This window comes from Hemiscyllium ocellatum, chromosome 8 (genome assembly GCF_020745735.1).
Source record: "Hemiscyllium ocellatum isolate sHemOce1 chromosome 8, sHemOce1.pat.X.cur, whole genome shotgun sequence".
Lineage (NCBI taxonomy): Eukaryota > Metazoa > Chordata > Chondrichthyes > Orectolobiformes > Hemiscylliidae > Hemiscyllium > Hemiscyllium ocellatum.
Window position 1 is genome coordinate 88,304,475 of NC_083408.1, and position 116,090 is coordinate 88,420,564.

The window sequence follows — 116,090 nt, forward strand, 5'->3', positions numbered from 1 at the left end:
CAGCGGATGGTAAATGGGGTCCAACTCAGTGCGTTTATTGATAGAATTCTGGTTGGAATGCCATGTTTCTAGGAATTCTTGTGCATATCTCTGTTTGGCTTGTTTGAGGATGGATGTGTTGGCCCAGTCGAAGTGGTGTCCTTCCTTGTCTGTATGTAAGGATAATAGCGAGAGAGGGTCATGTGTTTTTGTGGCTAGTTGGTGTTCATGTATCCTGATGGCTCATTTTCTGTCTGTTTGTCCAATGTAGTGTTGTTACAGGTCTTGCACAGTATGTTGTAAATGACATTGTTGTCTGTATAGGGTCCTTCAAGTTCATTAGCTGCTGTTTTAGTGAGTTGGTGGGTTTGCGGGCTACCATGATGCCAAGAGGTCTAAGTAATATGGTAGCCATTTCTGAGATGTCTTTGATGTAGGGGAGAGTGGCTAAGGTTTCTGGATGTGTTTTCTCTGCTTGTTTGGGTTTGTTGCTGAGAAATCGCTGTCTGTGTTCATTAGGTATGCTTTTTTTTTTAAATACACCATACAGGTGATTTTCCTCTGCTCTGCGCAGTTCCTCTGTGCTGCAGTGTGTGGTGGTTCATTGAAATAATGTTCTAATGCAGCTTCATTTGTGGGTGTTGGGATGTTTGCTTCTGCAGTTCAATATTTGGTTTGTATGTGTTGTTTTTCTGTGGACGCTGGTTTGAAGTTGCCCATTAGCTGTTCACTCTACTGTGACATCTAGGAATGGCAGTTTGTTGTTATTTTCCTCCTCTTTTTTTTTGTAGATATTTTTATTGAAATTTAACATTTTTGCAAATTTACAAAAATAAACAAAACTCTCAAATACAAACATTGATGTACAATTAAATCATATATACAATAGTCATAATTTAACAAAGAAAAGAGAAAGAAAGAAAACAAGAAAAGAAATGAAAAAAGAAAAAAAAACTCAACTTTCTACTAATCTAACCTATAACTAACCAGAGTGTATACCTAAGTCTCTTACATGCTCGGAATGTATAAACATCAAATATAATAAAACCCGTATTCGCGCAGGATTCCTCTCCCAAGGGGCCCCGGAGCAGCCCGGTCTGAAATCTTCACTAAATAAAACCCCTTGTTAGGATAGCCGAAATATCTGCATTTATATAATTCAAAAAGGGCTGCCATATTTTATAAAATAATTCAGTCTTTCGGTGCACCATATTTGTGAGGAAGTCAAGGGGGATATATTCCATAATTAATCTGTGCCAATTTGAAAGTCCAGGGGGGCCCTCAGCCACCCAGTTCACCAAAATATTTTTCCTTGCACAGAAAGAGAGAATAGAAAATAGTCTCTTCCCATGCATATCCAGAGATGAGAGGTTCGAAAAGCCCAAAAGGAGAGATACAGGGTCCACCCTAATTTCCGTTCCTAAAATTTCTGTCAGGGTATTTGCCACTTTAGTCCAGTATCTGCGGATTTTCTGACAAGTCCACAGACAATGTGCAAGAGTACCCACCTCTATTTTGCATTTAGGACACATTGGAGATGCTCCTGCCTTAAATTTTGCCAGTCGAGCCGGAGCTATATGGGCCCTATGAAGTATCTTTAGTTGGATAGCCTGAGTTCTGTTACAGATAGCAATTCTTCTAGCATTTTCCCAAATGTCATTCCACATATCCTCAGAGATTTCTAGCCCCAAGTCCTGCTCCCATGTTTTAAGCAGGTCATCCATGTCTCCTGAGACTCCATCATGTAGCAAATGGTATATAGTACTAACGGAGGATGCCCCCGCTGGTCGTAAGACATTACGTTCTCTGTCTGATTTATAAAGACTATCTATTAATGTAGTCTTCCTTTGTATATAATCTCGAACTTGGAAGTATCGAAAGAGATCCCCATTAGGTATTCCGAATTTCAGACGCAGCTGCTCAAAGGACATCAGGATCCCATCTTTAAATAGGTCCCCTAAGCATAAGATGCCCCTGGATCTCCAGAGTTTAAAGGTGGCATCTGTAATCCCCGGTTGGAATCCCCATGCGCCTACTATTGGTGCATGGGGGGATGTTTTATGTGAGTTACCCTCATTTTGCCGCATTATATTCCAGGCCTTAATTGTGTTTAATATTATGGGATTTTTACAGTGGTCTGTAATGATTTTCCTCTTATCTGAAAATAAAAGGTTAATAAGTGGGTATTTTACTTGGGAGGCTTCGATATCCAGCCAAATTGATTGTGGATCAGATGAAACCCAATCAGCTATGTAACTTAGTAGGGAGCTTAACTGATATTTCCTAAAGTCTGGGAAGTCCAGTCCTCCCCTTGCCTGTGGAAGCTGTAGCTTCTTCAGCTTAATAAGGGGCTGTCTATGGTTCCAAATAAAGGAGCCCAACCAGCCATATAATTTACGTAGGGCTAGCCTTGGCAGCATCAGCGGGAGCATTCTCATAGGATATAAGAGACGGGGCAGAACATTCATTTTAATTAATGCTATTCTCCCTAGCCAGGAAATCGGAAGGTCTCTCCATCGCTGGAGGTCCTGCCTTATCCTTTCCATTAATTGTACAAAATTAGCCCTATACAGCTGATCAAATACTGGCGTGATAAAAATACCTAAATATAAGAAGCCCTCCAGGGACCAACGGAAGGGAAAAGGGGATCCGTCCATTAAGTGGGGTATCATAGCCAGACCACCCATTGGCATGGCTTCCGATTTTGAAAAATTAATTTTATAACCTGAGAATGCACTAAATGTATTAATAACTTGAATTAGACGAGGCACTGACATTAAAGGATTACTGAGGAATAAGAGAACGTCATCTGCATAGAGGGTAATTTTGTGTTTACCTGTACCAATCCTCGGGGCCATTATATTAGGATCAGTCCGGATGGCTTCTGCTAATGGTTCAATTATCAGTGTAAACAACAATGGTGAGAGAGGACATCCTTGACGGCAGCCCCTACCCACACTGAAGCCATCCGATCTTAACCCATTAGTAATAACAGCTGCTTTGGGGTCATTATACAATGTTGAAACCCATTTGGTAAACACCTGTCCAACGCCAAACCTTTCCAATGTGTAAAATAAATATGACCATTCAACCCTATCAAATGCCTTTTCCGCATCCAATGAAATTACTACTCCTGGTATCTTTCCCTGATGACAGGCTTGGATCATATTCAAGACCCTTCTGATATTATTGGATGATCTGCGGCCCTTAATAAATCCCGTCTGGTCCTCCTTTATAATATATGGCAGTACCCTTTCTAGTCTTAGTGCTAACATTTTTGAGAGAATTTTAAAGTCTACATTTAGTAAGGATATTGGTCTGTAAGATGCACAATCTTCTGGGTCTTTTCCTTTTTTGAGGATAAGAGAAATATTTGCTTCTTTCAGCGTGGGCGGGAGACAGACCTGACTATGCGCAAAATTATACATATCCATAAGTGGGTCAACCAATATTCCTGTAAATTCTTTATAGAATTCAGCTTGAAAACCATCCGGGCCCGGTGCTTTTCCGCTCTGAAGTTGCCTAATTGCCTCAAGTATTTCTTGGACTGTTAAAGGGGTATTTAGGGCCGACACCTGTTCCGGAGTCAGGCCCGGGAAGGTCAAATTTTTAAAAAATGACTGCATCCTCCTAATCCTATCTTCACAATCCTGCGATCTATATAGTTCAGAATAAAATTCTTTAAAGGTCGCATTGATCTTTTTATGATCATGAGTCAGGGTACCTGTACTTTCCTTGATGGTCGGAATAGTTTGAGGGGCTTTCTTTTTCTTTGCAAGAAATGCTAAGTATCTACCCGGTTTGTCGCCATATTCATATAATCTTTGTTTCGCAAATAATATTTCCCTTTTAGCCGTTTGAGTAAGCGCGGTGTTTAAAGCTGTCCTAAGAGCTGTAATCCTCTGCAATTTTGTGATAGAAGGTCTATCAGCGTATGCTGTTTCGGCTGCTTTTAGGCGAGCTTCGAGCAGACGCTGTTGCTCTCCCTTCATTTTCCTCTGGGTCGCTGAATAGGAAATGATCAAACCTCGTGCATAAGCTTTGATGGTCTCCCACATCATTGACGGATTGCTAGCCGTACCAGTATTAATTTCTAAAAAAGTTTTAAGTTCTTGGGAGAAGTACTTTAAAAATTTGCTATCTTTTATCAGGAAGGGGTCCATACGCCAATGCCGAGCAGATGTTCCATTGTTCTTTACCTTAGTTTCCATGTATACAGCGGCATGGTCAGAGATTGCTATCGTACCTATTTTACAGGTTGCTATAGAGTTTAGAAAAATCGATGGGGCAAAAAACATATCAATTCTTGTGTGACATTTATGTGGATTAGAGTAGAAAGAAAAATCTCTACCCTGTGGATGGAGACATCTCCATACATCTACCAATCCTAATTCTTTATTCAGGTCCGCCAGTTGTCTAGATCTGGGAGATACTCCAGCGGCACTCTTGGGAATCCTGTCTATTTCCGGATCCATAATACAATTAAAGTCTCCCCCTATAATTGTATGACGGGCACCAAAGGCCATCAGTTTTGAAAAAGCTTCCGTTATGAATTTAAAGGAGTGTGCCGGGGGGCAGTATACATTTAAGATCCCATATTCCTCTCCATTTATGAGGGCTTTAATCAAAATATATCGTCCAGATTCGTCTTTTATCTGATTTAGAATTTTCAAAGGGAAGTTCTTCCGGACAAGGATAACGACTCCCCTGCTTTTTGAATTAAAAGAGGAAAAAAAGGCCTGATCAAATCCGCCCTGTCGTAATTTTAAGTGTTCTTTATCCGACAGGTGTGTCTCCTGTAGGAGAGCTATATCAACTCTCTCCTTCTTAAGATTTGATAATATTTTCTTCCTTTTAACTGGCGAATTACTCCCCCTGACATTCCAGGTGCACCACTTAACCGACTGTTCAGCCATAATCATCTGGACAGATCCGAGACCCCTCGGGAGGGGAAACCCTATCTAGAACATCCCGAGCATGGAGCATACAAGATTTACAAAAGTAAAGATTCTCTGATACACTCAAAACAATATAACAAAAAACTCTTTCTAAATATAAAAAATATAAAACATTCCGAATTGGAGATTTTCTCCCTTGTTCCCAGGGAGCGTCACTTCCTCTCCTACAGTCCATCTTACCCTCTTCCAACCAGTGCCCCACCCTTGACCCAGGTGTTCCTCAATAAAATGAGGAGAATTCAAATATAATATAAAGCTAGAGTTAACAGTGAACACCCCACCCCCACCCACACCCACATCTAAATATATTTGGGAATATTAATACCATATATAACTATAAGATTACAATCTCAACACGTAATACTTAAATATAATACCACAAAATAACAGGGGAAAGAAAAACAACCCCGCTCCTAAAAACAGAAGTAAAATCGAATAAGGTAACCACCTCCCCCCATCAACATTAACCAAACGCCCCAACATATATATATACATACACACATAGGGGGAAAGATAAGAAAAGATGAAGGGATGTAAACCAAAATAATGGGAAAGGCAGACCAGCGTCCACAATCTCTTACAGCTTATTTAAGAGAGTCCAAGAATTCCTTAGCCTTCTCCGGTGATCCGAAGTTATATATGGATCCTTCGTGGCTAAGGCGTAGCGTCGCTGGATATCGTAAGGAGTACTGGATATTTAAGTCCCTTAAACGCTTCTTCGCCTCATCAAATGCCTTCCTCTTTCGGACCAAAGCTGGGGAGAAGTCCTGGAACAGCATGATCCTGGATCCTTTGTGGGTCATAGCTTGGGGATCTTTTCCCAGATTTCTTGAGGCTTCCAGGAGCATCTGCCTCTCCCTATAGCTCTGCAGCTGGAACAGGACCGGGCGTGGGCGCTGGGTTGAGCCGGGCCCACGTACTGTGACCCGGTAGGCCCATTCTACCCTTACCTGGCCTGATCCAGCCTGCAGATTTAAAAGTTGTGGCAGCCAATGCTCTAAGAATGCTGTCAGCTGGCCTCCCTCTTCCTGCTCGGGAAGGCCCAACAACCGAATATTTTTTCTACGACATCGATTTTCGAGGTCATCAATGTGGTTTTCTAGGTTCTGGACTCGATTCTCGAGAAAACGGATGTGGTCGGCTGTTGATTTTATCCCAGTCTCTGAGGCTGCGGCCTTCGACTCCACCTCTCTGACTCGGCACTCCAATTCCTGAATGTCTCTGCCCTGCTTCTGCAGCTCGGCTGATAGTGCTTCTCTGCTCTGCCGAGACTCATCGATAAAAGCATCAATCTTCGCCTCCCACCTGGCAAACATCTCCTCAAAGCTCATCTTCATTGGTAAATCTCCTGAAGTAGCTGAAGACACCTTTGTTGCAGCTGAAGAGGGAGAGGGTGGGGGAGGGGTCCCTGCTTTCTTAGAGCCGCCTGTTCCCTTCCCTTTACTCATTTTCCAGCTAGTATTAGACGATTTAAATGTACTAATAGGTAACTATTTAAGGTTAACAATTATTATAAATGGTTTAGTGAGTGTGGTGGGGGTGGATAGCCCACTTTTCCCAAGTTTTGGGTAGAGCACTGTGGACTCAGTCTTGCTGGGTCGCCGCCATCTTGGATCCCCATTTTCCTCCTCTTCAGTGAATTTTATGCCAGTTCAACCATCCAACCCAAACTTTGGATCCGCTACGTGGATGCCACATTTGTCATCATTAAATGAAACAAATTAGAGGAAACCTTCAAAACCATTAATAATACCATTACTGGCATAGGATTCACTAAAAAGGAGGAAAACAACAACAAACTGCCACTCCTAGATGTCACAGTAGAATTTACCTCAGCAAGCAAACCTACATCCAAGATCCAAATAGAAGAACTGAAAGCTGCCTGGTTTTGAGATAAGAAGTTTGTTTTGTAAATCTTAATTGTGAATTTTATCAGACTAGTATTGTGGAAGGGGAAGGTAGACGATAGGTTAGAAAGTGCAGTTGGAAATAGTTATTAGTTAATTATTCTGTTATATTTTAGGAAATAAAATTGTTAATTTTTACTTAGAGTCATAGAGATGTACAGCTCAGAAACAGACTCTTCAGTCCAACTCATCCATGCTGACCAGATATCCCAACCCCATCTAGTCCCACCTGCCAGCACCCGGCCCATATCCCTCCAAACCCTTCCCATTCATATACCATCCGGATGCCTTTTAAATTTTGCAATTGTACTTGCCTCCACCAGTTCTACTGGCAGCTCATTCCATACACATACCACCCTCTGTATGAAAAAAGTCTTGGCCCCTTGAACTTTCACAAATTGCTGCATGGGGTAAATCTTTTCTGTGTTGCTGGTTTTAACTTAAGCAGGGAAGATTACCCTGGGTTGTAACAGGTAGGTGTGTGGAATGCACTGCCAGTAGTGGTAGTAGAGTCAGATACTTGAGGGATATTAAAGTGACTCTTGAATAGGCACATGGAAGATAATACAATGTAAGGTATGTAGTTAGTTTGATCTTAGAATAGGCTAAAAGGTAGGCACAATGGTGAGGGCCAAAGGGCCTATACAGTGCTGCGTTGTTCTATGTTCTAAAACTTTGTTTAAAGAGACAATAGAAGTAAGTTCAACAAAAACTTTTTAAAATACTTTGGAGAAATGTTTGAAAAGTGCAGAGCTATGAAGAAACAACAGAGGAGTGGAACTAATCAGATCAATGTGTGAAAGTGCTGACAGGTACATGATGGATCAAACTCTTTAGCATCATGTTATGTGTATTTGATTTATTGAGTCATTGATTTGAGTTGCAGGCATTTCAGACAATAAGCACTTGATCTGAAAGGGCCCGCGGTCCCCACCATCTTCTGCTAAAAGCTGGAGGGAGTCTCCACACAGCAAAGTAACGGTTGCTCATAGCCATTTAATCTTATTAATAGAATGTAAACAGGACATTTCGGCCTCATTTACAGCAGCACCAGCACAGAGCTACTAGCTAATCAGATGTCAGCAGTTCTCCAATGCCCAAAAGCATCATTGGGAGCTATTTCTATTTTAAATTAACCGTGTTGTGACCAAAGAAGGGGTCAGGTCTATGAATAAGGTTCTGCATCTGTGACTTGGAGATGCATTAAGTATTGTATTGAAACCTGGGAAATGTTTGTTGTGAGTGGAGAAAGGAGAGAGGGATAAAGAGAGATATATGTCAGACCCTGTTAGGTAGGGATGGGAGGCCAGAGAATGAGAAGCCATAGGGGTCATGAAGGGCTCCAATGTAATTGAAGTTCTCCAAAGTCAACCTGTCAGGCTGGGTATGAAATGTCGGTCGCTCTCTCGCTCTCTCCAATGGCTAAATTCTAAAGATTTTGATATGAGGCTCTTGTGTAGATGTTGATTGCCCACTTAAGAGTTTCAACTGGCCCACTGGCAGGTGGGCTGCCTGGCTCTACCATGTCCCCTGGTAAAATTACAACAGGGAGAGAGCCATGACTAGCCTGCTCATTAGATTTTGTTTCCCTGCCTCCCCACACTTTCAAACTCACTGGAGGGGGAACCACAATTTCCAGCCTGAGGGTAGGACACAGCACTTATGAAATAATGACCATGTGTTTGTGCCATGAAGACATCATAACTGTTTATTTCCTGTGGACATTTTGAGCTTTAATTATGACAAGGTTTTGAAAAGATGAAGACCAAAAAACTGACTGAAAATATAAGTTCTGCGCAATGTGATTCAGTGACTCTGGAATTATCCTTGTCCTTGGGAGACTGCCTCGAATTTCACGCCATAGGATGTCAAAGCAGTTTCAAAGAAACAGAGTATAAATAGTAAATGCACTGCAAACTGAGGTAACTTCCTGTAAGTTACCTCCTGTGAATGGGTTTTCCCCTTTTTAAGAATACTCAAGGACAAGAATTTGAATCCAATTTCAAAGCTGGTAGCAGCTGAGAAAATGTCTAATTATCACTGTGTTGTTGGTTTAAAAAGAGAAAATTTATCCCTCTTCGCCGGAAGCCAGAAAAGAATTAAAACCCCATTAAGACGAAACAGGATAAAGGCCTTTCGACTGACCTGTAAAGCCAAGTCAGCAACTGAGATCACTGCTACTGGTTTTACCCAACGTAACATACACAGCGTCCCATTGTCTATACTTCACAGAACCCAGATGCTGATATGTGAGTTTTTAAAAAAACTTTTATCTTTTTAAGCTGCCCTCTTATTTTTAATCTTTCTTTTACATATGTTGCATTATTATTTATTTCTGTCATGATTTGGAAGTGTTTAGTAACTAATATAATCTTTCTTTCATTCAAGAAAGCTAGTTCATTTGGTTAAAAATCACGAACACCAGGTTATAGTCCAACAAGCTTATTTGGAAGCACTAGCTTTTGAGGTGCTGCCTCTTTATCAGGACAAACACCTGATGAAGAGACAGTGTCTCAAAAGCTAGTGTTTCCAAATAAAGCTGTTGGACTATAATCTGGTGTTGTGATTTTTAACTTTGTACACCTAGTCCAACACTGGCGGCTTCAGATCATAGTTAATTTGGCATCCTTTTGGTCTGGGAGAAAGACATCCACAAGGGAATAGTTCTTTTTTAAATTAACTTTGTTGTTACCGACCGAATGGTCAGGTCTATAAAGAAGGGAAGCTAGTTCATGTCTCCTTACCTAGGAGGTTGACAATTTAGAGTATCCCACCTGGAACCCTACTAGCTTGGGGAACTTCATTTGGAGCCAGACGTAGTTGTAAGTACTGGTAGATACAAGCTACCAACTTATCTACTAACTTTATCATTTTCCCTGACACTGTCAAAGGTTAAATTGAACTGTTTGCAACCTGGGTATCACATTAGACCCAGAAATGAACTTGTGATCACATGCCCATGCCATAGCCAAGACCACTTTTGTAACACCCCCAACTCTGCCCTTCCTCAACTCCCCTATTGCTGAAACTCTCATCTAAGCCTTCATTACCTTCATTAGGGTGGTACGATGGCACAGTGGTTAGCACTGCTGCCTCACAGCGCCAGGGTCCCACGTTTGATTCCAGCCTCGGGCGAACTGTCTGTGTGGAGTTTGCACATTCTTCTCGTGTCTGCGTGGGTTTCCTTCCACAGTCTAAATGCGTGCAGGTCAGATGAATTGGCCATGTCAAATTACCTATTGTGTTAGGTGCATTACTCAGAGGGAAATGGGTGTGGGTGGGTTACTCTTCGGAGGGTCAGTGTGGACTGGTTAGGCCGAAGGGCCTGTTTCCACACTGTAGGAAATCTAATCTAATTACCTATAGATCGACTAGTCCAATATGTTATTTTCCTGATAGCCAGTTAGTGATTGAGGAGACCAGAAAACAATTTTTACTCGGTTTTAGATTTATTCACAAAGTGAAACATTACAAGTCCTAAAGTTTCTAAATCATAACAAAACAGTAGTGTTGATAAGCTCTCTAGTGTTTTGGTTAATCAATAACCAAGTTAACAAATGAACAACCCTTTAAAAAGGTCACTGTTAATTTATTGTAACAAGAATAAAAATTATGAAAGAATTGTTGTGGTGCTCACTGGTCATGGAAAGCTTTAAGCATACTCATGAAAACTATGTATTCTCTGTTCTATGACATCTGGTTGCAGACATAATGCAGTTGAGAACCCTCTCTACAACCTACTGCCTGGATTTATCAATGGCCACCCTGGCCAGGCCAAGAAACAAACTAAGGAAAATGTTTTCTGTTCTGCCTCACCCCTCCTTGCCCAGATAGACAGTTTTAAAGGAGGGATCTCAAGAAAGCAATCAACAATAAACTCTGAAGTTAGGAACTTGGGGGTATGTTGTTGTAAAGACTGTCTTGTAAGCTTTGCTCTTTTTTAAAATCATGAACTGAAATGAGAAATAACTGTTCTAAAACAAGCGTTTTTAAAGATTGATGCATATTTTGAAAAACAAGCAACCTGATACTACTTCTTGCAAGCATTATTTGAATATCTGTTTGTAACTAAGCAGTAATTGAAGTGGTCACGGACAAATTGGAGCTGAGGGGTTCTGGGTAAAGATACGGCTGGGTGGCAAAAACGTGTTGGTCTATGAACTAGTGACCAATTGTTGATGACAAAAAACTTTTGCCTGTGTTTTCAGGTAACTAAACAACTTGGGGATGAGAACAACATACAGAGAAGAAGTTTGATCTCGATCAGCATAGAAGCTGTTCTCTAGTCAAAAGCTATTTTAAACCTGAAGAAAACTACTTCATCTTTCACATAGCAGCTGCTGTTAGCTGAGAGTTTTGCCTGTCAAGTCAGACTTTTTATAAGTGAACCAATCATGCAGTGTCTGTTGTGAATCAATGGAAGCATCCAGAGTAGGGCAACAGAAAGTAGCATTCTTACAAAGTAAAGAATCGTAAGGATCATTTCAGTAACGTACAAATAGAACCACTGAACCACTTCTATTTTTCCTGTCTTTGTCTGTGCGTGAGGGAAATTTAAAAGAGAATTAGAGTTTTAATTTGTTGTGTTATATACCAGTTTATAACTATTTACTTGTGGCTAGAGTCCAGTTACTTGTAATAATTAGTAAGTATTGTTTAGTACAGAAATTTGGTTCACGCTTTCTATCAACCTGGGTCTGAAAATCAGGTATGTTGGGGAATTTTGGTACTTATATTAAAATTTATAACTTTTGTGACAACTCTGGGAATAGTAAGGTTTGATTTCCAGTGTGCTACTCAATAAGAGATGACAGTGTAAAAAAAATTGTCATTAATCCTAGACTTCCCTTCATTTTAGGAGTGCTGGAACCAATTGTAGTATCTTATTAGTAATAAACTTGGCATAATGACATTAACTTGCATATTTATGGCATATTTAACAAATTGAAATGTTCAAAGACATTTCACAGGCATACCATCATCCAAAAAACTGACACTAAAGCAAATATGGTGAGATTAAGAGTGATGAAATGTTTGATTTAATTTTATGGAGGATTGTAAAGCAGAAGGAAAGAGATGGAGAGTCAGAAAAGTGTAGTAAGCAAATTACAAAAAGTGGGATTATTTCAGCTGATTACATGAAGGGGAAGACAGGCAGTGGACTTCTTGAGTATGATTGGATAAGTCAATGTGGAATTGGTTGAGGGTAGTTCCACTCTCCTCCTTCTGGGACAAAAGTATTGAAGGGGAATGCTCTGGTCGGTTGAATCAAAGGGTGCAGACAGACCAGCATGTATGGTGCATCAAAGTCAAAGACCAAGGCATGAAACTTGTGATCTTTCACATCTGCATTACTTGGTATTAATATATTACTTTGTTAACATAGTTAAAATCACACAACGCTAGTTTATAGTCCAATAGGTTTATTTGGAAGCATTAGCTTTTGGAGTGCTGCCCCTTCATCAGGTGGTTGTGGAGGTTAAGATCTTGCTCACAGAATTTATTATCATATTACAGAATGTTATTAACATAGCAAAAAATTAAAGCACCGAGGAAGCCACAACCTTTTTTTGGCTTTCCAAAGAATACAGTAGTTGCTTGGTTTACCACTGATTTAGAAAGCACAGTTTCAGTTCACTTCTTGCAATATATTCATTCCACTGAATTATTGTTTAAAATGCATTTCTATCTTTATCATTGTGTTACATGCAAGGGATTTATTGAAAATCGATTCAGTAATTAAAAATTATTACGGTTCTCATCTTTTTAATTATACATATATTTGAGCTTCTGGCATAATACAAGCATCTCATGCTCCAATTGAAGTATCATATTTATGTTTTATCAATACCATCATTTATTTCATTGAAGGCACCTGTGTCCAAAGATGTGCAGATTAGGTGAATTGGCCATGTTAAATTGCCCCTTGCATTCAGGGATGTGTTGGCTAGGTGCATTAGTCAAGGGTAAATGTAGAGTAATAGGATAGGGGAATGGACCTGGTGGAATACTCTTTGGAGCGTCGGTGTAGACTTATTGGGGCAAATGGCCTGTTTCCACATTGTAGATATCCTGATTTATTCTATGCTATTCTCTTCTTTTTTTAAAAAAAAACTCTAGAAATACTATTTTTGAAGGTGCCAGCTCTTGGATGAGACCCGAAACTAAGCAGATCTAAATCAAACATACATGGCATTACATGACATGCAGTATGTAGCTTTGATAACTAACTAACTCTCATACACTAAAGTGCTAATCTTTATTTTCTGATTTGAGTGATATCTGATGGAAGTTCACAAAAAGCAAGACTTTTTTACATTTTATTCAATATAGAGTCATAGAGATGTACAACATGGAATCAACCCATTCATGCTGACCAGATATCCCAACCCAGTCTAGTCCCATCTGCCAGCACCCAGCCCATATCCCTCCAAACCCTTTCTATTCATATGCCCATCCAAATGCCTCTTAAATATTGCAGTTGTACCAGCTCATTCCATACACATACCACCCTCTGTGTGAAAAAGTTGCCCCTTAGATCTCTTTTATTTCTTTCCCCTCTCACCCTAAACCTATGCCCTCTAGTTCTGGACTCACCGACCCCAGGGAAAAGACTTTGTCTATTCATCCTATCCATGCTCCTCACGATTTTGTAAACCTCTATAAGGTCACCCCTCAACTTCCGACAGTCCAGGGAAAACAGCCCCAGTCTGTTCAGCCTCACCTTATAGCTCAAATCCTTCAACCCTGGCAACATCCTTGTAAATCTTTTCTGAACCCTTTCAAGTTTCACAACATCCTTTTGATAGGAAGGAGACCAGAATTGCACGCAATATTCCAACAGCAGCCTAACCAATGTCCTGTACAGCAACAACATGACCTCTCAGTTCCTGTACTCAATACTCTGACCAATAAAGGAAAGCATACCAAATGCCTTCTTCACTATCCTATCTACTTGCGACTCCACTTTCAAGGAGCTATGAACCTGCACTCCAAGGTCTCTTTGTTCAGGACCTCACCATTAAGTGTATAAGTCCTTGAATACAAATTCCTATGATTGTTTTACAATTATTGTTTAGATTAGAGTGGTGCTGAAAAAGCACAGCAGGTCAGGCAGCATTCGAGGAGCAGAAAAATCAGATCAGGATGCTGCCTGATCTGCTGTGCTTTTCCAGCATCTGCAGTCCACACTTTTTTTGCCTTACAATTATTGTTGTTTCATGTAAGAAATTGTGTTGTAGGGTAACTGCCTCTGTCATATTATAACTTGAATTGTCATCCCACCAGAGAATCCTCACTAATTTAAGCATATATCATGCACCAACATGTTTAAACAAAGGACAAAAAGGATTTTTTTTTACAAAAGTAGCTTTTAAATAAGGTCCATGTTGCATCTGGCTCACTCATGTCATTCTCCCACCCTCACCTGTCTGGCCTTCATGTGACTCCAGACCTACAGCAATGTGCAGCTTCACTTGGTAGTTAGGAAATCAAATGCAATGTTAGCATTCATTTCAGTTTATAAAATAATATATGCTTCTCTTCTTGCTACCAAAATGGATAACTGCACATTTTTCCACATTGTATTCCATCTGCCACTACTTTTCCCACTCTTCCACTTTCTGCAGCCTTCCCACTTTCTCAACATTACCTGGCGCTTAGTGACAATGCCCTCATTTCCTTTTTTTGCTTAATGTTTGCTGATGTATAACATAAGGAGTTGTGGTCCCAACACTGAACTATGTGAAACTCCATTAGTCACTGGCTGCCATCCTGAAAAAGATCCCTTTATCCTAATTTTCTGCTTTTGTTGGGCACCCAATCCTTTATCCATATAATAAAGTGCGTGGTTATGCACTTTCGTAGAGGCATAGACTATTTTCTAAATGGGAAAAAGCTTTGAAAATTTGTAGCACCAAAGCATTTAGGAGACCCAGTTCAGAATTCTCTTAAGGTTAACAGTAGGCAGTTAGGAATGCAAAAACAATGTTAGCATTTGTTTTGGAAGGGCTAGAATGCAAGTTATGGATGACTGAGGCTATATAAGGTTCTGGTCAGACCATATTTGGAATATTTTGAGTGGTTTTAGGCTACATACCTAAGGAAGTGTTGCCATTGGAAGAGGTCCAGATGAGGTTTACAAGAATGATCCTAGCAATGAAGGGCTTGTCATACGAATAGTAGTTAAGGACTCTGGGTTCAGAAGTGTGAGGTGGGGAAATGTCACTGAAATTTACAAATACTGAGAAACCAAGACAGAGTGGATGTGGTGAAGATGTTTCCAGTTGTAAGAAAACTAATTATTATACAGTAATGATTTTGACATGAATGTAGGAGGCATGACCAGTAAGTTTGCAGATGGCATGACATTAAAATTGATGGATATCTGGAACTCACTACCAAAAAGATTTGTCTTGACTGGAAGATGCTGGTGTTGGACTTGGGTGGACAAAGTTTAAAAAAAAACCTGGTATTGTGTGATTTAAAAGGTTTGAGGTGGTGAAAACCCTGAAGTCATTTAAAAGTAGACGAGATTTGGGACACCATAACATGCACTATTACAAGCTATATGCTGTAGAATTGATTGATTCTTCATGACTTGATGTGAATATGTTGGGCTGAAGGGCAATTTTTTTTTCCATGTTCTATGTTGAGTAGCCACAACCAAGCCCATGCGATCAAGCAAATGTAAATGATCACAAAATCATTTTCTTTGACCCTCACTTCCTAATTGTGTCTCCCCATCCCTAGGTGTTGGGTACGTTGGTTTATTTCCTGCTTTCGTGTTTGGGTTTGCTGAACCGCATTAAACGAAAACATAAATTGCTGGAGAATCTCAGCAGGTCTGGCATCATTCGTAGAGAGGCAAACGTAGTTAATTCTTCGGGCCCAGTGACCCAATTCATTCACCCTTGGCATCGCTGGCAAATTATCTGTCCAGCGTGGCATTGCCTCAGAGATGAATGCCTTGAGCACGTGGAGCCTCCAGCCCAGGGGGGCGGGGCCGGGGCCGGAACCGGGACGTGGGGGGGAGTTGCGCGCACATGACGCAATTACGTCAGGCGCGCGTGAGGCTGACGCAAGGAGAGCTTTGGGGGCTGGAGGGGTGACGACAAGCGGCCGACAGAAAGTTGGTGTTCGCGGAGGTGTAAGTGTAAGTTAGCGGGCGCCATTCTTGTGTTTTGGTGGGATCGCGGAGTTATTGACTCGGATGTGACGATCCAAGCGGCTGCCTGACCCGAGCCTCCCAACAAGAGACAGCGAGAGCCCGGTGGCCGCGAGTTTTATAGGGATCGAGCCCCCGGCGAGGACAATAAGCCGAGATGCAGGCGCCCGGTACCGAGAAGAAGTGGTGAGTGAGTGCGGCCGCTTTGGGTCGGGAAGGGGGCGGGCCCTGCTCGGACCCTGTTGTCGTGGAGGAGGCCGATGTCTTGTTGTCGATCGCCCAGAGCCGAGGGAGGGGGTTAGTGTTGGGTTTTGTGGGGAATGGCTGCAGCTCCCGGGACTCTGGCTCCGGGATCCACGTCGCCATTTTGTGGAGCTGGAACTCGGCCTGGACCCTCAGTCCCGGGGAAAGGCTGCTGCCTGCTGGCGGGAGGCTGGCCTCCCTCTCTCCGGGTGACCTTGGGCCGCTTTGTTTCAGGGACCCCCGGCATCAAGCTGATGTGTCGGGATTTGTCTGTTGTTGGGACAGGGCTTCATAAGGACGAGTGGGTGATGAGTACCAAGGAATATCTTTACCTGGAACTGGTCTGGAGCTTCAGGAGGCATTTACGAGAGTCTCTGCTTATTTATTCGGGTTTTAATGTAATTACTATGTGGTTGTTTTTTTATTTTACATTATGTTAATTCGAATACCCTTCCTGGGGGGACAGTGTGCTTCGAAATGTCCGCCACGTTTGATTTAAGGGTCTAAAACTATTTCGTGGTTTTAGTGAAAAGTCGTATTGTGTTGTGGAGTTGTATTTAATTACTTGGTTTAATTGTGACAAGTTATTTGAGCCACACCAGCGATTTATTTTTCTGGACACTTGTAAGCTCTGATGAAAATTTTGTAGGGGCAGAAGAGGTAATGTATTTATACTTTCTCATTCTCTTGCGGTAACGTTGATCCCACTGATGATCCAAATTTCTTTTGAAGATGGTTATTTTTGAGTCATTGTGTTGGACGTCTCGTATTTGGCTTCCTACTTTCAAACTAAGTGAAGGGAAATTGTCCTTGGGTTATATCAGTTTTGGAATTGATCGTTTTACAGGAATTGGGGTTTATATTTTCCACTGAGAATTCTGTAAAGTGTCTTAATTACTGCAGCAAGATGTATTGTCAGTATGTTCTTTTGTCTTTGCATTCAAAAAGTGTTATTAATAGTGGATAAAGCTTCAAACATGTTTTAAAATTACAAACTAAATATGAACAATAATTATATTGTATCTTTTGATCCATAAGGTCTAAATTGATGACTCAGACCGAAAGCTTAGATGTGTTTGATTCAAATCCTTGCACTTCCAAATTGTTATTTTTGAAAAGCATATAGGTGCTCAGTATCTTTAATTAATTATTTAAAAAAGTTTTAAAATTGTATGTGCTGTTTTAACATTTATAGTACCATAACCGTTGATTTTCTTTCACCAAGTATACTGCATTATAAATTTGTCGTACCATTACTAGTCAACTACTTTCTCCAAAAAGGGGTAGCCTGACCATCTTCCCATATTAGTTTGCAGTTGCTGACATTCTGACCAAAAATTTAACTCGACTAACCAAGTAGATATTTCCACAGCCACAAGTAGATATTATGGCAGGTCAAAAGCTGAGAATAGTGTGGGGAGTAACTCATCTCCTGACTCCCTGAAGCCTTTTCACTATTTACGAGGCAGGAGTTGGAAATTATCCCTTCTTTGAATGTTATCATAGCTGTACTTGATTGGCACCCCATCATTGAACATTCACTGCCTTCACCAGCAGGCATTCCATATCAGCATTATGTACCTTGAGGCGATTATGTAAGCATGGAGAAACCGAGGACTGCAGATGCTGGAGATCAGAATCGAAGAGTGTGGTGCTAGAAAAGCACAGCCGGCCAGGCAGCATCCAAGGAACAGGAGAGTCAACAGGATTCCTGATGAAGGGCTTGTGCCTGAAACATTGATTCACCTGTCTCTCTGATGCTGCCGGACCAGCTGTGCTTTTCCAGCACCCCAATCTTTGACCGTTATGCAAGCTTCCCAAATTAGAACTTGTGCTTGGATGGACGAGAACAATCGTTCAACATCACGGAATAAAAAAAATCCCAAACTTTCTACCTAATGCATTGTCCAAAGACCTTCCCTACACAAACTATGGTGTTTTAAGAAGTTGGCTCATCACTTCAGTGTGGCATATATGGATGATGACAATGTGTATTTGTATAGTGTCATTAACATAATAAAATGCCCAATGTAACAGGCATGTTAGAATGCAAAAAAAAATTAATTTTGGTTACATGAGAAATGCTCAAGAAAAACTGATTATGCCAACAAAATAGAGGAGTATCTTTAGGAGCTATTCAGTTCATGGATGTTCAACGGCATATTACTATATATTAGAAACTGATCTGACTGTATTTGAGACTCTAGGTGCTTGACCTGCCAAAGGTTGCAAAGACCAAGGAAATTATGCTTCACCAAACTAGCAACGGACTAGTCTCGAAAATATTATCAGAGAGCAAAGTTCTTGTTCAGTCAATGAAAAGATAGGCCATTGGGTGAAGTTTTGGTAAAATTTCATCCCAGATCATACAACTTACTTCAGAAGTTTGAAGGAATTCTATGAACATATTGCAGCTAAATGTTCATCAAATAAAATCTGGCACCAGAATACACTGCACAAATGTACCACTGAAAGTTGGCCTTTTCTGTTATCCATTTTCTCATTGACTTCAATTAAAATGGTCAGGTTTTCTACTTCGTATGCTTCAGAGAAGATGGTAGTTTATGAAGGTTGATTGAGGTTATATTTGAATTTTTTTTGCATTATCATTCCAATTTCTCCACATGCCTAAAGTTACCTATTTAGTTAAAATGAATGTAATATTTCTATAACATTGGTTTAAGGGTAATTCCCAGGGTATTTACAAGAAAATACTTCTCCATCTGAAATAACCTTATTGAAACACACTCCACTGCTTTTGTGATGTACATCCTTCAAGTGAATCTACATGGTAAGTGTTTCTGGAAGGCATCCATGTATGTTCCTAAGACTTATCACAAAGTATACCAACAGTCTGGGCAGTCATTGGGAACGAAGACTACTGGATGTTTTGTTTGCAATGGTGTGTCCAAACAAATTGACTACAGCTAGGTTTTGGTGACTATGTTCAAATTTCATTTATGTGGTTATTTCTCATCTGGTAACCACGGTTATGTTTTGAAGAAAAGTCTTCGAATATTGACCAGAGGTTAGAACCTTTGCCAGTTGTTGCTTTGGCTGAGTTCAGTTCAGTCAGTACAGGCTTTTTGTCCTGTTTTGTTTCCTTCTATAGTAATGCTGAATATTATCCTGCTTACGGTGCTATCACTTGTTTGCCTTTTGTCTATGACAGCAAACAAAGATTGCTTAATTTTAGAGAGCAGTAGAGTATTGTCTCAGGATAAAGAGTTCATGACTAAGATGAGCAATTTTTAATTGAAAGAGCTGTAAATCTTTGGAGTTTTCTAACCAAGATGGTTGCGAACACTCCATTACTGATATTTTTACTCTCTAAGGTAATCGCCTATATGAGATGGGCTAGGAAAGTGAATTTAAAGCCCAAGATTGACCATGATGGTATTGAATGACAGATTGGGCTTGACCACTGATATCATCTACTTCTATCTTATGTTATTGTGGCAATGCACATTTAAATAGTTTTGGATTAGAAAAGCCACCCTGAAATCGTGAGCACACTATCTCCCTTGTTGCCTGTTCCTCTGTCTGTCCTTGATCAAGGAAATATTTCTGATCATCCATTTCTTGGATTCGCTTTCTTTATGCTATCTACTGGAAGGTGTTTGACACATGCCAGTATTTGAACCTCCAGTTTTTTTCCCCCTCCTTTGTTGAAGATTTGAACTCCTAGTGGCTGTTTGTCTTTTACAAATACCATGTCAACCCTATCTAATTAGTTGGTATGGATAATATAGACCAAAATATGGTAAAACATGCTATGTTTGAACTACAGTGTGGGAGATAAATGGTATATTGCCCTCTGCAAATGTGGCTACAGTAGACCTATCACCCTCTAGCTTAGACTTACTGACTCAGTGAAAGTTCGAGATTTCTCAACATAGAAGAGAGGGGAATCAGTGTTTCAGTTTGCTTTAGATTTTTTTGGGTAAAGAGGTACATGATAATTGGTGATTGGTGACTAAGCAATAATGGGAGACCGCACCAGCTAGAATGCAGTCACTAGCAGCTTAGAGCAGGATGCCATACAAGATAGTGGTTAGAAGGAGCTTGGGTAGCTTTAATATAATTGTAGGGAATTTAACATGGACTCACACAAATCTTCTAAGCAGATTGAAAACCATACTTGGTCTCAGGGTGAGGATACTTTGAACTAGTTTGCAAAGATATTGGAGGGTGAATCCAGTTTTTGGATGCATTGCGATCCTAACATAGGTGAGAGTAAGCAAGCAATCCTGTTTGATTACCAGCAACTAGCAATTGAATTTAAGGGCCCTATCTCAATGTCTCAACATTATGACATCTTTGAAATCAACTGTACCAAATATATCATAACAAGATGCAATAGTGTCTGGAGACTGTACATGTTTAAAGTGGAAGTTAAATATTTGAATGATTAACTAAAAGAACTACACCAAATTCCATGTGTTTAAAAGATTTTACTATTTACATAATTTTACAGTGTTTGCTTTAATTCTTAACACTATAGTTTACTAAGATCTGGATTTATATTCTGCTTCCTTTTTTTGACTCAAAATCAAGTAATCCCCAGCTCCTCATTATTCACTGCATTGTTCCTCAATGTTCCATTTATCTCCTGGGTACAAGTTAGTTTGAAATCCTTCCAGTAGTATTCGGCACAGCGACCCGCAACTCTTCAAGTTGCACATTACACCTTTTTGTTTAGTGACATTCAAAACAAACATACTTTTTTCTGATAGCAGCTGCAAAGCAAGTGAAGAGCTGTCGACCTTCTCTCTTCATATCGCCAAGTTAAGCAGCTTGCTTTCTGTAAGAGAGCATTCAGATAAAGCCTAGCAAAAAAAATACTACCCACCCATCGTAATCTTATTTCTTTAGCTATGTGGCATATTTTGAGATATTCCAAACAAAGTCAAAATGACTGTCGTAGTCTTACCTGTGAACACCTTTTACAACCATACCAGCAATACACATCTTCCCTTCAAAGCTGTGATTGTCATGGTCTGTTTTAATTGTACTTCTTTCAGGTTGGTTCACCAGCATGTTAATCAGATATTTCCACTTATTGACATTTTAACTTCAGTTTCTAAAATTATAACTCAATACATGAAATATATAATCAGGTACTTGTGACAGCTTTAAAAAGGTAGCTCAGTCCCACCTTCTCAAGGACAATTAGGGATGAACCATGAATACTGGCCTTGTCAGTGATGCCCTTGTCCCATTGGAAGTTAAAATATTTCCTCTAAGGACTTACTGCAGGTGAAATAATTAGTAGACAATGGGAAATAGATGTTTTAAAGTAAGCACAATGCTAGGATTAGTCATTGCCTTTAACTAATGTCTTGAGATTGCATCAGCTCAGAAAAGGTTGTTGGTGGTCGGGGAATTGAGGGGTATGAAGGAGGCTGCAATGGAGAGCTAACTCCTTTTTAAACCTGTCAGCAAAAGAATGCTTAATTAACTGAGATCCGAGAAAACATAAGTTATTGAGGTAATGACTTGCTTACAAATGAATGTGGAAATAAATTTAATTTAAGGCTGTTTAAGTTCAAGAGCTGCTATAAACAATTCATGTTGGCTATCAACATGTATATGACTTGCTGACGAATGGAAAAAGGACACTTTGCTTTCTTGTATCCCAAAAGAGTATTGGGTTTTCTGGGTACTTTCAAAGTAAACTCTTTCTGTATGTTATTAATTTTTTTTTAATGTTTTCCACCTCACGTGTATAGAACAAACCGGATTAATATAATCTCTTCGCAAGCCGTTCTAGAAGTAAGGTTTCTTGCATAATCAAGTCAAATTTGTTGGTGCTGACCAATTTCTGTTTTTATTTGTGGGAAAGAGATTTTTTTGGTATAATTTGGAATTGTCATCTGCAAATTGCTGTTTGTTAATTCCATGAGTTGTGACCTTAAATATCATCATTGTGACTCCAAGCTCAAGTAGTCTGTTTTTATCACCACCAGACTTAGGGGGCGCTCTTTAAATGAGCTTTTATTCTCAAAACATTAAGCATTCTAATGGCTTGTTCTCCACAGGCACCATTATAACTGTAATACCTCTTGTTTGTGTTACCAGATGCTATTCTGATTGCTTTGCCCTGTTTGACAACATATGCTTTGAAGACTAGGCTTAAAAATCGCATCAGAGTAAAGAGAAGTATTTGGAAATTGTTCATTTTGAAGGTGGAACTATTGCTACTGCCTATCTCCCAACTTGGGGAGCACTGGATCTTCTCAAGTTTGGCTATCCAATTCTGAACTTTCTGAATTACAAGACTGTATATCTGCACTAGACTTCACCATTTAAGAAATAACTGATGAGTTTATGACCCTCGTTCTGCTGCTTCCATTCCCTTGTGACATGTGACTGCCTTAGTTGTTCCGCTAGGGTTTTTCTGGTGTAGTCTTGTTCCTGTGAAACATTTGACGGTCATGCTTGAATGTTTTTTTTCCCTGAATTTTGGTGACCTCCATTGCAGGGTAACAAAATAGTGACAGCAATCATGTTGATGCATGTTGAATCTTGTTTCTCACAGGAAACAAGCATCCTTCAATATTCTACACTTAACTTCTAGATTTGACTTAACTGCTGCAGAAATTGCCACGTTTGGACATCAGTGTCTATTGATGTCCAGTGCCTACTCTGACTTTAACTCTGGAGTCCTTCTATTGTCTTTTCTCTTCCATGTTTTCTGCCAGGACACGTAAATTCTATGTAATCCGTCCCCATTATGTGATTTCCACTGCATGCATTTGGCTTCTGCTTTTGGATCTGAGCACATTGATTACCAACTTTTCCCCCCAAGGTAGGGACACTACCAATGCAACACAAGACCCCAACACCCACATTGATTGAATATGTACAAACTATATACCTTTCAGCAAATTCCTTTTTATTTAGGACAGGGATTCGTTTTTAACTGTTTTAAGTCATGGCTTCATGATATAGTTGTGTTGCCTTAGCGGCATTCTGTGCCTTTGTACGGTTAAATATAGACTATACAGTTAATTTTAAGATAACATGTGTTTTGCCAGCATGACTTGCCTGTTACGTGCCAGAAGAATTAGGGAACAGGTAGTTTCGGGAGCACTCATCTTCATTCATAGTAGCACAATTCCAGCAAGGATTGGTTCGCGTGCTTCTTTTTGCGAACGCACCAACGTCCGTGTTGTCCTGCACCCATGCTTATATCTGTGCCATTCTGCACATGCGTTCATGGCAGCTGCCAATAGCACGTTTCTGAGAGGTATTGTACAGAGAGCAGCTTTCATACATTTTTTAAAAATGTACTGTTAAATTTACTTTTGCTTCATTAAATATGATTTCAACCTTCATTCAGGCTGTATTATACTTTGTGTTAGACTTTTCGTGATTTTTGAGCAATTGTAATTGATGCTTTCTGCTGGTTTACCCCAACCCCACTTTTCTCAAAGGCCCCATTATTTCTATTAAGCAAGATGTTGCTGGAATGCAATTACAGGGTTATTTTATTGTTTTGAAAATGTGTTGCTGGTTAAAGCACAACAGGTCAGGCAGCATCCAAGGAACAGGAAATTCGACGTTTCGGGCCAGAGCCCTTCATCAGGAATGAGGAGAGGGTACCAGGCAGGCTAAGATAAAAGGTAGGGAGGAGGGACTTAGGGGAGGGGCAGTGGAGATGTGATAGGTGGAAGGAGGTCAAGGTGAGGGTGATAGGCCGGAGTGGGGTGGGGGCGGAGAGGTCAGGAAGAGGATTGCAGGTTAGGAGGGCGGTGCTGAGTTCAAGGGAATCGTCTGAGACAAGGTGGGGGGAGGGGAAATGAGGAAACTGGAGAAATCTGAGTTCATCCCTTGTGGTTGGAGGGTTCCCAGACGGAAGATGAGGCGCTCTTCCTCCAACCGTCATGTTGTTATGTTCTGGCGATGGAGGAGTCCAAGGACCTATTGTTTTCCATTGTATAGTTTTGAAGCATGTATCAATCTGAAAACTTTAAATGGCAATTAACAGCATTAGTAGTTGTTAATATTTGTTTAATATCGAATTTCTGTTGTTGTGTTCTTATGTCATTCCACAGAGTGCCACTTCTGGAAAAAGCTTTCTGAAGTTATAATGCCCAGAAATTTCAGTCTTAAAGTTTACCCAACAGTAAATCTGCCATTGATACTTAGAAGAGGGAACATGCTCTTAAATTAATTAGAGTGCATAGGTGTTTGAAGATTGCTGAGAGCTTTGTATAGTTGCACTATGGAGGAGTGAGAAGTATTCAATTTTTTTTAAATAGCAAATTTTAGTTTCCTCTTACACCTCTCTCACAGTCCAATTTTATTAAATAGACTTATAAAGTGAGTGTTCACGGGCTCTCGGGCATGGCAACCTACCTTCACTGGGTAACCACCTGTGTAGTCTCTGCCTTCTACTTGCTTTGTAGGACTGTTATCAGGAGTGGAAATATTGCTGAGTGCTCCTGACAATGGGCATAAAAACATGAAGCAAGTTTACTAACTGCACATAATCTGTGCTAAAGATGTTGATTTCAGCCACAACATGACTTTGGTGAAGTAGTTTTGAAAATCACAGTTCTGGTGTATACCTTGAATTCCACCAGCCCCCCCCCCCCCCCAATGGTGGTGCTTGCTGCTTTTCAACATAACTGAGCTGTCATGAGTGACACATTAAGAAGCATTTGTCATTTACTAGCTTTTGATAAAGTATAATGTCACAGAAGCTTATGTAAGCTAGGATCTAACGTGAACCTATTCCACACTTGGGTGCATAAAGAAAAGTACATTTAAATTAAGGTTTTTAGATTTCTTAAAGTTGCAATGACTTTTTAAAATGCTGAAAGCTTATTTAACAATCAAATTATAAACGTTAGTAATATTTTTCAAGAGGTAGAGGCACATACCAAAGCAACATTTCAGAGATATATCGACAGACACATGAATAGGCTGGGAATAAAGGGATAGGGGCCATGGGCAGTCAGTTGGAGTTAATTTAGAATGGCAGCATGGTGAGCTGAAGGGCCAGTTTATTTGGTGTACTGTTTTGTGTTCTGTACTTTGCCTACTGTTGATCAAGCTGATGTTGGGAGGCTGAATATCATCTCCTTTATAAGTGCAGAGTTATTTTAGATATGTAAATTCCTTGGACATCTCACCCAGTGGCCACAGAGCACTGTTATTGAGGCTCTTAATTCTCTCTTGCTTTGTATTTTCTATTGTCCTTTTATGCTACTTGTTCTATCGTTTGTAATGTTTCTTGCACCAGATTCGGTTGCGGAAACTGCTGAAGATAAACATTGTGACACTTTTTGTTGGGTTTTCTAATGGCCTATCTTTAGTTTGTAGCCTGATTTAAGAGCATTATACTTGGTATAGAGCTCCTTAAATTTTTGAGAAATTATTATTTGAATGAGATGTTTGAGAGTTATAATTTGAAGTAAGTCTGTGTCTTTGCAAAAGAAACATCGGTGGTGGGAAGCTTTTGTCAACTGTTGCTTATCTATATGCTTGCTTTGCACTGAATGGAGTATGCAGAAAATATTAAAGCAGAATGGTATTTAGATCTATGTTTGTACAGGGATTGGTACTCAATATTTAATCAGTAAGTGCTTCTAGATTTTTTAACATCAGTGCAAATATTACGAAGTTTTAATAACTTGCAAGTGAAGCATTCATATGTTTTTGTGGTTTGGGTTCCACCATACCAGTGACAATAAGGACAATAAATGCAGAATGGCTGTAGAAGCTTGGAAGACGCCAGCAGCAGAGCTACTTGATGGCACCGTGTTTCATGGATATGGATTTCCATTTTTCTGGAAACTTATGCTTTTTTTTATTAACCAATGCAGTACAGGTGTTACTGGCTGGCCAGCATTTATTGTCTGTCCCTAGTTGTCCTTAAGTAGTGATGAGTGCCTTCTTGAACCACAATGTCCTTGGAATATCAGTGCTGCTACCTTTTTACTGTTGGCCCTGAACTTGTTGTTGTAATGTGAAGGTAACTGTAATTTTTTTAAACATAAATGTTTCCCGGTAGTAGCCATTGGCACAAATCAGTGAGCATTGTTGATTGATACTTTAGTAAACTTTGGATTATTCTGTATTTTAATCTGATTTAGTTTTCCTATTGTTTCAATTTACTAATTTCATGTTTGAAGAAAAGTTAGTTCACAAAATAATTGAGATCAAATTTGACAGGTATAGTAAGTGATTTGAGTTTTAAGATTGATATTTCTGCTATTCATTTCTGGTAATTGAAAGAAAGTAGAAAGTATGTTTTGCAATTGGTACTTGGAAATTGTTCTTGAGATTGTGATGGACATTTGAAAATGGACACATTCTAACATCCTTTTTTTGTGTTTTTTAAAAGATAAAATAACTGAATTTGAGAGAAGCATTCGTGTTGACACTCCCTGTATAACTGGAGTAAAGCTCTTGTTTAAACAGATTGAAGGTTATTTTGTTAGCAGTTATTTTGTTAGCAGTTATTTACTGAAGGTTCCTTGAAATGGAAGTTTTGACAAGACATTACATGAGTATTTTATTATTTTACAGATAAGACAATAAGCAGAATGTCCCAATAAATCAGTGTGGTATATCAACCATAGGTATCATTATAATCATTACCCTAATTGTTTGAATTCATTATTAACATGATGACTTCAGTAGTTTATTACATAGGTTTTTTGGGAGGGAGAGAAATCCTTGATTTTATTTAATTCACATTCCTTTCAACACAACAGAATTTGGTTTGCAAATATCCTTCTCTCTAAATCCTCCCTTGCAGAAAACTTCCATCTGAGAGTGGTTCTCAAAGACTTGGCATTCTACACATCAAGATGGCTGTACAGTCAGTTTTATACAGTTTTAACTTGTAAAAGTGACTTCCAGACTGAGTCATCCTAACCACAATGAGGATTGAGTAATCCAGGGTTTTAAGCCAGACGCATCTCTTGTCTTTTAGCTAAGGTAATCCATAAATGTTGTTGACTCCCACTTTGATGCCTGAGGTAGAAACCATTGTTTTACATCTTTTAGAATGGTCCATTGTATTGCTGAAGACCACATATATTCTAAAAGTCTTTTTGAGACCTGAGTCAGCAATAGGACTATTCACTAGGCTTTAAAACAGTCCGTTGTAACTGAGATGGTCTATGCGCCCTCCACCCTGAAGAGATTTTCTTATGCTTGCTTTTCAATGTACACATTTTTAAAACACTTAATTTTAAAATTGTGTTTCTTAAGAGAGAACTGCAATATCAGATAACACATGTTGGCAAAAAGTTAATGGTTGTGATTTACATAAGATGAAGTGTTTACCTTGTCATCTGAGCTGAAGTACCAGAGTGGTATAGGGTATGTGGGATATTGTATAAAATTCTCAAATACTTTCGTTGCCTTAGTTCATCTGTTCTAACCTATTCATGTGTGTATGTGTCAAGTTACTTTAATTTCACAGAACCCCCCAATTTGTACACACATCATTGTTTACAATGTCTGAGTTATAACGCTGAGCATTAGCTCAGTCCAAAGCTCTATGTACAACATTTTCTAAAAATTATGGTGATTTGCTTTTTGTTTGAGTTTATGTCTTTGAAACGCAGCTTCTCTTAAAATGTGAAAACTATGGATGCTGTTGATTGGAACAGAAACAGAAATTGCTGGAAAAGCTCAGGTGGTCTGGCCACGTTTGTGAGGAGAAATCAGTTAAGCCTCTGAAGGATCACTCGACCCAAAACATTAAGTCTGATTTCTCCCCAAAGATGCTGCCAGACCCACTGAGTTTTTCCAGCAATTTCATCTTCGTTTCTTTTAAAACTCATTCAGTCTGGTGACTACCCAGATTTCAGCAGGTCAGGGTGACCTTCTCCCACCTGTCACTGTCTGGCATTCACATGCTGAATGTCATTGGTTTTTTGGTCTCTAATATAATTATAATCATTGAAGAATCTATTCAGGTAGTCTGAGCAAATTTGCTTCAAAATCCAACAATGTAGATTTATTTAGTGTCTTGCTTTGTAGAAAAAGAATCATGTGAGTCATTGAGGCCGAAAGTAAAATGATTTTCTCTGAAAGGGCAAGGTATTGGGAAGGTGACCAATACGTTAGTCAAAGAGGTGAGTCCAAGGACAAAATGAGCGGTGCATCAGTATTCGGGAGGACATTTCAGAGTTTAGGCTTGCTGATCTGATATCATCAAGGGATTAGATTGGGAGGACAATCTGTCTTAATCTGTGACAGTATTGCCCGTGTTAGTCATTGGGAAAGTATTTTGTGATACATTTAAGGGCACTCCTGAAGCACACAAGATTTGTAAAAGCTGTCAAACATGCACAGCAATTTATTACATCCTGTCTAAGATCAAAAACTACCATATTGATGCAGAACCCCTTCCTGGCTCAAAGCTCAAGTGAATGTAGCAGAAACTTTGCATAGCAGGCTCCACAAGCGCCATTATGATGGAAGGTTGAAGTATGTATCAAGCTACCTTGAAGTTGAGACTGCAGCATTTTGCCATTGTGATTTCCTGTGTGTAACTATCTGGCATTCAGTAAAATGTCAGCTTGAGTTATGCACTCAAGTTCTCAAATCCACAGCTTCTCATGCTACAGCAATTGTGTTCTGCACAAACCTTGGTATTACCCTAAGCTAATAAATCCTAAAGCAGCTTTCCTTTTAGTATATTTTATTTTGGTTGCTACAAACTAAGTCTCAGTAAGATCAATATGCTGTGTATCATTAAGCAGCCTTTCATGATCAGCATTGATTCACAATTTCATGCCATTTTGACTTGTCATTTGGAAGGGCTGCAGACTGTGTTGACGCTAGCTTACGTGTCGTCCTGTTTTGCCTATCCCCGTATCAGTCGATGCAACCTCTGAGACACAATATGGTATTACCTCCTTCATCTTTATTCCAGACTCTGAAGGGAGAGAGAATGATTGTCCGTATGCACAGAGACATGAGTTCTCGGTCTTCTCTGGAACAGCAGTTTCTTAAGGAATTATATAGTCGCTTACAAGGCGGAGGATCCAGATAAGGCAACATGCATATATCGATTGGGTGACCATTACAATCAGCGAGTGTCAATAGTAAAGATTAAGTCATCTGCTGTTACACAGTGAATAACTGGCTTCACATAATGAAGGCTTTTCACCTTGTTAACTGGCTTTACATACTGAATGCTTCCTCATCTTGTTAAATGGCTGGTCATAATGAATGCTTTTTCACCTGGTTAACCCATTACCCTTGCCTCCAGCATCCCATTGTTAAGAATAAGTGAAATATTGGCCTCTCTGAGATGGTGCCAGACGATCATGGCTGTATTGGTCATTAAACACATTGAGCAATGGGCTTAATAGTATGCTTATAAATTCCTTATATAATTCGCTGGGAAGTTTATCAGGCATCTTTCCACTCTGAAGCTGCTTCACAGCTTCTGCACCTCTTGATCTGATAAGGGGGCATTGAGAAAGAGGGGGTCATGCCCAGGAGCTCCAGATCTTTTTAAAAAAGATTTCATTTTGGCCCTCCCCTCCCCTCAACCCTCAGGTTGGTTTACTTAGAGTAAAATCTCTGGAATGCCACGTTAATCGTTTTGGAGTCACATGTTAGGTTCTCAGATCCTTCCATAATGGCTAAAATGGCTTGTGGGGCACTTCTTTTCCAGGCGAGATATACTAAGTATTTGCCTGGTCTGTCACCATGCTCATGTAACCTTTGCTTTGCAAAGGTAAGCTCCTTCTTTGCCATCTGCATGAGCACAGAGTTCAATGCAGACCGCAACACCATAATCCTCTGTAGTTTGACCAATCAGGGCCTGTCAAAGTAAGCCTTCAACCATGCCTCGAGGACACTTTGCTGCTTGTCATTCTACCGCTTTCCACTGGCAAAGTAGGAAATAACTAACCCCCTACATGGGCTTTGGCGGTTTCCCAAAGGATGGATGGACGACTAACCGAGCCTAAGTTGATGACTAAGAACGCTGGAAATTCCTTAGAGAAATACTCTGCAAGCTTATTATCCTTGAGGATAAAGGGATCCATTCGCCAGTACCTTGAATCCAATGTAGCGTCCTTAATCTTAACCAACAGGTACACTGGAGTGTGATCAGAGATGTAATATTACCAATTGTACAAGGTACCACCAGGTCCAGAGTTGCCATAGGGGTCAGAAATATCAATCCTGGTGTGACATCTGTGTGGATTGGAAAAAAAATAAAATCCCTGCTTGTAGGGTGGAGACTCCTCCAGATGTCCACCAACTCTAACTCCGCACAGAGATCCACTAGTTGTTTAGTTTGTACAGAGAGTATTAAAGGGCCTTTAGGCAACCTGTCTACTGTGTGATCCATGAAGCAGTTGAAATCTCCCCCTATAATGATATGCCGGAGCTCAAAACTGATCAGTTTAGAAAACGCATCTACCAAAAATTTGAGGGGATGAGTGGAGGGCAATAAACGTTTTAAAACACCATATTCTTCCTGTGTATGTCTTTAACACAATTTAGTAACGTAAATGGGAGATTCCTCCTAACCAATATAGCCGCTCCCTTACTTCTGGTATTAAATGATGAAAAGTAAACCCGATCAAAACCATTCTGCTGTAGTTTCAAATGCTCCCTATCATCCAAATGTGTCTCCTGTAACAAAGCAATATCCACCTTCTTAATTGCTGAGTGACTTCCCTTGATATTCCAGGTATACCATTTAATCAAGTCATTAGGCATAACTTTCTGCAGTAACATTTAAATTCCAGAGAGGAGGAACTCGAACCATAAATCGCTGAGCCTTTGTATCATGTGATCCATCGAACGTTAAAAACTACATAAACTAAAACCATTACATTTAACAAACCTACAAAACCATCAAAGATTTAAAAACAACAAAAACCAAAAAAAAATCATATAAAGCACCAATGGTGCTGAATAGGGGAATTCACCCCTGCCCAAAAGGGACAACTACCCATCCCAAACTGCCCAGAAGCAGGCATCTATCTATCTCAACCATTTTCTCTCCTCGCTAGAGCCACACCGCAAACACGAGCAGAAAGGAAAGTAAATACACCTTAGAAGAGCAATATGAATAAAGAAAAAAAGTCTATTTTAAAGAGAAAAAGGGATAAATGTCTCACCCATTCTTTGGTATAACTTAACTTAGAAATTGAAAGTACACATCTCAACCGCCATTGAACATAATTTAAGCCAAATTACTATCAATATGCAAAAAAAAGGAAAAGAGAGCTCCAACCGGACTTCCTCTGCTGTTTTTTTTTAAAAACCAACAAAGGCATACCCACACAACACTACTGTTTGTAAATACTATTGTTCAGATTAGGTTAATTTGTCCACAGAGTCTCTTGCCTTCTCTGACATGTCAAAGAGATGTACGCATACATCTAACATGACTTGAAGCACAGCTGGATACCTCAGAGTATTGAATCCCAAGCTCCCTTGGTCTTCTCTTGACACCATCATAAGATTTTCTTTATCGGATCACCACCACTGAGAAGTGCTGGAAGAACATGATCTTAGAGTCCTCATAAGCCTTTGGATCCTTCCCCTGGATTCTGAAAGCTTCCACAATTCTCTCCTTATCTTTATCTTTATCTTTGTCTTTATAGTGATGAAACCGCACTAGGAGAGGACGAGGACATTGACCCAAACCTGATCTCAGTACCATGAGCCGGTGTGCCCTCTCAATCTTCAAGCCTCTCATGCCAGCCTCCAAGTTAGAGAATTTCAGCCGCCAGTCCTCAATAAATTCTGCATACTGCTCACCTTCCTTGCCCACAGGCAGACTGATCCGAATATTTTTTCGCCTGCCCCAGTTCTCAAGATCATCCACTTGGTTGCGTAAAATTACGGACCTGCGTTTCCAGGGCTTGGATCCTATCCTTGGAGGAACTGGCATTAGCTTCCACTACTGATTCTGTGCTCAACCTCATCCATCCTCTTTTCCAGATCTCCCAGCTGCTGTTCACGCTTCTGCAGCATGATAAAGATCGGGGCCAGCTTCTCCTCTAACTGCTCACCCACCATCTCGTGAGATTGCGCAAGCTCGTTCACCAGGGCCTGATCAGTAATAGAGTCCGAGGATATTGCAACCTCAGACGCTCCTCTTCCCTCATTCAGCATCTCTGGACGGCATGAACTGCAGTTAGGTTAACCTTTTACATTTACCTGGAACTCCATGACCTTTCTAGAGTCCCAAGATATTGCGATGGGCGGATTAAAAGTTTGTCCCGCTTGTGCTGCAGGGTGGAGCTCTGCAACGTGATCCTCTTAGATCCCCACCATCCTGGATTCCCTCCTACCTTATTGTTAACTGCAAATTCTTACCTGATCTGAGACGTCTTGTTTCACAAAATTCAGAACTTAACTCTCTTTCCCTACCTGCTCATACCGTATACACATTCCCGCATGGCCAGGCTATCAGGGACTGGTTTCCCCAGATATTTTCCCCTTCTGTTTGCTGGGTTGTTCCAGGTGACTTATGTGGACAGATTAATGTATGCGTTTGAGACTGTGTCTTTGAATTATAGGTCCTATTTGAAGTACTTTTCACCTCACTTGTGTTTCCTCATTTAGTGTCAAAGCCCTCCTTACTACACTGAGGTTTCAAACTGCTTCAAGAAGACCACTATCATCCCAATGCCAAACAGAAATTGGGCAACATGACTTAATGACTGCCACACAGTTATTCTGACATCCATCATTATGAAGTGCTTCGTGAGGTTAGTAATGACACAAACAATTCCAGACTGCCTTGATCCACCACAATTCACCTACTACCAAAGGTGCACAGCAGACGCCGTTTCCCTGTTCCTAAACTCAACCCTGGAACATCTGGATAACAAGAACACCTACATCAGACTCCTATTTATTAATTTTAGTTCTGACATCAACAACCAAATGGACTCCATACTCTGAGACCCAGGACCCTACTCCCTCTTTTGCAGCTGGATCCTCAACTTCCTGACCTGCAGACCTGAGTAAGGATAGGCGACAACATCCTCTGCACAGTAATCCTCAACACTGGCCCACAAGACACGTACTTAGCCCCTTAATATACTCTCAACTATGGCCCAAATTCAACTGTAACTGTATTTACAAATTTGCTGATGACACCACTATACAGTGGATCGGATCTCAATCAGCGAAAGACAGACTACAGGAAAGAGAGAGAGCTTGGTGTAAACACAGCAATCTATCTCTGTCACTGTTAGCAAAATGAAGGAGCTGGTCATCGACTTCAGGAAGTAGGATGGAGGACATGCCCCTGTCTGGATAAATGGTGTTGAGATGGTCAAGAGTCCAGGTTCCTGGGAGTAAATATCAGCAACAATCTATCCTGCTGCATCTATCTCAATGTTACAGTCAAGAAAGCACACCAGTGCCACTGCTTCCTCAATGTCCACAATGACTCTAACCAATTTTTATAGATGCACCATAGAAAGCGCCCTATCTGGATGCATCATAGCTTGGTGTAGCAATTACTTTGCAAGAAATTGCAGCGATTTGTGAACACAGCCCAGTCCCATCACAAGAACTAAACTGACTCAATCTGCACTTCCCCTTTTCTTGGGAATGCAGCCAACACAATCAAAGACACCTCCTACCCCTGATATACTCTCTCCCACCCCCTTCAGGCAGAAGATACAAAGTTTGAAAATACATATCGACAGATTTAAAAATAGCTTCTTCCCTGCTATTGTCAGACTTATGAATCAACCTTTCATTATTAGAGTTGATCTTTCTCTGCACCAACTCTGTGGCTGTAACACTTTATCCTGATGTATTTGTGTAAGGTATGATATGTCTGGTTAGCATGCAAAGCAATTGTTTCACTGTATCTTGGTACATGTGACAATAAATCAATCAAATTAAACCCCAGTTCAGTGCAATTATTTGTTTAGGGAATCTTGCATTATAATTTCAGAATGAACGGTTATTGAATTAGATTATTATCTGGTTAAGAGAAATTGCAAGGTGAAGGGAGTTGATGTGTTCTAATGGCAGTTACCAAATTTTAAATGTTGACTTGATTTACCATCCCCAGCATCAAGCCTGAACTTAAAATAAATTTGACCTATTTGATCCCTTAATACAGAGTAATTTTTAGATATCAATGACTTATCATACAGGTCACCTATTAATTTTGTGTCAAGTCATTTACGTAAATATCAGACATTCAAAGGAGAAGTCATCAGATAGGCAAAAGGACTATGAGCAGAGACTGGCACATAATAGAAAGGGAAGTCTCAATCTTGTAGAAGCCTATAAAAAGGTAAAAGAGACCAAAATGCAAATTTGCTTGTGGAGGCAGAGGACTCGCGTCTTAATGAATACTTTGCAAATGTCTCAAGCACGACAGATTGAAGAAGCTGTTCTCTTTTGCAATATTTCAAAGTACATTTGTCAGTACCATTCAGAATTATCATTTGACCAGAGTGGTTTGCATTAGCAAAGGAGTCAAGAACCAGAGATCTCAATGTGAGGTGTTTGACAAAAGACCCAACTGCAACATGGTGTTTTTGTGCAGCAACTGATTAGGAACATCAGATATACTGCCTAAGTGTATGGTAGAAATAGAAGCATTCTCAGCTGTCAAAAAGAAATCCGATAAGCACCTGAAAAGAAGACAACTTGGAGGGAAAAAGCATGGCTGAGAGGCCAGCTGAATCACTATAGCAGGGAGCCTGCACAGACGCAGTGGCCTCCTGCTTTTTAGTCATAGAGATATACAGCATGGAAACAGACCCTTCGGTCCAACCAGTCCATGCCAACCAGATATCCCAACCCAATCTAGTCCCACCTGCCAGTACCTGGCCTATATACCTTCTATGATTCTGTCAGCTTTCTTGAGTTAAAAGATATGATTGTTTGGCTTGATTGTTGTACTATAGAAAGTACTACCTGATCTCTGAAATCAAGAAGATGGTAGTGAACTGTTTCCTGCAATTTTGTAGTCCATCTGAGGTAAGCACATCAATTATTCTGTTGGGGGTTTGTGGAGGCTTAATTTATTAGCCCTAACCTTTCCAAATACCGAGCTTTCTGTCCACTGTTACAGCCTCTAAATATTCATCCATCACTGTTCTGCAAACTAGTCTATAGCCAATGGATCCACACCTCCCACCAACCCCATACATTGTGAATCTTTGTGCTACCGGGCAAACTGTATGGTGAAGGGTTTTTCTTAAAAAAAACAACCATGGTCACCAGGTGATTGGTATCTGCAAAAGGTTGAAATGGGCTGCAATTCTTACGACACAATCGGACTTTCTTATGAAGGTGTGGGTGTACTGTACTTTTAAGAGAGTAAAAGCTAGCAGTGACAGCACCAAGTGTTCTCAACAAGACACAACACAATATAATGTCCTCCAGCTACTGGAGTAGTAAGTTGCCTGGAAACAACAAAACCGATTAGAATTAGGCCAATCAGTTTAAATTATATCCCGAAAAATACCAAATTCCAATCAAGTTTGAGTTGAGTATATTGACTCCCTTAAAAACCAATGACACAATCTGATGCTTTGTGGTATAAGATGGAAAAATTGAACAGTTGGGAGGAGAACTGTCACAGGACCAACAACTGTAGACCGCTAGTCAGAACTGAGAGGCACCTGTCTAGAGAAGGAGTTCGCACAGAGAAAAATCTCAACACTGAACTGGAGAGCCAATCTACTGATGAAGAGAAAGAGAAGATTTGACCGCTGACTGGTTTTAAAATTTGAATTTTCCTGTAAATCATTGAGTTTTATCGGACTAGTATTATAGAAGGGAAGGTAACAGGTTAAAGTAAAGCGTTGTAGAAAGTTGAGAGTTAATTATTCTCTGTTATACTTAAAGTTGTTAATTTTAACTTTACATAGTTCTTGGCCACTCAAATGCAGCACAGGATGAATCTTTTCTGTGTTGCTGGTTTTATATTAAGCAGGAGGGTTTACACTGTCATAACATGGATAGTGCTAACAGAAAAATGTATTTGAGTTCCGATTAATCAACATAACCTGTGCATCCTTGCCTTACCATAGAAAAATACAGCACTACAGACAGCAATTGACTTGACAAATGACTGGTGAAATACAAGGAAGAGATGAAAGTAGGACGATAGACATCTATACTGGAAGTATAAATTTGAAAATGAATAGACAGATAATGAAATGAGCAAAGGATTGTGTAAGAATAATGTTGTGTCAAATTGGAGACATTTTGAGAATTGGAGAAACACTTTTCACTACCCCTCAAATATATATTGAGCTGTTGTGAGGCATAAATGTTATCTGCCACCCAAGTGTCAGTAACTATCTCTCCAAATTGGCCTAATTCTAATTTGTCAAAGCTCAAATTCAGCTTTGACATTACCAAAGCTGAATTCCCCACTCAACATCCTGCAGATTACCACTGACCAGAAACTGAACTGGCTCAGCCATATGAAACGGTTGCTACAATGGTGGATCAGAGCAACATCCCCTGTCCCCACCCTCCCGTGTCTCTTCTTCAACTACAAAAAAAAAATGCAGTTTTGGGAAGGGCTGGCAAAATAGCCTTTTGAAAGATGATAATTGCAGCTTGTGGATTGCCATGGTGTGTCAGTGCAGGAGAGTGAATGTTTCAGGTGGTTGAACTGGTGCCAAAGAAACCACATGCTTTGTCCTGGGTGGTAGCAAAGTTTAAGAGTGCTGTTAACTCCCATGAAAGACAATGTTTCACAAAAATGCACTGGTATGTTTCGATGAAATTTGGTAGAGAGAGTTCCTCCTTGGCCAGTAAACTTTTTTTTTGTTTGTTGAATGTGAGCAACCCTTGCTAGGCCTGTTTTTATTGCCTATGCCCAATTGTCCTGGAATGGAGTGGCTTGCTACTTGACTCAACTTACCTCTGAAATAATCACATTGATGCAGATCTGGGGTCACATAAGCTGGATGGATATCCTTCCCTAAAAGAAATTTGCGTTTTTACAACAATCAACAGTGGTTCTATGTTCACCATTTAAGACAGGTATTTTTAATTCTAGGTTTTATTGAGCTGAAATTTCACCATCAGCCGTAGTAATATTTGAACACGAATCTCCAGATCATTAAATTTGAGTTTTCTATTTGGATTACCATTCCAGTGACATTAGCACTTTGCCACCAACTCCATAGATTAGTTTTTGGCAAAAATGCAGATTCAGTTCTGAGATTTTTGTTTAAAAGGTTCTGTAAACTTGTGGACATTGGGCAATTTTTAAAGAATAATGTGGATTGATTTAGAAAGTTGTGCGTTGTCAAGCTGTCATGATGTGAGCAGACTTTTCAGGGTAGGTTTTGGACACCAGTTAGGGAGCCTGGAACTTGAGACAGTGCAATCTGAAAGTTCTGTTAAATTAGGAAAGTCATCTTCCATCCAAGGTGGTAGAAGTTTGTAATTTTTATGAAAATTCATGTTAGATCACTTGAAATGAGTTGATAATTTTGTTAGCCGAAGATAGATATAGGGCAAAGGCAAGAAATGGAGATGAGCTGCAGATCATCCATGATTTCATTGAATGATGGATCAGACTGACAAAAACGTATTTGTCTAATTCTGTTCTTAAGAATATGTAGCAAATCTAGGTTTTTCTATAGGAGAATTTATTTGATGTTACTTCCTTAAAAAAAGTTACTGGTCCACACGCTAATTAAGCTATGGCTCATTTCTTAAAGTAACTCCGTTTTGAGACCAGGAAAGCTTTTATCTGAAAGAAAGACAGTAAAGGAATCCTGAAGATACTCTGGTTTCGCAGCATTCGTAGAGAGAGGAAAACGGTGTTAACATTTCAGATCTGAAGTTTTGTATATAATGTGTTCCTCACTCTTGTTTTGCTCCAACTTTTCCTTTATTCCTTTTAATATTGAATAGTGCAAATATTGTAGTAATGTTACAATCCAACCATACATCCAATTGAAATATTAGTCTGGTAATCAGAATGTATCCAAGCTGTTCAAATTAGGCAATTTGGTCAGAATTCATTATTGACTGAATGTTATTATAGTTGTTTTACATAATTATAAAACAGAGCACGATTGAAGTTTTTCATATAAAAATCAATTCCAAATGCAAGTTTAAGAAAAAAATAAGTTTCTAGCTGCTTCTCTGTATCCTTGATCTCAGGAAATAAATATTGCTTTGGTCTTGTTACAGTGTCATCTAGTGGTGAGTCTGGGTATTAAGGATCACAGTGCCACAGAATAATGTTTAGCTTTGTCTTACCCAGCACCACCTCGAACCAAATGGATTTTGGCGTGGCTTTTAGTCAAGCCAGTGGAAATTGAACATAAAATTTTCATTAAGAAGATGCCTTTGGCATTATACAGCACTAAGCCATGGACACTTGTTGGTGTCATAGTTTGAATTGAACTAAAAACAATTAGAACATACAATTGCATCTATTTTTTTAAATGCACTCAATTATGAATTAAGAACAGTGCAAAGACTGGAAGATCACAGGCTTGCTGAACTTGGGATGGCTGAAATTAGCTCAGGTTCTCTCTCCAACTGTCTTTGCAGCAAACTTTGGAAAGAGTGTGTTTTGTTGTCTTTGAAACAGGTCAGAAGTACTTTGGAAAATTGATGATGGGGTTACGTCCATTGGCATGAATGAAATATATCTACTTAAATATAAGTTGAGTGTCTAGATTCTTTATCAGTTAAAACAGTGGGCTCTGGCCCAAAAGCAAACTTCGAAGAAGCTGTTACTGACCTGGATGAGCTGGCTGACTGCTGAGCCTCAATAATTGCAGAAAATGACGACATACCTTTTATCATTTGATTTTTGTATTCACTGCCATAGGAGGTAGAAAATTCTCAAATTGTTTTGTTTAACAAAGAGTTGCTTACTGATTTGAGAGAGAAGAGTGTTGTACAATGGGGGAAAACATTCCGTAGTTCAGTTAATAATCAAATCGGCAGCTTAATCCGAATTCCTCAATCTGTCAGCTTTCTGCTCAATGACTGAAATTCTGTTATTGATATCAATACAGTGCAGTGCCAGCCATGAATAGTTTTCTCACTGTATTTGCTTTCTATAAGTAAAATAAAAATGAGACGTAACCACATTATTTGTCTTTTTTTTGCCTGTTTATATTTTCTTTCACATTGTATTTGAGTATTCCAAAAGATGGATAGCCATTTCAGTTCAGTACTTTTCAAAGTTAGGATTCTTAACACTCAGTTGGCATTAAGTTTCAAGGGCAATCACTAAACTTTAAAATAAAATATTTAAAACTCATACTTGTTAAAGATACTCATCAAAACTGTTGAGTTTAAAGAGTTTCATTACGTTGCTATGTTTCTAACACTTGTTTTTGTGAAGTCAAGTCAAACAATATGCAATGCAGCCACTTTGAGGTTTACTTAAAACACATCGCTGCATTTTTTTCCCCCCTCTGCAAAATGTTAAGTTTTGGTATTTTTCCTGTTATTTCCTGAGCAGAATTGTAGATTGTTTTGCGCCTTGTTTGATTATTGGCAGTACTTGCCATACGTTCCCTGTTTTGGAATTGAATTTAAGATAGATGTGAAGCTATTTGTCACCCTTTTGTTAATTGGCATGACTTCTTACAGTTTTATTTCTAATCCCAGCAGTGGTAGCTCTGAGAGAAGAAAGGAGAAATCTCGTGATGCTGCCAGATTCCGAAGGGGCAAAGAGTCGGAAGTTTTCTATGAGCTGGCTCGTGAACTCCCTCTTCCTCACAGTGTCACTTCTCATCTAGATAAAGCCTCTATTATGAGGCTGACTATCAGTTACCTACGCATGAGGAAATTGCTCAATGCTGGTGAGTAATTTGTTGTACTTTGAAGTAGCTAACAATTTTGTTTAAGTGACTAAGAATCTAAGCTAATTTATTGGCTGTGAAGCACTTCGGAATATTGTGAAGATATCTGAATGATGAAGTAAAAATACAAAGTTATTTCTTTGTACCCAAACTCTAATAGTTTTAGGAAGTTATGTAGATTTTTATGTAAGTTGCTACATAACTTATTTTCCACTAAACAATAAAGGAAAAGTTCAACATGCATTTGTTAATCTATTTTTGCTTCCTTGTATCTCAAGGAAACAACTGTCTGTGTCTCTGTACTGGCACAGCATGACTTCATTTATTTTACGCAAAATTGAGTATTGCTTGAGATGTTTGCAATATTATTGACTGACTGGATTATGGGAAGGTACTGATAGCTTGACTATCAACTATCACCTACTGAACCATGGAAATCCCAGTAGTTGCTTTGAGATTGTTTTCTAGAGGCTGTATTGTTGAAATGCCCCTCCTTCTCCTCACTATAAATGATGGAAATCACTTGAATTGATGAGCACTTTGTTTTGCTTTCAGTTTTGCATTGTGCACCATTCCATTAAAAACCCACAAAATGTTACACCATGTCCTTGACCGCTGAAGTGTTCCCTGACTGGCAGGGAACATTCCTGTCTGGCAGTTGTTGTGTGGTGTCCATTCATCTGTTGTTACAGCATCTGTATGGTCTTCCCAATATGGCATACCTTGGGGCATCCTTGTGTGCAGTGTATGAGGTAGACAACATTGGCAGACTCATGAATATCTGCCATGTATGTGGTGGGTGGTGTTCCAATGTGTGATGTAGTATCCATGTTGATGATCTGGCATGTCTTGCAGAGGTTGCTCTGATAGGGTTGTATAGTGTTGTAGTTGATGTTGACCAGAAGGCTGACTAATTTGCTGCCAACAATGGTCTGTTTAAGGTTTGGCAATTGTTTGGAGGCTTAGGGATGACTTTAGCGAGTTGTTTGTTGTCATCAATGACATGAAGGCTGAAACAAAAGGTGTAGTTTCTCCATTCCGGAGAAATACTGCCCTTCTTCTTTATCAGTTGTGACCTGTGTCTGTGTTCTGAGGAAGTCATTGTGGTTTTTTGCTCTGGCACATCGGAACTGGCGATTGAGTTCTTACGAGGGTGTCTTTTCAGCATTTTTAAGTGTCCACTGCATTCCTCCTCATCTGAACAGATCCTGTGTATACGCAGGGCTTGTCAGTAGGTGATGTTTTCTTGAACATGTTTCAGGTGAAAACCTCACAACACTGCACTTCTCTAGTTATCTGTGAGCCTGTAGTAGAGTGAGGTACTGAGGTGTCTTCCTTAATAGAGATGAGTATGTCCAAGAATGAGACTGATTCTGAAGAGTAATCCGTGGTAAATGTGGTGATGGGATGAAATTTGTTAGTGTCAGTATGTAGTCATTTTAGTGATTCCTCGCCGTGAGTCCACATCAATCGGATTATCCTTCGTCCCTTAATTTACTGTCCAGCTGATGACACTTTACTATGCAGTCTGACACTTTTAGTCACTTGCAAAGACTTATTGTTTAGCCTGTTCAATGTGCCATTTTGATCTGTCTGCCTATATATTCAATGCCTGTTGGCTTCTCTTCACTTCACCTGATGACGGATTAGCGGACCTGGTGTCCTGAGAGTTAAGTTTGAAATTAAAGAGTGAAAATATGAGTTATATTTCACTGGATTGAGTACCTAGAATGGATATTGCTGGGATAATGTTAAATTATTCTTTTTGCTGATAATGAAAGTGTAACTTCTAGAAGGGGTTGATATTTCTAATCATGTCTGCACCGGTTCTTCAACTGAACATCATTACATAATGCCAGTCGCCTACTTTATTTCTCCTCCCCTCACAAAATTCACAAACGTTATTTACGTCCAAGTAAACGTCTAGTGCCAGCTTAAGTTTAACCTATCCCCACCTCAATTCCGAGACAGCGATTCTACTCTCTTTCTCTGTATCCATACAAATCTTTTGGACAGGGTTTCTGTACAAAATGATTGCTTACAGACAGCCTTGAACAGATCAAACATAAAAATAGCCTCTGTTTCAAGGCTGGTCTGGCAGAAAGCACATCTTCAGTACAGTATACTGTCAGTACTGCCCTAGCGTGTCACCCTAGATTTGTGATTTTTGTCTACTTCCTTTCATTTTATATTTACCTAGGACTTGGTATACTCCTGGTTACTTTAGTTTACACCCAGTTTCTTCTGATTGGCTCTGCAAAGTGGATGGCACTCAAGCCCAAGGAGACTTGCCAGTAATCTAGGAAATAGATACTCAATTTTTTTTTAAACTGTACCTTATTTGTCATTTGCAGCCATAAACTGAAGTGATTGATCAAATAGGTCACAGGGTTCTGGGATAAGTCCCCTCTCTGCTTGAACATAAATTGTCAGGGTGGGCATTCCAGTGCAATACTGATGGAATGTTCTATTATCTCTGGAATGAAACATTAAACTGAAACCCCAGCTGTCTGCAGGGGAGGATGTTTCTTTTTAAAAAAGAAAATGTTTTGCAGCACTATTTTGAAGAGTTGGGAGTTGTCCACTGTCCTAGCCAGCTTATCTCTTACTCAACACCATTAAAAAGACATGATCTTGTAAAAATTATGTGCATTTGCTGTCCACACATTAGCTGTTGCATTGTTTCGCTTCAGAAAGTACCTAATTATCTGTGGAGTGCTTTGAGATGTCCACTGGACTATAAGGACATAATTTGAATGTAAGTCTGTCTTCCTTTTGTGATCATTATGCTCTGAATAGCATATTAGTCTTAGTTTGAGTTGCATTCTCAAATTTTTTGCACTGTTGCTTCCATAAACATTTGTCAATACAACTGATGTGAGATCCTCCGAAATTGTTTATATTATTTGCCATGTAAGCCTGCTTGAAAAGTGTTTTTTTTAATTTTGGTAGTTTATGCTAACTACATTCTCTCATAATGGACCCTGTACTTCTCCCTGGCAGTTGTCTGGTACTGATGTGGCCTGCTCACAACCTTGAGAAATTTCCAATAACACAATCTGATCCATCATCAAAACTGTGCACTTTTTAAATTCATTCATGTAATGTCAGTTTTGCTATCTAGGTCAACATTTATTGGCTAGAGGGCAGTCAAGAGTCAACCATATTGCTGTGGGCTGAGAGTCATGCGTTAGCCAGACCAAGGATTGTGGCTTTTTTGCACTAAAAGACATTGGTGAACCAGGTGTGATTTCACAACAATCAACAATGATTATGTGGTTACCGTTGGGCAGCTCTTCATACCAGATTTTTTAACTGAATTCAAACTTCACCACCTGCCATGATTAGAATTTGGAGAAGTCCTATGTATTGGGTATAACCCTTCTTCAGGCATGCAGGTGGGGGTCGGGGAAGTTGCAAATAAAGGGGGGGGGGGGTGCTTAGGGTTAAGGGTGGGAGAGGGACAGAGTGGTGAGATGGTGATAGGGAGTACAGGTAGTAGGCACAACCTGATAGGTTGACTGAAGAAATGAATCTGGTTGGTAGAATCTGGGAGGAGGGGTCGGTTGGAAGGGAGGAGGCGAGGCTGGAAAGGGAGTCAGGATGGATGGAAAGGTTATTTGAAATTGGAGAACTCCATATTGAGTTCTCCAAACTGTAGGCTGCCCAGGCAGATGATGATATGGTGTTCCTCCAATTTGTGGTTCACTGTGGCAATGGTGTAGACAATGGATGGACATGTAGGAGAGGGAGTGGGAAGGGAAATTGAAATGGGCGGTGACAAGAAGTTTAGTCTTGCCTTTATGCACGCAGCTGAGATGCTCAGCGAAACATGCCTGTAGTTTATGTTTGATCTCACTGATGTAGAGAAGACCACTTTGTGGGAGCACTGGGTACAGTAAACAAGATTGGAGGTGAAGGAGGTTATGTGCCGGCAGGTTTTGCATTGTAAAAGATGCAAAATCTGCTGGCACACCATCTCCCTCACCTCCATCCAGGGCCCCAAAAAGTCCTTCCAGATGAGACAGAGATTCACCTGCCTCCCCTCCAACCTAGTTTATTGCACGCGGTGCTCCCGATGTGGTCTTCTGTCCATTGGTGAGAACAAAGGTAAACTAACGACACTTTTCATTGAGCATCTCAGCCTGGCCCATAAGGGTAAGCCTGACCTCTGCCCACCACACATTTCAATTTCCCTTCCCACTTCCTCTCTGACATGTCTGTCCTTGGTCTCCTCCTTTGCCACAGTGAATCAGACTACACATTGGAGGAACAACACCTCATCTGCCTGGGCAGCCTACAGACGGAAGGAGTCGACATTTGAGTTCTCCAAATTCAAATAACCTTGCCACCCGTCCCCTGACTCCCTTCCCAGCCCTGTTTTCTCCTTCCATTCCTCCAACTGCCCCCTCTCCTTCCAGCTACCAACTGGATTCAGTCCTCCACTCGACCACCAGGTCATACCTACCACCTGTGTACTCACTCACCAGCACTCATCACTCTACCTCTCTTCCCCACGCATAACCTTTCCTCTTCCCCCTCTCTTTATCTGCAACTCCCTCTACCTCCACCTCCATTTCTGAAGAAGCGTTATATCTGAAATGTCGGACTTCTCCACCTCCTGATGCTGCCTGGCTTTCTGTGCTATCAAGCCTCCTGCTTGTCCATTTGTAGTTTTCTTTCCTCTCTGATAGGATTTGAGGCCATGTTTCCAGAGTGTTGGCCTGGGTTTGTGGATTGCTACTCTGGTGACAGAACAAAGATGCTGCTGCCCGTCCATAGCACATCCATAACATTATTCATTTCTGCCATCTACTGCTGAAATCCTTGTCCATGCCTTTGGTTGCGTCAAAATGTATTATTCTAATGGACCCGTAGCCGGCTTTCCATTTTCATCCTCTGGATATTTGCGCTAATCAGTTGTTATCCAAACACCAATTAAATGGGGCATTTGTGTTGGCTTTTCATGAAGCAGTCTCTCTCTTGCGCACGCGCGCTCTCTCTCTCTCTCTCTCTGTAACCTCATAACTGCCCTGCAACAGTATCTTCTAATTCTGTCCTTTTACACGTCTATGATTTTAATTGCTTCACTATTGCCAGCATTGCCACCAGATGCCAAGACCGAGGAATTCCTTCCTTAAATGCTTACCATTTTTTCTTAACTGTTCCTATAAAGTATATGTACTTCGTAATTTGTTCTGGTAGCTCAAATATCAAGTTTTGTCTGATTGGGGTTGTGAAGAGCCTTAGAATACCTTACTCCAAAAGTGCAGGAGCTAGTTCGTTGTTTTAAGTGTAATTTTGAGTGAATTGACCAATTGTAACAATTTTTCTCTAGTTATACTTGCCCTATTTCCTCAGGAAATTTTGTGTTGAAGTGCTGCAACTTCATTATTTTCTCTGTGGGAAGCTAGAGAAGTGATTGCTGGGCTCCTTGCTGAGATATTGGTATCATTGATAGTCACAGATGTCAGTGCCAGAAGACTGAGGTTGGCTAATGTGGTACCATTATTTAAGAAAGGTGGTAAGGACAAGCCAAGGAACTATAGACCGGTGAGCTTGATGTCGGTGGTGGGCAAATTGTTGGAGGGACGGGATTTACATGTATTTGGAAAGGCAAGGACTGATTGGGGATATGAACATGGCTTTGTGCATGGAAAATCATGTCTCACAATCTTGATTTGAGTTTTTTGAAGAAGTAACAAAAAGGATCGAGTAGGGCAGAGCAGTGGACGTGAACTGCATGGACTTCAGTAAGGTGTTCAACATGGTTCTCCATGGGAGACTGGTTAGCAAGATTCGATCTCATGGAATACAGGGAGAACTAGCCATTTGGATACAGAACTGGCTCGAAGGTAGAAGACAGAGGGTGGTGGTGGAGGGTTGTTTTTCAGACTGGAGGCCTGTGACCAGTGGAGTGCCACAAGGATCGGTGCTGGGACCACTACATTTCATCATTTATACAAATGATTTGGATGCAAACATAGGAGATATAGTTAGTAAGTTTGCAGATGACACCAAAATTGAAGGTGTAGAGAACGTTGAAGAAAGTTATGTCCGATTACAACAGGATCTTGATCAGATGAGCCAATAGGCTAAAAAGTGGTAGACAGTGTTTAATTTAGATAAATGTGAGATGCTGCATTTTGGGAAAGCAAATCTTAGCAGGACATATACTCTTAATGGTATGGTCATGAGGACTGTTGCTGAGCAAAGAGACCTCGGAATGCAGGTTCATAGCTCCTTGAAAGTGGAATCGCAGGTAGAAAGGATAGTGAAGAAGACATTTGGTATGCTTTCCTTTATTGGTCAGAGCATTGAGTACAGGAGTTGGGAGGTCATGTTGCGGCTGTGCAGGACATTGGTTAGGCCACCTTTGGAATATTGCCTGCAATTTTGGTCTCCTTCCTATCGGAAGTATGTTGTGAAGCATGAAAGGGTTTGGAAAAGATTTACAAGGATATTGCCAAGGTTGGAGGATCTGAGTTATAGGGAGAGGCTGAATTGGCTAGGGCTGTTTTCCCTGGAGCGCTGAAGGGTGACCTCTTAAGAGATTTATAAAATCATGAAGGGCATGGATAGGATAAATTAGACAAGGTCTTTTCCCTGGGGTTGGGGAGTCCAGAACTAGAGGGCATAGGTTTAGGATGAAAGGGGAAAGATATAAAAGGGACCTAAGGGGCAACTTTTTCAGAGGGTGATGCGTATATGGAATGAGCTGCCAGAGGAAGTGGTGGAGGCTGGTACAATTGCAACATTTTAAAAGGCATCTGGATGGGTTTATGAAAAGGAAGGGTTTAGAGGGATATGGGCCAAATGCTGGCAAATGGGACTAGATTAGGTTGGGATACCTGGTCGGCATGGACGAGTTGGAGCAAAGGGTCTGTTTCTGTGCTGTACATCTCTATGACTCTGACTCTAATCCTGGATAGTTGCATGAAAAATGGATAGTGATGAATTAGTGTTCAAGTCAACATTAAATCCCATGAGCCATGGGATTCAAAATTTCCCTTTTTGACTGATAATACCTGAAGCTGGTATCATCTAAAAACAAGTCAATGGTTCATTAATTTCAACAGTGATTTTAAACAGGCAAAAAAGTTTCCATTTATTTTTTGTTCATTTGTGAAGTGCAGATACTGATGTTTGGGACAGCAATTATTGCCTGTTCCTGGTTGTCATGGCGCTGTGGCAATGCCAATAGAAAGAGAGCTGCAGGAGTTTGACCCAATCACAATGAAGGAACAGTGATTTATTTCCAAGTCAGGATGGTGAATAGATAGTGTTACCATGTATCTGTTCCCCTTGCCCATTGAGATAACAATGGTTGTTGGTTTGGAAGGATCTGTCTAAGGCACCTTGGTGAATTGCTGCAGTGCATCTTGTAGATAGTACACACTGTGCTAGTGAACATCAGTGATGGAGGTAATGAGTGTAGCTGTAGTGATAGTCTAGCAAGCTGCTTTGTCCCTGAATGGTGTCAAGCTTCTTGAGTTTTGTTGGAGCTGCACCCATCCGAGTAATGGGGGAGTATCTGCTTTGGGAAGTCAGGTAGTGAATTATGCACTGTGGCACTGTGGTATTTCTAGCAGCTGACCCGCTGTTTCAGTCATTTTATTTATATGGCAAGTGCAGTTGAGCTCCTGGTCAATGGTAACCCTCAAGAGTGATGGTTGTGGGAATTCAATGATGGTAATGTCAAGGGGAGGTGATTAGATTATCTCTTATTAGAAATGGTCATTACCTGGTATTTGTGTAACGCAAATGTTACTTACCACTTTCTGCCCAAGCCCGAATATTGTCTGGATCCAGTTTTAGCTAAGTGTCATTTTTTAAGAGCATTTATAATAAAACATTTATTTTTAAGTATGATGTATAAGGTGATATATAAATGAGAACTTCCTCTGCGAAAATGAAGTATTTATTTGAAGTTTAAATCTGTTAAATTCCCTTTTAAAATCAAGTTACACTTATCTTGCCTGTGTAGGAGATATGGAGGTGGAAGCTGACCTGGAGGAACAACTAAACAGCTTTTACTTAAAGGCTCTAGAAGGATTTGTCATGGTGTTGACACAGGATGGGGACATGATCTACATGTCTGAGAATGTAAACAAGTGCATGGGACTCACTCAGGTAAAGATGTTCATATTTGTCTACTCTGAATAGGTTTAATATGGTTTGTAATACTTTTCAGTGCAAAGGCAGGGTGACTAAATGGCAAAAAGTTGAAAATGTCATACTTTTAATACTTTTATATTCATTTAGTGGAATAAGTGTTTAACATTTTGAATATCAATTTTTACTCTTTAGCAGTGCTGTAGCCAAATAAAGTTTAGAAAATCAGACTTGCCCAGATAATTTTTTTCGAACTGTGTACAAATGCAGAAGCTCTATATTAATTGCAATTTTTGAAAAGTATTTGATGCATTTTTGAATACCTGTGACTAGTGTTTTTTTTCCCTTTCTGTTAACAGTTTGAGCTGATTGGACACAGTGTTTTTGATTTCACCCATCCTTGCGATCATGAAGAGATGCGTGAAATGCTTTCTCATAGACAAGGTAAGAAAAGATGGCATTTATATTTGTCCTAAGTGTACACAGCTGTTGACTTAGTCATTTAGTTGTACCAAGTCCCTGCCTTCGACACCCAGCAATTCATATAGTCTTTTGCAGTGCTACATATTTATCATTTGTACTGCTAAATAATGAGTGTACTCTAGCATTCCAGGTTTGTTCAGTCTTGTTAAAGACCTCTGTTTCCACATTCACTTCCTGTTGCAAGGAATTTAACATGTTCTTGACTGCGCATATAATTAATGCTGCTTTTTGATGGACTAATTTAATGCACGATATTCAAATCTGTTTGAAGATTAGCAGAGAGGAGCAAAGTATTAAAAATCTTGCAGGCAGGAGAAGACACATGAAAGTGGTAGAGAAAGGTGGGTGGACCTCAGGAATGGCTGAAGATCAGTCGAGCAGATCTCCATGCTTGGCATCAATCCAATGTTTATGTTGCTTTAGGTTCGGGAATAGTGCAGCCATATGCCCTAACACTAGAGTTGAACTTTGACCTCAACCAGAAACCAAATGGCATTACTATCAATGTTCTGTTATTGTCCAAATAACTTCTTTCTGATTTTGCCAATTTGGTATACATTTATGACCACTTTTTTTTGTACTTGGTACTAAATAGTTATTTGTAGTTAATCTTTTATACACCTTATTGGCTCTTCAGTGTTGTACTTTAAGAAGCAAAGCTACAAGCTAGATCTGTACCTAACTTCCAAATCTGGCCTTTGTGCTCTTGGTAAAGAATGTATACAGCTTTAACTTCTTGCCTGGTAAATGCTGGTTGGGGAAGTGGGGCAGGAAAGAGAAACATTGCAAGATGCATATAGCTGATTTTAATGGGTAAACCTTATGTACAGTTGCTAGGTTAATGACTATAACAACATGCTTTGATTAAATCTCTGGAGCTCAGTGTGTGCTGTTAGTGATATTTGTCAGGTTTTTTTTCCTGTAAAAAGTGAGGTCTGCAGACGCTGGAGATCACAGCTGAAAATGTGTTGCTGGTCAAAGCACAGCAGGCCAGGCAGCATCTCAGGAATAGGGAATTCGACGTTTCGAGCATAAGCCCTTCATCAAGAATGAGAGAGAGTAGCCAAGCAGGCTAAGATAAAAGGTAGGGAGGAGGGACTTGGGGGAGGGGCGATGGAGGTGGGATAGGTGGAAGGAGGTCAAGGTGAGGGTGATAGGCCGGAGTGAGGTGGGGGCGGAGAGGTCAGGAAGGAGATTGCAGGTTAGGAGGGCGGTGCTGAGTTGAGGGAACCGACTGAGACAAGGTGGGGGGAGGGGAAATGAGGAAACTGGAGAAATCTGAATTCATACCTTGTGGTCGGAGGGTTCCCAGGCGGAAGATGAGGCGCTCCTCCTCCAGCCGTCGTGTTGTTATGTTCTGCCGGTGGAGGAGTCCAAGGACCTGCATGTCCTCGGTGGAGTGGGAGGGAGAGTTAAAGTGTTGAGCCACGGGGTGGTTGGGTTGGTTGGTCCGGGCGGCCCAGAGGTGTTCTCTGAAGCGTTCCGCAAGTAAGCGGCCTGTCTCCCCAGTATAGAGGAGGCCACATCGGGTGCAGCGGATGCAATAGATGATGTGTGTGGAGGTGCAGGTGAACTTGTGGCGGATATGGAAGGATCCCTTGGGTCCTTGGAGGGAAGTGAGTGTGGAGGTGTGGGCGCAAGTTTTACATTTCCTGCGGTCGCAGGGGAAAGTGCCGAGGGTGGAGGTTGGGTTGGTGGGGGGTGTGGATCTGACGAGGGAGTCACGAAGGGAGTGGTCCTTGCGGAACGCTGATAGGGGAGGGGAGGGAAATATATCCTTGGTGGTGGGGTCCGTTTGGAGGTGGCGGAAATGACGGCGGATGATACGTTGTATGCGGAGGTTGGTGGGGTGGTAGGTGAGAACCAGTGGGGTTCTGTCTTGGTGGCGGTTGGAGGAGCGGGGCTCAAGGGCGGAGAAGCGGGAAGTGGAGGAGATGCAGTGGAGGGCATCGTCGATCACGTCTGGGGGAAATCTGCGGTCCTTGAAGAAGGAGGCCATCAGGGCTGTGTGGTGTTGGAACTGGTCCTCCTGGGAGCAGATGCGGCGGAGACGAAGGAATTGGGAATATGGGATGGAGTTTTTGCAGGGGGCAGGGTGGGAGGAGGTGTAGTCCAGGTAGCTGTGGGAGTCAGTCGGTTTATAGTAGATGTCTGTGTTGAGTCGGTCGCCCGAGATAGAGATGGAAAGGTCTAGGAAGGGGAGGGAGGAGTCTGAGACAGTCCAGGCGAATTTAAGGTCGGGATGGAAGGTGTTAGTAAAGTTGATGAACTGTTCAACTTCCTCGTGGGAGCACGTGGCAGCGCCGATACAGTCATCGATGTAGCGGAGGAAAAGGTGGGGGGTGGTGCCAGTGTAGTTGCGGAAGATGGACTGTTCCACATATCCTACGAAGAGGCAGGCATAGCTGGGGCCCATGCGGGTGCCCGTGGCAACTCCTTTAGTTTGGAGGAAGTGTGAGGATTGAAAAGAGAAGTTATTCAGGGTGAGGACCAGTTCAGTCAGTCGAAGGAGGGTGTCAGTGGAAGGGTACTGGTTGGTGCGGCGGGAAAGGAAGAAGCGGAGGGCTTTGAGTCCTTCGTGATGGGGGATGGAGGTGTACAGGGACTGGATGTCCATAGTGAAAATAAGGCGTTGGGGACCGGGGAAGCGAAAATCCTGGAGGAGGTGGAGGGCGTGGGTGGTGTCCCGAACGCAGGTGGGGAGTTCTTGGACTAAAGGGGACAGGACCGTGTCGAGGTATTGGGAGATGAGTTCGATGGGGCAGGAACAGGCTGAGACAATGGGTCGGCCGGGGCAGGCAGGTTTGTGGATTTTGGGCAGGAGGTAGAAATGGGCGGTGCGGGGTTGTGGGACTATGAGGTTGGAGGCGGTGGATGGGAGATCCCCTGAGGTGATGAGGTCCTGGATGGTTTGGGAGATGATGGTTGGTGGTGGGAGGTGGGGTCGTGGTCAAGGGGGCGATAAGAGGAGGCGTCCGCGAGCTGGCGTTTGGCCTCAGCGGTATAAAGGTCAGTGCGCCAAACTACCACCGCGCCTCCCTTGTCTGCGGGTTTGATGGTGAGGTTGGGATTGGAGCGGAGGGAGTGGAGGGCTGCATGTTCTGAGGGTGAGAGGTTGGAGTGGGTGAGAGGGGTGGACAGGTTGAGTCGGTTAATGTCACGGCGGCAGTTGGCTATAAAGAGATCGAGGGCGGGCAAGAGGCCAGCATGGGGTGTCCAGGTGGATGGGGTGTGTTGGAGGCGGGAGAAGGGGTCGTCAGAGGGTGGGCGGGAGTCTTGGTTGTGAAAGTAGGCACGGAGGCGAAGGCGGCGGAAGAATTGTTCAATATCTCGGCGCGTGTTGAACTCATTAATCTGGGGGCGTAGGGGAATGAAGGTGAGGCCCCTGCTGAGGACTGATCTTTCATCCTCAGAGAGGGGGAGGTCTGGAGGGATGGTGAAAATCCGGTAAGGCTGGGAGTTTTTCCGAGGGCGTAGGGGAATGAAGGTGAGGCCCCTGCTGAGTTTTTCCGAGGGCGTAGGGGAATGAAGGTGAGGCCCCTGCTGAGTTTTTTTCCTGTTATACAACCAATCCATCTGTAAGTCGGTAGTAAAGCTGATTGACAGCTGATCACATTGGCTAAAATAACTTCTAACTTTAAATTGCTGTAAGCAACTGTAACTACATATTTATGATTGAAGCCCAAGTTCGAGTCTGGTCAAAGCAAAGGTTGGCATTGCAACCACGTTGTTTATCTCTTTGACACAGCATATCAAGTTTGTTCATATCGAGTTATAATTTGATACTGGTTTGCATTGCACGCAGACAATAGTCTCAAAATGGAGTTGAGCTGAAGCCCAGACTCTGTTGAATTATTTGATTAGATTAAAGTTTAACTTCACTTTAGCCTCTTGGAGTTTGAATGTCTATTGGATTCTTGCATCAGCATTTCTAATTAGCAGCTCAATCTGCATCTGCCTAATGTCTTGATCATGAAAGGGAGACAATGGCCGAGTGATATTATTGCAAGATTATTAGTGCAGAAACCAACTAATGTTCTTGGGACCTGGGTTGAAATCCGCCATGGCAGATGGTTGGTTTTGAATCCAATTTAAAAAGTGCAAAATTAAGAATGTACTGATGACCACAAAACCATTGTTGATTGTCATAAAGACCCACCTGGCTCGCTAATCTCCTTCAGGCAAGGAGATCTGCCAAAATTGGAAAGAATTGCAGATGCTGGAAATCAGAAAGCAAAACACAAATTGCTTTAAAAAAAATTCATCCGGTCTGGCAGCATTTGTGGAGAGAAAGTAGAATTAACATCTTGGGTTCAGTGAACCTTCAGAACTGATGGTACCTAGGACATGGTTGGTACTTATTCAAAAGCTGAGGTTGGGGAGAGGAGAGGAGTTAAAAATGGAGTGAAAGGTAGAGAGAGAAAAACATTGGATAGACCCAAAGGTGTGGGTAAAGGTTAGCCTGGGAGAATGAATAGCTGTGAGTGGGGACTATGACAAAGGGTTATGTGGAAGCAGCCCATATGATAACAACAAGGCTTGATGTGTGGAGTTCGGGGGAGGTGCTCAGTCCCTAAAATTGTTGAAGTTTATATAGAGTCCAGTAGGCTGCTGAGTTCCCAAGCAAAAAATGAGCACTGACCTTCACTGCAGCAAGCCTGAGACAGTTGTTGGCCAACGAACATGATGGTATGTTGAAATCACAGGCAGCTGGAATCTCAGCATCACAGTTGCAGAATTCTTGTAGAACACCTACATTCTGTCACCCAGTTTGCATTTTGTTTTCCCCAATTAGAGGAGTACACTTTGTAAGCAGCAAATACGCTAGACTAGACTGTATGAACTGCAGGTAAAGTGCTGCCTCACCTGGAAGTTGTGTTTGGGGCATTGGATGGTTAGGAGGGAGAAAGTACTCTGGCAGATGTTACATCTTCTGCGATTGCAGGGAAGGTGCAATGGGGGTGTGTGGACACTTTGAGAGTGAAGGAAGAGTGGAACAAGATGTCCTGGAGTGAATGGTCCTTGCACAAGGCTAACTAGGGAGGGGAGGGAAATATGGTGGTGGTATCACACTGGGGGTGGTGGGAAGTAGCACCTAATGATCCTGTGGATGTGGGTGCTGGTGAGATGAACAATGGGAACTTTAATGCTGTTGTGGGGGTGATGGTTGTTTCATGTGACTGGGGCCCTGTCAATTGCTCTGGGGAATCCTTGGTTGAGAAAGAAGGTGGACATTTATGAGGCCTCCTTGTCAGAACAGATGCAATAGAGACCGAAAATTGGGAGAACGTAATGGATTATTACAGGAACTAGGGTGTGAGAATGTATAGACAAGATAACTGTGGAAGTCATTGGATTTGTAGTGGAAATCTGCCATCCTCAGCTAGTCTGGCCTACATATAACTGCAGACCCATAGCAAATGTGGTTGACTCTCAGCTATCTTCTGTACAATTAGAAATGATCAATGAATACATGCTGGCCTAGCCAGTGTTGTCCGTGTCCTGTGAATGAATTTTTTTTTCCAAAAGTAGTCTGATGCCTAGGGATAAATTTTGCAGTGAATGACTATATGAGCTGATGTTTATTTTGGTATTTGGCCTTTTTTTACTGTTTATAGAAATACAAATGATGCTGATTGGTTACATGGGATTAGTAGCATAAAAATACTGAAACAGGCCATTTGGCCTAACTAGTTCATGCTGGTGTTGCTGCTTTATTTGTACTTCCTTCCACCTTTCCTTAACTAAGTCTTCTGCCATAACTTTCTGCCTTCTGTGCTTTTCTATCTATGCCCAAAATGTCTACTCTCCTGCTTTTTGGATAGTACCTGATCTGCTGTGCTTTTCCAGCTCCAGACTGACTTTCCAGTGTGTGCACTCCTCACTTCCTCTCTGTGTGGGCTTAACCAGGTTGAATATTGTTTGATTTTTTAAAAATGATTTTGTTGACCTGTGCTTTTAGTGATAATTTAATCAAGCAAGGTTAGGAATGTTTGTTTTTAATTGTTTGGCAAAAGAAATGTAGAACAAGAAAATTCTGTTTACTTTTTTGATCCAATTATTTATTTTGTTTTAAACCTGGCGGTGTTATTTTGATTACTTGAGTTTGCCAAGTACATGATAGTAACTTATTGTCATTTCTGCAATTTAGGACTTCTGAAGAAGGGGAAGGATCAGAACACTGAGCGCAATTTCTTCTTAAGGATGAAGTGTACTTTAACAAGCCGAGGACGCACTGTTAATATCAAGTCTGCAACATGGAAGGTGAGAAGCTTGTTTGTAAATTCATTAAATTAACAGTTTTTAATATTTATTCTTTTATGGAATCTAAGCATCACTGGCATGACCTGCATTTATTGTCTGTCCCTCATTGCCCTTGCACAAACGCAGGTGAAAAAGACTGTTCAACATCACCTTTCCATGTGATGTTTGATAAAACCACAGTGCTACAAGGAAAGGAGCTTCAGGATTTAGAACTAGCAATAGAGGGAGATTGCAATATATTGCCAAGTTATCAGTATGTTCCTGTGCATTTGTTGTCCCTGTCTTTCATTTGATCTTTGACTTACTCTGACTTGAAATGTTGTGTAGTTCAGACCTTGCGCTTTCTTTGAGAAAGTGGTAAGTCCATTACAAGGTAGACCTGATGATGCAAAAAATGATTGACAGACTATTGGACGAGAAGCTATAATTTAAATTCAAAGTTCTGAAACTAAATTTGATGGGTAAAAAAGAAAATTAGTTGATGGGAGTAAAATGTGATATTGTAAAATGTAACAAATTGCAGAAAGTATTTGGGCAAAATGATCTCATGAAATATAATGAAGCCAAATGTAAAGTTTGCACACTGTGGGAAAATTCTGACAAACAGGCATAATGTTGCTGTATCTTTGGAAGGGACTTTTTTATTATCAATCAGTGAGATATGGACATTGCTGGCTGGCCAGCATTTTTTGCCCATCCCTAGGTGACCTTGAGAAAAGTGGAGATCTCTGAATTCTAGCAGACTAGATGCTGAGCATGCCTTTCAATGTAAAGAAATAACAGAGCCTGTTTGACTATTGGACACTAGGTCTACAATGGAAGATAGGCAGTAACAGCTGCTTCTTGACCAGTTCTGGTTGCCTAGCATGGTGGCTAATTGGATTGGAAGTTTTATTAAGTAGAACCAAGAGTTCAAACTTCACAATCAGAGGTACTTCAGCGATGTTTTCATTTCCAGTAATCACGTTTAGACAGAAATTGTGGTGGGAAAGTGAGGTCTGGAAGTATCTGTGGAAGGAAAGCACAATTAATGTTTCCAGTTCAGTGACACTTCTTCAGAACAATTCACATGAGAACCACCTGACCTTCAACCTAATCCCATTTACCAACAATTGGAATTTATAATGTGCGAGGTGCTCATTGGGGTACGTTTTAAAGCATGTGATGCAACTCACCTCTACCCTCCAAGGCAGCGCATTCCAGACCGCTGCTGCCTCAGGATAAAAAGTTTCTTTTCTTCATGTTGTACCCCACTCCCTCAAAAAAAACTATGTCCCCTTGGAACTAACCCTTCAACTAAGGGAGCAGTTGCACCTTATTCTGCTCTTGTACACCAGAATCAGAATGCCACTTAAACTTCTGTGCTCCAACAAATACAGCTAAAGCCTATCCCAACATTTGTCAACTGAAATTTTCCATCAGTCTGCACCTCCTGCAGTGCAATCATATCTTCTCTGTAATGGGGTGACCTGCATACAGTACTCTGTAGTTTATCAATATTCTATCATGACTTCTCTACTGTTAAAGGCAACTGTTCCACATTCCCTTCCACCTTCGGTGATCTGTGGACAAACACACCAAGGTCCCTTTGTTCCACCGAATTTCTTAATGTCATGCTGTTCTTGTCAAATCATTCCTTCCAAAGTGTATCAAATCACACGTTTCAGGGTTGAATTCCATCTGTCACTTAACTGCCTATTTGACCAACCCCTTCATATCATCTTGGAACCCATGATACTCAACTGCAGTTTATATGGATTTCAGCCAAGGCTTAAACAAGGTCCTACTTTGCCTTCATGATAAGTTTAATGCATTTGGGATGCAGACTAATTTGATAGAAGGTGCTGACAGATGGCTGCTTTGTTAACTACCTGACCAAACTTTGTGTCATCCGTGTCCTTCCTTCCTTCTGGCCACTTTTTCTGCAGTGTGACTGCCTCTCTGAACATGCTATTCACAATGCGTCAGACTTGCAGATGCTCTACTGTGTCCCCAGCCACTTTCCAGCAGCTGCAACTGGACACGCTTTTAGCACACATGCTGGTCCCGCGCACTAGAAATGTGCACAGCCTCTCACGTGGAGCAAGAGGAGCAGACCGTGGCTTTGAGCTCTCCTGCCCTGTCTGAACCTTCATGGACTTTTCTAAAAACAAAGCCAAGCCAGGCCCTACCCTTGCTTAAAGATTTACAAGATTTGTAAAAACCCACCAGGATTTACTCACCAATTAGCTGCTCCCATTGGTTCCACGTTACTTTCTGAACTGTAACACCTGGTCTATTTATGCATTAATGCCTCCTGTGTAAGCAGTAAGGCAAACAAGATATATCAACGCCTCCCTTCCATAAATTCCCTCACTCATCTCAACTCATCCTGCATTTCATTCTTTGTAGCTAGCATATTGATTAATTCCTAAACTGGATTTTAGTCTCTGGTTTCAGATGAGCAAATTGTAAGAGTGTACCATTATTTTGATTGTTTTAAGACATCAAGGAAAGAAAATTACCCAAGATCGCCTCTTTTGGTTATTATTTAATGTCCCTTGCTGAAAAGTAACAAGCGAGGATAGGAATTCATTTTCTGAATAAACAATGTAGTGATTTGACAAAGTAAAATCCAGTTCATTGATTTGTCTAAGTTAGGAATGAGTTGAAAGTATTCCTTCTAAATTGTCCTTCGCCTTGAAATGTCGAGGATAATTATTACTTGATGAACTGGTGGAAGAGATTCTATACCAGATGCTGGGGTTAAGTTGATATTTCCTCATATGTGAAGAGTTACTGCTTCCCTAAAACTGCCTAAGAACTTCATGAACTGATACAGACTGGTTGACTGATACAATATGACATTAGAGTTAAAGAGAGGATCTTAGTAGTTCTTGTGTAGGAAGCAACAAGTTTCTTTTGTTTTTTTAAAAAAGGTTCTTACTGACGAGCAAAAATTCTGATCAAGACATATTATAGTCTGCTTCACAAATGTTACTAAATTACTTAGTTAATGAGGTGCTTAAAACCCTGGGAACTACAAAAACTAACTTTCATCATCATCTTTAGGTCCTACATTGCACAGGACATATTAGAGTATACAAATCCAGTAATGAACAGACCCATTGTGGTTACAAAGAGCCACCCATGACCTGTCTGATTTTGATCTGTGAACCTATTCCACACCCCTCCAACATAGAGGTACCACTGGATAGCAAGACATTTCTGAGTCGTCATAGCCTGGATATGAAGTTTTCTTATTGTGATGAGAGGTGAGTTGTGTGACATTGGAAACATTTTCCATTCTACATTTTAAGTTTTTCTGTCTGATGAGGTAAAAACCTATTGTTCAATTAAAATTTATCAAGGTCTTAATGTGAACAATTTAGATATGCCCCAAATTCTCTCCTGATAAAGATTTTTTAGAGAAAAAAAGTAATAACAAGAAAAGTAATTTCTCAATGAAAATACTATTTGGAACTCAAAAGGATGAATATCAAAAAGCAATTAGTTAAAATTGTTTAAATTTAATTTCCCTGAAAAGGCAAGACTTATTCTATTGTTTTGTTAAATCTAGTTTCTTGGCTTGCCAATAGTTTGCTGTAAGCCTAACTGGCATTTTGAAGAAAATACAATCTCTTATAATATTTTCTTTGAGCTTGTAGCGCACAATTTTTGTGCTTAAAATGAGTAAGGCAGCAATTATCCGATGTCTCTAATTATTCCAAAAATAACTATCCAAAATATCAAAACCTGACTTCTACTTTGTTTCCGTAAGTCATTGGGTGATTCGCTCGTTTCTCACATGAGTTAATAGAGGTGGAGAGGTTATATAACCATAGAAGAATTTAAAAACTTGCATTCATTTCTCTTAAAACTTGTATACTGAATTATACATTGGACTAAAATATGTGTACACTACATAATGAGTTTGTTTCATAAATTAACATTGTTTTTAAGTCCTCTCCATAAATATTTAGCGTATTCTAAAGGAGACTTGAGTTTATGTAGCACTACATCCCATGTTTTATTAGTAATAATGTATTATAAATGTAGTCATTGTTATAGGAAATGTAGCAACTAAGTGAATCTTTTCGCTTTTTTTGAGGTACTTCTTGAAAAAGGATAGTTGGGATAACTTCAGTCGTTTTATTTGAGCCTGTGCTGTTGGATCTTTTAGTTGAACTTGGAGCCTTAGTTTAATGTCACTTCTGAAAGAAGGCACCATGTAGTACTGCACTGGAGTGACACGTAGATGTTTGTCTAAGTTGCTGGAACTTGGAACCCATAGCCTCCTGACTAGATAATGCTGCCAATTTGGCCAGCACTGATACCCAAAAAATTGCTGATGCTGGAGTAAAACCCAGCACATTTATGTTTGCATATTATTACACTAAGCACGTGCAACTAAATTATAAGATTTGAAACTGCATTTTTCACTAGAAATTGAATTCAGGTGAAAATATTGCATACCTGAATAGTTTTTCCTTCTTTGTCTCATTATTCATCTGTAGGTGCCATGAGCAGTAACACTCCTGTAACTGTCAGTCAAAGTTGTGGAATTTAATGATACTTCCAGTTGTTTTTAGAAAAGTACCATATTGTATAGCTTTATAAAGCCTTTTGTATGAACAAATCTAAGGTAATTTAGGTAAAACATTGGAAATTCTTCACTGATCCCCTTGAGCTAGCCGAAGGAGAAAATACTTAGTTTTTATAATTTGTAACAGTCTTCCCTTCTCTCAATCAAGTAATCTTCAATGTAAATTCTGAAATTATAGATTCACATGCTGATTGAAAAAAAGTTATGCTCCCTCAATGTAATCTTAAAGTTCTGATCAGTATATCTAACCTGACAATGGATGAAAGAAATGCACTTTATTTTATATCATAGTGAACATCAATTGATTTTTTTTTTAAACTGTGTGTATAACTTTTAATATGCAGAATAACTGAATTAATGGGATACCAGGCAGAAGAATTGTTGGGCCGCTCTGTCTATGAATTTTATCATGCATTGGATTCAGACCATCTGACCAAAACCCATCATGACTGTAAGTTATTTTTTCAAATAATTTTCTCAATGTTATTCTCCCCTCTGAATCCTTATTTAGACTGTTAAAAGCATATCAAACACTTGGCCAGTGCCTTCCTGAGAAATGTCATTGAGTGTGGTGAAATGTACTTAACCTAGTTGAGTCTGATGCTGCACACTTGGGCTTCTAGTAACATTCCATGCATGGCATTTGAGTACTTGCTCTCCCTTTTAATGAGTACTGCACTGTATAAACATGTAACTTGTCTGTGCTCCCTCTTGTGAAGTGCTGGTCTTAGCTGAAAATGCTCTGTGTGCTTATAAATAATAATTAATACTTTTTTTTATATTTTGCTTTAGTATTTACTAAAGGTCAGGCCACAACTGGTCAGTATAGGATGCTGGGCAAAGAAGGTGGCTATGTTTGGGTGGAGACACAGGCCACCGTGATCTACAACAGCAAAAACTCCCAGCCTCAGTGCATAGTCTGTGTGAACTATGTTTTGAGGTAAGTGTTTAATGGGGATCTTGTGTGGTCAAGATTATTTTGAGAAAATATCTTGCATGTATTTTGAAAGTATTAACACATTAGAATTAAATAATTTGTATTACATTTGCATAATTATCATATTGTACATGTGATTGATTGCACAAGCATCAACCTAGTGAAATCTTCTATGAGGCTGTTGGGGGTAACTTGTCCGATTTTTGTTCCACCCTCAGTGGTTTAGTCGAAAAAGAAGTGATTCTTTCCCTGGATCAGATTGAATGTGTACCTGTCGAGAAACCCGAGGAACCTAGTAAGCATCCTGTTTCATCCACAAAAGAGACCAATAACCTTTTTGACAAACTGAAAGAGGAACCAGAGGCTTTAACTCAACTTGCACCAGCTGCTGGTGATACAGTTGTCTCACTGGATTTCAACCCCTCAGGTTGGAAATTGTTGCTATGCGTCATATTAATGCATTTTTCATGTCTAAATGTCTGCAGGAGTCACTGTGTTTGAAAAAGGTATTATAACACACTTGTCAGTGTCTGAAGAAACAAAACGAGCAATTATTAACAACTTGCATTTGTATAGCACCTTTGAATAGAGTGAAATATCCCAGTGTTATGTTGTGAGAGAGATTAGAAATTGACCACTAATAATTATCAGCCTTAGGAAGAATAATTTGGAGAAGTAAGTTTTGCATTTGCATTGAAAGTGGTGAAAGATACATTGCAGCAGCTTTGGGATAATGTTCCGGAGTGCTGGATTGTAATGGCTCAAATCTGTTGTTGCGATTGCCCATCAGAAGTGTGATAAATTAAGAAACTAACTGAAATTAGAGTTGAATACATATCGGGAGGGATAAAGCAGGTTCCTGGGGTTTGGTAGAAAAACACCTTCAAAAGGAAATTCAGTTAGGTGTGTTGAGAAACAGATGAGGGTGAGTAGGAATAGAGTGTTCAGGCAAACTAAATATAACATTGTGATGGATGAATTGGACTAAAGGTTTGTCAGCGTAGATCTTAACATTGGTGACAGCATTGAAAATGTTCAGCGTGAAATGACAAGTACTTTGAGAATCTGCGCAGCATTAAATGTGCCATGATGGGAAACGACAATTCTGCTCACCCTTAAAATTGCCCTGCAAGAACAGTTAAATGATTAAATTTAGCTAAGGCATGAAATTGAGTAAAACTGGGATAAGATTAGCATTATTAAACAGAGGGCTATGCAGCTAATTCAAACCTTATGTCTGAGAGATCAGCCTGAAGAGTTAACACTTGTAGTCTTTAGCATGGTAAATAGAGGGGAAAAGCTGGACATCTTTGGTACGTGTATGCAGATGACCTGATATTTATTCATGATGGAACAGGGAGCAAGATTGAACTTGTGAGGATCCAGCAATTGAGGTACAAACCATACTGACAAATCAAAAAATGATATTTCTGGTAGCAAATAAATAACGAGGCCTTTGTGTTTGAAAGGTCAAATATCTAGTTTTTGCTGAATTAGCTTCGTGGTGTGAAGAAGAAAAACTTCATCTTTATAGATACTATTTATTAAGTCTTGATAGAAATGTTTAGTTTTAAATTTGAGAATGAGATTGGGTTTGATTATCATGGAAAAACATCCAATTAATAACTGTTGTCCCAGCTTGCATGCAGAGCTGAGGGGGATTGAAAGAAGATTTTCATCCCGTTTTTCTTCAGTGCTTTTTAAAATTTTCTAATTTGTACTTTTGGTTCTCACGTTCGGTTCTATTTATCTCATTTGACATATGTCCTGCTTTCCTTTGCATTTACACCTTTTTGCTTCATTGGCCACAAATCTGCTAGCTTCTGTAAAGCTGAATATAGGTTATAGAAAGTGTGTACTTGAACTTTTCCATGACTCCACTGTAGAAATTAGTGTTTCCAAAGTATTTCCCAATTCACAAGTCCCAAACTAGCAGAACATCTCTACAGGATTAAACTTGATGAATGAAAATCTTATTCAAACTGAAAACCAGTTAGTGCCCTTCAACTATATTGTAAAGATATTGAATGAAAGAAAATTTGCATTTATTGCAACTTTCATGACCTCCAGAGATATAAAGGCACTAGTCATATGCACTGTTCTTCGTTTTAAAACTGCTATTGTAATTCAAGAAAAATTGGTAGTCAAGCAAGATCTCAGAGCAATAATGGCCAGCTGATTGATTTTAATTATTTTGGTTGAAGGATCAATACTTAAATGAAGGAATAGTGAAAAAGGTTTACATTCAGATTCACAGTATTCAACTTAAAGGGATGTGTATTCTAAATGACTTTCTCAAAATTGTGTCATTTTAATTAGCTTCAAATTTACAAGACTACAGTCAGGATTTGGTTTGTTCAGATTTGAGAACTTGATTGTTGACAGGATGAATAAGAATTTATAGACTCAATAAGATTATAAAATTAACTTTTTTTGAATTCAGAAATGCAGCAGTTTAATGAGGTCCCACTCTACAATGATGTTATGTTGCCCTCCTCCACAAACCAGAAGACTGTAGACATGGCATTGTCACCTCTGCCTCCCTCTGATGCAAAAAAGCCACTATGCAGTAGCACAGACCCAGCCTTGAATTTGGAATCCATCATCAAGCTTGAAACAAATCAAGAGTCAATGGAATTTTCATTTGCCATTCCACAAATGAATGAGCAGTCCAGCAGCTCTTCCTGTCCTTGCAGCAGTCAGAATTCACCGCAAGTAAGTCTCTTATTAAATGTTTGTAAAACAAATTATTAAACTTAAGCAGTAAAATAACTCAGTTTTTTAAACTCAATTTTTAAAACTGGTCATGGGATATGTACATCAATCAAGGCCAGCATGTGTTTTCCAGCCCTAATTGCCCTTGAGTTGGGAGCCTTGCTTTACTGTTTGTGGATCTGGAATCACAGACTGGACCAGATAAAAGTGGTAGATGTTTCCCCCCACAGAATATTAGTGAACCTGATTTTATGATAATCAATGATTTCATGGTCACCATTATTGTGATTCATTGTCATTTGAACCTATGTCACCAGACCATTACCACCATGTAATTGTTTCTCCTTAAATTATAAAAACCTGCAGCCTTTGGTGTGAGCTGTACCTTCATGCTTGCAATGAAATGAATATATGAGGGCAGGGTTGATTGCATTCTTTTAAACCTCCCCTTTACTCCTCGTATTAACTTGGCAATTATGAAGAGCTTGATGGCAGCATTAGGAAAGTAGCACAAAGCCCAACAATTCGTTGCCCTCCCTGCAACAGAAAATGTCCATACTTGATTTTTAAAGTTTAGGCTGTAGATATTTTCTAACTTGTTGAGATCTGTTATTAAATACCCTTGGAGCGGATGGGATGTGGAACCCAGGGTTTGTGGCTCAGAGGGAAAGAAACAACCACTTCACCACAAGAGCCTTAGAGTTACGGTTCTGTGCTGTATGGTTCCTGACTAGATTTATAAATAAGCCATTGGAATGCATTGTATTATTTATTTTCACAGCCAAGCAGCCCTTCAGATTACTGTTTTAATGTGGACACAGACATTTCCAATGAATTCAAACTGGATATAGTGGAAAAGCTTTTTGCAATTGACCCAGAGGCCAAACACCCATTCTCTGTTCAGGTATGATATGACGGTTCTTCACAGGAGATTTGTGTATTAAATATAAAGGGCAACTTTTGATTTCAGCTGTACTATACCATGGTGCATTAAAAAAATAAATCGCTGATTGGGATACAGACAAGGAAACCTAATAGTATACGTTTCCCTACACTAGAGTATTTTTCCAACATGAAGTATGAATTTGGTTCTGCAAATTTTGGCTCAAGAACCTGTTAAATACAGAACAAATAGGGAGGCACAGAAAAATTACAGTATTTGGTAAATGTATACAGAAATGTAGTTTATTGGGTCAGAAAGAAACATTTTGGTTTCTCCCAGCACCCAGTTATGCTGTATAAACATTTATTTTATTTTTATTCCATTATCAAAGGGAGGCAAATAAGCTAGATCCATAAAGAAAAAAAATATTTAAAATGAAGACATGCAGCCTCCATAAAAGGTTTGGCAAGCTTGCATCGTTTCACCTAATCATGTCAACAAACTTAATGACAGATCCATTATCAAATTTGGTTTTAGTTTTGTTTCAGCTTTAACTAAACACCAATTTTTGCAGTTTAAGATTATTCAATGTTGACCTCTGACACTAGGTAACACAGCATTTCAGTTTAAATAAATCTTTCAATGATATTGCAACTAAAAATATCCCTGTTACATTGTCAAACCTTTCACTAGAGTTTGGCAATTTATTGCACAAAATTTAAGATAACAAATACTTAATTTATGTAAACCTCTACTATAAATGTACAGAGATTGTAAAAATAACTGAATTTGGTTTACTAGTCTAATTCATTTGATTAAAACATTCAAAGTTTACTTGTATAAATTACATCCAAAATTCAAAAGAATACCTCTTTCATGCAGTCTTTAATTATGTCTGGCTGCTTATTAATGTAATGATTCATTTAACTAGGACATTGATAACTTGGATCTGGAGATGTTGGCTCCTTACATCCCGATGGATGATGACTTTCAGCTTCGATCACTGGACCAACTTTCACCATTTTCTGATTGTCAAACCACCCCTACCAGTACACCAAACGTGAATGCAATGGTTGACATCTCAGAGGCTGGGACATCTGTTAATGGCACTCCCAACAAATACATGTCAATTTTAAAAAACACAGGGAAAAATGATAAGTCTTCAGCTGCAACAAAACCTTTGTCAACCCCACACACAATTAAAAGGGATAATGGCCCAAGTTCATCACAAAATAAGAAAAGCAATAGAACAACTTCACCTGTCCGAACTGGAATCCAAAAAGGACTGCTCACTCAGCAAATGGATATTTCACGTCCACAAAGTTCCTTGTCCCCTGTGAAGGCATTGCTTGCTTACAGCAAAAGGTAATGTTGCTACAAATTTTAAGATTTCCAAAGATATTTCTTTGTTTACAATGGTGCTGGTCACTCTTGCAAGCATTTTCTATTTGGGGAATGCCCATTTAACTATGTGTACTGTAATGATTGTATCCTGTTATAATTTACTCCCCTATCTTTCCAAAGCCACAATGTGAAACATTTGAGATGAGCACAAATGTGACTCATTGATTTTGACTGCACGTAAACGTAAAGTGCTTGTCCACATAAATTGCACTTTATTCAATCTCTTTTCTTTCTTAAATAATGGAGCCCAGTGTGGTGGGGGGAGAGCTTAAACTGCACTTCATCCCTTTTGTGTTTGGACTTATTTGGACATTAACTATAAATAATTGCTGTCCTGTATTCTGTTTCCTATTCTGGGACAAGGCATCTCCTTAACTGTCGTTCAAAATGCCACGTAAATTTTTAAAATTTCCTTTTTCTGTTAATTAATATTGTGTGCAATTCTGTGTAAGCTTATTGCATTTTTCTCATATCATTATTTTTTTCTTCATTACTTCTAAAATGCCCTATTTTCTATGCTTGAGTTTAAATAGTTTCCTCTGCCGCAATTTATTTTGAGCCTTTTGTTGCAGACAGACTACAACATTTAATTTGACCTGGTCTACTTTTGCTGTGACTGTTGTTCATGAATGACTGCAGAAATACCATCTGGTCTGTGGCATCAGCAATATGCAAAAGTTGATAGAGCAGGCACAAGTAGCTAAATTATCATTCGAAACTATTGTGGCTTATCTATTTGTGCTTCAAGTTCCATGCTCCATTTAACCCCTGACAATCCTTCACTCCCCCAGTTAACAATCGCTCCACTTTAATATTCAATGACTGCCTCAAAAGGTGGTGATGACAGAGTTCCAAAGCCCCTCAATGCTCATCTCAGTTGTATAGCACAGAACGAGCCTTCAGTCCAACTTGTCCATGCCAACCAGATATCCTAAATTAATCTAGTTCCATTCACTAACATTTAGCCCATGTCCCCCTACAATCCTTCCAATTCACGTATCCACCCAAATGCCTTTTCAAATGTTGTAATTGTACCAACCTCCTTCACTGACAGCTGATTCTAAACATGCACTAGTTTGGTGTGAAAAAGTTTGCTCTTTAGGTCTCTTTAAATCTTTTTCCCTCTCACCTTAAACCTGTGCCCTCTAGTTTTGGACTTCTCTATCCTAGGGAAAAGACTTTGGCTTTAAAAAGACTGATTTTAAAAACCATAGAAGGTCACCTGTCCTCCTCAGACTCTGAAGAGGAAAACAGCCCCAGCCTATTTAGCCCCTCCCTATAGCTTAAACCCTCCAACCCTGGCATAGCCTTGTAAATCTTTTCTGCAGCCTTTGAAGTTTAACAACATCTTTGTCCTGTACAGCCACAACATGACATCCCAACTCCTATAGCCAATGCACTGAAAAATAAAGACAACTATCCTAAACGCTGCCTTTACTATCCCACGTGCCTCCATCTTCAAAAAACTATGAACCTGCACCTTGACGTATCTTTGCCAAATAAAGAATCCTACCATTAAGTATATAGGTCCTGCGCTGATTTGCTGCATTCCTGAAAGGGTTACCCTAATTTTAAAACAATGCTCTCTAGCTCTGGGTTGACCCACAGGAGGTAAGATCTTTTCCATGTCCACCTTGCCAACACCATTCGGGATCTTTCACACTTGAATCAAGTCATCTTTCAGTTATCTAAACCATGGCGTGGCACCTTATCAGCTGCCTTCGGGAAATCCTTCTGTACGTCCCCATGATCCTTTTTATCCACGGCAAGTTACGCCAAGAACTCAAATACATTTATTAAACAAATTCTCTTTGAGCAAACCATAAGGACTTTACGATTACCTTGAATTTTTCCAGTTGGCACATCTATAATCTGTGTAATAATTAATTTAACATTTTCCCCATGACAGAAGTCAAGCTAACTGACCTGTCATTTCTAGTTTCTGCTCCCTCTTGATTAGAGGGGTTATGTTTGCTGTTTTCCAGTACAAAAAAAACTTTTTCTGCATCAAGGGAATTTTGAAAAATGATCATTGCACCTACTACCTTTGTGGAAACATCTTTTAAAACCAGAGGGGTAAAATCTATTTAGACCTGCAGCTTCTTTCAGTTTGCTCAGTATCATTTCCCTCATTAATTGTAATTTCACACTAAAGTTCTTCTCTCCCTTACATTCCTGATTTATGGCTATTACTGGAATTTTGTCTTTTCTGTAGTGAAGACTGAGCCAAAAGATTTGTTCATTTCATTGTATCTACTGTTGGCGCCTCATTTTCTGGAGAACCAACATTATAATTATTTTTCCTTTTCATGTACCTATAAAAAATCTTGTTATCCATTTTTTTCATTCCGAGCTAACTTCCCTTCATTCTCTCTTCCCCTGATTAAACTTTTCAGTCGGCTGCAATTCTTTGTCTCTGATCAATCATCTGACCTGCCATTCACCTTTCCAGAGTTATGGTGTTTCCTTATATTTGATGCTTTCCCCAGCTTTAGTTCATCATGGGTGCTCCCTTTTGATTTGTTAATTATACCCAAATACAGAGGAACCTCCATTATCCAAGTATCAATTATCCAAATATCGGATCATCCGAAGGAGATCTCGACGTCCTGATAAAAAATTACATGAGACGTGTTTGCAACACTGATTGCATCTTTTGTTTACAATAATTAAAAACAGAAGCTGCTTACTTAAGTACTGCTGAGAACAGTCCAGGCACTGTCTCCAAATGAGTGACCACCTGCCCTCTCTCTTCCACCCCCTCCCCTACTTTCCATGCAGTTCTACATAGGGGTGCACTCTAACCCCCCACCTTGCCTGATAATCTCTCCAACATTGTCCTGTACAGGGCAATGGTGGAACCTGTCAGAGAGTTGCAGTAAAAAGACTAATGTCCCAACTGCAGTAGTCTTGTTGTTGGTGTCCAGTCTGGCTGCCCCAGAGATGGGATGGGGGTGGGTGGGGGACAGGGACTCACGCGCAGTGTGCATCTGCCTCACCTCCTTCACAGAAAACTCCTTGCCCCAGAGGAAAGGCATTGAATCGATTAACCGAATAATTGATTATCCGAATGAAATAATGCCCACCCATCTCATTCAGATAATCAAGATTCCTCTAAGATGTTTCCATGCTATTCTAAAGATCAGTCACCCTAGTGCTCCACTGTAATCTTTACCACTATGGAATAAATTTTGAGGGTCTTATGAATGTAGTTAAATCTCATTTCAGTTCTCAATGGGAATGAGCCCTTTAAAATGTAACTGTTTCCCTGGGTAAAAATGAAGCTGACTGATTTGGTAATAAGCTGTGCGCTTTGGATTTTAGCACTGTGTAGTCAAAGTAAATATAGTGTACTCCAATACACAGCTTTTTTTTGTTAAAGTATGAATGTTGGACGGATTTGTTAATACGATTACACTAACTATTTTGATTTCTTGAAGATCTGCAATAGGAGAAGCTCCAAAAGAAGAGCTGAGCCCTCAATTACTGATTTTGCACAATTCACCAAGGAAACGCAAGCTGGAAAACGCAGCCTCCCTTTTCCAAGCAGTTGGAATTGTAAGTGTTAACGTTTTTAATTGCCGATGACCAAGTTGCTATGTATCTCACTGCAGCATATGTAGTAAGTAGCTTTTGGGAGATATAACCATTTGTGAAAATGCAGTGTTACTCAATAACCATGCTTGTGTAAATATGGGCAGGAAAGTTTATTAAAAGATGTAGAAGTTCTGAGGAATTTGACAGTGGATGTTAAGAAAATGCTTTCCTTGTGAGGGAGTCTAGAGTTGGAAACAATTTAAAATGACAGATTTCCCTTTAACACTGAGAAAAGAAATTTTTCTCTTCGTTGGATAGAGAATTCCACAGAGTAACAAAGAGGAGTGAAGCTGGATCATTGATCAAAAATCATCATTTAACTCTGTTTCAATTCAATGAAAAAGTCAAGGGTTACAAGGGGATGGACAGGAAAGGAGTTCAGACCACAGTCAAATCAGTCATAACCTGAATGGTGAAGCAGTCTGAGCCGAGTAGCCTACTTTCAACTAAGTTTTTCAGTGATTGAGTTGATGCCATTATGTAGCCCCAACGGTGTAGAAAATATTGTTGAATTGAATGCAGGACAATAATTCCTTGCTTAATATGGTAGTTGCATACCTGTGTAGTGTATAGTTTAAATGGAACAACTGAGTCAGATTTTCCCACTGCAGCTAATTTGGAGCTTTAGTTTAATTTTATGATCATTTGCCATCAAAAACTAAGTGTTATACCCTGTAAGCCTAAGTATTTTGTATTAAGTGAGTACATTAAGAAATATGTTAACTCTTCTGCTCACCTCATTTCACCCCTTGCCACTGTATTCTCCTGACCCTCCTGCCACTTCTTAAGCAGATACGTAGAAAGCGAACAATGAAGTAAGAGTAGATTTGAGATGAAAGATCGAAGAAGTAAGCCTCAACCTCGAGAGTTAATGAGTTTCAACAGTGATCAGAAGTTGGGAGCAACATCCATCTGAGCTGCGCACTTGATTTGTGACAGCATGCCAATTAAAACATTGGCTTCTGATTCCAGAGGTCACTGTTGCACACAGACCTTTGCAGTCGGTAAGAAAATTAGAGGGGAATGGTCAGGAGTGCGAGACACCAATCTGTAAAGGTATTGCAAAAGTATCAAAACTGAGGAAAGGCCAATATCAATAGACTGGGAGCAGCTACTTACACTTTGCAAATTTAGACTTAGCTGCAAGTTTTTTTGAAAAAAGTAGTGTAGTGAGAATTCAGAGTGAAGGGCAATGGCAGACCGTCTGGGAATCCTGGATGTCAAGAGATCGAGTTTTGTGAACAAAGAAGGAACCATATGTCTGAAGCATTAAAAAAAAAACCAGGGGAGGCCTGTCAAATGTTTAGTGTGTAGGGGGTTGCTTAAAGAAATTAAGAGGGCAAAAAGGAGCCATATCTTTGCAGATGGGACCAAGGGTTTTTTGTAATTTAAGAATAGGAGGATTACTGGGAAAAGAGTGGGACCTATTAGTCACGGAGCTAGTGGACATGGTTGGGATCTTAAGTTAATATTTCTCTGTATTCACAGAGGAGAAAGACCTTTAGCCGACTTGTCAGTTGGGATGGTTCAGACTGATGAGGAGGCATTAGATATTTTACTGGGCATACCACTGCATAAAGCCCCAGGGCTTTATGAAATGTATCCCAGACTGATAGTGGGAGGCAAGGGAGGGGATTGCTGGGACCCTTGCAGATTTTCTACTTCACTGGCCACAAGTGAAGAGCCAGATGACTGGAGGATATTCAATGTGGTTCCTTTATTCAAGAGGGACAGCAGAGATAGGCCAGGCAATTACAGGCTAGTTATTCTGATATTTGTGGTAGGAAAATTATTGAAAAGAATTCTGAAGGACACAATCAATAAATACTTGGAAAAGCAATGCAGATTTGTTAGGAGATGTGGTCTGATTAATTTAGTTGAATCATTTGAAAAGGTGACTAAATATATTGATGAACTTAGTATAGTTGATGTGGCTGACATGGACTTTGAGGGCCTCTGACAACATCCCACATTGAAGTCTGGTCTTAAAAGGTTAAGAGCCCATGGAATCAAGGCAAGTTGGCAAACTGCATCTAAAATTGGCTGACACTGGGTGATAGAGGAGTGTTGTTTTGGAAATTGAAGACCTTTGACCAGTGGTGTATAACAGGAGTCAGTGTTTGGACTTGGAGGTGAATTTAGAAACTTTAATTTGTAAGTTTGCAGATGAAATGAAAATGAGGGATGTTGTTGATAGTGGTGAGGATGGTCTTGGGCTGCTGTCTGATTATTGGCTAGCTGGTAAATTGGATAGACCAATGGCAGATGGAGTTTAATCCTGATAAAGTCAGAAGTCATAGGACACCAGGTTATAGTCCAATAGGTTTGAAATCACAAGCTTTCAGAGCACTGCTCCTTCTTCAGGTAAGGCTTTGCCTGGGATCAAACATCTCAGGAGGAGTGGCTGCAGAGGCTCTCGCTGGATAGTACTTAAAATGCTGGGCAAAGTAGGCTTAGACCTGATGGGCTGAAGGGCATGAAATGCTCTATGACTGATTCTCTACAACAATCCACAATGCTACAAGTGAATGCTAGTTCTATTTAAAAAGTATTAGACAGGGCAATCTTAATGTGCACATTGATTTGGTTAGGCCACAGCTAGAATATTATGTGCATCCATAGTATAAGGAGGATGAGATTGCACTGGAGAGGGTGCAGAGTTTTTTTAGCAGGATATTGCCTGGGCTACAGAATGTTCTAATTGTGAAGGAACTCGGGGCAGGAGTGGGTCATGATTGAAATGTATAAAATTATGAATGGTATAGAAGGAAATAACTTTTCATCTTGGTGAGGGATCAGTTACCAGGAGCCATAAATTTTAATATAAGGAGCAGGATGTTTATACAGAACATTAGAGTGCAGTACAAGACCTTCGGCCTCAATGTTGCACCAACCTGTGAAATCAATCTGAAGCCCATCTAACCTATGCTATTCCATTCTCAAACAGTGGGATTCTGCTTGTGAGGCAGAAACCTTCATTGCATGTAAGAAATGTTACAGCATACACTTGTGATGCCACGGCATACAAGGATACAGGCCAAGTGCTGGAAAATGAAATTAGAATAGTCAGTGGTTGTTTTTGGCAGACACAGACCAGATGGGCTGAAGGGTCTTTTTCTCTGCTGGAGATGTGGGATTCTGTTGAAGACAAAAACAGGAGATGGTGAGCTTTAATTTCTATAGATTTCTTCTTCACATGTCACCAGTCAGAGTCCTACAGCATAAAGACAGGCATGTCAATCCAAATTGGTGAATGCCACCTAAAATGTCTATGCACACTATAACCCCATTTTCCTGCACTTGGTCTGTATCCTTCTAAACCTTTCCTATCCATGTATTTGTTCAAATTCCTTAAATGTTAATGTACTTACCTCAATCACTTCCGCTATCAGCTCATTCCATATGTCTACCACCCTGTGGTTCTCTGGTTGCCCCTCAGGTTCCCGTTTATTCTTTTCCCCTCCAACCTTAAACTATAAGACCATAAGACACAGAAGCACGAATTAAAGGCCATTCAGCCAATTGAGTCTGCTCCACCAATCGTGACTGATAGGTTCCTGAGTATTCTGGGGATTAAGGGTTACAGGGAGAAATTGGGAAAATGAGGTTTCTCAACCCATCTATCGCAGGATTTAATATGCTCTATGACCTGGCCCAAAACTGCACACACAATTCCAAATGGGGTCTGACCAGAGCCTCAGAGGTACGTCACTGCTTTTATATTCAAGTCCTCGCAAAATAAATATCATCATTGCATTTGCCTTCTTAACTACCGACTCACCCTGCAAGTTGATCTTGAGAGAATCCTGGCTGGGACTCCAAGTCTCATTGCACTTCAGACTTTAAATAGTCTCTCTTTTCCACGTTGTACTCCATCTGCCAAAACTAATGCCCTCTAGTCCTCAATTACCCCAACCCTGGGAGACTGAATGCATTCACCCTATCCATGCCTCTCATGATCTTATAGAAGTGTATAAGATCTCTCCGATGTTCTAATTCCTGTAACTAAGTCCCTTGGGTCCTGGCAACATCCTTGTACATTTCTTCTGCACTCTATCTAGTTTAATAACATCCTTCCGAAAGGTGACCAAAAAGTGAACACACTACTCCAAATGTAGCCTCACTAATGTCCTGTAGAACTGCAGCATAACTTTAAAACTTTTATACTCAGTGCTCTGACTGAAGGCCAGTGGCCAAAAGCCTCCTTCACTGCCCTGTCTACCTGGGACCCCTCTTTCAGAGAATTGTGAAATCTGTTTCACTAGACTTCTTAAGACCCTACCGTTCACCATGAAACTCCTACATTGATTTGACTTTACAAAATGCAAGACCTCATACTTGTCTATATTGAACTCCATAAGCCATTTCACAGCCCACTTCCCCAGCTGATCAAGACCCTGCTGCAATTTCGAATGACCTTCCTCACTGCCCATTTTAGTATCATCTGCAAACTTACTGATCATGCCTTGTACATTCTTGTCCAAATTATTCATGCGGATAGCAAACTGCAATGGACCCAGCAGCAACTCCTGAGGCACCAAACTAGTCACAGGCTTCTAGTCCGGCAAGCATCCTTCCACAAGCCAATTTTGTATCCAATTTCCCAGCTTCCTCTGGATTCCATGTGCTCTAACCTTCCAGAACAGCCTACCATGGTGGAATCTTACCAAATGCCTTACTGAAATTCATGTAGACTACATCTACCGCCCTGCCCTAGTCAACGTTTCTGGTCAGTTCATCAAAGAACTCCAATAAACTTGAGGCATGATCTCTCAAACAAAGCCATGCTGACTACTCCTAATCAAACCCAGTCTTTCCAAATGCATGCAAATCTTTTATTTGAGAAGATTCTGAAACTTACCTACACAGATATTAGGCTTACTGGTTTACAGTTTCCAGGTGTTTCTTTGCAGCTCTGTGAATAAAAGCACAACACTTGGTACACTACACTCCAGTCTTCCGGGATCTTTCCAGCGGCTAACTCTGCTGCCAGAATGTCAGTCAGTGCCCCCATATCATCTTTTTGGGCTTTGTTTGAAGTGTCATTGAAGGTGTACTTTTGCAGTGGCTGCTTGTGAGCAAATTTTGCTATTACCATAATGCAGGTTGTTTGAGTACTTTCTAAACTGTAGGACATGCTCTTAGACAAAACATAAGAATTGACATTTTTTGTAAAGGAAATTGTGCAGAACCCAACTCGAATACTGATCAAAAATTCCTTAGTGTATAAAACCTTATGGAAATTGCATAATCCTCATGTCATTAAAATGGGCCAAAAGTGAAACACAAGCAATAGAAGTTAATAAATAATCTTTCTACGTATGCAGCAACTGCAGAAAGATCACAAATATTTTGTTTGTATTAGGTACAGTTATATAACTGTACCTAAATATCTGCTGGAATTAGGCAATTGCCTTTGTCTATTAGCTGGAAGATAGACATCATAAAAATGGAAACTGGAAAACTCGTGCAGTTCAGGTTTAATGTTTTTCCATTCAGTTCTTCAGGTCAGTACAGCTGCTCTATCTCAATACCATATTTCTCCCCATACTCATTAATGCTTTAAAATTGAATGTGTCTATTTCTTGATTTTTCTATTCACTCATGAAATGAGTGTGTTGCTAACTTAAGTCAACATTTATTGTCTAGCCCTAACTAAGGGCAGTTAAGAGCCAGCCACGTTGCTATGTGTCTGGAGTCCCATACCAGATGAGCTAAGGATGGCACCATCCTTCCTTAAAAGGCATTCAGTAAACTAGATGGGTTTTTCCAACAATCTACGAAGGTTTTGTGGTCATCGATGGGCTCTTAACTCCAGAGTTTTAACAAATTCAAATTCTATCATCTCCCACAGCAGGTTTCAAACCCAGGTCCCAAGATTAATAGTCTGGTGAGAATACCATGAGGCCATGTCCTTCCGAAGTGCTTGCTGCACCTGCCGGTTGGCTTTCTCTGATGTACAAGTAAACAGACATCCCTTTGTACTTCATGCTTCCCAATATATCTTCACACTGAAGTGTGTAGCTTTACATTTAGCTATACTGTCATGTATCTGCAAAATGTTTGCCCACACAACTTGTCAAAATCATCTTGAAACTTCCTTGTGTCATCCTCCCCTCCCAATCCTGCCTATATTATGTGCTGTCAGCTAATTTGCAAATATTGCATTTTGTGCCCTCATTCAGGTCACTTATATATACCATGAATAGCTAGGGGTCAACATTAGAGTGGTGCTGGAAAAGCACAGAAGGTCAGGCAGCATCCAAGGAGCAGCACCACTCTCATCTGGACTCTGATCTCCATGAATAATTAGGGCCTAAGCACTTAACATTGTGTTACCCCACTAATCAATGCCTTGCCTCTTGATCCCACCAAAAATCTCCATCCCACAAGCTTCCTCAGACTCTCAACCACTTTTCTCTCTTGAACCACAGTGAATTTTTAATGTTGCGCATTCTGTGATAATTGGAAACAAAACATTAAGTTACCGTTTTTGGCACTAGTGAATGTGCAGGGGCAAATGAACTATGACTTAACTACCAAGTCATTCTGTTGTTTTTGCATTGACCTCAAGTCAAATCCTGATGAGACTCGGACCTAATACTTTTTTAAAAGAACACTTCCAGTACTGTTCAGGCTTTTACACATTTATATGGTTAAATCTCAGCATTCTAAATAATTTTAATTTCCAGTCTTTTGCAATGTTGGAAAACAACTAACCAGCTATGTGATGCTCTGTTCAAGGTTTGCAACAAAATATGCAACGGTGAGGCTTTATTTTGAGTTAAAACTTCACAACACGTGCTCTATATTTAAGATGTGTGCTTGCAATAATTTGTAATAATTCAGTAACAAGGAGTTTGCATTTCAAAGAATTGTAATAGCTACTTCAAATTGTCTTTAACATTTATGTTTATTGCTTACTCGCAATCATTGTTCCTGTCATTAGATTTTTTAAAAACAAAATTTCAATTCCTAGCCAATGATACCACATCCCCAAACAGATTTTTCAGAAATTAAATTCATATCTGCATGACCACACAATTGCAATTGCTAAGCATTTCTGTAAGAGCCCTAACTAGGATACAAAATAACTAATTTTTAAAAATAAATATTTGCTATAAATTCGTGAGGTTGCCATAAGGATATGAATGAAGTTGCAATGCATTTTGCATCTAGTTTTGTGAGTACATCAATCTACACAGATGACAAGGATTACTGAAATGCCAATATCTGATCATTAATGTTTGTAAATCATCAGTCCTATAGGAAAAGCCAATGACTTGTAATGATTGACCATGTGTCAATTTTCATTATATTGAATTCTGGAATTTTCAGTTTGAGATTATTTTCCAAAATGATGTCCATTTTTATAAAGCTTCCAAATTGGTATTGTTGTAAATTGCAAATGGTGTGAATTAAATGTGCAAACTGGAAAATAACCTCAGCAAGTGTTATTGTAGAATGTGAACTTCAGTGAAGAATTATTCAGGATTATCATAACCCTTTTTCAGTGTCCAGGGATGTGAGGTGGATTAGCCATGTGGAATACAGTGTTATTGGTTGTGTGTGTTTATTTTGGGGGAGGGGGAGGTGACTGGGTGGGATGCTCTGAGTTGTTGTGGACTTGTTGGGCTGAATGGCCTGTTTCTACACTATAAATAGAATCCCTACAGTGTCATATTCGATGATGGTCTGTAGATCCATAAGGCTATATAATTTCAAGAGGTGTTTTCAATACTTGAAAGATATGAGCCACCTAACAATGTAACTATTTAACCTTCTATTATAGCAACAGTTTTTATTTTGCTAATTACTGGATTCCAATTGAACTGTTTCATTTTTCTTTTGAACAGGGATTATTATTCCAAAGTGACACCGACGCTCCAGTGAGTACATCACAAACATGGAAACGTGCAAAGGGATTGGAAGACAGTAACAGTGAACAGAAGACACTTGTGTTGGTACCAACTGGCAAGTTTGTTTTTTTTTCTTTTACCCCCTTTTTTTTTCACCCTGCCCCAGTATTGCAGAACAAAATACCAAGGCTTTCCAACAGTCTTGTTCGTAGTCAGCATGAAACAAACCGTTCAGTCCAACTAGGCCATACCAACTGTGATCCCAACCTAAACTACACCTACCTAGCTGCATTTTAACTGACTCCCTCCAAACCTTTCCTTTTCATGTACTTATCCAAATGGCTTTTAAATTGTGTAACTCAACCTGTATCTATTCCTCCTCTGACAGTTCATTCCTCTCACAAACCCCTAAAAAGAACCCTCATCCTTAAATCTTTCTGCTCGCACCTTACATATATTTCCCCCCATTAGGGAACAGATCTTTGCTATTCACCTTATCTATACCCTTCGATTTTATAAGCCACCTACAAAGGTTGCCCCTCAACTCCTATGCCCCAGCTAAAGAAAAATCTCTGAACCACTACATCTGTTCTACGACACTCGCCAAGGTCCTACCATTAAGTGTACAAATCCTACACTTGTTAATTTACCAAAATGCAATACTTTGTATTTACGCAAATTAAACTCCACCTGCCACTCATTTGCTCAGTTAATCAAGATCTCTTTGTAATCATACTTAACCTTCACTGTCCATTATGCCAACAATTTTGGTGTCAAATGCAAACTTACTAACTGTTTCCGATATTCTTTTCCAAATCATTTTATATAACATGACAAAAGTGGATCTAATACCAACCACTGGTCACAGGCCTCCAGACCAAAATAAAAACAAACCTCCACCACCACCTTCTCTCTCCTCCCATCAAACCAATTTTGCATCCAATTGGCAAGCTCACCCTAAATCCCATGTGATCTAACTTTTGATAAGGGTCTGCACAGCAGACTAATTAATAAAGGTTTTACTAAATAAACAAATGTCTCCTGCTCTGTCATCAGTTTGATGTTGCTGCTCTTTGAAGCTTGTATTAACGGAATTAAAAATGATTCATTTGTCCCTCCCAAATAAAATGTAAAATTCAACTTCTGATACCAGCTTTACACTCCAGAACAAAAAACGTTGGGTTTCCTCCCACAGTTCAAAGATGTGCAGGTTAAGTGAATTGGCTATGCTAAATTGCCCATAGTATTCATGGATGGGTAGGATACTGAGGGTTGGTGTGGACTTGTTGGGCCAAATGGCCTGTTTCCACAGTGTAGGGAATCTATGGTATCTGGTTATAGCAGACACCTTGGACCGAAGGGTCTGATTCCATGCTGTATGACTGTAATCTCTTGTTTGAAAGGTTGACTGGACATTTAATTTAATCATCTGTTGATCATTGCAATTTGAAAATGATTTCCACATTAAAGAAAGGTAGCTGTGCAACCTGTCCTGCAAGTAACATTAAGAAATTACTTAAATATAGTGACAAAAATAATGTCTTAAATCCAAGTGCTAGTTCTAGGAATTCAGAAATCTTGGTTAGAGTAACAAGTTGCTGAATCTAATCATAGCATATTCAGTTTTTGAAGTATGCAGAATGCAATGTTCTGCTATGTTAAATTGAATAAAGCAAATAACAAGATAGTTACTAATTGAAAAACAATATTCTTAACTATCCCAGTATCTAATTTGCCTTCAGTATTTTTGATCGAGTATTTATTTCTGGTCATCTTTTACTTTCAGATATAGTGTCAAGGCTTCTCACTCACTCAGCAGAGAGCAGTAGCTTGCCAACACTCACCAATTACGACTGTGAAGTGAATGCACCTATCCAAGGCAACAGAACCTTGCTTCAGGGTGAAGAAGTTCTCAGAGCATTGGATCAAATCAACTAAGTTCACAGGGCTGAACAAAATAACAGACAATGGTGAAGCCCCCATCACCCAAAGCAGTTATTTATATTTTCTAAATCTGATTGTTATAGAAGCCTGGCTACAGTACTGAAGTTTTTCTGTTAGCAGTACTCCACCACTGACCCCATCCATGACCTGCTGTTTATTTGCAGTATTGGTCTAGGTCTGTAATTCTACAAAATATCATCTTTATACTTGATGCTTTTAGGCACATGGACAAGCCTAGGATGGCATTTGGAGGATCGATTATATGAGCGACACATCATATGTAAATGAGTTTGTGGTCTATTTTAAAGAGCATTGATAACATTTTACGTAAGTGTCTAATTTATAATGGTTTTCAATCAAAGATGTTGAGCAAATCTTAAAGGGAACGTAGCACCTTTTTTCTAGTCAGAATTGTGGCCATTCGTTAAACTTGAATGGGCAAGATTGTCTATGATGCTTAGATATTTCACTTACTTTAGGATACTTGCCTGACAAGCATTGTTGCTTTGCCAGCTGTTAATTGTAGCCACAATTGCACAAAATATATTTTCTTAAGAAGTACCAGCAGTCCTTTATGCAGTATGTTTTGCAGTTATAAATCTAGTTTTTAAAAGGATAAAGCTACAATGATTTTTTTAGTTATTTAGTAAAAATCATGTTAAGCGTGGAATGCATACACAAATATTCACTTTAATTTTCATTTTTAAAATCTAGAACAGCTTGTGTTAGTCAGCTATGAGGACTGACTTCCTGTCATGTAGCTGATGGTTGGAAATATTGAATGTGGACAATATCTTAATTGTGCTGTTTAACATTTTATTGATAATTAGTCTCTTGATTGTCAGCACAAGTAAATCCGACTATAGTTGTACAAGTTCATACTATAATACCATAGCAATACATTAAGTATAAATGTTGCTGCTTATTCTGCAATGTGTAGGTAGTAATATCCAGTGTAAATGTAACTGAAATAGCATTGTATTAGAAAAAGATTAGTTTGTTTGGTTACCCGTTCTGTCTTGAATCTGAAACACCCTGTCACTTACAAATCCCAATTAAAGTAACAGGTAGATTATACTGTATGTTATTTTCCTTTCTCGACTTCTTCCAACTTACCATTCCCAGCCCCAAATCAGTTCTTGACTGAAATGGTTTCATAGTCTCACTTTTGCTCGTGCAATTGTACCGTATGCTCAGTCATCTTTTACTGTTTGTGGTTGGATCGAACACTAACTGTATTGTTTTATTACATCAATAAACATTATATGTGGACCAGGCTCACTCATTAGAGTGTGTAATCCTTATTTTAATTTTTCTTGTAGCCAATTTAGAATTGGGGGAGGAGGTTTGGAGGGTCTATGGGCTGAATGGCCTTTACCTGCACTGCTGTGATTCTATAATTGCACTTAGCTAAGTGATTTACCTTACCTCTCCATGATTGCATAATTATGGGCACCTCAACTGAAACATGCGCCCTAAGTGTTCTTAGTGACATCACCTCAAATATATCTGGTGTTCAGCTTCTGATGAACATTCTCAGCTGAAGTCTGGCAGCAGCTTTGAGAAAAATCTCATACCCAAAAGTTGTACTCATCTATAAATTTATCCCCACAGCAATGTCACTGTTCTTTAGAAGCAAACAGGTTCAGGAGTAGGCCATTTGGAGCTGGCACCACCTTTGCATGATCACACGGAATCTGTGTCCCACTCCCACCCTCTTCCCCATTCAGCCCTCAAGAAATTCTTCCTTAAGTCAGCACCCCATTACTTATAGCCTCTGGTCCTACGTTTTCCCATGAAGGGAAACATTCTCTTAGCATTTATCCTATCAAGCCACATAAGAACCAGCTTATGTTTGTTTCACTGAGATCACCTCTCAATCTTCTAAAGTCCAATGAGTAGAGTGAAAAATTAACACTCCTCTCTGAACCTATATTGCCACTAGGTACTCTTTTCTCTGAATCAAAACTGATTTTGGGTTGCCAGAGATGGTGTCATGGTAACTGTCAACAGTCTAGATTGGAGTAATTTGAAATATTGGGAGTAAAAATGGAGTCAAACACATTTCAATACACCATATCATCCAGCATCATAAGAGCTTGGTGGAATGTCAAAGTGAACTTTCTACTGTCCAAGGAAGTATGGAACTTAACCCTATATCTGATCAGTAATGCCTGTTTGTCAATGTGAGCAATTTTGATCTTACTGTTCATGTAAAAACAGATACTACAAACTTAATTCCACACCTAATCCCTATGGTCAGGCATTGCACGCTAAAACCATTTTATTCTTAAGATTATAGCAGGTCAAAACAGCATACTATTTATAATTTAACTTCATCTTTATTTATCTTTGAGAAGCGAAGCAAGCATTTTAGCCAAGTTGGTGATTAGCTTCGAATAATTTACAAGCCCTCGGGATGTTCTACATCTTTGTTCTGTTGTCCCAGCTTTCAAAATTCCTTCAACCCTTTGTGTTGGGGGATACCTTCACCAGTGATTTGATGACAGAGGAATGTTACATTTGAAACCATGACAGTTTATTATAATCAAACACAACTAACTGCCTCAGTGGATACAGACCAGGTGCTACTCTTTAATTACCCATATTCTTTTTAATCTATGCAGCTCTTTATTTAATGTAACTGTACATTAGGCACTGGTTTAGTTTTGCAAATTTAATCTGTTTATTATCTTTTATCATGATACCAGCTTTTGATACTTAATTGCTCAAAAAAGTAATTTATGCACTTCCAACCTTTCCAAAGTCTTCCTGTCCCTCTGTACCTAACTCTATCCAGAATATTATTTTCTCCTTACTCCTTCCCATCCTTGTTTCCTCCTACTACTACTGCCAATCACAAGTAATAGACTCATCCTGTCATTAATTGTAATGGAGCAGCAGACTCAGAGGGGCTGCATGGCCCACTCTTAAATCTGAAAATGTGTTGCTGGAAAAGCGCAGGTCAGGCAGCATCCAAGGAACAGGAAATTCGACGTTTCGGGCATAAGCCCTTCATCAGGATGAAGGGCTTTCCTGATGAAGGGCTTATGCCCGAAACGTCGAATTTCCTGTTCCTTGGGTGCTGCCTGACCTGCTGCGCTTTTCCAGCAACACATTTTCAGCTCTGATCTCCAGCATCTGCAGACCTCACTTTCCCACTCTTAAATCTGACATTCTTAAGAAAAAAAAGGGAAAAAAAATCCAGTGAAGAACAGAGTACTCAGTATGCAGCCAAGAGAGAAATTAAGGCCACTTTGACCTTCACATTAAGGTTCTTCCCTGTCCTTTTAATAAAATTCATGTTTTGATGGTTATTGGCTGGCACAATGGGAACTTTCAGCAATTTGATAGTTATACTGCAAAAGCTAATTCAGCCACTAGGTGGCCCACTATATTTCCTGCAGCCAAGTTTCATGCTGATAGTAAAAGAACAAATAAAAGTTACCACTGCTGGATAGTAGCTGGCAAGCCACAGTTTTTCTCCCATCAAAACGTATGGCTGTACAAATGGAGATCGTCTGGTATTCTGAAGAGACGTGCATGATAATGAGATTTCCATGCAAGGATAATTCTTCACAGAATTCTACGTAGATTATTTTTGAGATCAAGCAGATATCTAACTTAGCAAGTTTCTGGAGGAAAAAGTGCTTAGCCCATCCTCTTGTGAAAAAGTTACATGCTAAATTTTTTAAACATATAAATACTCTTGCATGTCCTTTGGATCCCATTAGCCACCTCAGCTCCTTACAGGTTGATTGCTATGCATAAAAATGATTTGGAGATGGCGGTGTTGGACTGGGGTCTATAAAGTTAAAAATCACAATACCAGGTTATAGTCCAACAGGTTTAATTAGAAGCACACTAGCTTTCAGAGCGATGCTCCTTCATCAGGTGATTGTGGAGGGCTCGATCGTAACAGAATTTATAGCAAAAATTTGCAGTGTGACGTAACTGAAATTATACATTGAAAAATTGATTGTTAAGCCTTTCATCTGTTAGAATACAGTGATAGTTTCACATCTTTCATGTGTAAATCACAAAACTCTTTTTTTAAAAAAAGTTGCATTCTCAGGTTAGCCGTTAACAATGGTGATAGCTGGACAATATGTTGAAGGTGTTAGCCCCCTGAGTTCTGTCTATGACCTGATGTTTAGATTGATTCTAATCTAAAAAGTGAGATAAGAGTTTTACATAAATTCATGCAGTTTTTGAGCAAAGTGCAATGTAACTCTGCAACTACAAGTTCACCGCACAAACTGTGTGCACGCATGTGGGTCTTTGTCTGTGTGTGTTTGTCTGTTTGGGGTGGGGATTGAGAGTGTGTGTGTGTATATAGTGAGTGCAGAGTGTCTTAAGTCTGTGAGTCTCTATGTGCGTGTGTATGTGTAGCGCAATGGAGATCACCTGTAATGTGACATGAACCCAAGGTCCTGGTTGAGGCCCTCCCTATGGGTACCGAACTTAGCTATCAGCCTCTGCTCGGCCACGTTCCTTTGCTGCCTGTCCCGAAGTCCACCTTGGAGGATGGTCCGGACCTTCAGGTGACCATCCTCCAAGGTGGACTTCGGGACAGGCAGCAGAGGAAAATGGCTGAGCAGAGGCTGATAGCTAAGTTCGCTACCCACAGGGAGGGCCTCAACCGGGACCTTGGGTTCATGTCACCATTGCACTACACACACACACACACACACACACCCTTATAGATGCCCACACATGCACTCCCTCACAGACTTAAGACACTCTGCACTCACTTTCTTATACTCACAACCCCCACCCCAGACAGACGGGGACACACACACACACCCCCAAAGACAAAGACCCACATGCACACATATTTTGTGTGGTGAATTTGTATTTGCAGGGTTACATTGCACTTTGCTCAAAAACTGCATACATTCATGTAGAACTCTGAGCTCAAAAACTGCATGAATTTATGTAAAACTCTGATTCTAATCTAAAAAGTGAGATAACAATCTAAACATCAGGTCATAGACAGAGAACACAAGGGGCTAACACCTTCAACATGTTGTCTAGCTATTACCATTGTTAACAGCTAACCCGAGAATGCAACTTTTAAAAAAAAAGTTTTGTGATTTACACATGAAAGAAGTGAAACTATCACTGTATTCTAACAGATGAAAGGCTTAACAGACAATCAATTTTTCAATGTATAATTTCAGTTACGTCACACTGCATATTTTTGCTATAAATTCTGTGTTACGATCGAGCCCTCTACAATCACCTGATGAAGCAGCGTCGCTCCGAAGGTTAGTGTCCTTCCAATTAAACTTATGGGGCTATAACCTGATGTGTGATTTTTAACTTCATAAAAATGAACAACAGATGTCAATAGGCAGTTTGATCAGATGAAGGTAAAAATTATAACTTATCCAACCCTTTCCTCAGACATTGGTATTCCATATTTATTTACACACAAAGAAAGATAGAAATCTCAAACAATGACTGATTACCCTTCCTTGCCCTCTCGATAAGTTTAGGAGTGCTAAATTCAACTGTAGTACTCATGCAGAAAATTCAGTACAGACCAGATACCAAACATGATCAAAACGTGTGGTGCTGGAAAGCACATCAGGTCAGGCAGCATTCGAGGAGCAAGAGAGTCAACATTTCAGGCATAACTTTTTGACTCTGATCTCCAATATCTGCAGTCCTCACTTTCTTCCAGTAACAAACATTGGTCTGTTGTCTAGCTTTGTACTAAATTGAGTTTTTTGTCTATCATCCAAAATAACTTTTCAATCAATCTCAAACTAAAAACCTTAAAAATACAATAAGATAGTCTTAAAAACTTGTTGACATCTAGTAATATTGCACAATTTAGACAAAACTGCCAATGTTGTCCAGCAATATCTCTATCAATAATTTAAGGAATATTAAGATAGATCAGGAATAAAGGAATGACTAGAATAGGTTTAGGCCCGATCAAAGACAGTAATGGAAAGTTGTGCATGGAGTCCAAGGAGATAGGAAACACTAAATAAATATTTTTCATCGGTATTCACAATGGAAAAAGACAATGTTGTCAAAGAGAATATTGAGATACAGGCTACTAGACTAGATGGGATTGAGGCTCACAAAGAAGGAAGTGTTAGCAATTCTGAAAAATTTTGAAAATAAATAACTCCCCTCAGCAGGATGGGATTTATCCTATGATTCTCTGGGAAGTCAGGGAGGACATTGCAGAGCCTTTTGCTTTGATCTTTATGTCGTCGTTGTCGACAGAAATAGTGCCAGATGTCTGGCGGTAAGTAGATGTTATTTCCCCCTTGTTCAAGGAGAGGAGTAGAGGCAACCCTGGCATTTATAGACCAGTGAGCCTTCCTTCAGTTGTGGGTAAAGTGTTGAAAAAGGTTATAAAGAGATAGGATTCATAATCGTCTAGAAAGGAATAAGTTGATTTGGGATAGTCAACACTGTGAAGGGTGGGTTGCGCCTCACAGCCTTTATTGAGTTCTTTGAGAAGGTGACCAAACACATGGATGGAAGTAAAGCAGTTGTTGTGTATATGGATTTCAGTAAGACATGTGATAAGGTTCCTCATGATAGGCTATTGCATAAAATGCAGAGGCAAGGGATTGAAGGTGGTTTAGTGATTTGGATCCAAAATTGGCTAGCTGAAAGAAGACAGAGGGTGATGGTTGATGGGAAATGTTCATTCTGGAGTTCAGTTACTAGTGGTGTACCGCAATGATCTGTTTAAGGGCCACTGCTGTTCGTGATTTTTATAAATGACCTAGATGAAAGCGTAGAAGGATGAGTTAGTAAATTTGCAGATAACACTAAAGTCGATGGAGTTGTGGATAGTGCCGAAGGATATTGCAGGTTACAGAGGGACTTAGATAAGCTGCAAAGCTGGGCTGAGAGGTAGCAAATGGAGTTTAATGTGGAAAAGTATGAGGTAATTCACTTTATTCCTGTTGCTCCTTCCAAAGCATACTGAGCTAATGGTAAGATGTTTGGTAATATAGATGGGCAGGGAGATCTTGGTGTTGATTTACATAAATCCCTCAGAGTTGTCACCCAGGTTGATAGGGTTGTTAAGAAGGCATACGGTGTGTTAGTTTTTATGGGTACAGGAATTGAGTTTCAAAGCCATGAGGTCATGCTGCAGCTGTACAAAACGCTGCTGCAGCCACACTTGGAGTTTTGCATACAGTTCTGGTCACCGCACTATAGGGAAGGTGTGGAAGCTTTGGAAAGTGTTCCAAAGCAATTTACTAGGATGTTACCTGGTAAGGAAGGTCTATTGAGGAAAGGTTGACAGACTTGAGACTGTTTTCATTAGAGCGAAGAAGGTTGAGAGGTGACTTAACTGAGACACAAGATAATCAGCGGGTTAAATAGGGTGGACAGTGAGTGCCTTTTTCCTCAGATGGTGATGGCTAGCACGAGGGCACATAGCTTTAAATTGAGGGGCGATAGATATAGGACAGATGTCAGAGGTAGTTTCTTTACTTAGGAGAGCAGTAGGGGCATGGAACACCCTGCCTGCAAATGTAGTAGATGAGTCAACTTTAAGCACATTTGAACAGTCAATGGATAAATATATGGCTGTAAATGAAATAGTGTAGGCTAGATGGGCTTCAGATTGTTTAGCCGATCTGTGGAATCATCGAGGGCAGAAGGGCATGTATTGTGCTGTAATGTTCTTTGTTCTGTGTTCTATAAAAAGTGAGAGCAAGAATTGTTTGTGATGTGTGCCCCCACACACCCCAGCAGTACAGATATCCTCTGTGGATAAATGGTGGAGTGCAACTACAAACTGCGGTGCTGTTCACAAGATCTTACATTTCTGAGCGAGAATACCAGTTGCAACAAGCTAGCACCTAGCCTCTTTGTCCCAGAATCACTCCTTGAAGGACATCATAAGTAAACCATCCAAATTTTTTTCAATGCAAGCTTTAAATGATGCCCTACAAAAATCTTAAACTAGAAAGCATGTGCAGGTTCAAGTAATGTGACAACATTTTCCAATGTTCTTTGATCTTTTCGAAGTTAAAAGTAGCAGCAGATCAGAACTGAGCTGTTGGGAATATATCAATTAAAGATGATGTAAATGTGAACTGTGAAACTGGGAATGAAGCAACAACTAACCTCTGGCCATGAGGCACAAGGAAGACAAATGACAATGCTTCTCGTCAGTTTGTAATCCAGTCTACATGGATGTTCCCTCATTTTCTTAATGCATTTCAGCTAATGGTTATACAATTTTAGGCTGTTTATAATGAGAAAAATGAAAACAAATCCATGTCAAAAATGAAATGATTAATTTTGCAGCTAAGGCAAGTTATGTTTAAATTATGTAATTTTCTCTTTGAGAAACAAAGTGCTTTAAGTTTAGATAATGCTAATAGTGGCATTATACCAGGAGGTGTTACGCTCTGGTGTGACAATACCAGCAACATGAATAAATGATTCTGCAAAATGAATTGAGGTTTGGGTGGTGGGTGAATTTGCCCCAGAAGACCGCAAAACATCCAGGAAAATTATATCACTGGAACAGCCAATCGGAGAAAAGTCAGCTCCGTGAGGGTCTAGACATAATTGATGAGGACAGGCTTTCTGCCTGCAAGTAGGCTCAGTAAGGAAAGAAAGTAAGTAAACAAGTGAGCTGCAGGCAAGGAGAAGTCTTCGCCAGAGCAGGGAGCTGTCTGTTGGGGAATGTAAAGGCTACAAAGGGCTAGGAAAAGAAAGAAGCTGCAAGGGAAATGTGGGACAGAAAGTTACAAGGGGAAAGGGGAAGGCTGCAAAAGAGTGAACACTTTTACCATGTTAACAAAGCAAGACTCAGTAAGAGCCAGGAAATCACAAAGACAACGAATTGCTTGCAAATAAAGTAGAATCTCTAGCTTAAATCTTTTCAGGAGCAGAGTTTAGTGGATGCCACTGTAATCAGAGATTTGAATCGAAGATTGAGACCAGAGTTTCAATATATATTAAAAAAAAGAGTACTAACTACCAGCTTCCAGCTAAACCTTCCAGTTTTAAGAAAATGTGACGGAAATAAATTAGGTGACCTTAATCTGTGGAAAGTGAGTTTAGGCCTTTTGTGTGGGTTCAGTTATTTTGCGGGAAAAACACTTGCTTCCTAAAGTTTATTGTGCTGTCTAACAAGTGAACACTTTCCTTGTTTGTCTGTGTGAGGTCATCCCTCAGGTTGAGGGAGAGATTATTTTGTTGTTGTGGGATATTTTAATTATCGATCCACATTTAATGAAGGATCGATAATTAATATATCCTACATCAACAAAAATAGACAAGGCCTTGTTACCATGCGACTATCATCTAATAAACTAGTTAGTTAGTGAAGAAGAAAAAGAAGCCCCATAAAATCAAATAGCCCTCAAAAGAAAATCTTAAGAACCACCTGTTAAAAAATAAAAACTGAAAGAGCTACAGATGCTGTAAATCAGAAGCAAAAAGAAAGAAATAGTTTTGAGGAAGGGTCACTCGAACATAGAAAAGTACGGCATAGAACAGGCCCTTTGACCCATGATGTTGTGCCGAGGTTTAATCCTAATGTAAAATACAGTAACTTAACCTAGGCACCCCTCAATTCACTGCTATCCACGTGCATGTCCAGCAGTCGCTTAAATGTCCCCAATGACTCTGCTTCCACCACCACAGCTGGCAACGCATTCCATGCATTCATAACTCTCTGCATAAAGAACCTACCTCTGACATCTCCTTTGTACCTTCCTCCTAATATCTTCAAACTATGACTCCTTGTTCCAGTCAATCCAGCCCTGGGGAAAAGTCTCTGGCTATTGACTCTATCTATGCCACTCATTATTTTGTATACCTTGATCAGGTCTCCACTCTTCCTCCTTTTCTTTCTCTCTCTCTCTCTAAAAGTCCAAGCTTATTCAACCTTTCTTCATAAGGAAAGTCCTCAAGTCCAGGCAGCATCCTGTTAAATCTTTTTTGCATCCGCTCTAAAGTCTCTATCTTTCCTATAGTAGGGCGACCAGAATTGGACACAATATTCCAATTGTGGTCTTACCAGGGACTTGTAGAGCTACAGCAAAATCTCATGGCTCTTAAACTTGATCCCCCTGTTAATGAAAGCCAAAACACTACATGCTTTCTTAACAACCCTATCCACTTGGGTGGCAACTTAGTGGGATCTATGGACTTGCATAGCTAGATCCCGCTGTTCCTCCACTCTGCCAAGAAGCCTGTCTTTAATCCTATATTCAACATTCGAGTTCGACCTTCCAAAATGCATCACTTCACATTTATCCAGGTTGAACTCCATCTGCCATTTCTCAGCCCAGCTCTGCATCCTGATGAAGGGCTTATGCTCGAAACGTCGAATTCTCTATTCCTGAGATGCTGCCTGGCCTGCTGTGCTTTGACCAGCAACACATTTTCAGATGTCACACTGAAGCCTGCAGTAGCCCTCTATACAATCAACAACACCTCCAACCTTTGTGTCATCTGCAAATTACTAACCCACTCCTCAACCTCCTCATCCAATTCATTTATAAAAACCACAAAGAGCAGAGGCCCAAGAACAGAGCCCTACAAGACCCCTCTCAACACTGACCTCCACGCAGAATACTTCCCATCTACAACCACACTCGGCCTTCCGTAAGCCAGCCAATTCTGAATCCAGATAGCCCAATCTCCCTGTATCCCATACTTCCTGACTTTATGAATGAGTCTACCATGGGGAACCTTATCAAATGCTTTGCTGAAGTCCATATGCACCACATTCCACTGCTCGACCTTCATCAACCTGTCTTAACACCACCTCAAAGAACTCAATAAGATTTGTGAAGCACGACCTGCCCCTCACAAAGCCATGCTGACTGCCTTTAATCACACTATGCTCTGCCAAATAGTCATAAATCCTAGCCCTCAGAATTCTTTCCAAAACTTTGCTAACCACAGACCTAAGACTGGTCTCTAATTGCCAGGAATTTCCCTATTACCCTTCTTGAAAAGAGGAACATTTGCCTCCTTCCAATCCTCCAAAATAACTCCCGTGGAGAGTGAGGAGGCAGCAAATTAGCAACCTCCTGTTCTCGCTTCCCAGAGCAGCCTAGGATAAATTTGGTCTGGCCCTGGAGACTTACCAATCTTAATGTTTTCCAACATTTCCACTACATCAACTTCATCAATCTTGATTTGGTCAAGCACGTATCCCAGCTCCTCAAAGGTTTTCATTTAAAACAATTTCTCTTTCCTTGGTGAAAACCGAAGCAAAAATTCATTTAAGGCTTCCCCTTTCTGCTCAGACTCCACACACAAGTTCCCTCCGCTATCCCTGACCGGCCCTACCTTCTCCCTGTGCATTCTCTTATTCCTCTCACATTAACTTGAAACTTTAACTCAATTTCTCTCATAAGCCTGTTGAACTTTTCCAGCAATTTCTAGTTTTGTTTCTGTTTAAAAAAAAAACATATTTGCTGCCTTGGGTGACGGCTATTACAAAAATACTCACTGCCTGCACCCAGAAAACACGTCTTTAAATACTTCTTAATATTTGATCCGGGTGTGTCAGTGTGGGGGCATCCCTCAGGTTGAGGGAGAGATTATTTTGTGCCAAGAACCTGCACATGGAATCTTTTAACGTGGGGAGGCTGTTGCATTGCAGATACCACTGGCTGGCCAGGAAGCTCTCTCATCTTATTACCTGCCAAAGGTGTTTTAGAAAGCTTTACAAATTGACAGGCAAACAAATCAATTAGATGCATTGTAACACACCTTCTATGACCATCATGTCCTGAGGTGGATCTTAACCATTGAGCTTCCAGCCCAAAGGTAGGGACATTACTACTACACCATAAAAAGATCCCTTATATTTTGTAAAATCTCAGCAGGTCTGACAGCATCTGCAAAGAGAAGTCAGTTAACATTTCGGGTCCGGTGACCCTTCCTTAGAGAAGCTCCGAGGGTCACTGGACCTGAAACGATACCTCAGATTTCCTTTCTGAGGTGCTGCCAGACCTGCTGAGCTTTTCCAACAATGTCTATTTTTGCTTCTGATTTACAGCACCCTCAGTTATTTTGGTTTTCCTCCCTTATATTCTGTCTTGATATTGACTGTCACTATACCAAAGGAACAGGTTAATGCCACAGAACCCAACAATTAATCTTTTATTCTGAGACGTGGTTAACAGGAATGAGCAGTCTACAATACCTAAAACGATGTGACTCCTAGTTCTGGCACTGGAGCAGAATTCGGTCCAGGGCTGGGAGCCTCCGTCCAGTGTGGGAAGAACTTGTGAACATTTCCAACATCAAAGAATTTAATGGGTAACAGGGTTTTCTTTCAAACTTCAGTAAGGTTTTGATGCTCCCTTTTTTTTTAAACATGAAACATAAAAGGTACATTTACATCCATCTCCAATTGCCAATGTACTGAACAAAATATTCGTGTTTCGACGTATTTTACTTATAGTTACTTTTGAGAAATCGCTCTAGCTCAGTTGGCTATCTTGTTGGTTTACACTGCGATGTGATGGCAACAGCGTGGGTTCAATTCCCATCACCGGTTTGAGATTACCATGAAGGACTCTCCTTCTCAACCTCTTCCCTCACATGAGGTTTGGTGGCCCTCAGGTTATGAGAGCGCAGACCCTATGGTATCGTAAGACTATGGCCACACAACATTTGAGAATGATAAACTTGCTCTTTCAGCGGATTTACAAAAGTCCCTCGAACATTATAAAGCACCACACGCAGCTGTAGAAAATAGCACCGACTGAGGAAAGGATACCGTGCACATGAACAGTTCTGTTAAAGTGCTTTTAAAAAGGAGCATCTTAACACAAGAGAATATTGGCTGCTGCGCTATTCCAGGTTCGCTCATATAGAATAAAGTTTATAGTTTCCACCGACTGAAACTCTGCACATACAGATCATTTAAGTAATTGCGATTTTTAAAAATAAAAACTTACTTTCTCACAGCTATACTTACAATCCAGCTTATTTAAAAATGCTTTGCCGAGCCCAACGTGTGTTGTCTCATGGTTTGAGGGATGCAAAAAAAGAAACGAGCGTTTCCATTTCCAGTTAATATATAGTCGGTGGAGGTGGTGGTGTTCTTGTTATTTTCCGGTAAAAAGGATTTCCGCATGAATCACACTGCAGCCAAAGGGCACACCCCCCCCCCCAATCAGGCAAGTGCCTGCAATCACGTCCCGCTCTCCACACAGCAGCAACAAGGAACACCACTTTGCAAATCACTCAAACGGTGCCTACGTGCCGCCTCACACGGTCTGATTGCAGCGAGTTCCGCATAAACAAGCGGGGTGACTGCAATTAAGCGTCTGAAGTTACGAGATCACTAGAAATGTACACTGCTTTGTCTTTGCACGGCAGATTTGAACGCACTCTGGAGGTTAGTATTCCCTTTGGAAATAGCAGTGGGTCTTGGCCAATCCCTCATTTTAGGGGCACCACTCGCCGACTGCAATCCAGCTGTATTTAGACACAACATCAATGCAGTGTCTAAAATACACGTCAGTCACCTTTCAAAAAAAAGGTTCATCCTTTTTCATATGGGGTCGAGAATGCATCCATCTCATGAAGTGGTTATATAAATTGCAAACAACCAGCCTCTTTTCCGGGAAGGGATTCTCCAATTATCAAGAAACCAAAAAGACTTTCCCTTGCCAGTCTTGAAAACCTTGTGAGAATGTCAAATGTTACACTAACTCAACAGAGACTGATTTGGGAACCTTATGTTTTGTACATACTGTGGTTACATCTCTCAAGTGAGATATTATGAGTTATACTTGGCGATTATGGGTAACAATGCCATGAATTAGATTCGCCTGTGTACCTTTGGGTTCAATTGTTTGTATTCTGGCGAATTGTTAAGTGGACGAGCTGACAAAAGGTGCAATGGAGGCTTGGGACTGGACACCTAATTGTACTTTTCTCTCATCAAATCAGGTTTTTTTTCATGAGAGAAGCTGAGAAGGGAATCTAAAGTCAAGTAGGACATCTATTGTCAAATCAACCCAGGGGAGTGTAAAAGAAAGGGAAATAAAGATTTTACTGAAAGGAAAAATATTTTTAAAACACCCTGCTAAATTCACAGTTTAAAATCATCAATTAAAATCTGAAGGAATAACACCAACATTATTCCTAGTGTTGAAGGCCAAAGAGGTTGCCAGACAGAATGTTGTACCTGAGAACAAAAGAAATAAGGATAGAAGACCATTCAGCCCCTCAAGCCTGCACCTCCATTCAATAAGATCATGGCTGATCTGCTCCAGACTTCAATTCCTCTTTTGTGCCAACTTATTACGGCCTTCAACTTCCCAATATTTTTTTAAAAATCTACTTCCTCTAGAAATACTTCTTGTGATCTAGCTTCCACAAACTCTCTGGAATAGAGTATTCTGGGAGAAGAAATTCCTTCACATCCCAGTGTTATATTAGTGTGTCCCATTATTCTGTGTGTATGATCCCAAGTTTGAGATGCCTCCACTGGTGAAAACTACCTTGTCAAGCCACACTCGCATTCACTCAGAATCTTGTACATATCAATAAAGGTCATCTCACATTCTTTAAAACTCTAATGAATAATTGACTCATCTGTCTACGCCTTCATCCCAGGAATCACCCCATCACGTACCATGTGACTGAAATGCTTAGAAGTGGACAAGTGCACTACAGTTGCGGTGCAAGACAGCCCGAATCTTAGTCTCACTTTGCTGTTTGAGACCTCAGACCCAATTTGCACCAATGGTAAATGTGCAGGATGAACAGACCACAAGTAACTGATAGGACATAATTTGCATACAGGTGAGTGCATAGTGAAAAAGGAACTTTTATACATTTGACAAGCTAGCTTTAAAATCCTTGGCAGTTGCGGCAAGTTATTTGGTCAGGATGTCCAAGAGAAACCCCTGCTCTTAGTGAATATGCAGCATCTTTTTTATGTTATTTAAAAATTTATTGTTGGCAACATTGAGAACACTCTGACCAGCAGTACATGTCAATTAAACTTATAAAGCCATTAAGAGTCAGCTATGCCATGTGATAAAAGATAATGTCACCAGTCTTACCAGAGCATATGGCTGCTCTCAGAGAGGTTAGGAAAGATAACTGGTGGTGGTTTAACCTGAGGGTCACCATGCCTCAGGCAAGCGGAGTGGAGGGGAGGGGAGGGGAGGGGAGGGAGGACAGTTCATAGTCAATTCCTGCATCGACTGAGATTACTAAGTGTTGTTAGCATCACTCTGGATGGCAAACCAGCCATCCAGCCAACTGAACTAAACCAATACCAATCATATGTAGCCACAAACCAAGTAAGGGACAATTGTGAATCAGTTGAGTTCTAACAATTTGTAAATATATCCATGGCCCTTTGGGGTTTTGGTGAGGCATGAACTCATCGTGGATCAGGCTACCATCCATCCTACTGAGCAGCCTAACTAAAAGACAGCTTGTGCTCGTGCAGCACTGCACAAAGTATCAGCCTACATTATGTGCAGTACTTCAGTCTTAGAAAGGGGTTTGAACCTGTTGAATATTAGGGTCCCTTGAAAATTTTCCTAGTACTTTGTGTAGCATGAGATTTCTCCAGCACTAATCAACTTTCCAAAATTTTAATACATGAAAGCAAAGAAATTATGAGAAACAGAGGTCATGATGCCCATTCAATTCATCTGGTGCTAAATAGACCCTATTATTGTTGTACTGTTTTCAAAAGAAAGTAGTATTTGTTCTTAGAATAGTAAACTAACTCTCCGATGAAGGGGACAGTGATCATTCGACATATTAAGTTGTTGCCCCTTGGCCATTGGTCAAAATGGTTCAGACAATTGATTGACACAGAGACAATATCCTGCCCCTAGAAATATGATACAGCAATAAGTGCAGAGGGGAGTTCTTTGGGGAGTATTTCCAGAGAATAATTTCATCGAACAGTCTTCAGCAGGCAGGCAGAAACCTGTTCAGAAGGAGGAGGGAGATCTGGGAAGAGTTCCCGAAAACCACAACTAGAGAGCACAACGTTGTCCCCCAAACTTGTAACGAGATGAAAATATTCTGCCTGATAGCCTGACTGTCCATCTCCAATTGTCATAGTTGTGTACTTTATATAATTAACTAATATATCCTAATTAACTTGCCACTTAAGAAACTCAATAAACTATTAGAACATGGCAATAAATCATTTACTGCCTGCATTAGGTAACAGTGATCATGAACCCCTAAAAATCAACAAACCCACAATTATCAGATTCAGAAACAACCTGCAGTTAAAGTTATAATTAATTCTTTGTTTAGATTTTATCCCAATCTGAGAACTTTGAAAAGACAACGTAACAAGTGACATCGTAAATAATCACTAAAGCAAAAGTAGAAAAGTTATAGCATAAACCTGACATTTGTTCTTGTAAAATACCAATTAGCAATTGAACAAAAGTGAGCCTTCAGTCCCTCAAGCCTGTAGAGCTATTGAGTCAGATTGTGGATAATTTGTACTTCAACTCCCTGCCTTTTATCCAATCCTTAAATACTTCTATTGAAAATATTTTACTTGTAGGCATAATATTTTAACTAAGCAATTGTGCATAGCATTTTAGGGAAGGGTAACAGATTTCTACAACTTTGTGAAAAATTGCTTCACTCCTGAACGGCCTTATTGTAATTTTAGGATTGCATCCCCTTCAGTTGGATTATTCAAGTTTACTGGATGCAACAATTCATTTCAAAAGATCGTAAGTTAGATCAGCCCACCATCTGAACACTTAGTAATCAGCCAACATTTATGCAACTAGGCCTCAATCTAACCTTGTGTAACTCTAGTAAAGGGTAGAGGGATTGAGTTTCAAAGCCACGAGGTCATGTTGCAACTGTACAAAACTATGGCGTGGCTGCACTTGGAGTATTGCATACAGTTCTGGTCATCACATTACAGGAAGGATGTAGAAGCATTGGAAAGGGTTCAGGGGTGATTTACTAGGATGTTGCTTGGTACGGAGTGAAGGTCTTAGGAGGAAAGACTGAGGGATTTGAGGCTATTTTCATTAGAGAGAAAAAGTTGGAGGTGATTTAATTGAACATAAAATGAGAGTTAAATAGGGTGGACAGTAAGAGCCTTTTTCCTTGGATGGTAGTGGCTAGCACAAAGGGACATAGCTTTAAATTGAGGGGTGATAGATATAGGACAGATGTGAAAGGTAGTTTCTTTCCTCAGAGTAGGAGGAGTATGGAACGCCCTACCTGCAACAGTAGTAGACTCACCAACTTTAAGGGCATTTAAATCGTCATTGGATAAACATACGGATGAAAATGGAATATTGTAGGATAGATTGGTTCCACAGATCAGCACAGCATCAAGGACCGAAGGGCCTATACTGCACTGTAATGCTCAATATTCTATAAAATTCTCATGAGTCGATAGTATAACATAAGGATAGCTTGCAATTAGTCTTTTGACTGCCTTTGTATCTGCTGTGATGTAAAGAGAGATTTATACAATAAAATGATAATTTTGAAAATATGTTAGTTTGGGTCTCTGGTTTTTGAGTTAGTAACTAGTGTGTTTTCTGTCTGAATTAACTTCTAAGTATTTCTATAGCCATGATGAGTTCTTTGAAAACAGTTTTTGAGATTCTACTTTAGAGAGTGTGCACCACTAATAAACTTTTGTTTATTTTAGATATAAAGTGGGGCTTTAAGGTGTTTGAGACTTCTGAAACATAATTCTTTTCAAGTTAAAGAGAAACACATTTTGTTCCAGTTTTATGTTGAGTTTTGAGTCGTTCTATGAAGACCTTGGAATAGCATAGCACTATGTACAAGTGCAATTGAAAGGGACGGAATTATAGTGAACTAGATTACCTTAGCTTGAAGCATTAGTCCCAGATCAGAACTGGTATAAAACCTTGAAGAGGTTTCTTACAATTCAGTTCATTTAAGCTCGTGTGAAATAGTTCCAGGAAGGTGCTATCTACAGTTCCAGTCTAAAATTTGAAGTCCCAATGATTTGTTAGAGACAGTACTTTGATGAGAGTATTGCATGAGTGTTATTTTGGATACTATATCAAGGGGTGTTGAACTTTATACAAAAACTGTCTTTTTTTTCAATTTATACAGGAGTTTTGGGATTAGTGAGATAGTACTTTTACAGAGTTAAAAGAGAAATCACAACACCAGGTTATAGTCCAACAGGTTTATTTGGAAACACTAGCTTTCAGGTAGTTGTGCAGTGTAAGTTCATAAGACACAGAATTTATAGCAAATATTTACAGTGTGATGTAACTGAAACTATATATTGAAAAAGACCTGGATTGTTTATTAAGTCTCTCATTTTTTATTATGAAGAAGATGTTGATTTCAGTTCTTTCATATGTAAATCACAGAACTTTTTTAAAGTTACATTCTCAAGTGAACTTTAATAATGGATGCCATGTCAGCATTGAAGATGTGAGGGGCCCTGTGTGAGCCTGTCTGTGCCATAATGGTCAGACTGATTCTGTCACTTGAGAATGTAACTTTTAAAAAAGTTCAGCAATTTATATATGAAAGAACTGAAACCACCACGTTCGTTCTAAAAGATGGGAGACTTAAACAGTCTTTTCAATATATAATTTCAGTTACATCACACTGTAAACGTTTGCTATAAATTCTGTGTCTTACGAACTTATACTCCACAACCAACTGATGAAGGAGCAGCGCTCCGAAAGCTAGTGCTTCCAAATAAACCTGTTGGATTATAACCTGGTGTTGTGATTTCTAACTTTGTACACCCCAGTCCAATACCAGCATCTCCAAATCATGGCTACTTTTACAGAAACATCCAAAGTCTTTGAATTTGTAACAGAAGTAGATGGTTTGGTATATTCTACTTTATCTTCTTTTCTTTTGTTGATAACCTTCGGATACAGTATTAAAGCAAAATCTGTAGCATTATGTGCTTAGCAAGAAGCAACTTTTTTAAAAGTCAAAAGAAATCAAAACATGATCTGTCAAGGATCTGACTTAGGAATGACATCAGATGGGATCATAACACTGTACAGTAGATTTTAAATGAATTGTGTCCAGGGAAATGTATTATCTTTTTAGTCCTTCACAGTTCCTAGTTTCTCATTATTAATTATATTTGTTAATCTTTCTCAGGTACAAAATGGATGATCTCACTTGGGCGGCATGGTGGCTCAGTGGTTAGCACTGCTGCCTCACAGCACCAGGGTCAATTCCAGCCTCAGGCGGCTGTCTGTGCGGAGTTTGCACGTTTCTCCCGTGTCTGCGTGGGTTTCCTCCGGGTGCTCCAGTTTCCTCCCAGAGTCCAAAGATGTATAGGTCAGATGAATTAACCATGCTAGATTGCCCATATAGTGTTAGGTGTATTAGTCAGAGGGAAATGTGTCTGGGTGGGTTCCTCTTCGGAGGGTTGGTGTGGACTTGTTGGGCCGAAGGGCCTGTTTCCACACTGTAGAGAATCTAATCTAAACCCCATTGCCACAGTTCTGCCCACTCTCATACCTTTGTGACTGTCAACTCCTATTTTTGTCATTTGATTTGCTTTCTAACTTTAGACTCATCTGCCAATTATCACACACAACTTTCTATTCCTTTATCCGAGAAGGAAAGTGAAGGTTAACCTCTAGAGAGGGCAGTTGTTACATCTCACCAGAGTACATTCCTTTTATTATTCTGTCTCCAACCTACCAACCAATTACCAGCCATTGCCCCAAGGTTATCTTCAATTCTGTGCAATATATTTTGCTTCTAATCTTGGAGGAACCTTATCAAAATGCCTTTTCAAAGTCGATGTAGGCATTTCTCTATCTAGTGACCTTCCTAAAAGAAAATTAACTAGATTATTCAAACATCATTTGCTCTATCTAAATCCACATCTTGAAGCACTTGGACCAATACAAGGTAATAAGTTGGTGATAGAAATTAAAGGAAACTATCACCACGGTTTGTGATATAAAGGCAAAATTCAAGGGCCATTTACTCTTAGGAAAGGTGACTCCTCACTGCTAAACCAATTAAATACATAGAATGAATGCCCCAAAAGTACTTTTACAGCCTTTGAAATACTTATGAAGTATAGTCACTGTTGTAATGTGGAATTGCAGCAGTGAATTTGTGCACTGCAAGCTCCCAAAAACAGCAATGTGATTATGACCGAATAATCTTCTTTGTGACATTGACTGAAGGGTAAATGTTGATCAGGGAGCTAACTCCTCTGCTTTTTTCAAAATCATGTCACTGAATCTTTCACATCCATCTGAGAGGACAAAGGAGGCTATGGGTTAATAGTTTATCTGAAAGGCATTGAGGGTGGGTGAAAACCTGCTACAAAATGTTGCTATAATCCTGAACCAATCTCATGCCTTTGACACCGAATGAATCAACCTGAATAGCAACCAGTTAACAGATCGGAGTAATGATGATTTCCACATTACCCAATAGGCAACTGCAACAAACAGCTCAGCAGTACTCAGCAGTACAAATCAATCCCCCAGACACCTCTGCTGTTCCTTTAATAAAGAACACTCAAATTAGAGAAAGGCCAGAGGAACTATCCTGGTATCCCTCGTTAAATTATATTTTAAAAAATGTATTCATACAACATGGGTGCCACTGGCTTGGGCAACATTTATTGCATCATTCCTAGTTGCCCTGGAGAAGGACAAAAGATGGATTGTCATCTTGAGCTATAATACTCCCAATGGTCAAACAGTTTCCTTAAACTGGACTAAATTTTTTATTCATTGCTTATAATAAAGGGAAGATTTTAAATTACCATCAAGACTTATAAATATCCACTTGTACGAGAAACCACAATGAGACTGGTGATCATAAATCTTAACTTCAGCAAAAAGGCAAGGAAGGAGGGGAATAAAAATTGGTATTAGAAAAATTGAAGACACAAATCTTCTTCACCAATCTAAGTGGGTTGTGCAAAACATTGGATTATTTGTCTGTGATGGATCAAGGTTTTACATCTTGCAAAAAAATCTTCCAGTTCAGGTCAAATATCTGACTTGTTCAGGTCCTATGCACCATACAATAAACACATTGAAGGATCACAAATATCAATTTTCAAGTTGTTTTGTTCAAACATGTGATATAATCAATAAAAGAACATTATCTAAAGCACTGAGCTAAATTTTAGGCTTTTGTTAAAAATCATTTTTGTAATACAGGAAATGATCCAGCTATCTTGTACCCAGCATATTCTCAAAAACATGATAATGATCGGATACTTTTTGCTTTAATTATGTTAATTGTGGCTAAAATGAAATTGGTTCACGTAGCAGAGATAACCTCCTTGCTTTTCATTGGACTCCAGAGATCTTTTGCATCAGCCTGGGAGTGCATTCAGGGTCATTTCCTACAGTGATACCCTCCTTCAATACCGTACTGGAGTGTCAGCCTCGATGTTTGCACCGAAGTCTTTGAATGGGACTTAAACCCACAACCTTCTGACTCAAAATTGGGATTGCCACCAACAGACTGCTTCTATTCATGTTGACAATATGATCTGCAAACAATGTGAAACTATGACAACCAATTTGCACTTTGATTGATAAACTGTAATAACACAAACATTGTAAAATATCCCAGTCTTCAGATAGTTAAATTCTTCAAAGCTTGCTATTTATAAAGGCATGAAAAAGGGATATTCAATTTACTGTAATAAAGGTGTTGTTTACCAGTAACTCTCCATAGATGTTTGACCTTTTGTTAATGCAATCTGAATATCTATATTTTAATCAAAAGCAAACAAAGCAAAATCTGCAGGTCTTAAATATAAACAAACTGTGCCGGAGAAGTTCAAACAAAAGGCAGAGATAAGCAGAGAGACAGAGTTAATGTCTCTCCAACATGACTTTGGAATTGTTTGTATTTTAACTTATGGTAATAAGCATTTCAAATGTACATTTCAGTTAGCAACTCGATAAAATCGAAGCCGGGACTGGGCTACCATTGAATGTTTTTGGACGACAGGTTAGCATGACCTGAAAACCGAGCCGCTGAACTTTGTTACGCTATTAAAAGATATAAAAGGACACTAACAGGAATTTTATTAATGAGAGTTTACTCATATCAGTTCACAGGATACTGACCCAAAATAACTAATTCATGTCTGGAACAGCCTGTCCTTCTATCATTGCGTCCCTAACATTATTCCGAATGGTTCAGGGGTGGGGGGCAAATGATAGAATGTGTTGCTAGTGACTTTATGGATTATAAGTAATTTATAAAGCATGGAGCAATATCTATTTGCACAGTCTGACGTGCTATTCGTAAGAAACAACGATTCTAATGAGTCAGGTGCGGGGAATTTGACCGAATAAACTTGTATAACTTACCTGACTCTTATTCTCGTTAATATTTTAATTTGAAGATTCACTTGACGATATTTATCATATATGCCGCGGATAGCTGTACTAGGAACAAGCAACACCCAACTCCTTTACTCCGTATTCTAAATACGTTAAGTGCACAACGACAAGGACTGACCGATTGTATCATACCTCTGTTAGCTGATGGTTGCAAATTGTTGGATCCAACGAGCTCCCCGACTTGTCCATTCCCCGAGCTTTCTCCCGGAATGGAAGCAGCGGGTAGGCTCCGGCATCAGGGCGTGCAGCCACTCACTCTGCTCCCATTACACTCTCTCCCCCAAGGACTGCTTTCGGGTTAACTCACTCTCAATATTCCGTACACAGTACCAAGCACGCCAGCCCGCTCCCCATCACATCCCGCCAGCTTCCCAGCCCATACCCCATGCAGCCCTCTATTCTTTACCCCTGCCCCCAGCTCCTAACGCCAGCAGCTGCTGTTCACTGCAGCCCACCGCCCAATCCCCCTGTTGCCCTGAAGCGCCAGGAAAAGCGACCTCCAATCAAATGAGGAAGAAAGCAGGGCAGCCGGCTTCAGCCAATCACAGCGCCGATGGGCGGTTCTGGTCACGCCCCCGAGACTTGAATCCATCCAATTGAAAGCCCGAGAGAAAAGAGAAACAAGCTGGAAATCAGAAACAAAACCAGAAAGTTCTGGGTCCCCGGAGGGGGATCTGACACATCTGAAGAAGGGCCACTGCACTAGAAACATAGACTGTGCTTTCTCTCCACAGATACTCAGTCGGTTCCCTCAACTCAGCACCGCCCTCCTAACCTGCAATCCTCTTCCTGACCTCTCCGCCCCCACCCCACTCCGGCCTATCACCCTCACCTTGACCTCCTTCCACCTATCCCACCTCCATCGCCCCTCCCCCTAGTCCCTCCTCCCTACCTTTTATCTCAGCCGGCTTGGCTCTCTCTCTCTCATTCCTGATGAAGGGCTTATGCTCGAAACGTCGAATTCTCTGTTCCTGAGATGCTGCCTAACCTGCTGTGCTTTGACCAGCAACACATTTGCAGCTCTCCACAGATACTGTCGGACCTGCCGAGTTTCTTCAGCAATTTCTGGTTTTGGGCCAGAGTCAACAGGTCGTGAAGCAAGAATTGAGTTCTTTCCTCAAACCCCACACACATCCAGATCTGGCCACCTCTACTTCCAGACCTGGTCCCACACACACATTCAAAACTACTGCCCACCCCAACACCAGACACACATGCCCAAACCTGTCCCCTCACACACATCCAGAACTACTCCCTTCCATCACACACACAGACCCAGACCTGTCTGCACACATCCAGAACTACTGCCCACCCCAAAAAAACCCAGACCTATCTGCACACATCCAGAACTACTGCCCACCCCAACCCCCGCACACACACAGACCCAAACCTTTCCCCACTCACACATCCAGAACTACTCCCCTCCATCACAGACACACACAGACCCAGACCTTTCCCCACACACATATCCAGAACTACTGCCCACCCCAGCCCCACACACACAGACCCAGACTTGTCCCACACACACATCCAAAAATACCCTACCCCATACAAACATACCTAGACCTGCTTCCCTCACCCCCCACCCAAAACACACAGACCTGTCTCTATACAGATACATCAGACTTGCTTTCACTACCCAGCCCCGCGCACACCTATACCCCACACAGACTCATCCACAGCTGCTTCTCACCCCACTCCATACACAAACACACTGCTCTCCCTCTCTCTCTCCCCCACCGTTAGCCACACAGAGTGGGTTAACTAATGATCCCCAGCGGCAGGTTCACCCTCCTCCAGGTTGGTGCCTGGACTCCACTGCAGCAGCTAGTCCTGGCACCTCCCCCTGCCACCGCAGGAATTGTAAAACCTGTGCCCACACCTCCTCCCTCACCTCTATCCAAGGCCCTAAAGGAGCCTTCCACATCCATCAAAGTTTTACCTGCACATCCACCAATCTCATTTATTGTAACTGTTGCTCCCGATGCAGTCTCCTCTACATTGGGGAGACTGGACGCCTCCTAGCAGAGCGCTTCAGGGAACATCTCCGAGATACCCGCACCAATCAACCACATGCCCTGTGGCCCAACATTTCAACTCCCCCTTCCCACTCTGTGAGGACATGGAGGTCCTGGACCTCCTTCACCGCTGCTCCCTCACCACCAGACGCCTGGAGGAAGAACGCCTCATCTTCTGCCTCAGAACACTTCAACCCCAGGGCACCAATGTGGACTTCAACAGTTTCCTCATTTCCCCTACCCCCACCTCACTCTAGTTCCAAACTTCCAGCTCAGTCCTCATGACTTGTCCTACCTGCCTGTCTTCTTTTCCACCTATCCACTCCACCCTCCTCCCTGACCTATCACCTTCATCCCCTCCCCCACTCACCTATTGTACTCTATGCTACTTTCTCCCCACCCCCACCCTCCTCTAGCTTATCTCTCCCCCCTTCAGGCTCTCTGCCTTTATACCTGATGAAGGACTTTTGCCCGAAACATCGATTTTACTGCTCCTCGAATGCTGCCTGAACTGCTGTGCTCTTAATCTTAATCTAGTCCCATTTGCCAGCACTTGGCCCATATCCATCTAAACCTTTCCTTCATATACCCATCCAGATGTCTTTTAAATGTTGTAATTTGTACCAGCCTCCACTGCTTCCTCTGGCAACTCATTCCATACACACACACACACACACACACACCCTTTGTGTGAAAAAGTTGTCCCTTAGTCCCTTTTAAATCTTTCCCTTCTCACCTAAGCCTAAGCTCTCTAGTTCTGGACTCCCCCAATCCAGGGGAAAGACCTTGTCTGTTTACCATATCCATGTCCCTCATGATTTTATAAACCTCTACAAGGTCACCCTTCAGCTTCCGACAGTTCCAGGGAAAACAGCCCCAGCCTATTCTGCCTCTCACTGCAGCTCAAGCCCTCCCACCCTGGCAATGTCCTTGCAAATCTTTTCTGAAGCTTCCCAATATCCTTCCTATCGGAGGGGCTTGCTCTGTGACGAGCATGGTTTCCCAAAGTGAGGTCTTACTTTGTGGGAGGGGATCATGAATTCAGAGGCACCATTGGCAGCCATTCAGCTGCAAGGAACAGTTGTCTGCTCTTAGTCCCTCTACACCACTCATGCAGTTGTCACTGAAGATTTTTAATAATTTTCAAGGCTCAAGATTTGGATCACAGTGGAAAGAAGTTTGGAAACCACCAGAGTTGAGAGTCAGATACCAAACCCAAAAATGGTCTTGCTGTTGTGCCAGGAGCAAAGCTTGTGGATTCCACTGCATGTCTCTGTTTATTGGTCAAGGAGCTCTGGGTTACTAATCCATATCACTGTGCTACCATACCTCTACATTCAGTAATGTGAACTATCTGGTTTTTGTTAAATCCATGTTCTCACCACCTCATCTCCAAAAACATTGAAGACAATATTCTTGCCTGTGCCAAATTCCCAATACATCCACGCAACCCTTCTTTATAACTTGTTTGAATCATATATTCCAGTTCATGTCCTTTGATCTTCCAGCTCTGGTTTTCTGTGTAAGTCTTATTGACAGTCTTGCATCAATTAACCTTTATTTGGTTATCCATATAGAGTCATAGAGATGTACAGCATGGAGACAGACCCTTTGGTCCAACCCGTCCATGCCGACCAGATATCCCAACCCAATCTAGTCCCACCTGCCAGCACCCGGCCCATATCCCTCCAAACTTCCTATCCATATACCCATCCAAATGCCTCTTAAATGTTGCAATTGTACCAGCCTCCACCACTTCCTCCGGCAGCTCATTCCATACACGTGCCACCCTCTGTGTGAAAAAGTTGCCCCTTAGATCCCTTTTATATCTTTACCCTCTCACTCTAAACCTATGCCCTCTAGTCCTGAAATCCCCAACCCCAGGGAAAAGACTTTGTCTATTTATCCTATCCATGCCCCTCATAATTTTGTAAACCTCTATAAGGTTACCCCTCAGCTTCTGACACTGCAGGGAAAACAGCCCCAGCCTGTGCAGCCCCTCCCTATATTCAAATCCTCCAACCCTGGCAACATCCTTGTAAATCTTTTCTGAACTCTTTCAAGTTTCACAACATCTTTCCGATCGGAAGGCGACAGAATTGCACACAATATTCCAACAGTAGCCTAACCAATATCCTGTACAGCTGAACATGACCTCCCAACTCCTGTACTTAATACTCTGACCAATAAAGGAAAGCATAGCAAATGCCTTCTTCAGTATCCTATCTACCTGCGACTCCACTTTCAAAGAACTATGAACCTGCACTCCAAGGTCTCTTTGTTCAGCAACACTCTCTAGGACCTTACCATTAAGTGTGTAAGTCCTGCTAAGATTTACTTTCCCAAAATGCAGCACCTCGCATTTATCTGAATTAAACTCCATCTGCCACTTCTCAGCCCACCGGCCCATCTGATCAAGATCCTGTTGTAATCTGAGATAACCTTCTTTGCTATCTACTACACCTTCAATTTTGATGTCATCTGCAAACTTACTAACTGTACCTCTTACACTCGCATTCAAATCATTTACGTAAATGACAAAACGTAGGGGACCCAGCACCGATTCTTGTGACACTCGTCTGGAACTCCCTCCCTAAAGCTCTCAGCCTTACATCTTTACTATTAAGTGCTTATTATTTTTTGCAAATCTCTTCTCTTAATTTGTGTTTATATTCTTGGGTTATCCCCTGAATATTTAGCAACCCTGGATAGTTGATTATATTAAGGATCCAATATAAATGCAATTTTCTTTTATTCACTCATGGGACTTGGAGGTTATTGCCTGTCTCTAGTTGCTGTTGAGAAGATGATGGTGAGCACCTTTTTGAATTGCTGCAATCCACATGCTGTATGTTGACACACAATGTCCTTAGGGAGCGAATTCTTTCTAAAAAAAGAAAATGCATTTATGTATTGTATTTTTGAGTAATTATTTTCCTTCCATCCTGAAGGAACTGATTGATGTAAGCTTTGACAGATGCTGGTTTTGACAACCTACATTCACTCATTGTCCTGAATTCCTGGATAGTGTTGAATCATGGAACAGTGAGCTGATTTCACTTTGATGGTTTGGATTGCTACGGCCGCTCACCTCTGCTGCTTGCTGGAGATCTGAATTTAAGGCATTTTGAAAATCCCAATATTGGTTGATTGTATTTCTGCTGCAAACTTCAAACAGCATGGAGAGATGAATTTTGATTAGATCTTTTCTGAAGCTTCCCAACATCCTGCCTATAGGAGGGGGCTTGCTGTGTGAAGAGCATGGTTTCCCAAAGTGAGGTCTTATTTTGTGGGAGGGGATCATGAATTCAGAGGCACTATTGGCAGCCATTCAGCTGCAAGCCAATGCCTGTTCTCTGCAACATATTTGTTGCTATATTGCTTCTAAAATTCAATGAGAATGAGATCTGTCACCCAGAGCAGTGGGGACAAATGCAACCAATGACAGTTCTGTTCTCCTGAGATAGTTTGACAAGTTAGGGTCCAAACTGAATCACAGAACCTTGCTGGATTGTTGCTTGAGGCATTGCCAGTTAGCATGTGGGTCAACTAGGTTAGAGAATTAACAAAGAACATAGAATATCACAGTGCAGCCTTCAGACCAATGGAACCAATTTGAAGCCTATCTATCCTATACTACTCCATTTTCATCCATATTTTATCCAATGACCATTTAAATGCCCTTAAAGTTGGCGAGTCTACTACCGTTGCAGGCAGGCCATTCCATGCCCCTACTACTCTCTGAGTAAAGAAACTTCCTCTGACATCTGTCCTATATCAATCAACCCTCAATTTAAAGCTATGTCCTCTCGTGCGAGCCATCATCACCTGAGGAAAAAGGCACTCACTGTCCATCCTAGCTAACCCTCTGATTATTTTATGTCTCAATTAAGACACCTCTCAACCTTCTTCTCTCTAACACGGTCTCAAGTCCCTCAGCCTTTCCTCATAAGACCTTCCCCCCATACCAGGCAACTTCCTCATAAATCTCCTCTGAACCCTTTCCAAAACTTCTGCATCCTTCCAATTATGTGGTGACCAGAACTGTATGCAATACTCCAAGTGCCGCACCAGAGTTTTGTACAGCTGCAACATGACCTCTTGGCTCTGAAACTCAATCCTTCTGCCAATAAAAGCTAACACACCGTATGCCTTCTTAACAAGCGGTGGCACAGTGGTTAGCACTGCTGCCTCACAGTGCCAGAGACCCAGGTTCAATTCCAGCCTCAGGCAACTGTCTGTGTGGAGTTTGCACATTCTCCCTGTGTCTGTGTGGGTCTCCTCTGGGTGCTCCGGTTTCCTCCCACAGTCCAAAAATATGCAGGTTAGGTGAATTGGCCATGTTAGTCAGAGAGGAATAGCTCCGGGTGGGTTACTCTTCGAAGGGTCAGTGTGGATTGTTGGGCCGAAAGGCCTGTTTCCACACTGTAGGGAATCATCTAAAAAAACCCTCTCAACCTGAGTGGCAACTTACAGTGATCTCTGCACATGGACACCGAGATCTCTCTGCTCATCTACATTACCAAGAATCTTACATTAGCCCAGTACTCTTCATTCCTGTTGCTCCTTCCAAAGTGAATCACTTCACATTTTCCTGCATTAAATTCTATTTAGAACCTCTCAGCCCAGATCTGTACCTTATTTATGTCCCTCTGTAACATTCTTCAGCACTATCCACAACTCCACCAACCTTTGTGTCATCTGCAAATTTACTAACCCATCTTTCTATACACTCATCTAGGTCATTTATAAAAATCACGAACAGCAGTGGCCCTTAAACAGATCATTGTGGTACATCACTAGTAACTGAACTACAGGATGAACATTTCCCATCAAGCATCACCCTCTGTCTTCTTTCAGCTAACTAATTTCTGATCTAAACTGCAAAATCACTCACAACCCCATGTCTCCTGTGCAATTGCCTACTGTGGGGAGCCTTATCAAATGTCTTGCTGAAATCCATATATACCATATCAACCACTTGTTTGGTCACCATCTCAAAAAAACTCAATTAGGTTTGTGAGGCACAACCTACCCTTCACAAAACCATGTTGACTACCCATAATCAACTTATTCCTTTCTCGATGATTATAAATCCTATTTCTTATAACCTTTTCCAAGACTTCACCCACAACCGAAGTAAGGCTCGTGGTCTCTCATTACCAGGGTTGCCTCTACTCCCCTTCTTGAACAAGGGAACAACATTTGCTATCTTCAAGTCTTCTGGCACCATTCCTGTAGACAATGATGACATAAAGATCAAAACCAAAGGCTCTGCAATCTCCTCACTGGCTTCCCAAAGAATCATAGGATAAATCCAATCTGTCCCAGCGCACTTTCTATTTTCACACTTCCCAGAATCACTAACACCTCCTCCTTGTGAACTTCAATGCCGTCTAATCTAGTAGACAGATCTAGTCTATTAAACAGATAAAAAGAGGCTTTTAACTCATGTGGAACTAGCACTAGTACTCAAGGAAAAAAATTCTTAAGTTAGAATGTGCCCATATTAAACAAGGTTGGGATGCCATTGCAGGCAGTTGTATAACTAGTGCTGTGCTTCGAGAATTAAACTAACAGAGGCGAGGCAATGTTTGGGTGAAAGAATATTTAGAAGTCTGAAAATAAATGTCAAGGCAACAGAACAGACAATATGAGTAAAAACAAGTAGAATGGAACCAGAAAGGACAGATAGTTTTGCAGTGAATCAGTGACTTAGGTCCATACAGGGAATGATGTGAAGGTGCAAGTTTTGGACTGGGGTAGACTAAGTTAAGAATCACACAACGCGAGATTATAGTCCAATGGTTTATTTGGAAATACAAGCTCTCAGAGCGCTGCTCCTTTGTCAATTAGCCAATGGGGCAGAATTTATAGTAAAAGATCAAAGTGTCATATAACTGATGCAATGTATTGAACAAAGCTAGATTGACCACTTAGAATGCATTTGCAGGTTTCAATTCATTAATATGTAAATCCCAGAAGTTCTTTCAAGTCACATCACCGAAGGTTTTATAAAAAGAAAGGTGACATCTCAGCTCAAACGATGCATTAAAGGTGTGAGGTTAGAGTCTGTCTGTATCCCAAATTTGAGTCAGACTGGTTCTACTTCCAAAGTATGAATTGATAAAATGTCACATGGACTGACTGCCTAGAGATTGTGTGCTTTTTGAACAGAATAGAATGTATCTGAAAATACAAATGTGCAAACGCAATTCACCCCATAGACTTATATGTGTGTGTGTGCATGCATGTGAGGGAGTCAGAGAATGTATGTATGTATGTGTGTGATAGGTGTGTGCTTGATAAAATGTATGTGCAAGTGTGATGGAGTATATACCTGTGAGAGGGTGTGTGGGTGAGTGTGGGTGTGTGTGTCTGAGAGAAAATGTGTTTAGAACATAGAACAAAGAACACAAAACAGTACAGCGCAGAACAGGCCCTTTGGCCCTAAATGTCGTGCCGACCTGTGAACTAATCTAAGCCCTTCTCCCTACACTATCCCAACACCATCCATGTGCTTATCCAAGGATTGCTTAAATCTCCCTAATGTGACTGAGTTAACTACATTGGCAGTCAGGCCATTCCATGCCCTTACCACTCTCTGAGTAAAGAACCTGCCTCTGGTATCTGTCTTAAAATATATTACCCCTCAGTTTGTAGCTGACGTCATCATTCTACGAAAAAGTCCACCTTATCTAATTCTCTGATCATCTTGTCTGTCTCTATCAAATCGCCTCTTAGCCTTTTTCTTTCAAATGAGAACAAACCCAAATCTGTCAGCCTTTCCTCATAACAGCTTCCATCCAGACCAGGCAACATCCTGGTAAACCTCCTATGCACCTTTTCCAATGCTCCCACATCCTTCCTGTAACGGTGCGACCAGAATTGTACACAATATTCCAAGTGAGGACGCACTAGCGTTTTATACAGTTGCAGCATGACATACGGCTCTGGAACTCAAACCCTCTACCAATAAAACCTAACACACCGTATGCTGCCTTAACAGCCATAAACACCTGGATGGCAACTTTCAGGGATCTATGTACTTGGACTCCAAGATTCCTCTGCACATCCACACTACCAAGAATCTTTCCATTGACCCAGTACTCTGCCTTTCTGTTATTCTTCCCAAAGTGAATCACCTCACATTTAGCTGCATTGAATTCCATTTGCCACCTCTCAGCCCAATTCTGCAGTTTATCTAAGTCCCCCTGCAACCTATAACACTCTTCCACACTGTCCACTACTCCACCGACTTTAGTGTCGTCTGCAAATTTACTAATCCATCCACCTATGCCTGCATCTAAGGCATTTATAAAAATGACAAACAGCAGTGGTCCCAAAACAGATCCTTGTGGCACACCACTAGTAACCAGACTCCAGGCTGAATATTTTCCATCAACCACCACTCACTGACATCTTACCGAAAGCCAGTTTCTAATCAAAACTGCTAAGTCAACCTCAATTCCATGCCTCAGCATTTTCTCCGACAGCCTACCACGTGGAACCTTATCAAAGACTTTATTGAAGTCCATATGGCATCACATCAACTTCATCCACATGCTTGGTTACCTTCTCAAAAAACTCAGTGAGGTTAGTGAGATATGACCTGTCTTCGATGAAACCATGATGACTATCTGCAATCAAATTGTTGCTTGCTAGATGATTATAAATACTATCTCTTATAATCCTTTCCAAAACTTTTCCTAAACAGGTGTAAGGCTCACTGGTCTATAATTACCTAGGTCATCTCTACTGCCCTTCTTGAACAAGGGCTCACATTTACAATCCTCCAGTCCTCTGGTACTAAACCTGTAGACAATGACAACTCAAAGACCAAAGTCAAAGGCTCCAACACCTCCTCCCTAGCTTCCCAGAAAATCCTAGGATAAATCCCATCCAGCTCAGGGGACTTGTCTACTTTCACTCCTTCTAGAAATGATAACACCCCTTCTTTATTAACCTCAATCCTTTCTATTCTAATATCTCATATCTCATTCTTCTCCTCTACAATGTTCTCCTTTTCCTGAGTGAAAACTGATGAGAAATGTTCATTTAGCACCTCTCCGATCTCCACAGGGTCCACACACAACTTCCCACTTCTGTCTTTGGCTGGCCCTATCCCTATCCTAATCATCCTTTTATTCCTCACATGCCTACAGAAAACTTTAGGGTTTTTATTTATTCTATTTGCTAAAGACTGCTCATGTCCTCTCTTTGTTCTTCTTAACTCTCTCTTTAAATCCTTCCTAGCTGATTTGTAACTCTCCATCGCCTCATCTGAACTATTTTGTCTCATGGTCACATAAGCCTCCTTCTTCCGTTTAACAAGAGATACAATTTCTGTTGTAAACCACAGTTCCCTTACCTTACCATTTCCTCCCTGCCTGACAGGGACATACCTATCAAGGACATGCAATATCTGTTCCTTAAACCAGCTCCACATTTTGATTGTCCCCATCCCTGCATTTTGCTATCCCATCCTATGCATCCTAATTCTTGCCTAATCGCATTATAATTGCCCTTGCCCCATCGATAACTCTTGCCCTGCGGCATGTACATATCCCTTTCCATCATTAAACTAAACATAACTGAATTATGGTCACTTTCTCCCAATTGCTCATCTGATTCATTACCAAGTACCAGATCCAGTGTGGCCTCCCCTCTTGTTGGCCCTTCAACATACTGTGTCAGGAAACCCTCCTGTACACATTGAACAAAAACAGATCCATCTGCTGTACTAGAGTTATAGCATTTCCAGTTAATGTTGGGGAAGTTAAAATCCCCCATAATGACCACCCTATTCCTTTCACTCCTACCCAGATTTGTTTTGCCAATCCTCTCCTCCACATCCCTGGAACTCTGCGAAGGCCTATTTAAAAAACCCCAGCACTGTGACCTCTCCTCTCCTGTTTCTAACCTCAGCCCACACTACCTCAGTAGACGAGTCCTCGTCAAAAGTTCTCTCAGCCACCATTATAGCATCCTTGACTAACATGGCCACAACTCCCCCTCTTTTACTGCCTTCCCTGCTCTTAATAAAAGATCTAAACCCTGGAACCTGCAACATCCATTCCTCATCCTGCTCTATCCATGTCTCCAAAATGGCCACAACATCGAAGTTCCAGGTACCTATCCATGCTGCAAGTTCACCTACTTTACTCCGGATAATTCTGGCATTGAATTTGACACACTTCAAACCAGCTTGCTGTCTGCCAGCACACTCCTGTGATTGTGAAATCCTGTCCATGTCTTCTCTACTCTCATCCTCCTATGCACTGGAACTACATCATAGTTTCCTATCCCCCTATTGACCTAGTTTAAACGCACCTGAATAGCACCAGCAAGTTTCCCACCCAGGATATTAGTTCCCGTCTGGTTCAAGTGAAGATCTTCATTTGTAGACGTCCCACCTTCCCCAGAATGAGCCCTCTATTATCCAAGTACCTGAAACCCTCCCTCCTGCACCATCCCTGGAGCTACCAGCTGATATCTCTCCCTACTCCTTGCCTCGCTATCACGTGGCATGGGTGACAAACCAGAGATAACAACTCTGTTTGTTTTAGCTCTCAGCTTCCACCCTAGCTCCCTGAAATCCTGCCTTACATCCCTATCCCTCTATCTACCCATGTCGTTGGTACCTACATGGGCCACAACTTGGGGCTAGTTACCCTATCCCTTCAGGACTCCAAAGGCATGATCTGAGACATCATGGACCCTGGCACCTAGGAGGCAACACACCAACCGTGAGTCTTGTTTGTTCCCAACAAACCCTCTATCTGACCCTCTAACTATTGAGTCTCCAATGACTAACACTCTCCTCCTTTCCCTCCTTCTCTTCTGTGCAACAGGGACAGACTCTGTGCCAGATACCTGCACCCCATTGCATACCTCTGGTAAGTCATCCTCCTCAACAGTATCCAAAACAGTATACTTGTTTTTCAGGGCAACGACCACAGGGGATCCCTGCACTGACTGTGTTTTTCCCCTCTTCTAACAGTTACCCAGCTTTCTTTGTGTCTAGGAGTAAATGCTTCCCTGTAACTCTTATCTATCTCAGCCTCTGCCTCCCAAATGATCCGAAGTTCATCCAGCTCCCGCGCCAGTTCCCTAACACGGTCTTGGAGGAGCGAGAGTTGGTTGCACTTCCTGCAGATCTACTTGGATGGGACACTAATGGCGTCCCTCTCCTCAAACATCACACAGGAGGAACATTCCTCTCCCTGCACTGCCATCCCTTCTAGTCCCCTTATCAGAATGTAAAAGAAGAGACGCTGGTGTTTAAGGTTAGAGGAGATGGTTTGGTGGGAGGCCCTACAAAGGTAAGGTCTCAGGTTTAGAAAACACTCACTTATATAGCTGGAGGGAAATATAAAAGTCCCTCTTTTCCCAGAAACCTCTACTCTCCAATGTCAGACGTAAAGACTCAAAACAGTGACTCACTGCTCCTGACAAGCCCCTGGTCCAAGCTCCAGTCCTTCATGCTGCTGCTGCTGCTGAAAACAGAAATGAGAGATGTATGGTGTGTGTGTGTGTGTGTGTGTGTGTGTGTGTGTGTGTGTGTGTGTGTGTGTGTGTGTGTGTGTGTGTGTGTGTGTGTGTGTGTGTGTGTGTGTGTGTGTGAATGTATAGTGTAGTGGGGTCACCTGTAGTGTGACATGAATTAGAGACCCAGTTGAGGCCGTCCTCATGGGTACTAAACTTGGCTATCAGCTACTGCTCAGCGGCTCTGCGTTGTTGTGTGTCCTAAAGCCCGCCTTGGAAGACGGTCACCTGAAAATCCAAGGCCGAATGTCCTTGACCATTGAAGTGTTCCCCCACTGGGAGGAAACACCCCTGTCTGGCACATGTTGCATGGTGTCCATTCATCCATTGTCGTAGTGTCTGCTTTATCTTGCCAATATTCCATGCTATCTTGAGTTATCTCAGGAATGTGACTTGAATGATGTTCCAGGATTTACATATTAATGAATCAAAACCTGCAACCCCATTCTAAGTGATTAAAGACTTAACAGCAATCTAGGTTTGTTCAATACATTGCATCAGTTGTTTGATATTTTGATCTTTTACTATAAATTATTGTGTCTGGAACATTAAGTTGCCAGTTCTGTCCATCCCTGTGCCATGTTTCTGTAATTGCTATGATATCCCAGTCCCATATTCCTAACCATGCCCTGAGCTCATCTGCCTTCCCTTGCATTGAAATAAATGCAGTTTAATTTATCAGTCCTAACTTGTTCTCTGCTTTGTCCCTGCCTGCCCTGACTGTTTGACTCGCTTCTGTTCTCAACTGTACCAGTCTCAGATTGATCTCTTTCCTCACTATCTCCCTCGGTCCCACCCCGACACCCCCCAACTTTACTAGCTTAAATCCTCCCGAGCAGCTCTAGCAAATTTCCCTGCCGGTATATTGGTCCCCTTCCAATTTAGGTGCAATCCGTCCTTCTTGTACAGGTCACTTCTAACCCAAAGAGCTTCCAAAGATCCAAAAATGCGAATCCTTCTCTCATACACCAGCTCCTCAGCCATGCGTTCATCTGCTCTATCTTCCTATTCCTGCCCTCACTAGCTCGTAGAATCGGGAGTAATCCAGATATTACTACTCTCGATGACCTCCTTTTTAAATTCCTGCCTAACTCACTGTAATCTCCCTTCAGAATCTCAACCTTTCCCCTTCCTATGTCATTGGTCCAACGTGTACAATGACCTCCTGCTGGCCGCGCTCCCTCTTGAGAACATTCTGCACCCTCTCTGAGACATCCTTGATCCTGGCACCAGGGAAGCAATACACCATTCTGATTTTTCACTGCTGGCCACAGAAAAGTCTGTCTGTACCTCAGACTAGAAAGTCCCCTAATACAATCGATCGCTTGGAACCTGATGTACCCCTCGTTATATTACAGCCAGTCTCAATACCAGAAATTTGAATCAGAGACAGGAGAAGTTATTATGTGGAATGAGAAAATGGCAAAGAAATTTGCAAGTTAGGTAGATTGGTCATGCGAAATTGCCCTTAGTGTCCAGGTATGTGTAGATTATGTGAATTAACCATGGGAAATACAAGGTTACAGTGATAGGGTTGGTGTTGAATCTGAGTAGGATGTTCTTCAGTGAGTTGGTATGGACTTGTTGGGTCAAGTGGCCTGTTTGCACGTTGTAAAGATTCTATGATAGGATTCAATGATCTGTCTTCAAAAAAGGAGACATAAGTTGTATAGAAGAAATTAAGGATAGGGTAAGTGATAAAAATATTGACACAGTTAATTTCATCAAGGAAAAAGTACAGAAGAACAAATTCCTGATGACATACATTTTAGGATGATAATAAGATTGCTGCAGAAACAATGGATGTTCTTGTTATGATTTTCCAAATTCCCTAGATTCTGGAATGGTCTCTGCAGATAGGAAGTTAACAAAATATAACACCACTATTTAAGAAAGGAGAGAAAACACAGGGAACTACAGGTCAAGTTAGCCTTGAATCAATTGGCAGGAAAATGCTTGAATCTATTATTAAGAAATCTTAACAATGTGACCAGAAAATATTTTCTTGAACAGAGATGTCACAGTTGTTAACTTTACAATTTACTTGGGTGAGCCTGCCTTTCTTGGGGCGGTACGGTGGCATAGTGGTTGGCACTGCTGCCTCACAGCACAAGGACCCAGGTTCAATTCCAGCCTCGGGCGACTGTCTGTGTGGAGTTTGCACATTCTCCATGTGTCTGCATGGGTTTCCTCTGGGTGCTCATGTTTCCTCCCACAATCCAATGATGTGCAGGTTAGGTGAATAGGCCATGCTAAATTTCCCATAGTGTTAGGTGCATTAGTCAGAGGGAAAATGGGTTTGGGTGGGTTACTCTTCGGAGGGTCGGTGTGGACC

General features: G+C 40.6%; 1 protein-coding gene across 4 annotated transcripts; it reads left to right on the top strand.

Annotated features, from left to right (window-relative positions):
- Positions 1-15,933: 15,933 nt before the first annotated feature.
- hif1aa (hypoxia inducible factor 1 subunit alpha a) lies at positions 15,934-80,105 on the top strand. Of its 4 annotated transcripts, XM_060829341.1 has the most exons (16): positions 15,934-16,196; positions 32,829-32,974; positions 39,849-40,042; positions 48,030-48,175; positions 48,517-48,601; positions 54,792-54,904; positions 57,956-58,158; positions 59,834-59,940; positions 60,282-60,429; positions 60,645-60,853; positions 62,870-63,141; positions 63,923-64,045; positions 64,956-65,389; positions 68,869-68,986; positions 76,882-76,999; positions 78,671-80,105. In XM_060829341.1, the coding sequence occupies exons 2-16, from the start codon at positions 32,958-32,960 to the stop codon at positions 78,820-78,822; spliced, it is 2,439 nt and encodes an 812-aa protein (XP_060685324.1). In that variant the 5' UTR covers positions 15,934-16,196; positions 32,829-32,957; the 3' UTR covers positions 78,823-80,105. The 4 variants fall into 4 exon arrangements, with proteins under 4 accessions (XP_060685324.1, XP_060685321.1, XP_060685322.1 ...); XM_060829338.1 differs by lacking the exon at positions 32,829-32,974; XM_060829339.1 differs by lacking the exon at positions 32,829-32,974 and having other exon boundaries at positions 39,852-40,042.
- Positions 80,106-116,090: the final 35,985 nt, after the last annotated feature.

Coding starts and splice junctions, on each gene's coding strand:
- hif1aa (XM_060829337.1), top strand. CDS start 39,817: ATGACTTCTTACAGTTTTATTTCTAATCCCAGCAGTGGTAGCTCTGAG. Junction 58,159..59,833: donor TTTTCTTATTGTGATGAGAG/GTGAGTTGTGTG, acceptor TTTAATATGCAG/AATAACTGAATTAATGGGAT. Junction 68,987..76,881: donor TTTTCCAAGCAGTTGGAATT/GTAAGTGTTAAC, acceptor TCTTTTGAACAG/GGATTATTATTCCAAAGTGA.